Below are 102,402 nucleotides of genomic sequence, written 5' to 3'. Positions count from 1 at the left end.
ATGAAAACCCTTAAATATGAATTATTTACTGAGCATTTTACTGATTGCTGTGGATCGGTCTTCCAGGCAGCTACGTTTGTGGTGGACAGATGCTATAAGATAAAAAGACAATATTAACCGAAAATAATATTATGTTATGCAATGTATTCCGGAGAAGTGCGGATTTTAATGCAGGGGTGGATTTGTGGTCTAACATTTATTCACCTGTTTTCACTTTGGTAAATAAAAATAACAAAAGTTCATCTGCACTAAATCCTGCCTCTGCCCCACTTAAAGTGCCTCTATAATGTACTTTAAAAACAGCGAGCACTGACCAAAGTGCTGAACATAAAATAAGAAAAAATATCAAAATAAATATAAATACTAAAAATAAAAATACAGTAAACAAATAGAACACTAACATCAAAAATAAAATCCAAATAAATTTAACATTTCTATACTGGGTTAAAAGACAAACTGAAAAGGTGGATCTTTGATCGCTTGAGGAGGCCTTTCTAATTTGTAATGGCAATGCGTTCCACAATTTGTCTTTTTTAGGGGCATATAAACCTGCGTATCATCTGCATATAAATGGAAAGCAATTTTTTGCCTTCTAAAAAAAAGGGGAGAAAAGCAGAGGTCCAAGTATTGATCTCTGTGGTACCCCACATGAGACTAGAGCTGGGGAGGATCTAAAATCTGAAAGGCTGACACAAAATGTTCTCTCAGCCAGGTAAGACCTAAATCACTTCAGAGCAGTACCATGAATGCCTACACAGTGTACCAAGAATCATAGTAAAATATTGTGATCCACTGTGTCAAAGGCAACTGTTAAGTCTCGGAGAACCAAGATCACATGATCCCCTATTTGTAGCCAGGAGGACGTCGTTAACAACTGTAAGCAATGCAGATTTGGTGCTATGCAGAGATTTAAAACCAGACTGAAAAATCTCAAGGACATTATTTTCATTTAAAAAGGTTTTCAGCTGATTATATGTAATTTTCTCCAGAATTTTAGAGAAAAAGGAAGCTTGGAAATAGGCCTAAAATTTGATAAAACAGAGGGACCCAGGCTAGTTTTCTAAAGCAGAGGCTGAACTATAGCATGCTTCAAAATTTTAGGAAAAATACCAGATGAGAAACTGGTAATAACAATAACAAGAATGAATAGCCCAAGAGTAGAAACGACCTCTTTAAATAATTGAAGTAGAACAACATCAGTAGGGGAACCTGAGGGCTTCAGATGACTAACAACCTCATAGAATAAAGAGAAAGTTACAGGCTTAAACTGGTAGAAAACAGCACAGCAAGAAACAGGGACTGAAGGGTCAAGAGCAGGTGGTGTTTTCTGAGCCCTGGTGTTATTCACCTTTTCCACAAAGAAATTCAGAAATTTCTTACATACCTCAGAGGAAGCTTCAATACAGTCAGACTGAGGAACATTCAACTAAAACCAAAAAAAATGTCTTAAAAAACATTAGCACAACAAATTATTCTCAAAATTCTTTTAATTTTATTAAGATTGGTGGGACAAGTGGCTGCCCACACAACATTGCAGTATAAGGATAAAAGAAACTGTATTAAGGCATTAAAATGCAAGACTGATTTAATAATAATCCAACTGTACAGGAAGAATATCCAGAATTTTTGTATGTGTCCTACATGCACAATAAGTTTTCAAGAATATAATCATCTCCCAAAATAATTACACAATTCTGGCCAATTAATTGGCCAGCTACTAAAAAAAAATAACAGTCTACACTCTTACTTCTACTTCTGCTTATTATTTTTAAGGTGGTGAAGTAATTAGATTCCTTCTTTTTTCAGTGCAAAAAAACCAACCTAACATAACCCATTTACTGCCAAGTCGGGGGGGGAGGAGGCAAAAACACCAATCATAAGCTAATTCTGCATTTGTAAGATGATCTGTTCTGCGTGTGTTAGGTTGATGCTAGATCTCACACGTGACTCAGTGTTAATGCATTCGTCACATGAACTGACTCAACTTCACTTTATTTACACACAAACATTCAGACAAACATGCAGCTTAAAGCGCTTCACACAGCAAAACCAAAACGACACAGAATGACATTAAAACCATTCACAACATTAATTATATAAATTATAGACAATAAAATATAATACTAAAAATAAATATATAAAAGCAATAAATACAGGGATACACCTTGCACTTCAAACTTTCATTGATGTATTACAGATAATTTAGTAATCAACAAGTGGAAGAACAAAAACAATCCATTAGCAGAATTTCATATGATTTGTTCAAGCTATCTTTATAGTGTTTTGCAAAAACAGATTATTGTTGCGACAGTGCCGTTAAAAGAAAAACTACTGGCAACCACCAGTTCTACCCAGCAGCCTCCTTGTAGATGGACCTATGCTATACATTTGAAAATACTAGATGATTTTCAGAAATGCTGACCTCTGACCTTTACATCGAGCTCACTGAGATTTGAACTTAGGTTTTTACACAAACTTGGTTCCCCACGCCGCTCCAGCAGCGTGACAACAGCCTTTTACTTTTGATGGGTAAAAAATGTCATGCATTACATTTACAGGTAAGAGTTTGCTTTAACACATTCATTTAAAAAAACCAAACAAAAACAGACTGGGTAGTGTACTTTTACTTGCAACTTAAAGTCAGCACTGTCCTATTTACAATCTTCTCTTTAAAGCTTAGCGGCATTTGGCAACGTGACCGGAAAGATGGTGAGAGCGGGCAAACCTGCGGAGGCATTTAGGGCAAGAATACGGCTTCTCGCCCGTGTGAGTTAACATGTGAGTTTTCAAATGGCCCGACAGGCGAAAGCTTTTCCCACATTCTTGACATGTGTAGGGGCGCAGGTTAGTGTGACTCCTCCTGTGCTTCCCCAGATCACCAGATGAAGTGTAACAGCGGTGGCACTCGGGACATTCAAAGGGCTTTTCCCCAGAGTGTATCCGTTTGTGTTTCACCAAGTCACCGGACTGTGTGAAACTCTTATCGCATTCAGTACATTTGTAGGGTCTCTCACCAGTGTGGGTGCGTTGGTGATTTCTTAAATGGGCAAGGCGAATGAACCTACTGCCGCAGACAGTGCAGTGGTAAGGCCTTTCACCAGTGTGTGTTCGTAAGTGTATTTTTAAAGCGCCAAGATCTCCGATCTTCAACCCGCAGTCTCCGCACTGATGAGCTTTCTCGTTGGTATGAAGTTTAGTGTGAACCCTCAGGTTTCTCTGAGTGTTAAAATTTTTCCCGCACACATTGCAGTGGAAGGGTCTTTCACTTGAATGTGTCCTCAGGTGTAGATCCAGGCTAGACTTCAATCCAAACTCCTTTCCACATTCCGAGCAGGAATATTCCTTCTTGCCAGAGTGTGTGGTTAAATGGCACTTAAGATGGTGGGACCTTAAAAAGGCTTTCTCACACACCTGACATTTGTAGGGCTTCTCCCCTGTGTGTATTTTCATGTGTTGTCGCCAGCCGCTGCGCTCTACAAACCTCCTGCCGCAATCCTTGCAGACAAACGGCCGGTCGCCTGTGTGGGTGCGCATGTGGTCTTCCAGGCTTTGAGGTGTGCGCACTTTCTTACCACATTCTGGACACTCCACACCAGTGTCCAGACAGATTGGTTTATCTTCAGGCTCCGTGCTATCTAGTTCATGACACAAATGAGGTCCTTGACCCCAGGTAGTTTTGAAACTCTTCCCACAATCAGCACAACTGAGATATCCTCCTCTAGTAACCACAGACATGTTGTGCCAGCGCTGACAGTGATTTTTTAGGTTCTTCAGGTACTGGAAGCTGCGAGCACAGGTTGGGCAAGGGTGAAGCCTGCGGGGAGGGGCAGAAGGGTGGACTTCACGTACGTGGACCCTGAGGTGTACTTTAGAGTTAAAGGTACTGCTGCATGCACCGCAGCTGTATTTGGGGATGAGATTTAGTGTGCGGCTTGAGAAGCACGTGTTGAGTTTCGCAAGGTACTGTTTCTGATGGACCCACTTAACATGCTTCTCCAGGAAGTCCAAGTCAGTAAAGGAGACAGTGCAGTGCGGACATGGAAAAAACTCAGATGACGACTCTACATAGGAGTGACAAAAAAATAGACAGGAGTCACATCAAGCAAAGGTAAGAATGTATGATTAGACTTTTCCTGTTACAGTAATAGGAAACTCTCTTGATTTATAATAAAGACATTTAAGCTGTGTCACCCAATTTGCACCCAATTTTTGTTTTTAAAGTTATTAAAGATGTATGCTGTAAGATAATTCCACTCTTGAAAAAGAGCAGTTCAAATAAATAATTTAAAGCCCTAAATTCATGCCCATGATGAGACTATGTAAACTTCTGACTATAACTATATATTCAGTGGCTGGATCTGGATTTTTTAATGTAATGTAGTTTTTGGTCAGAATCTTTCCATTTTCTTGTCTTGCTATTCCCTTCAATGAGGGTGTCTAGCTTAAGGATCACTAACAGTGCTCCTGTTATTTCTTAACTTTTTTTAAAACATATGTATTTAACCCTCAGCTGATTAAAAAAATGTAAATGCAGATACACCTCTAGAGCTTGCATTAATGTGTTTCTTATACATACTTTTCAAGCTAAAACTGGCTATTTGTAAAATTTGGAAAAGGTGAATAACAACTAAAAGCAAAAAGACCCAGACTTAAGGCCGGTCTCTACCTCTGCAAGCCTCCTCCTCTCCCTCTTCAAACCCCTCTCGGGCGCTGCTTGCATCCTCCACCTCTTCTTCACTCTCTCTCTCTTCTTTGACCCACGACTCCGGCTCCTCCTTGACAGCAGCTTCAGTGAATTCATAATGTGGTGGATGGTAGGAGTCAAACTCCTCCTTTATGTGTCCTTGTGAAATATAAGCATCTGTAATAGTGTCAGGCTTAGTGTCTTCTGTGCCTTCACTGTGCTCCTCGCTGATCTCCTGCGAATGTGGCTCCTCCTTTATCTGGATATTGAGGCCGTGCCCATTAGTGTATACTTCACTGAAGCCTTCCTCGCCATCACTCCCCTGCTCTAATTTATGCTCAGCTTTAATAGTGACCGCATCGCTTTGTGTCTCTTCTGTCTTTGCCTCCCCTTTTGTGGATTTCATCTTCACGTAATCACCATTAGGGTTTCGTCGTGGCGTGCTGTGGAGCAGAGGAAAACACCGTTATGTCGAATATCTCGATGGACACTTAGATTTAAAAAGGCAGTCCGAAAAACACAGGGAACAGAAGCAAGCGTCATCTAAATATTCCCTGACTCTGGTTATCTGATCTTTGTTAGCTCACATTAGCTAAGAAGCATTAGCCTAGCAATAGGCTAACGCCGTTTACTTTCCTACAGCTGTGCAACTGTCACCGTTTCGCTTATATTCCGCCACAAAGAAGAGACTCACAGTGTTAAATCGGGCGCTTAAGCCGCAGCAGCTTCTTCACATTTAAGCGACCATTTACTGGCAGCCTGCATCAGTTATAAATGGATAAAAACACAGGAAGAGCACCGCACACTTCCTCTGGTGCTGGCCAACCAGAGCACACCAGCCTTGTTTACCTTGAACCCGCTTTTAAAGTGACAGCTACAAAAAACAAGCGTCACAACAAATCACGCCATCCTGCATCATAACTTATCTGTCATGCTATACGTGATGTAGATGGGTTAAGAAAGATAAAAAAGAAAAAGAAAAACTACAAAAAGAAAAATATCCTCAGTTTTAACAAATTCTCACTGGTCAATTCGTTAAGTTCACCTTGATAATACTGCGTTACAACCTCCTTTGTCCTAATTATTCATGGTATAGAATCAACAAAGTTTTGGGAACATTACATATTGACATGAGAGCATTACACAGTTGCTGTAGATTTGTCAGATACATATCCTTGATGGCAAGTGGTTATTTGATTTGCTGTTGCCTTGAATGCCAAAGCAGGGCCAGGGGAGGTAAAGATGCAGAGGCTTTGCAGGCCAGTCTCTGCAGGCACTAAAGTGTCTGGGCACTAGAGGACTCCAAAACCATAGAGCAATCAAGAACGACACAGATGCAGCAGAAAAGGTGCCAAGCAGCCTATGGATCAAGCGGACCAATCCATGGATGACAATTGCTACCTGGACAGTCAGTGCCTGGGTTGCACGGGTGAGGGTGTATGACGTTGAACGACCCGAAACACTCACTGAAACCAGATTGCATCACTGTTGATGTGTTGCATCAGAAAATGTATGCAAGAACTTGAAATACTTAGGCTTCTCAATTAGAAGCACATTAGTCTGTACCAGGTATAAATATGTTGTAGGGTTTTCCAGCTCTCCTCCAAAATATCATATTGGGCCAGGGGGGTAATTTCCGGGGGGGGGGGGGGGGGGGGGGGGGGGGGGTGTTATGACCCCCCATAAAAAGACCCAACCAATATAACCCCCTAATAAAATTATGAATTATCTTGCATAAATAGGCTGTTTTCTTTACTCCTTTCAGGTTTTAACAGCAAATTAGTTGCATGTTTAATCATCTAGGAATTTACCCAGATTTATTTATTTAGACAGATCTTGACCCCCCAATGTTCAGCACAAAGTTACACCGATGTATTAGGCAGTACCTTCTGGGCAAGTCATTTGCAGTTTTGAACTCTTAACTGTCAGATTTAAAAATTTAAAATCACTGTAAATTACTTTTACCTCAACATTAAAATGTTACCATTACAGCACGCTTATTTTTACTAAAACTTCAGTTGTAAGCCATTGCTAGGTTTCTTGTGGTCAACGTGACAAGATTAATGTCTGAGCCACAAACACCAGAATTTTACAGCTTTTAAATATTAAAGTATTTTTACTTGTAACAGAAAAAAAAAGTGCATAATCAGGTTCCACAGACTTTATTTCAGCTGACTCAAGACAGACTCCTCACACAATCCTCTGTACAACACTGTTCCCTTCTTTGAAAACGAAAATACAAACACAATAAAAGTTATGTACAAAAATAAAGCATGTTAAAAAAAATTACAGAGATACAAGACAACAATTTTAATGCTCATTTGGGCATGGCTGCTATAAATAGTGACAGTATTCATATGAGCTTTATTTTGCTGAACTACCCAAAAAAAATGGAAAAAAAAGAAAAGAAAAACAAAACGCCAGTAGCACCATTCTGAGTTCGTCCACGACAATGTTTGCCATCCGAGCATGGATGACACCCCGCTTTTGTGTTTCACATGAATTTTAAAGCCTCATGGCTCTGTGCAGTGCAAAAAAGTAAATCAAAATACTCCCGTTAACACAAACCAGTGAACATGTAATTCAATTAAAATAATGCTGCAAAACCTTTACAAACCTCTCACCAGGAGAACTTTCTAATGTAACACTTTCCACTGTTAATGAAATGTAACTGTTCATACTGTATTTATTTATTTTTAGTTAGACCATAGTTTGATTGGTGCATACAATCACCTAAGAAGGCAAGCTGCCATAAAAAAGGCAGCTTAATGAACCATCTCAACACCGACACACATTTAATGTGAACAAAAAATAATCATAAAAAAGGACAATTTCTTCATTTTAATGGACGAGTTCTGTTAAGTTAGTGTAGTGTCGTGAGTGCAAAAACGATACTGAAAACATTATCCTTCACAACTTCTCAATTCAAAACAACTCATGAAAGAAAACTCTAAATGTCACTTTAACATCTTCCAGGAGCTGCACCAAACACATTTCCATTAACACAAGTATTCAGTGTAAGCCATCTGACACACAGACAAGGCAAGAAGTGAAGGCAGACGAGCAAAAAGATGTATAACGTAACAGAGCAGGTGAATGCATATGCGGAAACATACTGAGTCTGTTTAACATAAACGTGTAGCTTAGAAGCCTGCCATATACTTAGCTACAATTAATAAATCATTCATATCGACTATGATATAAAAACCATCTCACAAGTAACTCAGACTTTTTTCCTGCGCTGACAATCAAAATGTTGCACATTATGCCGAAATCAAGTCTTTTGTTCTCAATGGCAATTCTGATTGTCACTTTTTGGGGGAGGGGGGTATAAAGCACATGTTGGTTCAAAGCAAGCACATGGTTTTACACCTCTGTTGGTCAATGAGAATAATTTTAACAAGAGTCCAGCTTCAGTCTTCAGTCGCATAATCTGTCGAGTGCACTCATACCTCTTTAGTGATCACAGACACGATGTGACGCTGATACGTATAGCAGTTGTAGTGTATTCTAGAGACAGCTGGCTTGGTCATGTGAAGCACTGAAATACAGTATAGCAACACATAATAGAATAAAAGACACTTTAAATTAATTATACAGTATATGTACATCTCTTCAAAATGCTCAAGTTGCTCTTACTTCTGGATATTGTCATTGCCTTGTGGCTGTTTCTTTCAAAATTTATTTATTATATACCAAACCCTTTAAAGACTTATTCTATCTCTCATAAAAATGTTACTTGTTTCTCTACATAGCCATAGTGGTCAGGTGCTGATGCCCCAGCAGCCCCTTGCGGCCTGCACCCGCTCCTGGATGCCCGCCTCCATTGCCGTGGCCACAGTATTCCTGCAGGTTCTGTCGCAAAGTAACCAGTGCGGAGCCCAGACAGGCGCGGTTCGGAGCCAAGACACCCCCCGGCAGCTGGAAGAGGACTGTAGCCACTCCAGCCATACCATCATCTGTGGGCTCCAGGGTAATGGGCCCCACCTTGAAGGAGGAATAGGAAAAGCCCATAAGCTGAGAGAGGAAAGGGTCAGGACGGCAAAAGTGCTGGTAAGCGCTGTATGTGGATGGGTGGTGATGATGTGAGGCTGGGTTGCCAGCTGTGGTACTGGCATAATGATGGGTGTTCAAGTAGTGCAGTGGTAAATGCTGGCCGCTGTTGCCTCCTCCACCCAAGGTGAGGTGATGGTGGTGATGGGCTGTGGGTCCGGAGGATGGGTCATGTTTATAGGAGACAGGTCCTGCTCTGCCCCTCTGGCCAACCACCACTCCACTTAACTTGCTTGTGCGGGCATGAGCAAGCGACACAGTGCTGCCCCCTACCCCTCCACCAGATGAAGGCAAGTAGATGAGCTGAGGCTCCTCCGGCTCAAGGTATATAGTGAGCTTAGCAAAAGGCCTTGATGCCATCTTTGTCATCTCCTGAATGTGGCGACGCTGCTCCCGACGGAAGTCCAGGAACTGCTTAACCTTCCACAGGAGGACGCAGACAGACAGGAAGAGGAAAAAGCAGGAGAAGAAGACAGAGAAGAAGACAAAAAGGTCAATGTGGGCTTGGTCCTGTCGCAGAAACAGCAGGCCCTGGGACTCTCCTTGTCTCTCTTCAGTTCCAACACCTCTCAGAGCGATGTAAAAGCGACTAGATTTCAAGGAGTGCACCTCATGGGGGAAGGTGATCACCACACGATCTCGAACACCACGGACAATCAGCACCGTCTGGGGTTTCCACACGGTGATATAGGTGATGAGTCCTTCAGCACGTTCCTCTCTAATTTCCCTTTCCGCTCCTGGAGGTTTTGCTTGCAGGCTTTGGGAAAGCACAGAACCTGCAAAGTTGGATGAGGTGTTGGCAAACACCTTTATAGGGGATGGAGGTGAATCCTTTTCTGTCCCGGCAGTTTTCCCTGGAACTACAGATTCCTCCTCGATCTTGATGGTGTGAATCCCTGTGTATCGATCTACGTCCACAATGAAGGTGTCATGAGAGTTGGACACGTACACCTCCACCTCACCAAAAGTGACATCAATGGTGACCCGAATGTCCACATTGGTGAACTTTGGCTGGGCAGCAAAGAATACAGTGCGCCCCTTGGGCAGGTTGCGAATGGTGGGATCATGAAAGCAGTTGGTCTGCGATGTGGGGTCAAAGCAGCACTCTGTGTCCACATTAAACTGACGGTAGCACTGACGCCCATTCACTGGTGTACCATTGAAAGAATCCTTGCACTTTGCACACTAAATGAAAGAGTAAAACACAGAATTTAAGCATGTTTCATTCACTGACAAAAAAAAAAAAAGAAAAATGTGGATTTCAACAAGTCAAAACTGTAAAAAGTGGAAACTGTGAACTCCAGCATGCACATACCTGTTGTCTGTAGCAATCTTTGCGATCACTCTGGGGGCTGCTGAGGCAGGAGGAGGTCTCTGTGTTGTTTTGGCAGGGGCAGCCTGTGCCATCGTGTTCATTGCATGTGTCTGCGTGGCCATTACACTGACACCTGTGATGAAGAGGAGAAATTAACATTCACTACAACTGTGCATGTATAAGCATTTCTCTTAATAGTAAAAGACACATCTGCTGATTATAACTGACAGACCAGGTACTGAGTAATCAAAATCACACATTAAAACTTTATATAATAACTTTATATAATAACACTCCAGTGACAGCTCAGCAGCAGATTTTACTCACTTCTCACACTTCCCCTGCAGCAGGAAGTAGCCACTAAGGCAGCTCTCACACCGATCCCCTACGCTGTTGTTCTGACAATTTACACATACAGCATTCTCCTCTGTTGGACCCTCAGACACCCAGGACTGAATCTAATAGGAGGACAAAAAGTGACAGAACTTTAAAACTAAAGTGGTTTGTGTTTGTTTTTTTAATATAAATATATTCACATACACAAACCCTCACGGATTTCAGTTACTTACGCTGTTAGGGTCAAGAGGATATAATTGTAGAGTTTCCTGTGCCTTCTTAAGTTCATCCCGGGATAGACACACAGCGCTGTTTCCCTTGCAAAATTCCCGACATGGATGGCAAGTGCCACCCCCCTTGGCAGAGCCCACAAACAGAGGCTTACACTTCTCACAATGTTTACCCTAGATTTGGGGCATAGAGGAAACAAAGTGGATTACTGAATATGAAAAAAAAAACAAAAAAAAACGTTTAAGGCACGTGAATGTAGATTATTATAAGCACTTACCATGGTGTTATTGTGACACTCCAAACAAACATCTGGTTTGTTAACACCAGCACAGTTGCTGTGTTTGTTGCAGCTGCACTGAGAGGAGCAGTTATCCCCTACAAAGCCAAAGTGACACTGGCAAACTCCAGGGGATGTGCATGTCCCATTCACACAGCCTTGTGCACACACTGGCTCACACTGACCAGAAATACTGCACAGAAGGACGCAAAAAGCGGAGATTTCAGTGAACTTCTTCAGTCACTACACAATAAAGTTCAAACTATCCTCTTATATTACCTGCTAAGTATGTAACCCTGTTTGCAGGTGCAGTGGTATCCTTGTGGCAGATCGTGGCAGTCCTGAGTGCTGTTACAGTTGTGATGACCGTTGGCGCATTCATCCTCCTCTGGACAATGGAGAAAAGACCAGCTGCTGTTTGTCAAAGGGCAGACACCCTCACTCACACCTGTGGAGGGGGGGGAGAGAGAAAGACACAGAGGTATGCTGATAAATAACAAAACAATCCACTCATAACATGCCAAGATGCTCAGCTTCTTCAAAACCATAAATTTAACATTGTTCTCACCATCAAGTCCTCCCTGTAGGCAGCGTCCAGCTCCATTGCCCCCGCGAGAAGAACACCAACCACACTGAGGCCTAGCAATGCACTGGGAGCACTGAGTGAGCTGGGAGCACTGGGGAGAGCAGGAGTCTCCCCTAGAAAGCAGTCGACCGCACTGGCCTGCCTCACACCGGAGGGGCACAAAAGATCGGCTCATGCACTACAGGAAGGGGAAAGAGATTTGCTCAGTTAAATTAAAAAGAAAATAAATTAACTTAAAGTCCAACATTCCAATCAGGGGTGGGTGATACGGCCTCAAAGTTATGTCACAATATTTTCAGAAAACATATGTTTTAATGATAACACTACAACATAAAAAATATAGGAACATTTTAATGATGGTTGCGCACAGCAACATTTATAAGTGTAAGTAAATGAACTGCATTTTCTATCCTTCCTTCCAATGAGCTACTATCACTGATGCTAACCTTAGCAATCTACTAAAACAAGGTGCCAGAGGTAGCAGCAACATAGTACAATAGTAGTGACACAGCACCACATCCAGTGAGAGTAAAGTAAAACCTAAGCACAAAAATTTAGCTTAGCTACTGTTAAATAATGCATTATCAGAGCTAATTTCAACTGCTCCCTCACTTACAAGGAGTCGCCACAGTGGCTCATCATGTTTGATCTGGTAGATTTTTTACATTAGACACTCTTCCTGATGCAACCATAAAACTATCCACCCAGAATTGGGATAGAGATCTGCTACTTGTTAGGAGAACATGTAAACCACTACTTTGTTACATGAGAAACTGAAAAATGTTTTCTACCTGGGATATCATTTCTTGAGTAAAGTCTTAACCAGCTGGTCAAAGCCCCTTTCACCACAATCTGTATTGCATCATATCTTTAGCCAAATAAAAGACAACTACATCCACTGTTTGGTCTTTCTGTCATGTACAACCTGCGAGTGAAATTAGCGAGTGCTACGGCGACACTGGGTAGAGCGGGTCTTTCACACATTGACAGCACAACACCGATCGCTAATATTGCCCCCTTCACATCCTGTTTGCACTTGTTAGTGGGTTTTTTGGCTTCAACTGGTCGTTTCCACCTTCAGTTGGAACTATTTTCTTGCATATTGAGCTTTGTTAGAGGTTGTTGAAGTAGCTCTTTTTTAAGTTATTCTTTAATTGCATTGCTATAGCTGTGATATTGTGACATGATCATATGATGATGACAATCTTACCCGCTGCAGGGCCATGCTCCACACACAGTGCTGCCAGCCCCCATCAGAGCCATTGGAGCTCAGACAAAGGCTGCAGTTATGGAGACTGTGGCATGGCGGAGGGCACGGCAGAGGAGGGGATGACTCCACCTGCATGGGTGAGACGTTGAGCAGAGCGTAGCTGAAACATGTCCAGTCATAAGTGGGATTCACACTCAAGATGCGCCTCGTTTCGCCTGGAGAAGGGAAAAAAAGAAGAGAAGGGGGTCGACATTTCTTATTGGAAAATATTTATTAATCATAAAATTCATTTTCTGTAACACCAACACATCATCTGAACCTGGGTACCTGTGCGTTTGAACTGGCGAGTCCACATGCATTTTCCAGAAGCTGTACACTTGGGGCAGTCAGAAGCCTCACAGCTAGTCTCAGTGCAGTTGCTGGACAGGAAGATCTCTCTCTGGTTGATTCGACAGTCATGTACAGCTGTGCAGCTGAGAGAGCTGCTGATACAAGCCCCCTCTGGACAATTTGTGCACCACTTACACTGTAAAACAGGCTGGGAATTTATTAAGAACAGACTTTAGTTCACAGTAACGGTCTCTCTTTGAGTGATTAACTGTGTTTGAGAAGGGGCATTACATGTTACCTGGGATTGACTGGAAAATGTTTTAGGGTGTCGTGCAAGGCATTCACTGCATGTCTTGAGTCTGCGACATTGGTCTGGCTCACGAGGGGTTGGAGAACAGGGAGACTGTCCAGTGAAGCATCCCATTCTGATGGAGAACAAGGAACAGAAGTGAATGTCATATGCATTTTATTTCATAGCTGCACATAACTTCAAGCTCAGAGTTGCTGTCAAACAACGTGTTACCTCTCAGCAGTGTCAGAAGAAGCACAGCTCCCTCTACACCATATGCAGCTGCCTGTGGTGGTGTTGCAAGCCTCTGGTGTGGGAAGAAGGGCGCAGGGGTCAGAGGGCACAGACAGGGTTAGGAGTCTGCCAAGGGTGACGCCATTGAAGCCTCCTGACAGGAAGAGACGACCGCCCCAGCTCGTCATAGCAAGGGACACCGAACCATTAACTGGATCTCCAACAGCTGACACTAAAACAAAAACACGAGAAGAGATTAGCCTATGATGTTTTATGATTTACAAATTAACCTGCAGCTAGAAATGTATAGTTACCTGGTTGTATCCAGGTGTTACAGTTGATCTGGTACAGAGAGACAGAGTTACTGTAGTCTTCTGCTTCTGTCCTGCCGCCCACAATCACCATAGTGTCTTTAATCAGTGCAGCAGCATGGAAGAAACGGGACAGGGGCTACACAGGAGAGAGATGACACAGCAGGAATCCAGAAGTTATCTTTCTAAAGTGGATGGATGGATGTCAACTGCTTGGATTTTCCAACTTCTTACCTTAATACCCTGAGAGGTGGCCAGCAAAGACCAGGTGAGGTTGGGGTAATACAGGCTGTAGAGCTCAGCAGATGGCTCTACACTTTCCACGTGAAAGCGGTAGCCTCCAAAGACATAGATGGCATCAGTCTGTTCATGGTAGACTGCCGTGTGGCCATACAAACCTGATTCAAGAACAAAGCAAGTAAAATAGGTTTATGTGCAATGAAAAGAGTGTTTAGAGCTATATTTGTCTCTTTAAAAAAAAAAATTTTTCACAATGTGATTCTGTATTGTTATAACAATAAGCGGTGCATCAGTGAGTTATTGACATTATGAAAGGCTTCAAAAACCTGTAGGTGGTGTGCCAGTGTGGGGGGCAATGGTCCAGTTTCCAGACTGAGGGTTGAACTCAAGTAAATGGTGATTGAAACCATTTTCAGGAGAGTAACCGCCAATCAACAGCACAGAGCAGTCTCGCCGTACAGTTAAAGTGTGACCTGCCACTGGAGGAAGCACTGTGCTCTGTCAGCAGAAGAAAATTCATTAGTTAAAGAAAGAAAAAAGATTTTTCACATATTCTTTATTTCCATATCAAGTCAGATACCAACCTTGTGCTCTCTCCAGACTAAACTGCTGAGATTGAGAGTCCAGGTATCCATGGAAACGCCATCTTGTGTGACCCCACCTACTACCAACATAAAGTTATGATTGGCTCCAGCGCCAGACTCATGACTCAGCATTGCAGAGGCGTGATGGTAGCGAGGGTTTGGCATCGACCCTTCTTCCACAGAGCTTGTCAACATTTGTGTCCAACGACGTTCCAACACAGAATATCTAAACCAACCAGAAGGAATTATTACACACATACAGAGGCAACACTGCACTACGTGACTGTGAGATTACCTAACCAACTTGTTGCTGGATGCCTACGCCAAGCTATGTGCAAAAGGGTTATGTAAGTTTTATTGTTCCTATGCTACAGTCTCAGAATATTATTATTATTATGCCAATAAAGGTGATTGTGATAGATTAAAATGTTGAAGATTATATTTCAAAATGTTTAAGATGCTGCTGCAAAGAAAGCAATGCATTTCAAGATTCAACATTCGTGTTACCAATTCCATAAAACCAAAATCAAAATGTAACTTATTCGGAGTTACAAGTTGAACAAAGGTTTGTCCCAAATATGAACAAACTCCTTCAAGGAGTTAAACACATGACACTTTCACAGTAATAAGACAGAAGGTTTTCAGTAGTTTTCACAAATGGATGGGCTTGTTGCCTGAAATGGCATTTTTCTACTCTGAGCACTCCAAATGCATTTCTACTACCATACCCATTCACCCATTCAAACACACATGCATTTGAGTGCATATAACCTAGCATTCATACACACTCACTCTGATAGATTCATCAAGTGCAACTTGGGCTTCAGTATTTTACCCAAAGATACTTTGACATGAAGACTAGAGTAGCCAGGTATCAAACCTCTCACCTTCCAATAGACAACCTACTTTAGCTCCTGAGTCACATGTGCCCCAACCTGAAACATGAATACTACTGAAAATTGATTCTTACAAGCTCTTTGTCTAAGCATTTATAGACTGTTGTTGCACTTTCTTACCTATAGACATTTCCCAGAATTCCTTCTGTCAGAGAAAGCCCTCCATACATCCAGAGGTTGCCCTGTGGTCCAGACACCAGAGAGTGTCCCATCCTGTGGAGGAACCTGTGGGCCTGGTTCTGTTGGGGGGAAAGCACAATGTTTATTTGTGTGTGCTGCGTTGTGTCAGCCATGCACACTTCAGTATTGTTCTCGTTTGTTTTTCTTTGGTCCTTACCACAGTCATCTGTGTGTCCAGTAAGGTTTCCCACACCAAGCTGTTGAAGTCTCGAGGAATAGAGCAGTCTGACCCAACCCAGCTCTCTGAGCACACGCACACTCCCAGAGACTAAGACAAACAGAGTTATGCTGGTTAATGTTCTGTGTTTTATTTTATAATTTTTTTAAAACTGACTTCCTAAACAAAAAAACCCTCAAAAACCAACCAACCAAACAAACAAAAGAAAGTTAACAAAAAAAACAAAAACACGAAAATTATCAAGTACACAACTAGAAATATGTTTTTATGAGCGTTACAAATAAAATAAAAATAAAAATGTCACAGTATATTTAATTAAGTTTTACTTTTGAAAAAAGAGACACTTGGAAATTTAAGAAAAGCAAACTTAAAAAAAAAAAAAAGTTCACAGCTCTTACTATATTACAAGTTCCTCTTCCTTCTGCTATTCCACAATCCTGTGGGCACACTAGCCGGTCACAGTGTGGTCCCCCATATCCCTGAGGGCACTGGCAGAGCCCACCCTGGCACTGGGCTCCACCTGGACATACAGATCCATCTTCATCCTCATCAGAGCTCTGCTGACACCGTCGTACCCAGAAAGATGCATTGAAGCCTTGAGGTCTGTCTGAAGTGACGTTGGCTTCAAAGTAGACTGAGATCACACCTGGAGGTAGAAGAGACGATTATACGATGCTGAGTGATTGTGTATATGTAAACTGGTTTTGTAGTCTAAACTGTGTATTTATTAATCAATGAGTTAAAGATAAACCTGAAGTGGCCTCCACTGTGATAGGCTGAGTCCTCGTGGTGCCACAAAATGCTCCAATTAGATTGTGATCAGAATGTACGACTCCGTTACCCAGAAAACGAGGCAGGCCATCGAACACATAGACATACGAACTCTGAAAAATAAAGCATCCTGAATGTCATGAACACAGTTTCAGGTACAGTGAGCTGTTAAGTAATTTGTGTTTATTTGAACTCACTTTACAATGGGTATGAGAGTCTGGGTGTAGTGTGAGAGCTACTGGGGGACAAAACTGTCTGGGCAGACAGGGTGCCAAGTTTTCAGTCACAGAGAGGACCCACAGGCAATGAGAAAGTCCACCTTTCCCCTCTGTGCCACTCCGCCACCCCAAAGAAGAGGACAGGGGAATGGTGGTGGAGGAAGTGGAGGACAGCAGGACAGAGCGGCCCTGGCACTGGCGGTAACATGTTCCATTGTTCCTAGATGGTACAGGATAGCATAGACAAGTCACGATCACAGAATACACTGAAAATCATTCAAGGAAATTATTCCTACTCAGCAAAATAGTGAAGATCTTTACCTGGGATCTCCATAGTAGCCAGGCAGACAGGACTCGCAGTGTGGTCCCTGAGTGTTGTGGGTGCAGTAACACTGGCCTGTCTGGTTGTGACAGTATCCCTGGAGAGAGTCTCCGTGTCCGTTACACTCACAGGGAACACAGCCGCTGCCACCAGCCAGGGCTGAGCCAAAGCTACCTGGACGGCAGTGCTCACAGTGAGGCCCTGTAGTCCAGTCTGAAAGTGAAGCAAGTGAATGTTAACCAATAAACAACACGACAGCCTTTATCTATCAAACACCAAAATGCCTCCCACAGTTTCAGTTTTATGAATAGTGACTGAAATCAAATCACTATAATCCCTTTATCAAAATCTGACCTTGGCATTCATCACAGATCCCTGGAGCAGTAATACAGGTGGAATGGAAGTTGCAGCCACAGTCAACATCACATTCTACGCCACTCAGAACCAGAGTAGCGGGATCAGATGTCCAGCCCAGGGCGCATTCACACTCAAACCGTGGGCTGCCGCTACACTGGCCCTCACGACACTCATTGTAACAGCTGTGGGACGAAGGAAGATAACTCAATGAGCAAGACGAATAAAAAGATTTTATTAAGAGATTTAAAGAAGGAATTCGTGGATTACTGTATTTTAATGCACTTACGTTTGGTTGCAGTGCAGTGTGCCATCCCCTGTGAATCCTCTCTCACAATGGCACTCATATGAAGTGGGAGTGTTGATGCAGGTAGCAGAGGGGTGACAGTTGTGGAGGCCCAGCCTGCATTCCTCTACATCAGGACATGTGGGATAGGCCCAGATTGCATCTTGCTCTTCATCACTCAAATGCTCCAACTCCATCTCCATTTCTAAGGGGCGAGGTGGGGCTGAAGTTTGGGGTTCAGGGCTAGAGAAGCAAGAAAGACAAATGTAAACTTGGACTGATATACTACATACACATCTGGCTATCAGTTTGTTCAGGATATATGTACAAGAAACATGATGAGAGATATCTCACTTTGCAGCCCGAGCTTCAGCCACAGCCACACTACAGTTATACACTGATGGATCATCCATTCCTGCCCAGTCTCCCCTCAAGCATCTGAAAAGAAGGGCAGAAAATACGAAATACACACAGAAATCACAATGAGTGTTAACTTATCAGCAACCTGATACTATAAAGATTGCATTTGCCTTATATGCAGTTCTGGGAATCTGTATACTTTTTTGTGTTGTTATGGGTTTGCTGTACTTACTTTCCAATTGTGGGATTATTGTAGTCACCACACCAGCCACACTGAAAAGTCTTCAGGCACTCTGTACATGTGTTTAAAGCTGAACACTGCTTACACTGGGGAACTGAGTGAACACTGACAAGCAAAAAAATAATATTTTATTATTGATTGCCATTAAAGGGTCAATTCAACTGTCTGGCAAAATCTAAATGTGTTGTTTCTTGTGTTTTTGCTCATCTAATGCGAGTATATTACTGCATGTGAAAGCATTTGGAAAGTTAAGAAAAAAAATTCTCTCTTCAGGGCTGATGCTTCAGTACCTTCCACTTTTAATCAAATACTGGCAACTGCTTTTGATACCAAATCCAAAATCCTTGTTTTAAATTGAGTTTACATGAATACAGCCTCTCCGTGAATCGCTACCTTATCGTGGTGGAGGGGTTTGTGTGTCCCAGGGATCCCAGGGGCTATGTTGACTGGGGGCTTTTGCCCCTTGGTAGGGTCTCCCATGGCAAATTGGTTGTGGGTGAGGGACCAGACAAAGAGCGATTCAGAAGACCCTTATGAAGAGAACATCGAGGGAACAGTTTGCCCTGCCCGGGATAGGGTTACCGGGGCCCCGCCCTGGAGCCAGGCCCGGGGAGGGTGCCCGAGGGCGAGCGTCTGGGCCTTAGTCCATGGGGCCCGGCCGGGCACAGCCCGAAGAGGAGACATGGGCCCATCCTCCCGCAGGCGCCATAGGGGTCGGGTGCATTGTGTGCCGGATGGCGGCCAGGAGCGGAGGCCCTGGCGGACTGATCCCCGGCTACCAAGACTGGTAATAGGGACATGGAATGTCACCTCTCTGGTGGGGAAGGAGCCTGAGTTAGTGCGTGAGGTTGAGAGGTACCGGCTAGATATAGTCGGGCTCACCTCTTGGGCTCTGGAACCAGTCTCCTGGAGATGGGCTGGACTCTGTCTCAGTCTGGAGTTGCCCCTGGTGAGACGCGGCGGGGTGCTGGAAGGTGCTCCACCTGGAGTCTCTGTTGTCCTGCTGGGAGACTTCAATGCTCACGTGGGTAACGACAGCGAGACCTGGAGGGGTGTGATTGGGAGGAACGGCCTCCCTGATCTGAACCTGAGTGGTGTTTTGTTATTGGACTTCTGTGCAAATCACAGTTTGGCCATAACGAACACCTTGTTCGAACATAAGAGTGTCCATAAGTGCACGTGGCACCAGGACGCTCTAGGCCGTAGGCCGTTGTAATCGTATCACCAGACCTGCGACCATATGTTTTGGACACTCGGGTAAAGAGAGGGGCTGAGCTGTCAACTGATCACCACCTGGTGGTGAGTTGGATCATGTGGCGGGGGAGGATGCTGGACAGACCCGGTGCACCTAAACGCGTAGTGAGGGTGTGCTGGGAACGTCTAGCAGAGGCCCCAGTCCGCGAGATCTTCAACGCGCACCTCCGGCAGAGCTTCAACAGCATTCCGAGGGAGACTGGGGACATTGAGTCCGAATGGACCATGTTCAGCGTCTCCATTGCCGAAGCTGCTGCATTGAGCTGCGGCCGCAAGGTGGTTGGTGCCTGCCGTGGTGGTAATCCCCGAACCAAATGGTGGACACCAGAGGTGAAGGGAGCCACCAGGCTGAAGAAGGAGTCCTATCGGGCTTGGTTAGCCTGTGGGACTCCGGAGGCAGCCGACAGCTATCGACAAGCCAAGCGGAATGTGGCTCGGGCAGTGGCTGAAGCAAAAACTCGGGTGTGGGAGGAGCTCGGAGAGGCCATGGAAAAAGACTTTCGGACTGCCTCGAAGAGATTCTGGCAAACTGTCAGGCGTCTCAGGAGGGGAAAGCAGTGCTCTACCTGCACTGTGTATAGTGCTGGCGGAGCGCTGCTGATGTCGACTGAGAAAATTGTCAGGCGGTGGAAGGAATACTTCGAGGACCTCTTTAATCCCACTGACACGTCTTCCGAGGAGGAAGCAGAGTCTGGGGATGAGGGGAATGACCTGCCAATTTCCAGGGGCGAGGTCAGTGAGGCAGTTAAACAACTCCTTGGTGGCAGAGCCCCTGGTGTTGATGAGGTCCTCCCCGAGTTCATGAAGGCTCTGGACGTTGTAGGGCTGTCCTGGTTGACACGCCTCTACAATGTTGCATGGAGATCAGGGCCGTACCCCTGGACTGGCAGACCGGGGTGGTGGTCCCCATCTTTAAGAAGGGAGACCGGAGGGTGTGTTCCAACTACAGGGGGAAATCACACTCCTCAGCCTCCCTGGGAAAGTCTATGCCAGGGTGCTGGAAAGGAGAGTTCGTCCGCTAGTCGAACCTCGGATACAGGAGGAACAATGCGGTTTTCGTCCTGGTCGCGGAACACAGGACCAGCTCTTTATCCTCTCAAGGATACTTGAGGGTGCATGGGAGTTTGCCAAACCAGTCTACATGTGTTTTGTGGACTTGGAGAAGGCATTCGACCGTGTCCCCCTGGGTGTCCTGTGGGAGGTGTTGCAGGAGTATGGGGTGTCTGGCCCATTGCTACGGGCCATTCGATCCCTATACAACTGTTGCAAGAGCTTGGTTTGCATTGCCGGCAATAAGTCGGACTCGTTCCCGGTGGGTGATGGGCTCTGCCGGGGCTGCCCTTTGTCACCGGTTCTGTTCATAATTTTTATGGACAGGATTTCTAGGAGCAGCCAAGTGGCTGAGGGCTTTCACTTTGGTGGCCTCAGAATCTCATCTCTGCTTTTTGCGGATGATGTGGTTCTGTTGACTTCATCGGGTGAGGGCCTCCAGCTCGCACTGAAACGGTTCGCAGCCGAGTGTGAAGCAGCGGGAATGAGGATCAGCACCTCCAAATCTGAGGCCATGGTTCTCAGCTGGAAAAGGGTGGAGTGCCCACTCCGGGTCGGGGATGAGTTCCTGCCCCAAGTGGAGGAGTTCAAATATCTCGGGGTTTTGTGCGCGAGTGATGGGAGAAGGGAGCAGGAGATCGACAGACAGATTGGGGCTGCGGCTGCAGTGATGTAAATGGTAAATGGTAAATGGCCTGCATTTGTATAGCGCTTTTCTAGTCCATAGGACCCCAAAGCGCTTTACACCACATTCAGTCATTCACCCATTCACACACACATTCACACACTGGCGATAGCAAGCTACATTGTAGCCACAGCTGCCCTGGGGCACACTGACAGAGGCGATGTGGACGCTGCACCGGTCCGTTGTGGTGAAGAGGGAGCTGAGTGTAAAAGCGAAGCTCTCAATTTACCGGTCAATCTACGTCCCTACCCTATGGCCATGAACTGTGGGTAGTGACCGAAAGAACGAGATCGCGGATACAAGCGGCAGAAATGAGCTTCCTCCGAAGGGTGGCTGGCCTCTCCCTTAGAGATAGGGTGAGAAGTTCGGCCATCCGGGAGGGGCTCAGAGTAGAGCAGCTGCTGCTCCACATCGAAAGGAGCCAGCTGAGGTGGTTCAGGCATCTGACAAGGATACCTCCTGGGCGCCTCCTGGGTGAGGTGTTCCGGGCATGTCCCACCGGGAGGAGGCCCCGGGGCAGACCCAGGACACGCTGGAGAGATTATATCTCTCGGCTGGCCTGGGAAAGCCTTGGTGTTCCCTCGGATAAGCTGGAGGAGGTGGCTGGGGAGAGGGAGGTCTGGGCCTCTTTGCTTAGGCTGCTGCCCCCGCGACCCAGCCTCGGATAAAGCGGATGAAGATGGATGGATGGATGGATGGATGGATGAATGAATACAGTGACCAAATGAAAGGGTGCTTGCTGCTATTAGCAGAAATTACACTCACAGCTGATTATGAGGTGAAAGTTGCAATTTAAATTGAAGTGGAGTTGTTAGTCTGTGTTGACCTGGCCATGCAAGGGAAATACTACTACTACTAGTAGTAGTACTACAAATCATAATAATAAGGCTCAGAAAAAGCAATATGAACTTATTTTCCATTAGACATAGTAAGAAGTAAATTATAAATAAGACAGGTACAAGCAGGAGCCCTGACCAGCAGTAGTCTTAGGGATGAGCATAAGAACAAAACTTGAATTTTTAGAGGCAGTCAAACACATTTCATCATTTCACAGGATAAAAATACAGTAGGAACAGTCTTGAAATGTCAGAGCCAATTATGTAATGCCAGTCCAACTGTGCAGTTGCTAACACCCAGAAAAAGGCAAAGAAACCTTTGGACAAATAAAGAGATGAGAGCGCGTAACCAGGGAAACCGCTTAAATGCTGATGACTATGGGTTTTTAATTTTTGCTATATAACTTTGCACTGTCCACTTTCTGCTGGGACTAATAACGGTTATCTTATCTTACAAAATATTTAATATGATGACTTTACTGACTTACTTACTCTTAGGTATTCATGAGTCATTTGATTATGTTAAGCATGACTTTACATTTAAAATGTAAAAAAGAAAATGATTATAGTCATTACAGCATTATAGACATGATGACTATATTATTATAGTATTTATAATGATTATAAATAAAACAAAAGGAAAAAACAAAAATATCTTAACAATGTTCTCATCTTACCTGTCATACCAATCCCTACACTCTCCATAGGGGTACTTTGTGAGGTAGGCAGCAAAATAGAAGCAGGCTTGAGCAGATTCACACCACGCACACTGGCTGGAGTTGGAAAGGCATTCACCACATGTCTTTCTCCTGTAAAAGAAAGTGAAAGTAGAGTAGAAAAGATGAGCTGGAGATGTTTGTATGACCGAAAATATGTAAAATGAATATTATTTTTCAACTTACTGGTTGCACACTTTAGGACACCCCCTTGGATCACGTATGGATCCATCTACTCTTCCTCGCCGACTGCACTGGTAGTCGCCTTTCTTGCTGGAGTTTATCTGCCACTCACAATAAGGGTCCTACAATCAAAGTTAGCACAGCATGAGTCAAGAATACAGTTATGGTATACAAGTCAGAATAATGACAGATAATGTCAGTTTTTATGTGCATCTGTGTTATACCTGAGTACAAGCAGAGCAGTCTCTGTATTCTTCACACATGGTGCAGTGCTGGGGTGCTAACAGCAGATGGAGCTGACCTTCCATCTTCCCTTCACTGTTCAGCCCCTCAGGGCAGGGTTCGAGGTCTGGGCTGTCACGCAGCAGACAGCGGGACAAAGACGGGCACCAGCCACAAGACTGGTCTGACAGGCAGGCCAGACAGGACATGTACCCTGAGCAGGAACCTGAGCGGTACGGCTCCGAGAATAGGAAGGAGATCTCCTAGAAGGAGATATCACAAGATATTTGAGTGACTTATGTATGTATGTATATATTGTACTATTCTTAGTTAGTGTATTGTCTGTCTTGTCTTAATGTTGGTTTATAATGGAGCACTGTAACAAAAAATAATTTCCCCCAGGGATCAATAAAGTATTCTGATTCTGATTCTGATATAAAGGAAAGGGTATTAAAACTATGCTTTTGTTTCATGATCTAAGAAAAATCACAAAAGAATTTTGCATAAATTAGTTTTGCTGCTAAAGTTAAACTCACACTTCCTCCAGGCAACGTTCTGTTCCAGATCAAGGCCATCTCACTTGTTTGTCCTGAGCCAGAGTTGTTCAGGTAGCCCTCCGCCTGAACAAGGTAATGGTTTCCCCGAGTGAGGTTAGAGAAAAGTCGACTCCCATCTGGTCGAGTCAGGAGCTTCAGCTCCTTTTCCTGCTGAGCTGCCCAGTGACCCACCACCTCCTGATCAGCAAATGGGTTCACAATGCACAAAATATGGACATGAAGAAAATATGGATAAAACAATAGTGTTTCATAACAATATTGAGCCCTGGGGACAAGGATATTGGCTTTCGCCGACAATTCTTAAGCATTCCAACAGTTCCAATGTTTGGCCATATGAAATTGAAATTATTTTAATTTATTATCAAATCTACTACAAATAATCCTCTAAAGAATTATGCTGTAAAGAAAGAGACAAAGAAATTCCAGCTGACATGCACTTCTCCTCACCATCTGGCTGGAGTTGGGTCCTGTTGCCATTCGAGCCTCAAAGTGAAGCCTCTGGATGCGAGCCCACATGGAGACTGTCTCTGTAGGAGGGGGTGCAGGTGGAGGCCCGCCCCACAATGGGTGGACAAACCCCCTAAACTGTAAGGCTACGTCCATTTCTGTGGTAGGGCCAAGCATGATGGTGGCGCTGCGGAGGATGGTTACCTAATGTGAGGGGTGAGGAGGATGGAGGACAGTGGAGGATGATGGAAGTGGAAACACATCAACAGAGGCACTATTCTCTACTAACTGCTCCACAAAGTTTCACAAACAACTTGAACAAAAATATCCTTTCTACCCAAAGCAAACAGAGAAAAAGAAAAAGAGACATGACGAGGTTAAAAAGCATAAAGCACAAAGAAAAACTAACAAAAATAGAATCATTATATCCAAGCTCGAATGCAATATTGGTGGCAGGAAGGAGGAGTAAGTATAAGCAGAGAGGGAAGCAGTTACAGGCTCAACTGGTAAAGTCAAAACATTTGGACTCCATACCTGGTCAGGCTGGGAGTCGTTGCGGGGGTGCTGGAAGGTGAGCAGGTGCAGTCCCGGGACATAGTTCTCGGTGCGACAGGAGTGGAGGGAGGTTAGGAAAAGGGTACGCTCCCCCCACCAGCCGTACGCCCCTGAGATCTGGTCCACACGGCACGCACTTCGCTCTGTGAGACCGAGAGGGAAAGGTCAGCACATGCACAAAAAAACCCCCTAAAATACCCCCACACATCGGGCCTCTTAAATCTCATATTACAGCAGCTTTCTACTGTGCACTACTGTACTGAAATGAATGTAATTGGTAAGTCTTGTTTGACGTGTGTTCTGAAGGAGTAAAATGACCTCACTGCACCAGAAGTATGTGACTAGACAGGCGAGTCAAACTGTGGTTTGAGGAACCTGTCCAGTCTCAGCTGGGTATAGCCAAGTCACTGTACTTCACCTCTGAAACACACCAAACACGAGTCAATTACGTCCCTCCCATGTCAACTCCCAACATCATTTTCCAGTCTTGACCCTTTTCGTCTGCCCTCATTCCTCCCTCCCTGGGACTCACCTGACACTGGTAGGCAGGACTCATTCTGAACACACCAGCCAAATTCACCAGGGGCACGGGCCAGAGAAGCTGGAGTGCCACTGAACACCAGACAGGACTGGCAGTCAGACAGGAAGCGAGCAAGGCCCAAGCAACCAGTACTTCCACACTGCGACCAGAAAACAGAATTTGCACTTTAGCTATACCTAAACAAACAGTCTGAAAAGGAAAGGATTAGATTTCTGAAAACGTAGAAATGGATCCCCCCCCCCCAAAAAAAACAAAAAAAACAGGCATTGTTACAATTTAACACAAAGTCTGAGAGAAGCGTTACCGGGTTAGTGGGCTGGTACTCTCGACAGCGGCCTTCACACCAGCTGCACTCTGGGTTCTTCAGGCACATATTTTCATCTACTGCCTCAGCACAAACAGCATCCTGATGATGAAACAAACAAACACAACAATTTCATTACCATTAGATGCTCTTAGTCAACATAATTTTCAACCACTGAGATTCTTCCAGCCACAGACAGTCTTCCAAATACTATTGGTTTACAGCGCTTTCACTCACCCTGTCACCTTGGTCGCTACTGACAAAAAGGGGAACTTTGTAAGCCACAAGGTCTCCACGCGCAATGCCACTGTAACCTCCAGCAACCAGCAACACTCGTCCCTCCATCACTGCAGCAACATGTGAGTAACGCCCCCTCACAGCATCACCACCTTGGAAAAATATGACAGCTCTGTGACCACTTCACATGCAGAGGTAACAATCACTAAGATGGATGGTGTTTAAAATGGACCTTAAATAAAAAAAACAAATGTAAAACAACAAGAAAAAACTGCATGTGCCTTCGCATTTCAGAGTTCTGGCATAAGGCTACCCACTCAGGAAAAAACTGAAGATGGTGAAAATAAAAAAAGTTGAAGTAAAAAGGAGAAGTGAAAATAAACTTGTGCATTTGTGCAACCTGCTCAGATCTCAAATGGATTTTAGCCCCAAATCTTCTGATTGTCCCTTAGGTTTGTACAAATATACTCACAGTGGAGCATAAAGACATTTAGTGCTTATTTCATCTACATATACAAAGTGGACTTTATTTGGCTGTCTAATCACAACCATTTCAAGACCAAATAAAATATAATGTGTTAGAAAAATAAATAAAACAAGGAAGGTGCAATCTAGAAGTCGGCTGTTTTGTTCACTTTCATACTCACTGAGTTTCTCCTTTGCCGAGACCCACTGGTGACAACCCAGATGGTAGAAAAAGATTTCCTCATCATAGCACTTTTCCTCATGGAAATGAATGTGCACATTTCCTCCTGCAAGACAAACAGAGATAAATATAAACATGGCTGGACTGATTACGAAACAAACTGCTAATTATCTCAGGACTCACCGTAGACAACCATGTAGTTTCCGATGACAGTGGCTGAATGGAAAGCTCGCTCTCTTGGGCCAGTTGCTGCGAAACGCGAACGGAAGGATGTCCAAAATCGTCGATCCACATGGAACACGTCTGTTTTGTTCACCCTGACACTAAACCTAAGAAACATATACAGTATGTATATTTCTATTGTCTATAAAGATGCCGTTTTTTAAAAGTCCCCACTTCCTGGATTTTTCTGAAGCACTTAACTAACTTTGTGTAGCAAGTTATCACAAAAGAATTAAATCTTGGGATAAAATATATCTTATTATGTTGGGATCCACTGGTGAGATATTGGTCCAATACTGACTTAAAAAGCTCAAGTGGACATTGATGACAATGAGCCTGTCTAGGGAACAGATTGTGTGTTGCTTACACAAAATGTCAGCAAAAGTCAGTGATGCTAGTGCATCACTAGCAGGAGGGATTGATAAAATAACATAGACTAAACTAATAGTATAATTAATAAACTTAGGAAATCAATGTTTAAGTGAGTGTGATGTGGTCTTATACATAAAAGACAGATTCCCACTCTCCTCTCAACCTCTACCTTCTAATGTATGAGAAGGTACACACCTGGCAGTGGTAGGCCTGTGCCCTCCATAGACAAGTAATGTCCTGGAAGGGCCGTGGAAGACCATGGAGTGCCCAGCAGTGGCAGGTGGCTTCCCACCTGTGGGCTGAACCGTCTCCCACCGTCCAGAGCCATGCAGGCCGAACCGATACAGAGTCGAGGAAAACATATCCTCCTCAGTACGACCTGGGAAACAAATTTGGGTTTGTTCGTTTCTTAGTGGATTAAAAATGCTGATATAAAAAAAGACAAAGTGCAACGTGACAGTATACATGCGAACCCACCTCCAAACACATAGAGATAACTGTCTACTATAGCCGCAGCGTGATTAGCCAGTTTAGGAGCACCACGTGAAGTGGAAAAGCCAAGCTGTTGCCAGTCATCATTGAGAGGCCGGTACATCCACACATCATTGGCCAGGGAGCCGTTGGCTAGCTCTCCTCCAAAGACAACCATTTTACCCATATACTCTACTGCTGTGTGGGAATGACGAGCCACCTGACAGAGTAGGAGAGCCAAAGAGAGCACGAAGGAAAGGAATACGATTGAGATGTTAAACCAAAAAATGAGAATGCTAGAATTCCCATCGACTATGTTTACATGTGCAAACAAATAGGATATATAAAAAAAAATGAGTGAGCAGAGTATACACTGCAATAAACTGATTTCTATAAAAACTAAAAATGCACATTTGTCATAAACAGGTTCGATAAATTAAAAAATAAATTCTTAAACAGTTACAACATTATTTACAAAAAAAATAAGCAAATATTCTTGACTTTATCGATTTACCTTGTTTTTAACAAGCAATCAGTAGAATGTAATACTCTATCACCACAAAGTGGCATTAAATAAATACGGTCAATCAGCACTGAACAAAAATAAATAAATAAATAAATGAAAGCAAGAAAGGCATGTTAAAAGTTTTGATATCCACAAGTATGCAAGGATCTACTTAAATTCAAGTGATGGAAATTTTAACACTAGATGGTGACCTTAAGGATCTGTGCAGATGTCTGCATGTCTGCCAGTCTTTTGCCACTGGATGACTGCATCACAGAGCACTAGCTACCATGTGCCCTTCAGCCACACTTCAAATAAGTGTAAGAGGTGCTAACTGTCAGAAACTGGTTAAACAGCTGTGCCATGTTGAGATTAGGTCGTACGTTTGGACAGTAACCAGAGAGAAGCATAAAATAAAATGTTTAAAAAGTGTGAATAATGGACTGCATTAACTGAGTTGTTGGAGTGAAAAAATTGAGCATTTGTATTAAAATTTTACAAATGATATTAAACAGCTGTAGAGACCAACTTTGTGAGACTGGTATAGTCCTGCATTAGCTAGTAATATGTTTCTGTTTTTTAAGATTTTGCATTTAGGCTATTGCAATAAATGGCCATAAGTAAATGGTTAAACTAGTATAAGTTATAAGTAATAGTAATAGGTTTTGGCTTTAATCCTTCTCTATAGTTTTAATATTGTCTTTTAAAGTTATTTTAAAAAGAAATCCTGATTCCAGAGTTGTTCCTGAGTTCCTGGTTGTCAGAGGATAAGTTGGGGCCTGACAAGTCATTGAGAGAAAATCTTGGAATGGATATCTTTGAATCCATTCTCCTGATTAAGGAAACTACATTTCTTGCCTACATGACATTTTGAGGATCAATTTATTGTAAAGTGCTGACAGTAACTTGGACACTTGTTTGCATAGAGAATGACAAAGCAAATGCAATAGCAGAAGGAAAGAAAAACAGCACATGTTTGAGTGTATGTTCACTTACAGGTGAATGACCATAAGACCTGCTTTCCCATTGGTTGGATGTAAAATTGTATTTGATCAAGTCACCAAGAGCTCTGTTCAGATCAAATCCTGCAAAGAAGATAAGCAAAATATAATTCAAACAAGCCAATAATGAGATATGAGACTGATGACTCAGACATTGACATTCAGCTCTAACAAAGACATCAACATCACTGATGGTTAATATGTAACACAGCAACAAATTGTGTTGAGTTATGATTATTAACATATACCAAAGAATCAAAGTCAAAAACCTTGCCGTTGTCTTGTGTGTTAAAAATGTTTTTCTAAGCAGAAAAATTGTATCAGTGGAATTTAACTGTGTGTTGCTCTTACCGCCAAACAGGTACATGGCTCCTGTGGAGGAGAGGTACACGCCTGCAGAACCTGTCCTGGGAGGTGTGTAGGGGTTTTCTTCACTCACACGCCACCACTTCCCTGCACCGCTGTCATTATAGAGACCAAGCTGGCAGTTTTGACCCACAAAGCCTGGCTTACACAGACAACGCTCTCCTTTCTGAAAAAAATCAATAAATGAATGAAGGCAAATATGAAAAGTTTCATCACGGCACACAAATGAATAACCTAATCAGGTTGAGAAACGCGTTACTGTGCGACTATAGTATATATTTTTTATGTGTGTTCATTTAATCGTCCCTATCCCTACTCTTACCTTGTCACACTGGCCGTTCACAGAACAAGCTTGAGTGCACAGAGGGGTTGTACATGAGGGCCCACCCCAACCCTGATGACAATGGCACTTTGATGTAGAGGAATCACAACGACCATGACCGCCACACGCTCCAGGGCACAAAGAGAAGGTGTAAGTTGCATTGAAACCCAGGAGGTTGTAATTAGCGTCACTGAAGAGGTGAAGCAGCATCTGGAACACAGTTTAAGAGTGAACACAAATTAAGTTAGAATTCAATGCTAATGAAGTTTCAAGAATCATCCTGGCCTTTCAGCTGTGGTATCTTTTCTTGGTTACCTTGCCAGACTTTGCTTCAACGGGCTGGGGCAACGTGTGGCCACTCAGACTGGCTAGCAGGGGGCTTTGGTAGGAGTCCCCATCATACACAAAAAGGTAGTCATAAGTGCACTCTGTGTTCATGAAGGTGAAATTCAAGACAATGCGGTGACTGTTGTTGGGAGCTGGAAGATATGAAGAATTCGATAAATATCACTTTGAATAATCACAGAAAACAACAAAAAATAATGACAAAAACCATTTTCTCCACCTTTGATGAGCCACTCGCAATTCCCATTGACAGAGTAGTTTCCTGCTCCATCTGTCACATAGCCAGGTGGTCCCCTCAAAACCTGCCTGTGGCCCTTGCAGTCCCCTGCCTGGTACAAAGGCGACTTGGCCAACAGGAGAACGACCAGGATGAAGGAGACAGGGAGGGGGGAGGCCATCACTGGCACTGCCTGAAAGATGGAAAGGGAAAGAGCAAGGTGGGAATCGGTTGGTGTCCTAATAACAAACGTTGAACATTTGCAGCACATATGAAGACCAGTCTCTTAAGGTTCGTTTATCGACCACATATAACAACTGAACGATCCGATCTGGATACAAGGGAACGCCTTATGGACATCAAAGCGCAATCTTCGTCCCCCCTAGTTGTTCTCAGGTCTCGTTGAGCACTCTTATGCCACTGAAAGGGTCCAATTTAAAGCGCTATGAGTCATATGTCAACTGCAATGCCATTCACCCTGCAGCAACAACCAATCAGGCTTAATGATCAGATTACAAGGATTACTACAAATTGCCAGACTCAAGAAAAGCTACTGCAAAAATTCTTATGCTGATGTTGCTAACGTGTACAGGGAAGTAGCTCGTAAACATTACGACTCCAGAAATCATACCACACAAACATCAAGGTGAAACGACGATAATCCACATCTGCAGTGTTACATTAGAATAGCAGACAACACAGTTTAACTTTTATTATCTGGGTTTCTTACAACAAACTAGCCAAAGGATGAACCTACGACAATTAGCAGCAAGGGTCTCTGCAGGCTATCACAACAAAGCTAACGAAAGGGTAGCTAAGCTAAGGTAGCAAACGGAATACAGTTAATCTGAGCTCATCAGTTGGTATGGATTCAAAATAACACTTACCATTTCCCGTCTCTTTGTTCGCATGGTGGTTTACATTTTCGGCAGGCCTTTAAACGTCAGTTACTGCACGAGCTAACTAGTGAGGGCTGCAAACTGACAGCTGGCTATCCAGTCGATACTAAATTGGATTCACTGCAGAGCGCTACAGCATTCTGCTCTGCTAGCCTGTCCGCTAGCTAGTGGTAGCGGCTCGGCCAAATCCAGATGCGCAATCGTTGGTTGCTGCAGACCCTAACAGAATCAGTCATTCTTGAGAGTAATTCTTCATTATGTAATAACAAAATGATGGTACACCTCGGAGAACTGCTTGCAGCTATCAGCGACACGTTTTAAAAGCATCGACGCTACTCCTGCGGACCATGTTGTGGTGAGAAGCCAGTGTTTTGGTGCTTTTTGGCAGGCGAGCAATAACCAACGGTGACCAACACAAAGACCCATCCCACTACTGCCACCCAGCGGAGACAATCAAATTTTACACTTGGATCTTGTGTAAGCCACAAACGGAGGGTTGTTTATGAAATATTTTGTTCATTATTTATGTCATTTATTTGTGGATAAAGTGGATTATCTACTTGTATCTTCCCCCACCCCTGTCTCACTAGCCGTTTACATATCCTCCTTTACTATAAATCCATTAATCTTCTATGTGGTCTTCTTTTCCTCCTACCTGACAGCTCCATATTTAACGTCCTTAGTCCAATAAATCCACAATCCCTCCTCTGCACTTGTCCAAACTGCTCAGCCTTAGCTGTTCTTCTCGAAAATTAATTTCTAATCTTGTCCATTCTGGTTAGTTGTAAATGTTGGCATCTTCAGCTCTGCCTCCTGTGCTTTTGGTCAGAGCAACACATCACAGGTCTCACTACCTTATTCTGAACCTTCTCTTTCCATCACAAATTACCCCTGATTCTCATCTCAGAATCAGAATCGTGTTTATTGGCCAAGTATATGTGCAGACACATACAAGGAATTTGGTTCCGGTAGATGGAGGCTCTCAAGCACAGCAATGTAAATCACACGCACGCACACGTGTCTATATATACATTACACATGCATACACATACATACACAAAGCTGTGTAAACCAACTATAAATAACTAATCTAAACTTATATGCATAAAATACAGGAATGAAATGAAGTGGAATGAATACTACAGAATGTACATAAGGTGCAGTTGCAGTCTGGCAGTGGGAGCAGTGTGACAGGTCAACTGTTTAGAAGGGAGATGGCGAGGGGAAAGAAACTGTTCCTATGTCAGGTGGTCCTGGTCTGCAGGCTTCTGTACCATCTGCCAGAGGGCAGCAGATCAAAAAGTCTGTGTGCAGGGCGTGAGGGGTCTGCGATGATTTTCCCTACCCGTTTCCTGGTTCTTGAGAGGTACAGATCCTGGATGGAGGGCAGGCGGGCGCCGATGATCTTCTCTGCTGCCTGTACAGTCCGCTGAAGTCTGCTCCTGTCCTGTTTAGTGGCTGCACCATACCAGACTGTGATGGAGGAGCACAGGACAGACTCAATGACCGCAGTGTAGAACTGGATCAGCAGCTCCTGTGGAAGACTGTACTTCCCCAGTTGTCTCAGGAAGTACATCCTCTGCTGGGTCTTTTTGAGGATGGAGTTGATGTTGGTCTCCCACTTCAGGTCCTGGGAGATGGTGGTACCCAGGAACTTGAAGATCTCCACAGTCGACACCGGGCTGTCTGATATGGGAAGGGGGAGCAGTGTTGAGGGGTGTCTCCTGAAGTCCACTGTCATCTCTACAGTTTTAAGAGTGTTCGGCTCCAGATTGTGCTGACTGCACCAGAGTACCAGCCGCTCAACTTCCTGCCGGTATGCAGACTCATCACCATCCTCCATCCTGGACTCTCTTCACTGCTCTTGTGCAGACCGTTGATGTCAGGTATTTAAACTCATCTCCCATCACTACCTCTACTCCTTGCATCTACACTGCTACATCTGTCCCATGGTCATTCTCGTTCTCCCTCTTATGTTCTTGCTTTTTGTTTGTGTATCTGTAAGCACTTATTGATTTTCTGCAAATTAACAAGTTAAACTATTATTTTCACCACTGCTGAATTCATCTGCTCCCTGCTGAATAAAGTTCCCCATACTGTTTGCAAACGTTTTGAAAAGAACTCAACACACATTTAATTTGAAACAGTTTTTAAATTGAAGACCGACACACAAGTGTTAATGTTTAGAGGTTACACACACTGCAGTAGCATATTTTATATCACAAAGTGTTGCTAAGCATGAACTTAGTATAGTGAATGACAGCCAGCATAGCAATTTAACTATCCCAACAATCCCAACAATCAGCAGTTTCATTTTGCATTTTAATCCAAAACATCAGCATCACCAAAAGCATTTGAAACGCATTTTTTTAAGTGTATATTTGAGAAAATTTTCTGATTCCTCACAGAAATCAAATGAATCAAAGGCTAACAACAACTACAATATCATCCCCTAAAACCCAGAAGCAAGTGACTTTATAACAGTGAAGTTTCAAACTTAATCACCATCATCGCCTTTATTTCATTGAAGGGTTAAAAAAAATAAAGCTCTCAGTCCAATCCTTTGTTTTCGTCATGTGTTTTGTTTCTGTTTGGCCACATTAACTACGCTCAAAACACGAGGGTAGGGAGGTGCAGAGGGCCAGACAACTGTTGTGCAAAACAAACAGTGAAGGCAGTGAAGTAAAGGCAACTCCATGAACTCATAAACAAATCAATACGGCCTGAAATCTTCCATCAATGCAATGCAAGGTGAAAACAAAGAAAAAAGAAAGAAATAACAAAATACACCTATGAGTAGAGACGAGACAGAAAGCGTGAGTGTCTGTGTGTGGACCACAGGCTGATATTTCATCGCTCTGATATAAATAACCACATCCTTACTGTGGTTGTAAATCACAGCCTGAACGGCAGCCCGCATTAAGCTGTAATATCACCACCTATGTTGGTGGTGTCATATGTCACAGTCACTGTTAATTATTTATGAGACTATCATATCAGTAATATTAACACAGCAAGAACCTTTCGATCATGGCGATCATCTTCGATACAACATAGCGTGACATCCCAAATTCAGTTTACTTTTTCCTCCTTTGGTCGGTCACTAGCAAGGTGCCAAAAGATCAGTGGATTCGGTTTCTCTCAGCAAAGGCACTACGGCACAAAGTGTCATCCTTTGATCACTTCTTGGTTTCTGTCTTCTGCACGCCGTCAACACGTTTCATCTTGACTGTCTTTTGCAGGCTGGTTTGCATGTTTTAAAGTTTAGGCATTTCACTCTAAATTGTGTTTCTGACATTGTGTTTTATCACACGCTTCGAACATTATGTCAGTGTCATTATTTTCATCTTTATACTTAAACTGATGTTTCATCTACTGGCAGATTTAATCTTTTAAACTTTTATTTGATGTTCTCGTTGCCCCTGATCGACTGATAAAGGCTTGTCGAGTTTCTCTTGCTTTTAAAAGTTTTTCATCATTGATTTTCAATTTTGCATCTTCACGTCAACCTTATCTTGGGTTGTTGACATGTGTATAGCTATTTTTCCTGGAACCAGAGCCATGGGCGAGCTATGGAGGCCGGGACCAAAAATAGGACATATTGCACCTTCAAACTTGTGTGTAAGTGTGACCAGGTGCTTCCCTAACCCTCCATCCCAAAATGACACCTCTCCCTTTTCTATATTAAGCTTGACTCGAATCTTTTCAGGTCGCTGCTGAAGCTGCAGCTCTTCACGCTTAGTCGTCATTACATTATACACCCCTTTGCTCAGTCCTAAGGCCCACACACCGCGGTTTGTTGCAACTGTAAACTTCTTTTTACGCTGCAATGACTCTCTGCACACTCCCACTATCCACTTGGGGTTGTCACCTACAAAGACATCCCATTTGTGTTTCCCGGAGGTGTAAGCTTCAGCACCTAGGACAAAGACGCAGGGATCAAAGCGCTGTGGGTTATCGGGGATGGTCAGCCGCTCTGAGCTTTCCTTCACACTGACCAGGTCTGAACTCAAAGACAGCCAAGGCGAGGCTGTGTTCGGGTTCAACAGCACTGGATCTGCACACACAGGGTGAGAAAAGCCACAATGGGGGTCAAATTTCTTGTGAAGAGATATGCTAAATGTACTAAATGTAGGAAAGTCATGTACAATCTCCATGTACTGTTCTAGAGCTCAAGACTACAAACATCCACTATTAAGTGCTGGCAGGAAAAGACTAACTAGTATTAAAATGTACTGATTCCAAGGTTCAGTGGCATTTCTTTCTGTCTGAAATAAATAAACAGACTAGTTATTTTTGTATTCGGTCCTGAAATACTGTAGTATAGCCATCCTCAAGCTCAAGCTTAGTTTTCATGGAGGATCTGGATCACTGTCAAATGATAACAAATACATGATGAACAGCTCAGTCCATACAACACTGGTTTTCAGGCAATGACTGAAGTGCAATACTGATCTACATTCACAATTCTTATAATAAAGTTTAGCCTATCAGATGCACTCTAGTGCACGTGTGTCTTCTAAAATTTGTGTATATTTCGGGCAATAAAGGCAGTTCCACTGTTCCAAAATCCCACCGTGTAACGTACTCACAATATTTCACATGAGACTGCATTTTCTTCCATACGTTGAAGCCCAGACCACCAACGTGTTTGGCCACGTTCAAAAGGGATCCGTAGGGAATGCGAGGCTCTGAACGAGACCAGTGAGCTCTAGACAAGAGACGGCAATGTGGAAAGTTAATGAGAGACAGTTGTAACTTAGCAAAAGACAGCAGAGAGCTAAATAAAAGAAAAAACTGTAATGTGACGATTGTGCAAATATTTATCAAAAACATCATTGTAATGAATTTTTTAGATGTATTTAATCTATAACAGAGATTGTTTTTGCAAAGATTATTTCTGATTACAGCAAGTTTTGCAGGGACTTACTGTCTTTTTAAATTCTGGAAATTCTGAAACAAAAAAAGTGACCGAAATCAGTTTGATTCAAGTCATGTAAAGCGCTCGTGAGACACAAAACGACATTGTGATAACAGACTTTTGTTTTTGTTTTTTTTACCCGGAGGAGTGGTAGATCCTCATTGCCCATCTCCTTCTTAATTGTATCAATGAGCTCCTTCATAGCGACAACATCCTTTTCTGTGCTTTCAATCTGTTTCTGTATGCCAGCGATCTTCTCCCCCTCCTCATCAGACAGAGCTTTAAGACGCATCGCTTCTTCTGCGGTGAGCACGTCGTGAAGCCTCTGAAACTCTGCTTTGATCTGCTTTTCTGCTTCTTCAGCCTGATACTGTATTAAGACAGAGCAGATTTGTACTGTACATTTGTGCTGTATGCCAGAAAAATATTAACGTGAAGCAGTGAAATTAATACCCCATAACCTATGGACAGAAATATGCTTTAAAAGCGTTGCAAATATGAACGATATGATCCACAAGCGTACAATTGTGTACAGTGATTTGTGTGTAACTTTTGTTTCATGTCACAGACTGAAATGGAGACATCTGGGCTTTCTCTCTGTATTTGTCTTTTTTTAATGTATTACCTTTTTTTTTTTAATGAAAAAGTCTTTTCTTGTTCTCAATAGACAGAACCGTGCACGTGTGGTCAAATTGCTTTGTATTAGTGCGTGGATTGAAGCATGTATTTGTGAGTCCACAGAAGTTACACATGAATCACTGTACACAATTGTGTATCTTACTTTTTGCCTGTGGATAACATTGTACGTATTTGCGATGTTTCTGAGTCATATTCCTCTCTAATTTATTTAATCTGCACCGGATCAGTTTAACATAAGGGGGCAAAGTACTTTACAGATCGCCCCAGGAAGCCACGCTTTAGAAACTGAAGATGTCTGAATTCAAAATAACAGTCCTGCTGCTATTAATAACCAGCTTAATCACTATTCATGTAATAAGAACACCGTGAGACATGTCAGTCACCTTACCTTGATATAGGTCACTGCGTTTTTGAGATTGCGAGATGTTTTCTTGTACGAGTCCACTTTCTTTTCAAAAATGTGGACTCTCTCGCTCAGCTCCTTCTGCAAAAAAGCACAAAATGTTTTAGGCCAGTGACAAGGGTTACACACACAACACAAATATACACATGTTAGACAGATGACAGGATATCAAATTGTAAATGGTCTGGTACTTATAGGAGATACTTATATAGTGCCTTCTATTTAATATGAGCATTCAAAGTTCTTCCTACTATGTCTATCCATCTATCAGTATCTTGCTCAAGGATACTTCAACAGACTGTAGGATCTGGGGATTGACCCTTTCTGCTACCAGAGCCACTGCTGCCCAAAAGATTGTGCTTTAAAACAATTGTTGTAGGGGGATAGAGTTACCAGAGAGCTGTTACCAAAAAAGGGTGACAACGTTTATTGCAGGCCAAGATATTCACAAGCATTCACTGTGGTGCTTCAGGTGGTTGTACAGACTGCAATAACAATCCTGTGAACAATTTTCTGTCTTTGATGGCAGATAACGGGCATCTGATATACTTCTTGATTATCTCCTTTTACAGAAGATCCAAAATTGCCACCGTTGCTGCTGATGACATTATATCAGAGCCTACATAGCTGATAGAAAGGACATTAACGCTAACTAAAAACGCATTTGTAATTTAATAATAATAATAATAATAATAATAATAATAATAATAATAATGGATACTTTATTGATCCCCATGGGGAAATTACTTGTTTTTCTCTGCATTTGACCCATTCACTCAGTGAAGCAGTGGGCAGCCCACTAAGCAGGCGCCCGGGGAGCAGTGTGTAGGGACGGTACCTTGCTCAGGGGTACCTCAGGGTAGCCGTTAAGTGGATTCGAACCGCCGACCTTCCGATCATGGGGCGACCACTTTACCTATTGAGCTATCCCTGCCCCCAATTTGAATCCACATTCAGTTTTTCTTTTTTAGTCTGGCACTGGCCTTAAACAAAGTTTGGTAAACTTACTGTTAACACCTTTACATAACATATTACTAAATGAGCAGCTGCAACTACAGTTTGTCAGCTTTTAAGAAATCTCAAACAAACCAGTTCCTGCTGGTGGAAACAGGATTGCATAGCACTTTTTTTCTTTCTCAAGAAGAATCTGACAAACTGGTTAGGGGAACTCTTACCTTGCACATGGGCGCCCCATCGCTCAGTGTGTACAGCCTGTGGGTGCTGTGCAGAGTGACGCAGTCCACGCACACCGGCTCCTCGTCCTTCTCGCAGTACAGCTCCAGGGGTTTCAGGTGCAGGTTGCAGACTGCGTCACTGGGCTGAATGGTTTTCGGTCGTTTGTTCGTCTGTTTAAGGAAGGACTCGCAGGTGCTATTGAGCGCACGATTGGCGATGGCCTTGTCTTTCTCACACTCCTCCCTGCAGACGGGACACTTTTTGCTGTACTTAAAATTTTCCTCCAGACACTGCCGACAGAAGCTGTGGGTGCAGGGCAGCAGCATCGGGTCCCGGAATATGCCCTGGCATACAGGGCAGGTCAGCTCCTGCTGGAGAGGTAAAGGCTCATCCTCTTCCATGTTGTCAGACATGGCTTCACAGGCCCGCTTCAATTTGCTTTCGCTTTCAAAAACAGCGAAAATCGACAAATAAAGGCAGACAGACACGTATCCACCCGCCTCCGTGGGTTAGGCGAAATCAACTGGCGAAATGTTGGTTAGATTAGAACAGAAAGCAAAAAATAACGAAGATTTACTATCATTGCGTTGACAAAGTTCAACAACTTCTTCCCGCAACTCCTTTTCCGTGTTTGTGATACAGGAAGCAGATCTACTCACTGTTTTTTGAAGCACTGCCCTCTAGTGGTCCTGGAGGGAACAATAAATATCTGGTGGGGAGCAGGATGAGCTGATCCCAACAAACCCAATATAGGACAAAGAGTTTGTTTGTGGGAAAATGAGGGACACGCTTCTAGTGCTGAAAAGGATGTGAAGAAATTTATTTTTTCTGAAATTTGACATTCAAAAATTCCATAATAGAATAGAATAGAATAGAATGCCTTTATTGTCACTATACAGTTGTACAATGAGATATAGAGCATCTCCTACTCAGACTAAACATGCTGGGGGGGGGGGGGGGGGGGGGGGGGGGGATACAGTTCTGCAGCATTATGTACATATGGACAGTATTAACATAGGGAAAAAACCATATATATATATATAATGTACAATATACAGGTAATATGTAAGTAATATGTAATAAATAGCGTTATGTATATACAGTTGAGTATTGCACATGGAATTGGTATAAATAGTATAAATAGTGTTTTGTATATACAGTTGAGTTGTTGCACGTAGAATTGGTATTGCACAGTGGTGGTCCATATAGAGGAAGTGGGAAGTGGGGGGCTGTGTTATCTGTGCATGTGTGAGTTCAGGGTGGTTATCGCTTTGGGGAAGAAACTGTTTTTGAGTTTGTGGGTTTTTGTGTTGATGCACCTGTAGCGCTTCCCTGAGGGAAGCAGGCTGAACATGTTGAAGCCAGGGTGGGAGCTGTCCTTGATAATGTTTGCTGCTTTGGTGAGGCAGCGGGAGGAATAAATGTCCATCAGGGAGGGGAGAGGGCAGCCGATGATCGTTTGTGCTGTCTTGACCACACTCTGAAGCCTCACTCTATCTGCTTTGGTGCAGCTGCCGTAACATACCGTGATGCAGTAGGTTAGCAGGCTCTCATTGAATGAGCGGTAGAAGGTCAGCAGCAGGTTGGAGTTCAGCTTGTACTTCCTGAGGACTCTCAGGAAGTGCAGCCGCTGTTGAGCCTTCTTGATGACCACTGAGATGTTTCCTGTCCAGGAGATGTCAGCAGAGATGAGGACACCAAGGAACCGGAAAGTGTGGACCCTCTCCACACACTCCCCGTTGATGTAGAGGGGGGCCAAGTCAGTGCTGTGTCTCCTGAAGTCAACAATGAGCTCTTTGGTTTTCTTAGTGTTCAGTGCCAGGTTGTTTTTTGAACACCATGCTGCCAGCTTCAGGACTTCCTCTCTGTACTCTGCCTTGTCTCCCTTCGAGATGAGTCCGACTACCGTGGTGTCATCAGCAAACTTGATGATGAGAGTGTTGTTGTGGGTCGAACTGCAGTCGTGGGTGTAGAGAGAACACAAGAGGGGGCTCAGCACACAGCCCTGTGGGGAGCCGGTGCTCAGTGTGCGAGTGGAGGAGAGATGAGGGCCGAGTCTTACAGTCTGGGGCCGGTTTGTGAGGAAATCCTTTATCCAGGCACATGTGAGAGGAGGGAGGCCAAGAGTGACCAGTTTGGTGATGAGGATGTCCGGGATGATCGTATTAAAGGCTGAGCTGTAGTCCACAAAGAGCATTCGGACGTAGCATTGCCGCTGCTCTACTGTAGGTGACTCAGCACAGCGTGGAGGGCTGTGGCGATGGCGTCTTCTGTGGATCTGTTTGCACGGTATGCAAACTGGTGGGGGTCGAATTCTGGGGGGAGGTAATCCTTGATGTGCTGAAGGACTAGTCTCTCAAAGCATTTCATGATTACCGGTGTGAGGGCCACAGGGCGGTAATCATTCAGGCTGGAGATGGGAGACTTCTTCGGCACTGGGATGATTGTGGCTGATTTTAGACAGGATGGGATGGCTGCCTGATCCAGTGAGAGGTTGAAGAGTCTGGTGAAGATGAGGGTGAGCTGGTGTGCGCATGCTCTTAGTACCTTGCTAGGTACTCCATCTGCACCGGCCGCCTTCCTGGGGTTCACTTTTAGGAGCACACGTCTGACATCGTGCTCCGTTACAGTGAGTGGATGGAGCCCTCAGGAACCAGGTGAGGATGAGGATGGGAGCAGGGCTGAAGCAGATGAGTGTTGCTGTTGTGGTGTTTCAAAGCGGGCGAAGAAGCTGTTTATTTCCTCTGCCAGCTGCCCATTCGGGTTTTCTGTTTTCGCAGTGCTGCCTCTGTGGTTGATGATGTCTTGCATTCCCTGCCACACCTCTCGTGTGTTGTTGCTGGACAGGTGGGACTCGATGTTCCTTTTGTGGTCTGAAACAGACCAGCGATTAAAGGAACATGAGGTTTCTTCTTTTCCTTCGATCATAGTTTTACTTTCATGCATTCTCCATTTTGTCCCAGTAACATTTATATGAGCTCCTTGCTGTTATTTCAGTTCAGGTTTCAGAGATGGTGCCATCCATCCATCTGCTAGCACATTTCTTTCAGAGCGACAGCTTTCTCATGACACTGACAGATAGGTGTCACCACAGGGGAAAACCCTGTGCCAGGTACTGTCAGCAAGTTTCACCCACTGGATGTTTGCAATTCTTGTGGCTGTCTTTCTTTCTCTTTGTGGTTTTTTTTTTTTAAAGCCTATTCCAAAGAAATCTGCACAACCTTTGAAATCTGCAGTGACAAACATTTTTCCACTTTGCTGCAGCGTGGAAACTAAATAACACTTTAGCCTGCAGGAGACCCACAGTGAAACGTTTTGGTGCTTTTGCAGGCAGATTTTAGAAAACTATCTTCCCTTACGGTGGGTGTTGATTTTCAAAAATTAAAGGTAATCAAAATGTAGAACATTTTTTCAGTATGGGGAGAGCAAAGGACAAAAATGTGTTGCGGTCCCATATAAAACAGAAGGTGTTTTCACCCCAGTGAAAGGAGAAATGAAACCTATGAACTACGGCATAGATTTATAAAAAGGCATGCCCACTATGCATTTCCCAAATCAATGACAGTTTTTGTACATTTAGGCCGCTTGAGGCTGTCACAATGAATAAATATTATTTGAGATGGTTTTATTACTTTTTGTGTTTCCTTTACTTTTGCCTCATATTTTGATGTACATCATGGAGTACCAACACGTCTCCCTGGAAGCTCAGATAACACAGCAGCTGTCATTGTGCAGTAGAAATAACTTAAGGTGACTTAACCAATTCTTAAACCAGGCAAGCATAATCTATGAAGATACATAACTGCAGCACACAAGCACATTGTTTTTGTATATTTTCTCTTTATTTTTACTTGCCAGTGAAGAATCTAAAACATTTTCCTGTTTGCTGCTTAGAGTTTATAAAAGAGCTGGAGCAGGATTTTGCACTTAATCTGGTTTCCTCTGTTTATCTTAGTTTATTAAACAGTCTTTGCGTTATTTGGAACATCAATCCTTTAGTCACTGATGCAATCATACAGTAGATTTGTTTTACAAAACACTGTTCTGAGAGATGATAGCGGGGTATCCAACAGATGGCACTGCAGCACTACTGCGTGACGTACTCTGAGTGGTGATTGTTAAAGAGTGGTTCCCCAAAGGTGTGCCCCTTGAAATGTGGCTTCAACCATAAATTGTCGTTGCAACTGACCATAAACCTTTCTTTCTTCAGCTGGTCCCCTTAGGGGTTGCTACATCCATGAATCTTCTCTGTGGTCTTCCTCTTTTCCTCCTGCCTGGCAGCTCCATATTTAAGATAATTTTCCCAATATATCCACTATTCCTCCTCTGCACAAGTTCAAATCATCTCAGTCTTGCTTTTCTTACTTTGTCTCCAAAATGCTTAAAAGGAGTTGTCAACTCCAGCTCTGCCTCCTTTCTGTTTTATGTGTGCCATCATCTCCAAACCATCACCAACATCTTGTAAACTTTCCCTTTAACTGCAGTTGCATTTACCATTAGTGCACATCAAAGGCCCTCACTGGTGTCGATGAGGAAAACAAAAATCTGCGAGGGTGGTGGTGGTGGTGGTGGTGGGGGACTGCTTTTGTTTTAAAGCAAAACACAAGCAGCCAACACAATCTACTAACTACAGAGTTTTTAGCTTGGCCATAGTTTCAGCCTAAATGCCTCCACTGTGGGGAGAAGTTGGCTGACATGGTGCCAAGCAAGCTGAAAAGGAAACCTAACCCATCCTTTCTGAGAGAAACTTGGCTTCTCAAAGGAAAGGCTTGAGCTGAACAAAAGCTTTCACTTTATCTGATTTTTACTACATTTCCATCATGGTGAAATGAATATTCCTGCATTATCCACTGGAAATTTGAATAAAAATAACAAGGAGAGTTTTTCCAATGAAAACATCTTTGACTTTTATTAATGTGTGTTTTCTCTCTTTGTCAGTAAATGAATTAAACTCAGCCTTTAACATCTGTTTGCGACAAAGAGACCGTTACCAGAAATGTAGAAAATTTGATGATGGAGTGATGATGATGGTGTTGCTTTAAGAAAAGTGTTTACAGTTAAGAGAAGAACTGATGACACTGTTCTTCTGTGGGTAAGATATGCTTTTTTGTTTTTGGCAGGTGTGAATAATCCAGTTTAACCTTTAGTGTGTTTTTGCCTCAAAATACTTGAAAACCACTGAGCACGGTAAAGTTACCAAACTCAGAGACACTGTGAATTCTGCAACAACAAGTAAAAGAAAACAAATAAAAGAGAAAAATTCCTTTTAGAAGGACAGTGACAGCGTGTGGAAAATGTGTGGTTTGGTTTGTATGTGTGTCTTTTGAACAATCTTGGTAACGTTTTAAAAAGGAACCAAAACAGTGAAGCTCCCAGTAGCAACAATTCAGTGCAAGTTTGGTATTTTGGACAACAAACTGTAAAGAGGCTTCAGAAAGTCCTCATTTAACCAACCAACAAACAAACATGCATTTGCTGTGAAACTAATGCTCTTTTTCTGACAACCTCAACATTAAAAAATACTTTTTACTGTTAATAAAGCTGTGAACAGATGGCAGAACCCGAATGCAGTGGAAAATTACATTATTTTACAAAAGCATAACCAAATCACTGTGTCTGGACTGGACTCCATCTAGAGTTGACCATTTGGCTAAAATGGGAAATAAAGCAAGAAGGGCCTGAGTCAGGGAGGTGATCAAGAGCCCAACGCATCGCTGTAATAGAGGTTCAGTATTTCTCTGCTTCCTCTGGCAATCAGCTACTTGGAGACCGTGGTGAGGGTTTGACTTAAATGTAAAGTGAGCGCATAAGGAAAAAATCCCCTGGACTAGCACCATCCTCGAGCCTTAGCACTGTAGTATGGCAGCGCTTCTCGGCAGAGGCACAGGGAGGCTGCCCAGAACTAAAGAAAAGATGAATGTAGTCCCACACAGAGGTACTCAAAGAAAACCTTTCCCACAGTGCATGTGATCTGAGAATAGGGCAATGGTTTAGCTTTCAGCATTTTAATGACCCAAAGCAAAAGATATTACTGAAGTAACCTCAGGAACTTGGTTCAGATAAGGTTTCCACCCCCCAGAGTATCTGTGAAGAGTCCAGTTCACACATTTCTGACAGGGCTCGAGAGCATGCACCACACTGAGTGGGGATAAACTGCACAAATCTACGTGTGCATTTCTGAGATATGCGAATTTAAAGGTCTTAAGTTTTTATTAAGTGAGCAATTTCATATTTTGACTTTTAATCAATTCTATAAAAAACACAAAAAATATTCTCATTGTTATTTATGGTTCATGAATTTTAGGCCATTTATGCAAGTCATTTGAGACATTTAGAAACTGTAAGACAAGTTATGCAGAAAGTGAAAGAGTCCGAGCACTTTCTGATGCAACTTCAGAAAGTGTTTTGTTTGCTGTATGTTATATTAAGCCACTGTAACCAGGGGCTACTGGGCTTAGTCATACAGACTTTATTAATACCCCAATGCATACTGTGATGGAAAATTTTACGATTCTCTTTTTCCCTGTGTAAAGCTGAACCTACTCAGTGAGAAGCTCCCTACAGTCTTATTCTTTCTCAGCGTGATCTTTCAGATATACCACATGTTGAGCTGTAAAGTATCTTTTGCACACTGACTTTATACTGTGATCATGGCAGATAGACACATAATCTAGACTTACGATACCTCTTTGTATAGCATGCATAATCCTGTCATGTATGCATGACAGGATTATGCATGCTGTGCTGTTGGCTGATCCCTTTGCAAAGTAAATTCAAACTCAAACTGACTGTTTGAGGTTTATTTCAGATTTCCATAACAAGCTTCAGCATTGACGCCTTGGTTGATTGAATGAGGGGTGTGAGATGGACAGAGACAGATCATACTGGAATAATCTATTTTTTTTAGCTTTACCTTCCATAGTTGAGACACAAAAAGGCCAAACAGTGTAAACCCTAGATGTATTCCCATTGTGTATCCAGAAATGTTGTTCTCAGAGGTCAGATATGTGAAATAAATTGTGATAATTCTTTGGGGAAAAGACAACAAACAAACAAAACCCCCGCACAAAAACTGATTGCCCGCTTTTGGTCTAGAGATTTGTCATCACAAGGCTGAGTAAATTCAGTGCTCAGGGAACAAAGAGTACTTTCTCAATGGGAAAGTAAATTGAGGACAAGGGTTTTCCGAACGTTTAAGTCTGTTGTGACTGTTTTGCCTGGTTGTAGCGAAAGACAGTTTGGATTTGAGGTGACATTGATAGAAATTAATGTGCCAGATAGATACAATTAAGCATTTGTGAGCATGGGGATAGGTCTGGTAAAGAAAATCCCACTGAAGACTGAAGAGGTGGATGCTGTTTATATGAGGGGAAAATATGGTGATGGTGCTATAAGTGTTACGTATGTTTGGGTAAAAAACTTTGGGGCTCCACAGAGAGGAACACTCAGCATGAGCTAATTTATTTGGAAGGAAAAAAATAGATCATAGAATAAAGAAGAAAAGAAACTGAAAAGACATTACATCTGTGGAAATATGAAGCAGAATGCTGGAACAGAGGGAAAGGAGAAGCTCAAGAGAAAAGTCTTGACTCATCACTTGCAAAAGGTCCTAGCAAATTTCCTACATAAACATCAAGATTGTGATTGAGGCGATGATGAGATCGGGGCAGGGCATTGAGAGAGGGCATACAGGGAGGCCATAGCAGCCATGTAATGCAAGACACCATCTCGTTCACACTGAGAATACCATCAGAACCCAGCAGAAGAAGAAAAAAGGAGAAAATGGACAAAGTGCTCCACCTGATGATCCAAACCCTGTACCGATCAGTTCAAGCTACAGCCTCTTTGCCAGAACTCCAGAGGATGAGGATGATATGACCTGTTTCAAGTGCTATCAGAAGGAATGCCTCAACCGGGACAGCATTGCCACAAGAAATGACAACGAGAGACGTGCAACTATTCTGACTCATCTGATACCTGAAGTTGACGGTACCACGCCTTTGGCACATGCACATGATAGTATACCAGCCTGAGCTCACACTTGAGTAACTCCTTCACAAGTTAGTGGCAACTAAGTTCACTCTATCAGTGTGTGGGAGTAAGTTGAGAGAGAACATTTTACTTTATCACTTGATGAACTGGAGAAAATCTAACTTTTAAACAGGCAATTTTACTGTCTGTCTGTTTTTAAACAACTTTTTTAGACTGTTATCTAAAGTGTTGTTTGTCATTTTTGAAAGCCCTCAGAGTAGTTAAACCTGAAGGGTTTGAGCCTAAATCTCACAGTGTCAGTCCTGATTGGCTGGTATTAATAAAAACTCTCATAATTTGAAAAGACCAAAAGTAGTTTCCAACTTTTAGCGCTGACTGAATATGTGGTGAAATAATAGGAACTGGGAATGCACACTATATAGACAGCAAGGTTTTTAACATGAATTAAAACTAGATGTGAAATATTTAGTTTTTTCAGTCAATTAAGGAAAAAACATGAAAAATAGATTCTGAGGGGAAAAATTATAACTCCTGAAATGATTTTGTTTGTTTGGAAAACTAAAATAAACCAAAAAATAAAGAGAAAAACTTCTTACTTTTAGCACTCCCCAGTTTGGAAATATTTGATATCACATTCTGCCTCATGAGGCTTTGATGCACATGCTTATTGAGACTTTAGAAATCTGTTGTGGCCGTGAAGCAGCCACACAGCTTAATGCACCAAATCTGATCCTTATGTGCTGCTCTCAAAGCACGGCAGTGACAGATGAGAGGATTTTGGCCCTTTTGGTCAAATATAGAACAAACATCACTGCAAACACTGCAATTTTATAAAATCCTGCCAATCTGCTGCCTGCTGCTCGGGAAGAGGAAAACAGCTCAACCTGACCTTTCAGCGCCTTGTATTTCCTGCCTGGGATGCCCCAGAGCTGAGCGTGCAGCTTGCACATAGAACACCTCCTCCCACTATTCACTGTGAAAATGATACTTTGAGACATTGCAAAACTTTGTCTTCCGTGTAATCCCAAGTTCACAGACAGGTGAAGGATGCCTTCCTCAATTAGGCTGAAGCCTGACTATCAGTAAGAGCAGACAGCAAGAGTAATGTGCTGTGCTCTACCAAACACCAGGTTATGGAGGAGTTCCTCAACTTAGCTTTGTTACTCTGCTCACAATAGAGTAGTAAAGTGTGATGGACTGATTTTCCTGTGTGCACCATGGAAGAACTAAGTGATTAATGCTCAGAAGAGGCTTATCTGTCACACCAAACCAGTTTTAACTGTTTGGTCATTACAACTCTTTTTGTCTGTTGTCTAGTACTGTGTCTTAGACTGATGGTACTAAGGTTTAATGATTGTTCCCTGACAGCCAGCTCAGATGGTTCATATGATCATGGACAATCACGTAGGGTGTATGGCACTGATTTGATGGTAACTGTAATGTTGGGCGTTTTTAAGGGTGCAGCTTTAAAACCACACATTTAGCAATGAGATTCATTAATAATTCACTTCTGAATACATCATGACTGTGACAGGGTGGTGGATTTTGCACGCTTCCATCTGCAAAATAAACTGTACATATTTGTTGTGACATCAGCACTGTTGTTGAGCTCTGTTTTACTTAACTACAGCTGAAAGGGTGAATATATTTTTTGAGACTGAATGTCACACAGGAAATCCACAGAGGTGCTGTGAGTTCCTTCTGTTTACAAGTTGAACCTGCACAAGTGACATTTTTTTTGTTGTTGCTGTTTGTTTTGCCATCACTCAGGGATTTAAAATCAAGTACTGTTTTAATAGTTTATTCTGGGTGCATTATATAATGGTAGCAGTTTCGCAAAAACAAAACAAAGTAGCATTCACACCTATGACGAATTATATCCGAGGAAGTCTTTTCATCGTTAAATGTAAGTTGTATAGAGTGCGAGTGTGTACCTAAGCCTGTCCCCTTACCAATGAAGTGTCGAAACAAGCACGCTATCAAATAGATTTCCCAATATGAACTATGTCTTTCCTTCCCGACCCTTCTGTCAATCATAGATAGTCATGCATTACAACGGAAACCTTTTTCAGCAAGTGGCACAGGTTAGTGGCACACTAACCTACAATGTGGTCAAATTAACCGCCTAAGCAAAAGGAAGAGGTGGTTCAAGTTGAAGCCATTCTGCAAATGTTCAAACAGTTGCTAAAGAAAAATCTTGCCAAGAGGCTTATTCATCTTCTGTGAATCTTATCTTACATCCAATCACACCATCAACATCACACGAAGCCGATGGTATTACATCAGTGAGCAGATGTGATTGAACCTGTAAACTGGAACTGTGATTCCTATGTGCTATAGGAAATGATTCACTACTGCTAAAACTTAGCAATACAAAAACGATTTTAGGAATTAAAACTGCCAGTTTTCTTCTCTCAGTTCCTCAAACTGCCCAAAACAACATCTCAATGGTTTCACTGTAGCTTAAAAAAAACAAACCTCAGTTTAGAAGCACAGATTTTATGGTGAACAAACAAGTTTTAATTAGTTTCTTAGAGACAAAAAAGTAGTATTCGTGTGTTTATATTATATATTTTTGTTTGTATCAGAATGTTGTCATGTTATGTTAGATTTGAATGACTTGTGTTTAAATCCCACTGTTTCCAGCGTGCTGCATCCCACTGCAGAATGAACCAAAAAGCCAGACATGCATGCTGCTTTGTAAAATGTATAATCTGGGTCACAACAGAACTGTTTTCTAGCTGTGCTTTTCTCTCTTTCTCTGACAGGTACCTACATTTCCATTTGCCTCTAAGATGAATTGCATAAGAGCTGCACAACCAGCCGAGGAAAGGTGTGAAAAACAACAGGAACACGATCTGAAGCTTTTGTAAATGGTAAGGGGAAACAGACATTTGAAACCAAGTTCTGTCACAGGTGTCATCTTTGCATGTTTGGTGGCTGCGTACAAAGCATGAGCAATACAGTGAAAAAAAAAAGGTGTGAGAAATATCTTGAGGTTTTGGGGGAAGGTAACTAAATCTTTGAAATGCTGATCTTGAAAATGATATAAAGTGAGATTTAACACTGATATGAGTGTCATAAAACGCTATCTTTTTTTTTGGTTTGTTAAGACATGCCAGGAGCTTATCTATCAACATGTAGCTGTTCATTCATAATTTCAGTTTGTTTTTTTCATTCATTTTGACGAGACTGTGTAGTCCAGGAGCTTTATATGAATGGTGTGAATTGCTGCTGTGTCTCTGGGCATGCATTCTGCACCAATATTCTTCACTACTACTGTTCTAATAAAACCAGAGTGTGATTTGTTTGTGTAAACAGACATGTAAGACAAAAAGATGCACAGCATGACTACACTATTATTTCACTGCACGTTCAGTCAGTTTTATGTTCTCTGCATAGAGTCTGCTTTTGAAAAATATGATAGTAACATAAATTAGACCTATAAAAGGGTGCTGTAGGGCAGTGGTTAGCACTGTCACCTCACTGCACAAAGGTTTCTGGTTTGAACATCAGTGGTCTCCAAAGGCATTTCTATGTGTGCATATCTTCTGTTGCCACTTTAGAGAACTTTTTCTTTTCTAAATTAGAAATAAGTGTGAATGTGTCGCCCTGACATGAGTAACAAGAAGAGTGCATTTACAACAATATTTGTGTTGTAATTTCTTGCTGTGAAAACTGTTTTAAAATTTGGATTTCATGTATGTTGTTTATTTTATATGCATTTCTTGTCCTTATTGCAGTTTTTCTTGATTGCTTGAGCACATTTTAGAATTGTTTTTAAGTTTTCAGGCCTGAAGCAAACAAATGCAACAAAACACTGGTGCACAATTCAGTTAAAGCAATACAGAAACGTATATTTGATCAACTTTTATGACACTGTCTTTCAATTTTGTGGCAAAACTAAATGGATGTATGCAAAGTCCATTACTTGTGTGCTATGACATTGTCATCTAATCTAAATTTGCAGTTTATAAATGTAACATATTCCAGAGAGCGTTTTACAGCTTTCAACTGATGTGTGAGGACATGTGCACATGCATGAATAATACATAACAAGTTAAACACTGCAAAATATACAAATAAGACAATCAGACACTACTCACTGAAATAAATCTGGTCAAACTGCATGATGATGGTTGATCTTTGGTGGTGACAGAGAGCTTAAGCTCATGTCTACCCCCCCAAAAAAAGCTTAAAAAAAAGAACCCCATCAACATTTGTGATCAGTGGCCAGAAACAATGTGCCCGAGCTTGTCCAGGATCAGAGCATATTTGCATGTAATATATGTCAAATACATATGACAAATTCAGCACTCAACACAATGCATTTCTTTTAAATCGTGTGTTTCTCTTAAATGGCAACAAATTCTGAAACACAACTTCCAAACCAAATGAAACTGATGAGTGTTTTCATTTTTAGTCTCTGATTTCACAGAAACGTTCACGGAAAGTGCGACTACGTTACTCACACAATGACCCCGAAAGTGTTTTTACGTATTCATATCTCCACATTGGTGTAAAGGCCCTTTACTACTACTTTAACATAAACAGAAGGGCGACAAGGAGAAAGAAAATTTTACAATTTTTTTGAGAATTTATAAATATGTTAAGTTGTTTCTATTGTAGGCTTGTTTCAGACATCTGAAACACATAGTTTAACATTTTAAGTTTGTTAATTGTTTTTTTTTAAATTAAAGGATAAAACTTTATTCTTAGCGTCTCGGAAAAAAGAGGAAATAAAAAATAAAACTTTTTAAAAGTAAGACGTTTCTTAAAACTGTCTTAGCAATTATTTCATTAAATTTCTGTAAATCATCAGACTTCTTATTTACAGCTTATGAGAGTTTTCATACTGTCATAACGTACCCTGTGAGGTGGAGGAGGGTTTTTTTTTTGGTTTGTGTGCCTGAGCCTTTGTCTTATGTCAGCTTCCTTTGTAGTAGCTTTAGATGCTTTTATCGGGACTGCTAGAGGTAGAGCTCTTTTTCGCAGGGCAGATTTATGTGATCTACAATATCAGAGACTCCTAGTTTGGTATGTTTTTTATTTTATGCTGTTTTCAATCAGGCTATACTAGTTAAATTTCATGCATTTGTCATTCCTTGTTGTAAAATTTCAGTTGTGCTTACATAAGAGTACACACATTACATTGAACATTTAAACTGCACTCTCCCCTCTCTGCACAAATGCATGCAGTTAAGTATGTAATTAAGAAATAATTAAAATCGGTTTGTATTGAAAACAATGCAAACGATGAATTCTGCATAAAAATTCAATTTGCGTATGATTGAATTTTGATGTTTGCATTGCTTTCATTGTGCTCATTTGTTTTTCTGTTTGTACGCACACCTTTAGCTCACAGTGACAGACCACAGCATATTAAACTCTGATGTGGTGTGAAGTGTTATAGTTTGCTATTATATTTTTGTCACTGAGTAAGTTTCCAGGTTTTGTAAAGATGAGATGTGATAGAGCTCTTTTGAATCCTTTACTTTTATGTTTATTGATATAATAAATTCCATTTATTAAAAAAAAATATCACAAAACTTGTATATATGTATGTATGTTCATGTGGTGTTACTCTGTCCTTACAGTTATGACATTATTTACAAAACACAGTGTTTTTTACCTGCTTATAATGTGATCATCAAGAATATCTAAATGACCAAACTAAATGCTAGATAGATAGATAGATAGATAGATAGATAGATAGATAGATAGATAGATAGATAGATAGATAGATAGATAGATAGATAGATAGATGATAGATAGCACCACCATGTGGTAGAAAACATTTGTGCTGAAACCAAATTAACGGCCTTTTCTCTGTCTGTCCACAGATGATGGAAGATGAAAAGATTACAGTGACAGGGGAGGACCTTGACTGGTCTGATTTCTATGAAAACTATAACTATTCAGACTCGAATGGCTCTTATGAAGGGGGTGATATTTGCGACCTGACTGAGAATGTGAATTTTGAAGCTGTGTTCATACCAGTTCTGTACTCTGTGGTGTTTGTTGTTGGTCTACTTGGGAACGGATTGCTGTTGGGAATACTGGCTCGGAGTAGGAAGACCTGGAGCGTAACAGATACCTTCATCCTCCATCTGGGAGTGGCAGATATCCTGATGCTGGTGACGCTGCCCATCTGGGCAGTACAGTATGCCCAAAGTGATGGATGGACTTTTGGTACTCCCCTGTGCAAGATCGCTGGAAGTGTTTTTACAGTAAGTATTGTGCTGAAGTAAAGATGCAGTGAAAAAATCTGTACTTTCAATTAATTTAGCAGAGGTTTCAAAATATGTCTTGCTCATCTCTCATTGATTTCTTTAGATTAACTTCTACAGTGGGATCCTTCTCCTGGCCTGCATCAGTCTGGACCGCTACCTGTCCATCGTCCATGCTACACAGATGTACTCAAGGAAGAAGCCTTGGGTTGTTCAGGCCAGCTGCCTGATGGTGTGGTGCTTTTCCCTGCTTCTCTCTATCATTGACTGGATCTTTTTAGAAGATGTGTTTGATGATAGACGAGGCAGAAGAGAGTGTGTTCCCAATTATTACAAATTTGGTGAGGAGGCTGTATATAATTGGAGGTTGGCATCACGCATGATTTATCTCATAGTGGGCTTTGTACTTCCTTCTGGTGTAATGATTTTCTGCTACTCCTGCATCCTGGATCAGCTGAGGTATGGAGCCCAGAGCCATCAAAAGCAGAGAGCTTTTAAAGTTATTGTGGCTGTGGTGGTGGTTTTCTTTATCTGCTGGACCCCGTACAACTTCACACTCTTAGTGGAAACAATTCATTTTGATAACAAAACAGAAACTTGTTCAGGCACAACATCTCTGGAGAAAATTAAGACAGTGACCACCTGTGTGGGTTTCATCCACTGCTGCCTCAATCCCATCCTGTATGCTTTTGTGGGTGTGAAGTTCCGCCGTCAGCTCATGAGCATCCTCAGGTCTCTGGGCTGCAAAGTGGCAAGTGCAAAAATCCAGTCTTTTGTCAGCAACAGGAGAAGCTCAATGTGGTCCGAGTCTGCTGAAACTTCCCACTCGCTTGCTATCTGAGAAAGACAAAAACAACAAATCTGACTGACCTAAACAAACATGGAGACAAATACATGAACATCAGCACATACAACTTGTGTTTGTATATTTTTTGTGTTACATTACCTGAAATCAGCACTGGTTGTTTGCTACAGTTCTTAGTGCACCAGTAGTTGAATGTGACAGGACAGAAATAACTCACACCTGCATTTGTTGGCAGTGTATGAGATTTCCTTTCTCTGTTTTCTGGGCAGTATTGTAATAGAAATAAGTTATGACAGCATGAGAATTATTAATGTAAAGAGCTACTATTTTATCTTAAAATGTTTTAAACATGTATTTTATGCTACATTTATTTTGCATATTGATTTATATTTTATGTGTAAAATGTTCAAATGTACAATAAATCTTTATTATCATAATAAAGTCTTTTTAAGATTATACCTACAGGACCAACAGACCTATTAAAGGAATCTTTGATGCTTATTCATTGAAATAAATACTTATTCTTACAGCTTTGGAAGGAGTTTTGGGAACATATATCAAAATTACAAGACAGTTCATCAGACAGTGTGTACAGTCCTTTGATGAGGTGTACTGGTCTCCAAGTTCCAGTTTCTATTTGAGGCCTGGTGACTAATTTGATGAATTTTTCTTTATCTGACAGAGAAATTGCATGAAAGTTAATTTTCTTTTATCTTTGTACTTAAAACAACAACCTAAAATATGAATAAAAAAGGACACACATTATTCACATACAGATATGTAGTTTGACACATGTCAACTAAAATCAAAACCTGTTTTAAATGTCAAAAGAATCTGAAACAAAACTTAAAACCAAATGAAACTGATGTGCGTTTTCAGGTTTAGTCTCTGATTTGACAGAAACATTTGCAGAAAGTGTAACCACCTTACTTACAGACTTACCCCGTAAACGTTCTTATCATATGCAAATCTTCATGTTGGTGAAAGGGTCTAACATAAACAGAGGGGCAACAATTACAGATTGAGATTATTTTATAGATATGTAAAAATATATGTAACATTTTAAATAAGGGATCAAATTTATTCTCACTGTCTTGAAAAAAGAAGAAAGAGGAAATAGAATAAAAATGAATAGTGAGATTATCTTCACCAAAATGTTTTATCAGGTCACCTTTGGTGATGGTGTCTCTAAGATTGTGTAAAACTATCAAAAGTCCTGATGCAATTTTACGAATGTTTTTACGTGTAATGTGCTCTGCAAGGTGGGGGAGGGTTTTTTTTTTGGCTTTTGTCTTAGTCTGTCTTATGTCAGCTTCCTCTTCAGTGGTAATACATGCTTTTATCGGTGCTGCTGGAGGTAGAGGTGTTTTTCACTGAGCATATTTCTCTGATCTAAAATATCAACAACTTCTACTTTGGTATGTTTTCATTTCACGCCTATCTTTTAAAAAAATTATTTACTGTTTTATCATTGTATATTAGTTAGTTCTGATTCCTCGTGCAGTTCAATATTATAGCATGTTTGTCCTCCTTTCTTTACACACATCACATTATGGATTAAATTGCACTTTCTCATCTCTGGACAAATAAATGTGATTAACTATTTACAAAACGATCACAAATTGACTTTTGAGGATGAACACTTGCTTTACTCTGTATTATTTGCTTCTTTTTTTCCCAGTTTGTAGGCACACCTTTAGTTCACAGTAATAGACCACGGCGTGTTAAAATGCGCGGTGGTTCGAAGCCTGATAGTTTGCGAGAATATATATATATACCTTTTTATCATTCAAGAGGTTGTTGAGATTTTCTCAAAGATGAGGGTGTAATGGATGTGATATGACTCTTTGGATCCTTTATTTTAACAAAAGTACGATTAATTCATGATATAGCATTAAGTCACAGAGAATTAAAATTCAGATTAATGTTTAGAGCCTTGTGGCTCTTAATTTCTCGCAAACTGAATTTACGCGTGCTACCTCTTGGATGTGCACATTAATTTCTCTTCCCCAAATTTTGCGACTAAATAAAAAAAATAGAAAAAAAAGAATGTAAAACAAATTAAAGAGACAAAAAAACAAACAATGTTGACGGAAAAGTTAAAAGTGTGTGTTCATAATTTCTTTTTGGTTTTGAGATGGGATTTATGTTTAGGCTTATCTGCACACTTAGTTCCTTGCTTTAAGTTGATTCTTGGCGATTTCACTACATTATTGCAGGGTCTTTACCTTACAACGTAAAGTGCCTTAAGGGAACTGTTGTTGTGAATTTGGTGCTATATAAATAAAAATGCACTGAAAATTTATTGGAATTGATTAAACTAAATACAGAAAATTACAAAAATTATTTTTACTTTTAGTTTGTGTAACCAAAAATAAAACAAACAAAAACACTGGTAGTTGGATGGCACCCCCATCTGGTAGAAAAAAATATGACAAGTCAAACGATGAAACAAAATTTCCTCTGTCTGTCCACAGATGATGGAAGGTGGAAAGATTTCACTGTCAGCGGAGTACTGGCAGGATTTGTGTGACAACACCTCAGTCTGTAACAGCTCTTATGATGGCATTTATGAGGATGAAATTAATGACCTGACTGAGACTGTGAATTTTGAAGCTGTGTTCATACCAGTTCTGTACTCTGTGGTGTTTGTTGTTGGCCTACTTGGGAATGGATTGTTGTTGGGAATACTGGCTCGGAGTAGGAAGACCTGGAGTGTGACAGATATATTCATCCTTCATCTGGGAGTGGCAGATATTCTGATGCTGGTGACGCTGCCCATCTGGGCAGTACAGTATGCCCAAAATGATGGATGGACATTTGGTACTCCCTTGTGCATGATCAGTCGAAGTGTCTTTATGGTAAGTATTGTGCTGAAGTAAAGATGCATTGAAAATATCTGTACTTTCAATTATTTAGCAGAGGTGTCTTGTCCCTCATTGATTTCTTTAGATTAACTTCTACAGTGGGATCCTTCTCCTGGCCTGCATCAGTCTGGACCGCTACCTGTCCATCGTCCATGCTACACAGATGTACTCAAGGAAGAAGCCTTGGGTTGCCCAGGCCAGCTGCCTGATGATGTGGTTCTTTTCACTGCTTCTCTCCATTATTGACTGGATTTTTTTAGAAGAAATGTTTGATGATAGACGAGGCAGAAGAGAGTGTGTTCATAACTATCGTAAATTTGATGCAAACGCAGAAGACTCTTGGAGGTTGGCATCACGCATGATTTATCTCATAGTGGGCTTTGTGCTTCCTTCCGGTGTCATGATTTTCTGCTACTCCCGCATCCTGGATCAGCTGAGGTGTGGTGCCCAGAGCCTTCAAAAGCAGAGAGCTTTTAAAGTTATTGTGGCTGTGGTGGTGGTTTTCTTTATCTGCTGGGCACCGTACAACTTCACACTCTTAGTGGAAACAATTCATTTTGACAACAACACAGAAACTTATTCAGGCAAAACATCTCTGGAGAAAGCAAAGACAGTGACCACCTGTATGGGTATCATTCACTGCTGCCTCAATCCCATCCTGTATGCTTTTGTGGGTGTGAAGTTCCGCCGTCAGCTCATGAGCATCCTCAGGTCTCTGGGCTGCAAAGTGGCAAGTGCAAAAATCCAGTCTTTTGTCAGCAACAGGAGAAGCTCCATGTGGTCCGAGTCTGCCGACACTTCCCACTCCCTTGCTATCTGAGAAAGACAAAACCAGGGAAATACATAAACATCAGAATGTACAGTGTGCTTTTGTATATTGTTGTGTTAGATAACATGCAGGCAGTGTTTTTGTTGTTGTTGTTGTTGTTGTTATTTTCCATAGCTGAACATGAATTAATAATATTAATAATAATATTTCTTTTTTCTAATTGCCGGGCAGTATTGTAATAGAAATAAGTAATGAGAACATGAGAATTAATAGAGTAAAGAGATTAATACCTATTCAACAGCTTGTATTTTATACTTTTTTCTTTGTATCTTGATTTATGTTCTGTACAAAATGACGATTATATATTTTTTAAGTATGATAAAGTCTCTTTCCAATATAACAATTCCCACAGGACCTGCAGGAATATTAATGGAATTTGGGTGATTATTCAGTGAAATGTAATTAATTGATGTTAAAACTATGCAGGAAACTTTGGAAATGTGTCAAAAACCGTTCATCAAGCAGTTGGGACCTTCCTTTGATTAGTCTGGTCTCATCTGGAATCTGGCATAAAAATGAGTTTTCTTTTGACTTTGTGCTGAAAACTACAAAAACCTAAAATATGAATAGAACGGGTTGTTACAAATATTATTGACATACAGATAACACAGACTAAAAAAAAAAAAAAAAAACCCTGTTAAAGTCAAAGTCAAATTTATTCATATAGCATCTTTCATACAACCTCACCAGGTTTGGTTCTAGATCTGAGACCTAGGAGCCCCACAGACTTCAAGTAGATCAGCAATATATTTAGGTCCAAGACCCTCAATGCTTTATAAACCGTTAACAGTATTTTACAATCAATCCCTTTACACACCGAAACCAGTACAATGATTTTAAAATTAGTTGTAATATGATCAGTTTTTCCTGGTGTTGGTCAGAAATGTAGCAACAGCATTTTGGATGTACATTAAATTAAAACCAATAAAAACAACAATTACAATAATTTAGCTTACTAAAAATAAATGCATGAATAAGCATTTATTATCTTTTTTTGCCACAAGACTCTTAATTCTAATTCTAATATTTTAAGATGGAAGAGGATTGCATAATGGTGTTTATATGACTATTCAAATTCAAATCAGCATTCATAACTATGCTAAACAATTTTAAATCGTTCTGTTGTATTGAATTTTGTTGACTTTCATTTTTGGGACCAAAAGTGATTACTTCTGTTTTTCAGCATTAAGCTGAAGAAAATTATGGCTCATCCATTCATTTATTTGGTGAACACATTTACCCAGTAACTGCAATGTATTAGAATTATAAAGATAGCACTAAAATATACTAATTTTTAAACTAATGTTTATGCAAAAACGAAATAATAATTCTGAAGGACAACTTACCACTAAATTAAACTGATGATTGTTTTCAGGTTTAGTTTCTGATTTCAGAGAAAAGTTCACAGAAAGTAAACCTTACCTAAGTAAGGTAAACCTTACACTTATTCAGTAAAGGTTTTTATCATATCCATTCTTTTTTTTTTTTTTTGCCTGTCCCGTTTGGTTCTTTTGCCATCTGAATTATTGTCTAAAGGCAAAGAAAGATGTCCAACGGATTTACTTTACCAAATGGACCATCCCAGCCTTGGCGTATTGGTCTTTTTGATTGACCTTTTATTGTTTATTTTATTTTCACTTCCTAAATACAGAACAGACTTGACAGGGGAGAAAAAAAGGGAGAAAGAAAGAGGGAAAGAAAAACAGCAGAGAAGAGGAATGTGACAAAGGGCAAAAAACAAAAACCAACAAAACAAATAGACAAAAAATACATACCGGTATATCAATCACCTGGATCACCTGTTGAGAAAGAAAAAAGAGAAAACAAGCAAAAAAAAAGAGAGCAATATTATAAACAACATTATCGGAAGGATCTATGTGAATATAACAGTAAATACTAAATATTAAATATTATTGTGCAGCACGTAGGATCGACAGCGCACAGTGTGCTTTGAGGTAGGAGCCAAAAAGGGTGTAGTTTGTGTGTGTGAGCACCCGTGTGTACACCTGTGAGCATGAGCGCGCTTGTATTTAAAAGATTCCTTCATGTAATGATCTGCTAGAGGGTGTGGGGAGCCACAGCCCCGTCCTCCAGGGCATGAAGCAGGTATGGAGGAGATCCAGGCTCCAGACATCCAGAGGCCCCTTGAACACAAGCGACCAAGGAAGACCAACAGAGGGGCAGCGGCGCCACTATCCCGGAAAGAGCTGAGGGGAGCCCCAGATGAGGGGTCACTCAGCAGCCGCGGAGCAGAAGCCGGGGGGGTTGCTGTGACGTGCCCATGTGCCAGAGTGACCGAGCCCCAGGCCGAGGGCACCCCACCCCCGAAGGGGCCCGAGTGAGCCCCATGCTCCAGGCAAGCAGCCACCAGGAGTGAGCCGGTGCGTACCTGGACACCCATCCCCGGACACAAAGAACCACCAATGTCTGAGGGCGTCTGCCACTGGCAGGGGAAGTAGTGGGGGGAGATAGGCCTCCATACCATGGAGGGCCTGAGATGTCCCTAGAGAGGTGGTGTCTGATACCTGACCTGACATATAGACACAAACAAACAGGCACCCACAGATACAAACATCCATTCCCACCCTCATGCTCTCATATGCAATTACTCATATACATATTTTCACACTAGTGTAAATACATTCCATGAAGCTTTCTTGAGCTAATCTGAAGGCCACATGAAGTTTGTAGGTCTATATTGATTGACTCTGCAGAAGGTTCACGAACCCATACCCAAGCGCAGAGCCCGCTTTGTGATTTTAGGTGAGTTACCTCTTTGTGTTGCAGCGGCTGCTGTTCTCAATCACTTCCACTTTGTTATAATACCACTGACAACTGACTGTGGAATATTTAATAGTGAGGAAATTTCACAACTTGACTTGTTGCACAGGTGGCATCCTATCACAATACCACACTGATGTCCACTGACCTCCTGAGAGCGAGCCATTCTTTCACAAATACTTGTAGAAGCAGTCTGCAGGCCTAGCTGCCTGATTTATACACCTATGGCCGTGGAAGCTACCAGACAGCTGAATTCAATAAATTAGATGGGTGAGAGAATACTTTTGGCAATATAGTGTCTCTGAAAAAGACAATAAAACAAATCCTGACTGAGCTTACAAACTAACGTAGATGAACATGAAGGCAACCCCCCCCCCCCCCCCCCCCCCCCATACAACATGCTTTATTATTGTAGAGAGCTACTATTTCTCCTTAAAAAGGTTTTATACAACATGTGTTTTATAATATATTTTTTTGCACATTGATTTATGTTTTATATGTGTTCAAATACAGAATCATTATTCCAAATAACACAAACAAGTCAGTTTTTATAGTTTTTTATACAGTACACCCACAGGATCAAAAGGCCAGTTAAAGAAATCTTACTGACTTAATGATCGTTAAAGTCATACAAGGGCAGCTATCAAAACCAAAAGAGAGTTTAGAAAAACCCCCCCATCAAACGGTTGCTAAATTCTTTTGATTGGGACAACTAGTTTCTAGGTTTCAGTTTCAATTTGACACCAGTTGACTAATTTGTTTAATTTTCTTTATTTGACAGAGAAAAAGCAAAAAAGAAAAGCAAAAAAAGGGGAAAAAAAATCTAAATAAAATAATTTATTCAAATGTTAATAACATATTGATAACACTTATAGACTAAAACTCTAAGTCTTTTAATTCCTAAAAAAGTCTGAAACATAACTTCAAAATGAATCTGATGAGTGTTTTTAGGTTTTGTGCCTGATTTCACAGAAATGTGTACATAGACAGTGGAACCACCACTTACACACTGATCCTATAAGATTTTATATCATATATTCACATTAATAACAAAAATGTAAAGGCAACAATGAGGAAATCTTACAGCTTTACAGCAAATTTGTAAATGGGTTCAGTTATGTCTGCTGTAGTTAGTTCCAGACATCTTAAAAGCACAATTTAAATATATGAAGTGCAGTTGTAAGCTACATTTTCAGCATCTTAAAAAAAAGAATAAATACAAAATAAAACATACAAATAAAATTTAAAAGTATTGTTATTATTTTTTACAAAAATACTTTTTTCAAAACAAAGTTAATAATTTTATATAAAAACATCAAATGCTAGCTCATAATGTGCCTAGTAAGGTGGAGGAGTTTGTTTTGGTTTTGTTTTTGTGTGAGCTTCCTCTTTAACCGATTTAGATGCTTTTATCGGCACTGCTGGAGGTAGAGCTCTGGACACATTTTTATTATCTACGATATTAGAGACTTCTACTTTGGTATGTTTTTATTTTATGCCTTTATTATTGAATTATTGAATTATTTATCATTCTATACTGGCTATTTCTAATTTTTCACGAGTATGTCATTATTCTTAAATTTTGGTCAACATCCTATTATGCATTTTAACTACATTGACCACTCTCTGTTTACATTAATTAATTATGCGTTTAAGAATTTACTAAATGATCACAAATTGAATTGATTTGATGCAGAGGGGTGTATGTTTTTCTTTACAGGATTGTTTTTCTGTTTGTATACACACCTTCAGTTCTCAGTGACAAACTACAGCATATTAAACTGTGATGTGACGTGACGAGTGATATTTTCCTTATATTTTGTTTTAAACATTCAGTACGTTTATGACATTATGTTTACGACTAATGTCTAGAGCCACCTGACTCTTAATTTCTTGCAAAATGTGAATTTACATGCTTCCTCTTGGTTGGTGTATATCAGTTTCTCTTCCCTAAATTGTACCAGCATAAATAAAAGAAGAAGAAGATACAAAACAGTTAAAAGAAATTAAGAAATTAAAAAATAAACCAATAGTATGACTAAAATGGTTGACACTGTCTTTTGTTGATTGGTACAAGTAATTCAGTTAATAAAAATAAATAAATAAATAAACCGTACAAAGCAAAGCTTTATGTATCCAGTTTCTGTGTTTGTTTTTTTTTACCCTGTCCTCACTGTTAAAATATTATCTATTTAAAAAAAACCCAATGTGTTCTTTACCTGGATAATATTAGTAGTGTTTCCAACTACTTTAACTGGAAAACAAAAAATACAGAAAACATGATCGACCATGTGGTTGAAAATCACATCATAAGTCAGAGTCTAAGTGAAAATTTGCATCCTTTTCTCTGTCTGTCCACAGATGATGGAAGATGAAAAGATTACAGTGACAGGGGAGGACCTTGACTGGTCTGATTTCTATGAGAACTATAACTATTCAGACTCGAATGGCTCTTATGAAGAGGGTGATATTTGCAGCCTGACTGAGACTGTGAATTTTGAAGCTGTGTTCATACCAGTTCTGTACTCTGTGGTGTTCGTTGTTGGTCTGCTTGGGAACGGATTGCTGTTGAGGATACTGGCTCGGAGTAGGAAGACCTGGAGTGCGACAGATATATTCATCTTCCATCTGGGAGTGGCAGATATCCTGATGCTGGTGACGCTGCCCATCTGGGCAGTACAGTATGCCAAAAGTGATGGATGGACATTTGGTACTCCCCTGTGCAAGATCGCTGGAAGTGTTTTTACAGTAAGTATTGTGCTGAAGTAAAGATGCAGTGAAAAAATCTGTACTTTCAATTAATTTAGCAGAAGTGTCTTTCATTGATTTCTTTAGATTAATTTCTACAGTGGGATCCTTCTCCTGGCCTGCATCAGTCTGGACCGCTACCTGTCCATCGTCCATGCTACACAGATGTACTCAAGGAAGAAGCCTTGGGTTGTTCAGGCCAGCTGCCTGATGGTGTGGTGCTTTTCCCTGCTTCTCTCTATCACTGACTGGATCTTTTTAGAAGATGTGTTTGATGATAGACGAGGCAGAAGAGAGTGTGTTCCCAATTATTACAAATTTCGTGAGGAGGCTGTATATAATTGGAGGTTGGCATCACGCATGATTTACCTCATAGTTGGCTTTGCACTTCCTTCAGCCATCATGATGTTCTGCTACTCCTGCATTTTGCATCAGCTGAGGTGTGGTGCCCAGAGCCATCAAAAGCAGAGAGCTTTTAAAGTTATTGTGGCTGTGGTGGTGGTTTTCTTTATCTGCTGGACCCCGTACAACATCACGCTCTTAGTGGAAACGTTTAATTTTGATATCAGTAATGAAACTTGTTCAGACACAACATCCCTGGAGAAAATTAAGACAGTGACCACCTGTGTGGGTTTCATTCACTGCTGCCTCAATCCCATCCTGTATGCTTTTGTGAGTGAGAAGTTCCGGCGTCAGCTCCTGAGCAGGGAAACAGTGTTCATGTCAGACTTAAATGTTTCAAATCATCAAACAAATCATAGGTGAATTGTTCCCCCTGACTGTGCTTCCTCTAAAGAACAGTCAGCCAGATTAAGGAGCTCCTCTAAGTATTTCTTCCACAGTCTGGCTATGTCCTCAGTTGAAGGCAGCAGCACTCCACCTTCATTAAATACAGTGTAAGTAGAGCACCGCTTTCCCCTACACCTTTTCTCATGGTCATGCTCACCCCATGATAATAGATGGAGCTCCAAAATGAGGGCCACTGATTGATTCCTTCTTTCTTTCTTTAGGAGCCAGAACTCTCCCTGTCCAAAATTACTGTCAAGTTCATCCTCATGATGAATTTATATAAGCTTCCAATCACAACTGTAGTCTCTGATACAAAGTGTAAAGTTTTAGTTGATGTTACAGAGAATTCTGACTGACTGAAAGCAGTTCTTTAAATAGGAAGGACCCACTGGTGTTATGCGGGGACCCAGTCGTTTTAAGCTGGGTTTGTTCCAGTTTATATAGGCTGCTTTTGAAAATATCAGGATTTACACCCAGGAATATATATTCTCTTGGAATACTTCTGGAAAGCACCATGAGATGAGGATTTTACTCTCAGGATTAAAGGCTAAATTCACTTTTACAGACAAATATTTTTTTTATTTGCGCAAAAAATGTTTAAAGTAATGAAATTTTGTTTTAAAAATTTCACATAGTCGACAAAGCAAAAGTCAACCCAATGAACATTCAGGCACCACATCTTTCAAAATTCAAATTTACTACACACACTTTATTTACATTACTTCAAAATGGCATTTTAAAACCAACCTACAAAATTACTGTAAACAATATGGATATTTACTACATTTTGAAATATATGGAATTAATTAACAAGAAAGCAAATCTGTAGTGGATTTAAAGAGATATATTAGACATGCAGAGAAATTCTTTCCAGTCCACACCGCAAGAAAGATGAGGTGTGAGGCTTAAATTACAGGCATTGACACTGCTACTTTTGCTGACTTGACTCTGTGTGGCTCTCCTATACACGTATATCTCCTATACACGTATAATTAATGTATGCATAGGTCTATAATTACTTCCCAGAATTACTTCAGCTTTTTTTGTGTGTGGGATTGCATAATTTCTGTGGCCTATAATGCATGCAGTTTGGAAATGTTGTCTATCGCTGGTGATTTTAAAACCATAATGAAGGCCACCATTACTCTTACTGTTATACAACGTTCTATTATTTTAATGTTTTTATGTTAAACAAACTGTTTTTCTGAGCTGTATAAAAAAACTTAACAGTTTGGAAAATTCTAAATCTGAGGTGTGTTAGAACACGTTTCTAAAAAGCAATTTTAGACATAAAACACACATTTTTAACAAGACTTCAAAGCAAAAGTAAAATAAAAATGTAAAATGAACACTTAAATGAGTGAACATGTTTGTTGGTGAGTTTATAGGTAGTTAAATCAAAAATTCTACTCCTCAGTAAAAGCTTTTGGCTCTTTTTTGAGGAATTTTATTTCCCAGAGTTTATATTTGTGGTAATAACAATTTTGTTGCTAAATAAATAAAAAGTAAAACCAGAGAAATACCTGTTACAATTGCTGACAAAATAAACGTGTAAAAAACATTTTTTAAAAGAACAAAAAAAATGAGTAAGTTATTGTTTTGGTTAGTTTATTGGTTGTCAGTATAGATGCTGCTCTACAATCTTATTGAGCTGAAGGGAACTTTCCTGTTTACAACATACCATAACTCTACTTATTATAACGACTCCCAATATTTAATGTTTACAGTATAGAGTTCAGTGCAGGAGAGGAGCCTGCAAAGATAAAAAAGCTGCATTATTACATGCATTATTTGCTTATTTCTACCTGCTTTAAACATTATCTAAACAAAAAAAGCAGCTTTCAAATCACGTTATGAAACCACTGTGTGACTTGTTTGTCTTCTGCTCATGAAGTCTTTACTCAGTACATGTCGACTGACGTGACAGAAGACAGCGCAACATTTTGGTCTATTTCTTCCCTCTTTTTTTCTGTATATATAAAATTTTTATAATGGCCTGTGTAAACCGAGCAGAAGTTAAGTTCACGACCGATTTTGGCAAACAGATGAAGAATGGATGTAAGAATGATAGAGAAAATTTTAAACTCACATCCAGCAGTTTTTGTAAAAACAGCTTACATGCTTTTAACTGGAAACTGAAACCATAAAAATGAAAGGTAGACGCACTGGCTCGGTGACAGAGATCTTACGTAACAGATGGAAACAATGAGATATAATATGACATGTGACTCACTTCTCCAAAACAAATGACATCCACATGATCGACATTCAGAAAAACATGTGGACAATGACACGACTGCTTTTGTTTTCATAATTACGTGAAAGGCAAATATCTGACAATAGCAGGCTGATGACAGCAGTGCTAAGATCATCCCAACCACAGTCAGGATGTCTACACTATAAACATTTCAGTAAAGCAACAGAGAGTAAGGTGGATTAAAGACACTGTCTGCAAACACAGCCAAACAGGGTCAACTAGCCCTGGATTTGTGTTAATCATTTAGTATTTTTGCTAAATGTGCTTACATTTGATCAAGTTGTATACAAAGACTTTCTCTTTGCTCATACCAGATTTGTTACTCATTAAACAAAAGACCTGATTAGCTGGTTTTCTCTATCTTAGTTGCCAGATAAGCTGAAGCAGGAAATAATGCTTGAGGTGCAGCTGAAAACTGTAAACCACATCTTAAACACGAAGAATGTTTCTGCTGCTTTCGACAGCCACCATTTCTTTTATTGCATCATGCGCTCTTACAGACTCACAAAACACTAAACAGAGGAAGGAGTGCGTCGAAACGAGGAAACTGAATATTTTCAAGTGTGAAATTACTGCACAGCGAGTTTTCAGAAGAACACTCAGTACCGAAAGTACATTTATTTCTGAACATAGTTACATTTCTCAAGATTGTTAGGATTTGAAACCAGGCAAGCATGGCAGGTCACGACGTGCTGAGCAGTGTGAAAGCATAAAACCACAGGCTTTTGTGTGTGTGTGCAGCACAACACAGACTATTATCATCACAATAAGTTTTTATCTTCTCTAACGTGCGTTCTTCTCCCACATACTGGTCTGCTGGTTTTCTGTCAGCTGGCTCTGTTCACAAAGCCTCACACAGTTCTTCCTACTAAACACAGACACGTCTTCAGATGACTGTAAATAGAAAGCTACGAAAAGGGTGCAGCACCCCTCCTCCACCGCGCTCTGTCACCTGACTGATGACATCACCACTTTTTTCTTTTCTTCCTGTGTCACATTTGTACATTCCCAGAAACAATGATTTTTTAAGTTAAGTAAACTGGCTTGAGGGGAAATTCCTTAACTGCAAAGCAATCACACGCTGACATGTCATTACGCAATCTCGGGATTTACTGCTTCAAGACAAGTCAAAGAGAGCACAAGAGAGAAAGCTTAAACACTGAATTGTTTTAATGGTGTTAAAGTTATAAACTGTTTGGGACTGTTTAACATATGATGTCAATAACACTGCCAAAGGTAACAACTTGCATTACACTGAATTTCAAAGATTATGATATTAGCTTTACGAAAACTGTGTTGAAAACTGTTAATTGGCAACACAAATGTTTTACTAATCATAAAAAACTAAATACCTTTATTTTAAATAATTCAAAAATAAAATACAGACATCCGTTTTAACCCTTTTGGGTGAGCATATGTCACCATGATGCATGTGTGGAATGTGAGAGTCATTTTTATATATAAAAATCTGCTTGTCAGTTACGCAGAAACAAGTCCTCCACCCCATCAACTCATGACATGAAACTGAATTCACTTCGTCTCAGGAGTGTAAAGTTGCTCATCTCACACTTGAGTCGCAAGAGAGTATGTTCATCTTCACTAAGCTAACGGATTCTCTGCATCCGTCATCTGTTCCAGCTCTTGCTGTTGATCCTGACCGTGATCAGGCTGCTGTCTCTGGCCTACACCAAGATCCCAGAGTGAGCCTTTTGGTTCAGTTTTACTACATCTCAGCATGGCCAGTAAGTGTTGCCTGAAGTTTCCACACAGGCCGAGATACAGCAGAGGCCTCAGGCTGGCGTGAAGGCAGCCTAACGCAGAGGTGCCCATAAGAAGTATTTTTAGTGAACCTTCAGAGCTTTTATGTAAATCATCAGGATGTTTCTGAAGTCTGTTCTGGACAGTGTCCAAAAAAAATATGAAGTTGTACGGCATCCAACACACACAGAATACGACCACCAGAGACAGGATGACGGTGACATTTCTCTGCCTTCGGGCCCCATTAGAGCTGCACTGCCGCCATAGCATATGTGAAAAGATCATCAGCATGAATGCAGGTAGCACCAAGCCAAATATGTGGTGGAACAGGCGTGACCACAACTGCCAGTCAGTTCCAGATTGAGGGTAGATGTGAACACATGTTTTCTCTTCTGTGGAGTCCTTTTTAGTCCCTGGGGAAATCCAGTCAGGTACGGTGAGGATGACAGAGATAAGCCAGACTGACAGGCAGCTGATGTGAACAAAGAAGGGCTTCTCGTGGGAATACAACTGGATGCCATGGATGGCAGAGAGGTAGTTTTGAAGACTGATGCAAAACAGCAGAAAGATTCCACAGTAGTAGTTGAGCTAGAAGAAGACAGGGAGAACTTTTAGCGTAAGACACAAACCTCTAACATCTATAAAAATTACACTTCATTTCTTCCCTTTCACATCTGTCCTACTCTAAACTGCTGTTCTAAGCTTGTTCTCTTCCTTAAAAATGTTAAATACTCAGTGGATGTCACTGTCATCCTGTTGAGTACAATGACTCTGTTCTGCACGTTCTGCCAAGAAACTAAATTCAGCAGAAAAATGATGGAGTACAGCAAAACAAAAAAAACTTTCTCACAGCTTCACTGAAAATGTCTTGCTTTTATTTTCAGTCTCTATCTGATCCATACAACATCTAGTCCTTACCTTGAAAACGACTCCAAAGATCTGGCTGAAAATGCCCAAGGACCAGTCACAAGGCTGACTTGTCTGTGCAGCCCAGAAGGGCAGCATTAACAGGAGGAGGATGTCCGCGATACTCAGGTGGAGAATAAAGGTGTCCGATATGCGCCACAGTCTCCTCTTTTGAACCAGAACTGTCAGGAGAATAATATTTCCCAGGATTCCAACAACAAACACTATGGAGTACAGAGCAGGGACCCACACTGCCTCACTGCCTCTTTTCACAAAAGACTCATCCCCTGGATACTCATAGTCCTCCTCAGGAAATGTGTCATTCTCTTTAAATATTCCATCGAGATCCACATCTATATCACCCATGTTCGTGAACTGTGAAGACAAAAATGTTGAAACACTGAGACCAGACAAAAATGCTGCAGTGCCTCAGAAGCTCTATGTCAGAATAGATTCCTCTCTTTCTTTCTCTCTGGGTAAAAGTCATGTTAGTTCCCTGAAATTTCCCGTTGGTAAACCCAGCTTATAGTAAATGCACAAACATACAACAACTCACATGTTGTGATGTAGCAATTGTGGGGCTGACAAACGGAAAGTACAGTTCTCCTTAGTCACTCACACACACACACACACACACACACACACACACACACACACACACACACACACACATTTTAATCTATAAAACTGCCTCCCAGCTTTGCTTTTTACCGTTGTTAAAATAAAGCTTCTACAAAACCAGAAGAGTCAAGAGTTAAGGATAGGGAACGCTAAGTTTGCGCACACAGTTATTGCAAACAGAAAGTAGACAGAATTATCAGTAACTTTCATGGCTGCCAGTAAAATGTTCATATGTTAAAATACATATTGTAGGAGGGCTGATATATGCAAATAAATGTACGTACTTCACATAAAGAGCTTCGGCTGTAGAGTTTGAGCAGCTTTCTGCGCGCTGTAGGTCGATGTTACTAAAAACAGGACCCGCACATAGCCTACCGCTTCAACCTCGGGTCACTCAGTTTTATAGGGTGACTACCGGTCGGGTGTTTTTGGAGGGAGCACAGACGAACTCCCGCAGCTGTCCGACGCCTGTCAAGTACAACTGAAAAAGGCGCGATAGCGTTCTTTACAGCTACCAAACACAGTTAGATTATAGAACCATGAAACTGTAATTACAGAACAATACGCTGAAAGTAGATCCACAAACATAAGCGCTCCGGCGAGCAGACGTAACTTAGAAGGTGAAAAAAAAAGCTGAGCTCACCACAGTAGTTCGCTTATCGGAGACACGCCCCGCACACAAACTGCTACCTTTAAACGTGTCACGCACATAAAGGAATTATAAACATTTTAATTTTTACTCCACTGACTTGTTTTGGTTCATCACACGTCACCTCGCTCGCAAATTGCCACTTCAGTCAAATAATACAATACACGAAAATACAATATTTTATTTTTCAAAATAAAATACTGCATAATAATTACACTACAGCGGATACGACTGAAAATCCAAAAGAAAGAGAATTTAAGAAAAAGACTAGGCTCTGTGGTTTTGCGGCGCTCAGACAGACACCTTCCAGTGGCGACACTGGCTAATTCTCTGTGACCTCCGTGTTTAATGTGGAAAAACAGGTGGTTTGTTTTGAAGGTGGCCCCCAACTCACTTCCGTGTCTCGCCTTTAGACGTCTGGCTTGATTCGGACTTCTGAAAAGAAGGAAACAAAACAGACAAAGCGTCGCATAAATAGCTGCTAAACTAGAGGGAGCTGTTGAGATTGTGAGATGGGTTGGCCGGCTGGAGTTACCTAACTCCACTCATAAAGTGATGATGTTGCTATTTAAACAAACCTAAGAGTGTAGCAGATAATTAGAATGAAGTAGAGAGCTAAATATCAAAATGATGCCAATCTAACTTTAATTGTGAAAGAGACACTAATGTAAGTTTCATATTAGTTATTTTAATTAAACTGATTTTTAACATGACCTGCTCAAAAGTCGTTTACCGCAGTCTGTGGCCAAGACGAATGCAGCTGTTGTTTGTTGGTGCAGGTGTCAGAATATTTATAACATGCAATACTTTGAAAAAGTTTCAAGCCGTCCTTCGTTTTTAATTTTTTTTCTGGAAAAATAGGAAATAAGTCAATGTGTAAACATGCTTATATACGGAAGAGGATTAGGGCCACTGGGGAAAAAAAAGAACTCTGACTTTAATCTCGTCAGAATTCTGAGATTAAAGTCAGAATTCTGAGATTAAAGTCAGAATTCTTTTTTTCCCCCCAGTGGCCCTAATCCTCTTCCGTACTTATACAACGTGTAAGGTTAAAAACAAAAAGTTTAGATGTCTGCCGTTTAACCCAAATCCAGCAGAGGGCGCTCCATTGCAATCAAACGATGCGTGATGATGTGCATGTGGCGTTCCATACATGTAAGTACGTATGTAGTATCATGGTCTTTACAGGATTTATATCTGACTTTGCTATTTTGACACAAAGGTCTGTTTTTTTTTCTAAAAGAAAGGTCCTAAACAGGAATCCCAGCTTAACTGTAAATATTAAGTTTAACTCAATGCAGCACTCAGTGTGTTTCATCTCAGTTGTTCAATGTGTGGTCCTTTGTCTTCTTAACTTTATAGTGGCTTCTGAGAATAAATTATGCTCACATTTATTATCCTCTGAAACCCAGAATTTAATTTTTGTCCTCTGTTGGGGACATTTATATGATTTATGAGTCCTGCTGCACTGTCAATGTGATATCTAGGGCTTTCAATTAACAACACATTTGTGGGGGTTGAGCTAACAGACTACATAGACTTTCTTTTCAAAAGGATGGGAATTGCAGCATGCACATTTTATGTCCAGATGGGAAACAGATACCTTGTTTTGCTGATATTATGATTCTATTGCCAAAACTCAAATTGTTTCAATTTGAAACTCTTAGTGGTTATGTGTAGGATTTCAGAAATGTACCACCATTTCCAACCTATATGTCCTCACTTCAGAAAGCAGAGGGCAGGGTGAAGCAGATTTTACTTGAAAGTGTGGAAGGGAAGTCAGACTCACTGCTGTCATGAGGTAGAGGAAGGCAAGACAGAACAGGAAGGTGAAAGCTCAGAGGAAGACATATAAGCTTTTAAGGTGCCTTAGCATGAACAATGTGCTGCCACCCATACCATCCATAATAACAAGTATTAATTGTACGGCTCACATGCACGCATACGCAGGCACGTGCGCGCGCGCGCACACACACACACACACACGCTTTCTTTATCCTTTTTGATTAATAGGATATATGATAAAAATGCTTTGAATTGTGAGCCTCCCGTCTTTGTCAGTTAACTTTCAACAACACTTAAACCGGATTGACTCCCTGCACAGGTCAGTGCGTATATGCCAGTTGAGAAACCAAATTTCACAACTTCAGAGCCCTAGCTTGTACACCACTTCTTACCCACAATGGACTTTGGAGGCCATCGTGTTCCCTCTTTTCAGGCTCAAAAGCTGGTACGTCCTCGTCTGAGCCTTTACTTTCTTACTGTAATGTTTGACCCTCCTCCACCTCGTTTGTATGACTACACTTTCACCATTCTAAGTAAAAGAGTAAGGAAATCCCCTCAAAAATAATTTGAGGTGTAAGAAAATGACATAATTCTGTAATCAAGCCAGACCTGATGTCAGCTACAAGGTACAGAAGATTTAAAAAAAATAACAACCTCTTCTGAGGTTTCTCTTTCCATCATCATACCCAGAACATCTCAGCTCCAAACTTTGTGTCAGGGAGTTTTTTTTACACTATATATGGTATTTTCCCACACTCTTATTTCCTAAAGGGCCATAACAGCAAGTGTATCTGCGTATTTGATATGGCTGTTTTTTGTTTTTGTTTTTAAACTTGTTTGTTTTGTTTAAATGCCAAATACCCTGATGCACTTGTCCCATCGTGTCTAGGCATGGGACAGTACCAACCTGGGGCTCTTTTGCACGCATGCAATTTTCTAAAATAAAAAATTCACCAAGAAAAACAAAGAGCTTTACTTTGTTTCCAGCTAAAAGAACACAGTTTTATCAGGCTGGTTGTGGACCCTGAAAAGAAATACACATTACACATTGAACATTATGTATCCTTTTCCTTTTATTTCACAATTATTATTATTTGATACATTTTGGTATATAGAAAATAATTAACATCAAAGCATATCTGCAGAAGATATAAGAGATATATTAGAGACACAGAAAGAATCTTGACAGTGCATTCTGAAGGAAATGGTGGCAGGTGTGATGCTAAAAGTAGAGCCACTTTGCAGCGTGCAAACACAGCTACGACAGCTACCTTCCCTGACTTATAGCTTCTCTGAGGTTATCTTAAACAAGAATGTAGGGTTGTAAAACACAAAGCACATAACAGCGTTTCCACTTACTTTAAGTGACATAATAATAATAATAATAATAATAATAATGCATGTAATTTGAAAATGCCATTATTGATCTAAAAGGTGTTTTGGTTGTATGTTAGTGAGTTTCTGAATCTTAATTTGCTGAGCTGTAAAAAACAAAACAAACAAACAAACAAACAAAAAAAAAAACCCCAAACAAACAAAAGACTTAACACTTTAAAAAAATATAAAATCTTAGAAATGTGCACTGTAATATGTGCAAAATTGGAAAAAAGTTTTAGACATAAGCACACATTTTGAGCAAAAATCTGCTATGTAAACAAAAGAAAAGTAAACATTTTAAATGCAAACTTATTTTATTGCTAGTCAGGTTAAAGACTATTCCACTATAATTCTTTTTAAAATATTTGTGAATCAGTTTTAAGCATAAGACACATTTAGAGCAGGATTAAAATCTGCCAACAAAAACAAACAACACTACATGCTGTTGTCATCCGGTCTCCTGTCTGGACATTCCCAGTACTCATGCTACAACAGTGAAATCAAGATGTAAAAATACTGGCGACTATCAGTGCTGCCCCTCAGGCTCCATGACAGGAGGACCAACACAAAGACGGACAACAAACAGAAACAATCTGAGGACTTAAATACACCAGATTAGGAGAGGATGGACAACAGGTGGAAAGACATCAAGAACAAATCTGACAAAACAAGGGAAGCCAAACTGAACATAACACACATGAGATAAGGTACTGTCAAAATAAAACAACAAGTGACACTCACATAGAGACCCAGGCAAGAACATGTAAGCAAAGGGAGACGAAACTCAGAGACACGACTAGGGAGACACAGAACGAGGGTGAGAGAGTGAGGGACAGAGAGGGTGAGGGAAACCAGACACACACACAGATGCCCACATGCCTGTGGAAACGGGCAAATAAACAAGACAAGACAGACTCCACTGGGTGGCAAAATGACGCAGGAGATACTGAGGAGGACACGCAGAGGCAATACCAAGGCAAACAGGACCCGAAAGGAAAAAAAAAAAAATCAATAGACATCAGGGCTTCAAACTGAACATAAGAATAGCAATAACTCTATAAAGAAAGAACAAGACCAAACACTGCAAAAACACATTCTACAAAATACGTCATGGACCTAAATAAACTCAAAGCTGTGGGTCAATGAACCAGTACCATGACAGTAACATCATCATGATCACATCTGAGCTTTCTCACGAAAGAGTATGTTTCTCTGTTCATCTTCCCTAAACTGACTGGTTCTCTACACCCATCATCTGTTTCAGCTCGTCGTCTTCATCATACAGATACTTACAGATATCTACTTTTAACCCTTTTGGGTGAGCATATGTCACTATGATGCATGTGTGGAATGTGAGAGTCATTTTTATATATAAACATCTGTTTGTCAGTTACACAGAATAACATCCTCCAGCCCTTGAACTCATGACATGAAACTGAATTCACTTCCTCTCAGGAGTGTAAAGTTGTTCTACTTACATCTGAGTCAAAATCTGTTCATCTTCACTAAGCTAACAGATTCTCTACAGCCATCATCCGTTCCAGCTCTTCCTGTTGATCCTGACCGTGATCAGGCTGCTGTCTCTGGCCTACACCAAGATCCCAGAGTGAGCCTTTTGGTTCAGTTTTACTACATCTCAGCATGGCCAGTAAGTGTTGCCTGAAGTTTCCACACAGGCCGAGATACAGCAGAGGCCTCAGGCTGGCGTGAAGGCAGCCTAACGCAGAGGTGACCGTGAGAAGGGTTTTTAGTGAACTTTCAGAACCTTCCTGTGAATCGTTAGCAGGATCCCGAAGTCTGTTCTGGAGAGTGTCCAAAACAAGTATGAAGTTGTACGGCATCCAACACAGACAGAATACGACCACCAGAGACAGGATGACGGTGACATTTCTCGGGATTGGGAGGCCATTACAGCTGCACTGCCGCCGTAGCATATGTGAGCAAAAGATCATCAACATGAGTCCAGGTAGCACCAAGCCAAATATGTGGTGGAGCAGGCGTGACCACAACTGCCAGTCAGTTCCAGATTGAGGGTAGATATTAACACAAGTATTAACTTCTGTGTAATTATTTTTACCCACCAGGAAAATCCAGTCAGGTGCAGTGAGGAGGACAGAGATAAGCCAGACTGACAGGCAGCTGATATGAACTAACCAGTGCCTCCCGTGGGAATATAACTGGATGCCATGGATGGCAGAGAGGTAGTTTTGAAGACTGATGCAAACCAGCAGAAAGATCCCACAATAGTAGTTGAGCTAGAAGAAGACAGGGAGAACTTTTAGCGTAAGACACAAACCTCTAACATCTATAAAAATTACACTTCATTTCTTCCCTTTCACATCTGTCCTACTCTAAACTGCTGTTCTAAGCTTGTTCTCTTCCATATAAATTTTAAATACTCAGTGGGTGTCACTGTCATCCTGTTGAGTACAATGACTCTGTTCAGCTTTCTCACAGCTTCACTGAAAATGTCTTGTTTTCACTTTCAGTCTCTGTTCCACACAACATCTGGTCCTTACCTTGAAAACGACCCCAAAGACCCGGCTGAAAATCCCCCAAAACGAGTCACAAAGCTGAGTTGTCTGTGCAGCCCAGAAGGGCAGCATCAACAGGAGGAGGATGTCCATAAAACTCAGGTGGAGAATAAAGGTGTCCGATAGGCTCCACTGTCTCCTTTTTTGAACCAGAACTCTCAGGAGAATAATATTTCCCAGGATTCCAACAAAAAACACTACAGCATACAGAGCAGGGACCCACACTGCCTCACTGCCTCTTTCCACAGGAACATTATCCACTGTGCTGTTAAACACTGTAAACACTGTAGTGTTATTCACTGTATTCGCTGCATCGTAATCATAATCATAATCACGGGTGTTGTTCTGGCCATATTCCAAATAGTCATCAGACTTTAAGATTCCGTCAGTTTCCACATGCAGCTGTGCCATGTCCATATACTGTGGAGACATAAACAGGACAGAAGAAAATACATCAGTGCCACCCACACTGCCTCACTGCCTCTTTTCACAAAAGGCTCATCTGATAGTGATAGTTAATGTTAGGGTCATAGTCAATTCCACTGTTCACATCCAGACCATCTGTACTCATATTCGTGTTCTGTTGAACCAAAACAAAAAGTCAAAACACAGAGAGAAGATAAAAGCGCTGCAGTGCCTCAAAAGCTGTATGTCAGAATAGATTCCTCTGTCTCTCGTTCTGTGTGATGTACAGTACTCAGTTGTCGCTCCCCCCCTTTCTCTCTCTCTCTCTGTCACACACACACACACACACACACACACACACACACACACACACACACACACACACACACACACACACACTTAAAATCTACAAGAAAGTCTCGCAGCTTTGTTATTAAGTGATGTTGAAATGGACAGTCAGGAGTTAAAGATTAGGAACGTTAAGCCAGCCAACACAGTTTTTGCAAGCTGATACAAAAAGAAACTGAAAGGGACATGCCTGATAATTATCAGCAGCTTCAATTGCTGCAAGAAAATGTGCGTAACGTTAAAACACTTCACAAAAGTCAAAATATATTCATATTGCATGAGGGCTAATCTATGCAAACAAATGCACTTACGTCACATAAAGAGCTTCAGCTGCAGAGTTTGGGAAGCTTTTTCAGGTGAAGAGATACATTATTTCTCTGAAATCTCTTAAGAAGCTGCGTTTGCGCTCAAAATTTAGGAATCATAAAACTGTAATACAGAAAACTCGCACGTGCTGAGTACTCAATCTATAAAAAACAAGGGTCATGGTAAACGAGACGATAAGAAAAGCTGAGCTCAGCAAAGAATCTTCACTCACAATCATGCAGACGATGCGGACTCGTACCTTAAAGCCTCTCATGCACAGAAAGGACTTATAAACACCTTAACTTCTATTCCACTGGGATATTGTGGTTCATCACGCCTCACCTCGTTGTTTTTCACAATAAAATATTGCATTATAACAATTTAACTGCAACAGATAGGCCTACGACTAAAAATCTCAAAGAAAGATGCGTTTTCAAAAAGACGAGGCTCTGCGGTTTAGTAGCGCTTATACAGACGCGTTACACTGGCTCAGCCTCTGTGACATCCGGCTTTAATAAGAAAAAACAGGTGGTTTGTTTCGAAAAACCACGTAACGTCACTTCCGTGTTACTAGTTTATATGCCTGGCTTGATCCACTAGATTTCAGCAAACAAAGATAATCGAATAAAGAGCTACTAAACTAGAGGGAGCTGTTGATATTGTGATATTGTGAGATGGGGTGGGCAGTTGGGAGATCTAACTAGACACAAGAAATCATAAATAAGAAAAGTCCTAAGGAAACACTGGCTCAAAGACATCTGTTAATAAAGTAATTATCATAAATCAGTTATCATTTGATTTATTTGGGCACTTATCTTGAAGTATTATTTAAATTCAACCTTAAATAATGGCCATCGACAAAAAAAGCATGTTAGGGACCCCTTAAAAAGTCTGCAGACTTTGTCCTTTGAACTTCTCTTATAGATTTCATTTCAGGAATTATTAGGTAGTCATTATAATGTCTCTGGAACTTTTTGATGTACTTCAAAGTATTTTTATTTAGTTTAAAACACTTTTAAGTCAGATATTTTAGACCTGACAACTGTCATGATATGCGTGAAGTTGTTGTTTAAGGTGCAGTTCATGTGGAAGCCACAGGAGGGTGGTGTTGAGCGCATAATAAAAAGTGATGGCAAAACCTAAAAGACTGTCATGTCTGCTCCCTGAAGCAATATCGTAACAGCAACTACATGCAGATTTTTTTAAAATAAATATTTTCCATACAAATTACGATGTTATTAAACGGAATAAACCAGGTCTTTTTAAACCTTTCTGGATTGTTACTTCTTCTATTAACTGCTCTTTGGAGTTTGAATCATTTCTTTCATGAACTATGTGAGGCAGAAAGACGTTACAGATTCCCCTATTTGCTGATTCATGCATGGTTACCTCCAAGTCTGTGTTTTCACATTTAGCAATCATTGTATTGTTTTTGACGGTTACGATTTTTTTTTTTATCTTGACAGTTAATCCTTCGTTTCACTTGACAGGATGCTTCAAGTAAGCGTGCAGCTGTGTTGCAGTGGCTTAGTCATGAGTCACTCTTGACTAAAAGGTTTCTCTTTCCATCATTATACCCACACCGTCTCAGCGCCAAACTGCTCAAAACCAATTAGTTGCCCTAACTTAGTCATCTTAAGTAAGTTTTACTCAAATTTTTTGAGGCAACGAGTTTGCATAGTTTTTTAAGTTCTGGGAACTAATGAAATTTTACAGTGTATGTGTCAGTGAAATTTTCTATAATATAGACGGTACTTTCACACACTGTCTTATTTCCTTAAGGGTCATCACGACAAGTGCATCTGCATATTTGATATGGCAGTTTTGTTTGGTTTATTTATTTTAATAAAATTCTAAATGCACTTCCTGATGCTCCTGTCCCATACAGGCTGGGGACAGACAAAAAACTGGAAATCTTTTGTAAATTGGTAACCACTACAGTATGGCGACACATGCAGTTATCTATAATAAAGAATCCAACAACACCTGGGATTTATTGTCACACCTGCAAGTGAGCTCAGTTTTCAGCTTAAACAATGTTTTTTTATTTGCACAGACAGACAGATGTTTTTTTGATCCCACACGGGAATTTGCTGTGTTACAGCAACATGATAAAAAGTAAAAAATAGTACAGTCTACAATTCACAAGAAATAAACAACACAGTTATAGAAAAGTGCCTCTTGGTAACAGGCTTATACTGTGAGATAGAGTAGGAATTAATACATTTACAACAGAGATAAAAACCAAAGAACAGTAAAAATTAAGTTAGTAAAAAACAGTGAAGGTAAGACTGACAGAGTGTAAGAGAGAAGTGCAAATTTCATTAATAAAAAATATTTATACAGTAAATATAAGAAGAACAGCTGAATGAAAGTAAAATATAAAATATGTTTGGGCTTTTGTGCCTGGCAGGTGTGATCACGTGTCACAGAATGAAGAGCTTCATAGAGAACGGTAGGAGTGATTTCCTGTAGAGTTCTTTATGGCAGCGAGGTTGAATCAGTCTGAGGGGGAAGGAGCTCTGCTGCCTCAGAAGTGAGGAGTGGAGCTGTTGTGATGGGCTGTCCATGATGGAGGGCAGTTTGTTCAGTGACCTCGTGTTCCTCACTCCAAACACCTCCAATTTCAGACCAATGATGACTGCGGCCTTGCAGATTAGTTTCTTGATCCTGATGGCATCTCTGTCACCGATGCTGCCCCTCCCCCCAAGTAGACAACAGCAAAATAGATGCCATTCACTAACAACACCTTACTGCTTCTTCCTACATTTTATTAGTGAAATGAATAATTGTGTTTTTCTGTCAATGACATTTTATGGTAAATGACCTTGTCATCTGCATACTGTACTGTGTGAGGGTTTCCTGGAGTAAACTTGCAGGGTAGCAATAGGAAACATGTCATTGGAACAATTTTTACAGTAAGTATTGTGCTGGAGTGAAGATGCTTTGAAAGTGCCTGGATCTGTACCTGTATCATTTAGCAGAGGGCGCGTTTATTTCTTGGTACATTTAGATCAGTTTCTATTATGAGTTTCCTGGTTTGAAACAGTCCTGACTGCTACCTGTCGATCATCCACACTAGATGTATTTCCAAAGAAGCCTTGGGTCATTCAGGCCAGTCGATGCTTCTTCCTTTCTCTGACTGGATTTTTTAGAAGATGTGTTGGATGAAAGACGAGGTAGAGAAGAGTGTGTTCACAGCTATCCCAAGTTTGGCCAACAGGCAGTAGATTCTTGGACGCTTGAATCACATTGATTTATGAAATAGTGGTCTAAATGCTTTCTTCGGCCATCATGATCTTCTGTTACTCCTGCAGCATGGATCAGCTGTGGCGTGGTGCCCAGGGATTTAAAAAGCAGAAAGCTTTTAAGATTATTATGGCAGGCATTGTGGTTTTCTTCCTCTGTTGGAAGCTGTACAATATCACACGCTGAAAACATTTCATTTTGACACAAGCAACAAAGCTTGTTCAGTCACAGCATCTGATTCTGTATGCCTTCGTGGGTGTGGAATTCCGGTATCGGCTCCTGAGCATTCCCAGGTCTCTGTGTTCTGGTCAATCTGACCCCCCATCCCCTTCCTTGATGTCAAACAAATCTTATCAAGTCTACAAAACGGACATGAATGGACACGAAGCCAAAAACATCAGCACATCCATTGTATGTTTGTATATTTTTTGTGTTATATAACCTGAAAGAAGAAGTGGCTACTTTGTTTTCTGTATGTTACACTGCATTTATTAGCAGTGTAACATAAACCTAGCACAATCAAGTCTGTTTGCAGCATTAAAGTACACCCACACAGCCAACAGACTAATTAAAGGAATCTTTGGTGATCATTCTATGAAATTGGACTCACTTGCTGATAAAACCATTGCGTTGGAAACAGCTATCAAAACAGTGCACAACAGTTGAAAAAACACAGAACAGTTGGTAAATTCCTCTGTGTACTCCATGATTCAGGTCCCGTTTGAAGCCTCTAGTTTGTTTGATTTACTTTATTTGGAGGAATGACGGCAGATGAATTAGCTTTCATTCACCTTTTTGTTGAAAACAACCTAAAACTTACAAAAAATAACTTGATAATACACATATATGTAAGACATCGAACCTAAAACTCAAACCTGTAAAAATATGTACAAACAAACATAATTAAAAACATATAACAAAATCCAGAGTAGAAACTGATGAAGAAAAGTACAAATTGGGGTTTGCTGTAATTCTAAGTGACTGAAAGCAATCCTTTGAACGTCTCCAAATAACACAAGTGGAGGTGTACATCTCCACTTGTGTTATTTAGGTGAGTTCAGTTAAGGTCTGTTCATTTTTAGACATCCTTTTAAAAATAACAGGATTTCCAGGGGATGTCGATCCCACCCTGGACTATACCCTTTATAGTCATCAGGTGAGGATTTTACTTACAATACTAAAGGCTAAATTCATTTTCATAGACAAAATGCTTATTTTTCATATAATTAAATTTTGTCTTAAAAAAAACTCTTCATACAGTCAGCATCGTAAAAGTGAAAACATCTTTCAAAATTCAAATTTACTATGCGCAGTTCATTTTAACATGTCTCCATTGTGCTTCAAAAATGCTTTATTTAAAACAAACTACGACAAAATAACTATGGATAAAAAAGCAATATGGATATTTGCTACATTTTGGTATATATGGAAACAACAACAAAACAAATCTGCAGAAGATATATTAGAGGTATATAAGTCATGCAGAGAGATTTTTTTTTACAGTGCATACTGCAAGAAAGTAAATGACGTGTGGTGAAATTATGGCCACTTTTTCCTCTGTCACTAGTTTATACAAATGAAGCTTATGTGCAAGTTCAATAACGAAGATCTGTATTCACTCATCCTGGGTCAAAGTATTCACCAAGTAGCTGAATTCTGTATTTTAACCATGATCAGTTTTTTCTCCTTAGCTCTCAGCGTAGTAAATAAGCACATATGCACAGTTCTATTTTATTAATCTCCCAGAGATTTTTAGGGTTTTTTATGAATATGAAAATTGAAAAACACAGGCTGCAGGGCTGAAAGCTGTAAAAGCTTTTCTATTTAATTTGTGGCATAATAACAAATGCATGTATTCTGGAAATGCTGTGTATTGCTGGTGATAATGAAGACCATTAGGGCTGTAGTAATAAAGCTTATGTGTAAATTCAATACAGAAGATCTGTAATCACACACTTGCCTGCTTTCCTGGGTGTGTCTACTGCTTTTCCACACTGCTAATCTCACAAGTGACATCATTATTCTAGTCCAATCATCTTCGCACTCGCCTTCTTTGAGCCAATCAGCCTCTGCTTCGGTTTAAATCTGTCCACTCCATCATTCTCCCTTTCAGACTCTCTTTTATGCAACTCACCTCCTCCCCAGCTACACCTCAGACACCTTAGCCAGAGCTCTACTCAACCCTCAGTTTTCATCTTCACCACCTCCACCAGTGTCTAGACTCTGAGGGGATCCTGTTAAAAACTCAATCACTGGGATTCGGTTCTGCCATGATGAGTCATTGGACTCTAATCACCAAATACATTATTTTCTCCATCTCAATAAATCATGCTTAATCCTTACAAGTGATCTCTCCTTATTGAAAAAGCATTGATGCTGATCTAAAAAGTGTTTATGGTGCATGTTAGTGATTTTTTAATTGTTAAATTCTGATGAGCTGTATTAACAAATTTAGCAGTTTGAAAAAAGTGAAAAACGTTTGTTGACACATCTGTAACATCATAAAAACAATGCAGTTTTAAATATAAAACACACATCTTGTATAAACTTCAGCAAAAACAAAAACAAAATCTGATAAAAATGTAAAATTAACATTTAAATGAGTAAATATGGTTTTAAATGCTAAGTTTACTTTTAGTTAAAAGGCTGTTCCAAAGTATTTGTGTGTGTTTGGGTGCAAAAAAACAATGTAAATAAATAATGTTGCTGAATAAAAAGTAATTGACATCTTCACCGTTTCAAGCAGAGTCAAAACAGAGCACAGGGATGGGCAACTCCAGGCTTCGAGGGGCTGGTGTCCTGCAGGTTTAAGATGTGTCCTTGATCCAACACAGCTGATTTAAATGGCTAAATTCTCCACAGGCCTGGTAATGAACTAATCATTAATTTCAGGTGTGTTGACCCTGGATGATATCTAAAACCTGCAGGACACCGGCCCTCGACGCCTGGAGTTGCCCACCAATGACATAAAAAGAAACATGAAACTATGTTTATGGCAATAAAGTTACAAAAAGTGTTTATGTGTTGTTTAATGTAAGAAGTCAGTAATACTATCACAGATAACAGTTTGCAGTATATCAACTTTCAATGATTACAGCGTTAGCTTAATGATAAATGTGTTAAAATCAGTTCACTAACAGCACAGATATTTCACTATTGATTAAAAAAAAACTATATATTTTTATTTAAAATAATAAGAAAGAGCTACATTTTGTGCTTTTGGATTAGTATGAGTCACCGTGATGGATCTCCAAAACCTTAGCATTATAGTGAAATGTGAAAGTAGTTTTTGTAGATAAATATCTACTTGTCAGTTACACAGAATAAAGTCCTCCATGCGTTGACATGAGATTGAATTCATATCCTCTCAGGAGTGAAACAACATGCTGCTCACATCTGAGTCAGAAGAGAGCATATTTCTCTTTTCATCTTCAATAAGCTAACGGATTCTCTACAACCGTCACCTGTTTCAGCTCTTGCTGTTGATCCTGACCGTGGTCAGGCTGCTGTCTCTGGTCTACACCAAGATCCCAGAGTGAGCCTTTTGGTTCAGTTTTACTACATCTCAGCATGGCCAGTAAGTGTTGCCTGAAGTTTCCACACAGGCCGAGATACAGCAGAGGCCTCAGGCTGGCGTGAAGGCAGCCTAACGCAGAGGTGACCGTGAGAAGGGTTTTTAGTGAACTTTCAGAACTTTCATGTGAATTGTTAGGATGTTTCTGAAGTCTGTTCTGGAGAGTGTCCAAAACAAGTATGAAGTTGTACGGCATCCAACACAGACAGAATACGACCACCAGAGACAGGATGACGGTGACATTTCTCTGGATTCGGGCCCCATTAGAGCTGCACTGCCGCCATAGCATATGTGAGAAGATCATCAGCATGAATGCAGGTACCACCAAGCCAAATATGTGGTGGAGCAGGCGTGACCACAACTGCCAGTCAGTTCCAGATTGAGGGTAGATATTAACACAAGTATTATCTTCTGTGTAATTATTTTTACCCACCAGGAAAATCCAGTCAGGTGCAGTGAGGAGGACAGAGATAAGCCAGACTAACAGGCAGCTGATGTGAACTAACCAGTGCCTCCCGTGGGAATATAACTGGATTCCACGGATGGATGACAGATAGTTTTGAAGACTGATGCAAACCAGCAGAAGGACCCCACAGTAGTAGTTGAGCTAGAAGAAGACAGGGAGAACTTTTAGTGTAAGACACAAACCTCTAACATCTATAAAAATTACACTCGACTCCATCTTGCCTCAATGACTACCGCCCAGTAGCACTCACCCCCATCATCACTAAGTGCTTAGAGCAGCTGGTCCTAGCACACTTCAAATCCTGTCTCCCCCCCACCCTGGACCCCCACCAATTCGCATACCGCCAGAACAGGAGCACAGAGGATGCAGTCTCCATCGCACTGCACTCTGTCCTCTCACACCTGGACAACAACAACACCTACGCCAGAATGCTGTTTATAGACTTCAGTTCAGCGTTCAATACAATCCACCCCTCACAACTCATCAGGAAACTGACAGACCTGGGCATCAGTTCCCTCATCTGCAAATGGTTACTGGACTTCCTGACCAACCGCCCCCAACATGTCCGGCTGGATAACCACTGCTCATCTACCATCACAATGAACACCGGTGTACCACAAGGCTGTGTGATGAGCCCTTTCCTCTACTCCCTCTTCACCCACGACTGCAGACCTGCTGATGGTTCCAACACCATCATTAAGTTTGCAGATGACACCACGGTGATTGGTCTCATCAGTGACAACGATGAGGCCGCCTACAGGGAGGAGGTGGATCGTCTGGCTGAGTGGTGCGACACAAACAACCTGCTGCTTAACACCGAGAAGACCAAGGAGCTCATCGTGGACTACAGGAGGAATGCTGACCCACATCCACCCATCCACATTAAGGGGACGGCTGTGGAGCGTGTGAGCAGCTTCAAGTTCCTGGGAGTCCACATCTCCGAGGATCTCACCTGGACGACCAACTGCTCCAAGCTGGTCAAGAAGGCTCACCAGCGCCTCTTCTTCTTGAGGACTCTGAGGAAGAACCACCTGTCCTCAGACATCCTGGTGAACTTCTATCGTTGCACCATCGAGAGCATCCTGACCAACTGTATAACAGTCTGGTACGGGAACTGCTCTGCCTCGGACCGGAAGGCGTTGCAGAGGGTCGTGAAAACTGCCCAGCGCATCGCCGGAGCACCACTTCCTGCCATAAAAGATATCTACAGGAAGCGGTGTCTGAAAAGGGCTGGGAAAATCATCAAAGACCCCAGTCACCCATCACATGGACTCTTCACCCTCCTGCCCTCTGGGAGGCGCCACAGGAGCCTCCGGACTAAGACCACCAGGTACCGGAACAGCTTCTTCCCCACAGCTGTCAGACTCCTGAACTCTGCCTCCTGACATCTGACCCACGTTAAACTCATGGACTGAACATACACACCCCCACAATGGACAACTGTACCCTCAAACACAATAATAATAACATGGAGTGAACCACCACTCACAACCACTAGCACTTTATATAGCCTCTGTAGAAACTATCTACACCCTCACTTATCTTAACTGCACTACTGTATAGCTCTGTGTAAATAATCATTCTGTACATTCAATAATCTTTAATCCTACAACTGTTTACAACTTGCATAGTTCCCATTTCTGTATAGCTGTATATCTCAGATTTCTGTAAAGTTATTTATTTCATATTCTGTATAGTTTTTCATATTTATATCCTGTTCATAGCCTGCACATAGCTTGTACTCACTACAGCCTGTACATACTTAGTTATAGAATATTCACAACATACTTCATACCGTGTACATTATAACATACCATAATAGACCCATTTCTGTAATATACTTACATATCTATACTATTGCTAATATATATTGTAATATACCTATATCACTAAAGCACTTCTGGATGGATGCAAACTGCATTTCGTTGCCCTGTACCTGTGCATGTGCAATGACAATAAAGTTGAATTCTAATTCTAATTCTAATTCTAATTCACTTTCACTTCTGTCCTACTCTAAACCTCTGTATCTAATCTTGTTCTCATCTTAAACATGTTTTAAGTACTCAGAGGATGTCACGTGTCATCCTGTTGAGTATAATGATTCTGTTCTGCATGTTCTGCCAAGAATCTGCAAAAGAGCAGGAAATGACAGAGTGCAGCCAAATATAATCCAAGCCAAAACAACTTTCTCACAGCTTCACAGAAAATGTATTACTTTCACTTTCAGTCTTTATCTGTTCCACACAACATCTGGTCCTTACCTTGAAAACGACCCCAAAGACCCAGCTGAAAATCCCCCAAAACCACTCACAAAGCTCAGTTGTCTGTGCAGCCCAGAAGGGCAGCATTAACAGGAGGAGGATGTCCGCGATACTCAGGTGGAGAATAAAGGTGTCCGATATGCGCCACAGTCTCCTCTTTTGAACCAGAACTGTCAGGAGAATAATATTTCCCAGGATTCCAACAAAAAACACTATGGAGTACAGAGCAGGGACCCACACTGCCTCACTGCCTCTTTTCACAAAAGACTCATCCCCTGGATAGTCGTAGGTGATGTTAGGGTCATAGTCAATTCCACTGTACACATCCAGATCATCTGTACTCATATTCATGTTCTGTTGAACCAAAACAAAAAGTTAAAACACATGTGTTGAAACACAGAGAGAAGACAAAAGTGCTGCAGTGCCTCAGAAGCTCTATGTCAAAATAGATTCCTCTCTCTTTCTTTCTCTCTGGGTAAAAGTGAAGGCAGTTCCCTGACATTTCCCTTTGGGAAGCCCAGATGAGCCTTTATAACACATACACAAACACATCACAACTCATATGGTGTGATGTAGCAATCGTGGAGTGGACATAAAAGGAAAGTACAGTACTCCGTTTCCCTTTGGTAAGCCCAGCTTATAGTGAATGCAAAACATACAACAACTCACATGTTGTGATTTAGCAATTGTGCGGCTGACATAGACAGAAAGTACAGTTCTCCTTAGTCTCTCACACTCTCACACTCTCTCTCTCTCTCTCTCTCTCTCTCTCTCTCTCTCTCTCTCACACACACACACACACACACACACACAAACACACACACACATTTTTAATCTATAAAACTGCCTCCCAGCTTTCCTTTTTACCGTTGTTAAAATAAAGCTTCTACAAAACCAGCTAAGCTTGCGCACACAGTTATTGCAAACAGAAAGTAGACAGAATTATCAGTAACTTCTATGGCTGCCAGTAAAATGTTCATAATGTTAAAAGACATATTGTAGGAGGGCTGATATATGCAAACAAATGCACTTACTTCACATAAAGAGCTTCAGCTGCAGAGTTTGAGAAGCTTTCTGCGCGTATGATACTAAAAGCAGGACCTCAGTATGTCCTACCGCTTCAACTCCAAGTAAACCAGTGTTAAAGGATCAGTACTGGTCGGATGTTTCTCGCTTTGCCTGGGTTGACGTAGAATGCAGGGCAAAAAAACCGTCAAAACCGCACATAAAGAGCTTCTAACACTAGAGGGAGCTGTTGACAACATGACTTTGTGAGATGGGATGCAGGGCAAGGGCACAGTCGTTTTAACAGCCACTTGACTTCACCCGTTCCAGGAATTGAATTTTAATCAAGATTGTCAAATTTGGATTAATTGAATTTAAAAAAAATGCATTCCTTTGAAAAAAGTTTCAAAGACAAACTTTGATCGATACAAAGAGAAATATGTTGCAAAATGCGAGAACTAAGAGATAAGAACATTTCAAAAAACACAATTCTGTTGCTCCCTGGCAGCAAAATATACGAAATGAGATGTGGTTGAAGACTTTTCCACAACACTATATGTCACACAAAGCTACAGTAAAACAACAAAATACATTACATGATGGATATCCGTTGCGGATTTTCTCCCATATCACGTATCATTTGTCTAGCTGTTTGATGTACCAATATGATAAATATATGTTACAGGTGGCTGTAGATATTCACTGTTGTTTCTCTCTCCAGACCTTCTATGGAATTATATTTATCCCAAAACAAATAAACCAAGCAAATAATTTCATTTCACGGGTGCAATTAAATCCCTTGCGTGTAAATTTAACGTTTAGTACTCAGCAGCCACGTGCAGAAAGAAGCCATTGCGCACGGGAGACTGTCTGATTTGCATGCGCTACGCCAGTTTTATGCTTTCGCATAGCTCTCTGCGAGAAATCCTGCTTTCGCGAAAAAACAACTTTTGACTGTGTGGACGCGAAGCCCAAAGGAGGACGGGGTCCTAATGTGATTGGTCACTTTAATGGCCACTTCAGGGTACTGCGGAAACTGAGTTACACGTGAGGAATTAAATTGCGGCCGAGAACAGAAATAATTTCACTGGCGTAAAAAAAAAAAAAAATCATGACAAATATAATTCCATGGATAATATTCATTTGATTTAGATTTTTTTTAGGCCTTCTCTTGTACACTTTCTTCAGGCTTTTTAGGGACACACCGAGACCAGAGCAATATTTTTAATTATAATCAGAAATTCTGTGTCCAATATTACAATACACCCACAGGACCAAAAGTATTTAATTAAATTACTTTACTTGATGCGCAAAGAGCTTTAGAAACAAGCCATTTAAAACATCTTACAGCCGGTAAATTTCGTTGATGAGGTCTACTGGTCTCCAGGTTTCAGTTGCAACTTGAAGCCTGTCTACTGGTTTGCTCAATTTTCTTCTTTTGACAGAAAAATTAGTCTTTAATTATCTTTGCAGTGAAAAAAATTCTTAGATTTGAAAAAAGAGAGCCTTATTATTACATGCATAAAGATAAAACATAAAGCCTAAAACTCAAACCTGGCAAAGAATGTAAACAAACATAATTAAAAACATCTATACAACAACATCAACAGCACAAACATTTAAGAACAAAAAGTAAAAACAAGGAAAGCAGAACAAATGGTGACTAAGCAGTGGTATAAAAAAGCATTCATATCCCCGTTATGCTGTTACTGCTTAATAAAATCCTTGCCTTCAGGAGTTTTGTAATCAATGAAAAGAGTGTAGGAACTTTAATCTCACTTTAAATACAGGTGTTCTGTGAAGGTCTCAGAGATTTGTTGGTGATCATCAGTGAATAAAAAGCATCATGAAGATTAAGGGATGCACCAGACAGGACGGGGATGAAGTTATGAAAAAGTTTAAAGCAGGGATAGGTTATAGAAACATTTCCCAAACTCTGAACATCTCACAAAGCAATGTTTAATGCCTCATCTGAAAATGGAAAGAGTGTGGCACAACTGCAAACTACCAAGGCATGCTCATCCACCTAAACTGACAGGCTTGACATGCCTACTTGCAAAATGCTGTGTGGTGGAAAACTAACACTGCACCCCATCCCCACCATCAAACATGGTGGTGGCAGCCACATGATGTTCAACCTGTTCAAGGCTGCAAAAGGATTATGACTCAAACAGGGGTCCAGATGTAATTATTATTGTGAATCTCTGGTGAGACTAGAAAATTGCCGTTAACAGAGGCTCTCCATGCAGTCTGACCGAACTGAAGCTATTTTGGAAAAAAGGAATGAGCAAAAAATATAGTCTGTAGAGACATACCTGAAAAGACTTGCAGCTGTAAAGGTGGTTTGATAAAGTATTGATTCAGGGGACTGAATACAAATACATGCCACGTGTTTCAAATTTGTAAAAAATGTTTAACACCATGTATCATTTTACTCCCACTTCATAATTTTGCACCACTTTATGTTGGTCTATTAGATAAAATCTGAATAAAATACATTTTGGTTTGTGATTGTAATGTGAGAAAATGTGGAAAAGTTCAAAGAGTATGAATACTTTTTCAAGACACTGTAACTTTCAGGCTTGATTATTGTTTGGCCAACTGATCAGTATGAGAGTAAGATAAGATAAGATAACCTTTATTAGTCCCACGTGTGGGAAATTTGTTTTGCTACAGCAGAAAGTGGACAGTACAAAGTTAGAGTACAGAGTAAGTAACAGTTTCCTAGTGACTGGTACAAAATTGAATGTTTTAATGTTGTAATGCTTTCTGTTACACAGAACTGTGACTGAATAAAAGCAGTCCTTTAAATAAGACTGGTATACAACTCCATCTGTTTTATTCGGGGACTCAAGTGTATTACACCGAGTTTGTATCCATGCTGCTTTTGGAAATAGCAGGATTTCCAGACGATGTGGATCCCAAAGCACTCTTAAATGAGGATTTTTACTTTCAATTTTAAGAGATAAATACATTTTTGCTAATTAATGAAATAATTAAATTCATTGCAGTTTTTTCCTCACAAAATTTCTTAAAGAGTTTTTAAGAAAGTTTTAAATTTACAATCTACAGAGATTTACACAGTTCATTTAGCATGTTCAAACACTTCTTAAAATTGCCACATTTAAAACCAACTCTTAAAAAAATTCAACTATATGGATAATTGGTGGAAAATAATGTACATAGTTTGGAAATACTGTATATTGTTGATGAGGGAATAATAAATGGCACTTTTGCTGATGTAAAAGTTTTAGCTGTATAAAGAACATGTGGAACATTATAAAAAATGTTTTAGACATAAACACACATTTTAAGCAAAAATCTTAAAAGCAAAAATAAAATTAAAATAACAAATTAACAATTAAATAAGTCAAAATGTTCCTTTATGGTGATTTTACTTTCAGTCTGAAGGCTACTCCGCAGCACTGACTAAAGGAAAGGAGCTGGAGATGTTCCTATTTTCATTCGAGTGAACAAGACTAGAAATGAGTACATCAGAGGGATGGCCCAGGTTCAACAGTTTGTAGACAAAGTTAGAGAGACATGGCTGACATGCTTTGGACATATGCAGAGGAGAGATTGGAGATATAGTGGACAAAGGATGCTGAATGTGGAGATGCCAATCAGGAGCAATCCACAGAAGAGATTTACGGATATAGTGAAAAAGACGATGAAGAGGGTTGGTGTGACAGTGATGGATGCTGAGGATAGGTGAAAATGAAAGCAGATAATCTGCTCTGGCGACCCAGCTGAAAGGAAAAGTAAAAGAAGATGAAAACATAGATAGGGTGAGTATGTGTTACATCGATTATGTTGATTAGAGGTAACCATTTGGGAGAGGCGTCTATTTAAATTCAGTTTGAATTATTGTTATTCTTGGTCAAAGGAATAAAAAATACAAAGAAAAACAGTTTCAATGGTTTTTCTTGGTGTGGCCATTAAAGTGTTAATTCATTAATTGTCAATCCATAGTCAGGAGTGTAACAATATTTTGCTCACATCTGAGTCACAAGAGGGTATTTATGTCTGTTCATCTTCAACAAGCTAACAGATTCTCTACAGCCATCATCCGTTCCAGCTCTTCCTGTTGATCCTGACCGTGATCAGGCTGCTGTCTCTGGTCTACACCAAGATCCCAGAGTGAGCCTTTTGGTTCAGTTTTACTACATCTCAGCATGGCCAGTAAGTGTTGCCTGAAGTTTCCACACAGGCCGAGATACAGCAGAGGCCTCAGGCTGGCGTGAAGGCAGCCTAACGCAGAGGTGACCGTGAGAAGGGTTTTTAGTGAACTTTCAGAACCTTCCTGTGAATCATTAGGAGGATCCCGAAGTCTGTTCTGGAGAGTGTCCAAAACAAGTATGAAGTTGTACGGCATCCAACACAGACAGAATACGACCACCAGAGACAGGATGACGGTGACATTTCTCGGGATTGGGAGGCCATTACAGCTGCACTGCCGCCGTAGCATATGTGAGCAAAAGATCATCAACATGAGTCCAGGTAGCACCAAGCCAAATATGTGGTGGAGCAGGCGTGACCACAACTGCCAGTCAGTTCCAGATTGAGGGTAGATATTAACACAAGTATTAACTTCTGTGTAATTATTTTTACCCACCAGGAAAATCCAGTCAGGTGCAGTGAGGAGGACAGAGATAAGCCAGACTGACAGGCAGCTGATATGAACTAACCAGTGCCTCCCGTGGGAATATAACTGGATGCCATGGATGACAGAGAGGTAGTTTTGAAGACTGATGCAAACCAGCAGAAAGATCCCACAGTAGTAGTTGAGCTAGAAGAAGACAGGGAGAACTTTTAGCGTAAGACACAAACCTCTAACATCTATAAAAATTACACTTCATTTCTTCCCTTTCACTTCTGTCCTACTCTAAACTGCTGTTCTAAGCGTGTTCTCTTTGAAAATGTTAAATACTCACTGTCTATTGAGTACAATGACTCTGTTCATACTCAGTGGATGTCACTATCATACTGTTGAATACAATGACTCTGTTCAGCTTTCTCACAGCTTCACTGAAAATGTCTTGTTTTCACTTTCAGTCTCTGTTTCACATAACATCTGGTTTTTACCTTGAAAACGACCCCAAAGACCCGGCTGAAAATCCCCCAAAACGAGTCACAAAGCTGAGTTGTCTGTGCAGCCCAGAAGGGCAGCATCAACAGGAGGAGGATGTCCATAAAACTCAGGTGGAGAATAAAGGTGTCCGATAGGCTCCACTGTCTCCTTTTTTGAACCAGAACTCTCAGGAGAATAATATTTCCCAGGATTCCAACAAAAAACACTACAGCATACAGAGCAGGGACCCACACTGCCTCACTGCCTCTTTCCACAGGAACATTATCCACTGTGCTGTTAAACACTGTAAACACTGTAGTGTTATTCACTGTATTTGCTGCATCGTAATCATAATCACGGGTGTTGTTCCTGCCATATTCCAAATAGTCATCCGACTCCTTTAAGATTCCGCCAGTATCCACATGCAGCTGTGCCATGTCCATATACTGTGGAGACAAAAACAGAACAAACAAAAATACATCAGTGCCTCAGAAGCTGTATATGAGAAAGTGAAGCCAGTTCGCTGAAATCTCCCCATAGGAAACCCCTAACACAGACACACCCCATTTGCAGATTGGTAGCTTAAAGCCCCTCAGGCACAGAAAGAGTTATAACCACTTTAACTTCTTCTCAAAATTGCCACTTCATTGCCAATTATTAATATTTGTTATTTGTCATTCATGTAATTCATTATTTTATGTCAGAAATTGCCATAGTGACACAAAATTCTGGAATTTCTAACAAGGTCCAAAACAGAAAGTGAAGCTTTATTTTATTTTAGTTTCAGCTCTCCATTGTGTTATCCTTTGTTTTCTTTATGTAATATGCAGTTGTTTGGCAGCAGGACTAGAGCAGAGCATGGGAGACAGAAGTAAAACCAACCAAGTACTATGGAAATCCGAGAGCTTAAAAACACATGAAATAAAAAAGGAGAGAGGAATTAGCCTGGGAAAACACAGGAAATCTTAAATAAGACTACTCTTAACTAAGGACAAAGAAAAACAAACTCGAAACACTGGGTCAAAGACCAAGGACCATGGCACTACATCAATGTTTTAGATAAAAAATAATGCAGTTATTAAACACAAGATTAACCCGGTGTTTCCAAAACTTTCTGTTCATTATTTCCCAGCTGTGTGTTTTTACATTTTAGCAATCAGTGGTTTTTGGCAATTACTCTTCCATTAAGCTTGACAGGGAGCCTCAAGCAAACATAGAAACTTGCAACTCCCTTGTTATCTGAGGATGGCTGTAATAAATAGCATGTAAATGGACATGAAGAGAAAAACATTAACATCCACACATACAAAGTATGCTTGTATTAGAGATAATCTGCAATAAGCACCGTTTATTTTGTTGTTTTCTGTACTTCCTAGTGCATCAGTAGTTGAACGTGATAGGACAAAAATAATTTTGTCTATTTCGGGCTCACACCTGCATTTGTTGGCAGGTTATAATATTTCTGATTTCTGGAAAGTGTTGTAATAGAGGTAAGATGACATGAGTTGGCAGAAAAATGATTTGTCATCATCTTTGTGGTGAAAATAATGTTAAATTTACCAAGAAAAGAAAACACAAGCATAAAACACAAACCTTTGACAATATCTACAGATGAACATAATGAAAAACATAACTCAAAATCCATAGTAGAAATTGATGAAGTAAAACAAAGGAGGAGGTGGGGGCTGCAGAAGAATTTTTAATGTTCAAGTTAAGTAGTTAACTTGAACAGCAGTTAAAAACTTCATGCTTCAGGTGCTTTTACAGAGAATTCTGACTGACTGAAAGCCGTTCCTTGAGTAGGAATGCTATATTCATCCAGTTATGTGTCGAACCAGGTTAACTAAGTTAAGTTTGTTCCCGTTTAGACATCCAGGCTGTTTTTGAAAACAAAAAACCAAACAAAACCAAAACAGGTTTTCTCCCACACGAGGCTATAGCCTTGATTTTATAATACTTTCAAAAGGACCCCTAGACGAGGATTTTACTTTCAATCTTAAAGACTAAATTAATTTTTATAGATAAAATATTGTGCTATCCCCTCGTCTTCCTATGAGTGTCTTAATGCTCAGAGGATGTTGCTATCGTCCCATTAAATACAATGACCCTGTTCTGCATGTTCAGCCAAGGATCTGGATTCAACCGGAAATACTGGAGCACAGTCAAACTTAATCTTAATCAAACTTAACTTAAAGTCAAAAACAACTTCACTGCTTCACTGAAAAGATCTTGCTGCAACAGCTTCAACTAAAAACACTAAAGATAATCTGAAAAAAGAGAGGGCTCTATACAGGCTCAGTCTCTGAGACCTATGTCTTTATTGTTAACCCACTTCAGTGTTGCTTCTTTCTAACAACCTGTACCTGGCAAACTGAGGGGCACAAAACTGACAAAGCACTACAATAAGAGCCGCTAACACTAGAGGGAGCTGTTGATATTGTAAAATTGTGAGATGGGGAGGCGGGTCAGGACTGACAAACCTAAAACTGAAGCAGAATCCTGACTCCACTCAATCCCTTTTCAAGTGGGGTGCAAGATGCTGTTTAAGTAAACCTAATTACATTAAGTTCACAGTCAAAGACCAATGTAGGAGCTGAAGTAAAGGTAAACAGCGATAAATTGAATCCTGTGCAGACATGTCAATGTAAATACAGCATACAAGGCAAAAACAGAGTTTGTACAATTCTAGTGAGTTTCAAAGTGAGAAACAAACAAACAAGCAAGGAAAACATGGAAAGCAGAAGAAATGGTGAGTAAGCAGCTTCTTAAAAAACTATTTATACCCCCTTTATTCCAATATCCCTTAATAAAATCCAGTGCTACCAATTGCCTTCAGAAGTCATGTAATTAGTAAATAAGAGTCCACTTGTGTGAACTTTAATGTCAGCTTAAGTACAGCTGCTCTTTGAAGCCCTCAGAGGTTTGTTAGAGATCACTGGTGAACAAACAGCATCGTGAAGATCAAGGAAAGCACCAGACAGGACAGAGATGAAGTTGTGGAAAAGTTTAAAACAGAGTTAGGTTATGGAAACATATCCCAAATTTTACTGAGTACTGTTTTATTAATCTGAAGAAGAGTGTGACACATCTCCAAACCTGCCGACACATGGTTGTCAACCTAATTTGGCAGCCAGGAGGGCGAAGAGAACAAGTCAAGAAGCATGGTGACTGTGGAGGAGCTGCAGAGATCCACCTGAGCAGTGGGAGAATCTGTTCACAGGACAATTATTCATGGCGGGAGCACTCTGTTCATGCACTCTACAAATCTGGCTTTTATGGAAGAGTGGCATGAAAAAAGACACTGTAGAAAAGAGCAGAGGTCCACACAAAGATAGATGTCAGTGACATGGAAAGAGGACATGGACCTAACATACTAAAACAAGAAATTAAGAAATATAAATACCAAACTCAGAGTCAGCAGAAAACAACATAGTCAGGAAGTCATTGGTACAGAATTTAATGTTACAGTTACAGAGATTTCTGACTGAAAGTGATCGTTTGAATAGGAATGCTACATGTCTCCATCTGTCTTATGTGGTAACCCAAGTGTATTAAGTTGGATTTGTTAATATGTAAACATCCAGACTGCTTTTGAAAATAACAGGATTTCCTGAGGATGTTGATCCTACCCATGGCTACACCCTTTTTCCTAGAAAACTTCTTAAAAAAAACACCCTTAGATTTTTCTTGCTACAAAATTCTTATAATTAATTTTTTTTAAAAACTCTTCACACACTCAGCATAGGCAAAGTGAACGCAAAGTACAGTAAAGCACACCACCGCTGGACTCTAGAGCAGTGGGGATGTCTTTTCTGGAATCATAAATCACGCTTCTCCACCTGGCAATCCAATGGATGTATTTGGCGGTTGCCAGGACAGTGGTACTTGTCTGATTGTGTTGTGCCAAGTGTAAAGTTAGGTAAAGGGAGGATTATGGTGTGGAGCTGTTTTTCAGGGCTCAGCCACTTAAGTCGAGTGAAAGGAAATCTTAATAATTCAGCATCCAAAGACATTTTGACAATTTCCTGCTCCCAACCTTCTGGGAATAATTTGGAGATGGCCCCTTCCTGTTCCAACATGACTGCACACCAGTGGGCAAACTAAGGTCCACAAAGGGGGAGGACAGTGGATGTATTAGACAAACAATGGTGAATATGGAGCTGTCAGGCAGGAGGAAAAGAGAAATGTGGGGTTCATAGATGTAGTGAGAAGGACATGCAGAGGCCTGGTGTGACGGAGGAGGATGCAGAGGACAGGGTGAGCTGGAGGGAAATGTTCTGCTGTGGTGACTACTAAAGGCAGCATCTGAAAGAGGAATGCTAAAATGCAGATATCCACGGATAACACGTTAACCAGAATTAATTCATATAAGGCGCACCAGATTATAAGGTGCGCTGTCATTTTTGAGAAAATTAAAGGATTTTAACCCATTTAATCCCACAGGCAACAATTGTTGCCATTTTAACCCCCTATTACGTTTACAAAATTTATTATTTTGCAGTGAAAAATTTGGGATTAAACGGGTTAAGTGCGCCTTATAATCCAAGAAATACAATAATTGCCTGTAAAATATAAACGTAAAAATGTAACTTCTGCAGTGCCAACAGGGCTCAGCAATTGATTTCCCCCAAGTGTTACATAACTGCTGTGCAAGGCCACACGAATAAACTTATAAAGGATAAATTTAATAATGCGCAGAACAGAGTTCAGCTTACTCAAGCAGCTCTTCATAGCAGCCCCATTTTCTCATGTAGCCCCATGGGACATTAATTGCTCATCCCTACAACCATATGCAATTTTTATAATTTTGACATCACATTGTGTGTCCTATGACACAAGTGAGTTCTTGATAAACCCAACAGAATGTGTTGATGATGGCACTGTGAGGCAGGATTAGGTAGAATATAGGCATTCATAATCTATAAAACAGTCTCACAGGTTTTCTATTTATTCTTTGTGAAGTAATTATCAAAGGTTCTATAAAATCAGAAGTGTTCAGGGCAACTGTTTCCAGTAAATGTGCACGCATAGGAATCCAAACGGATACAAAAAGACTGCAAAAAGACTTACCTTGCTGCAAATAAAACATTTATAAAGTATTTTAACAGAAGTTTAAAATACTTTATAAAAGTCAGTAAATATTGCAGTTCTTCCACACTCAAAGACCTGAAGACTTTTGAAGGCTTTCACATTGGAAATTTCAAAAGGCATTGATTTTGAAAAACAAATCTGAGTGATATGATAGTAAATGTGCTTCATCTTACCTGAAAGCTGGACTGTGCTACTTTATGGTAATTTGAACCACAGTTTTAAAATTTGGATTCCCTACTCAATATGACCTATTGCCACTGATTTTCAGTCCAGTTCTTGTGTAATTTAGCATACGTCAGGCTTTTGTCAGTGGGGCAGGTGAGTGATCTTCTCTTGGTGGGTCTGTCTCCTCTGAAACTCTGTTTCCAAATTCTATCGAAACAGCTGATTCCTGACTTCACCCTCGTAAACAACTCTTTCTGTTGACAGCAGTGGGCATGTGAAAAGAGAAAGCGCAGGTAAATCTGAAATCACCTCTTCAGTAGTAGCCTGCTCACCATAGTGAGCCCAACAGAGATTGCCAAATCATTGCATTGCACCTGGAGAAGGACCAGGAGACCATGACACAGGTACAAGGACTGTACGGAAAAATGAAAAATGAGTAAACATGTCCAAAATCTGACTCCTTGGAAGCAAAGGCTCAAGAATTTTACACAGTAATGTAAAGGTGATGAAAGGACGTGCTGTGATTTTTTTTTTAGGTCTCCATAAGACTCTATAATCACCACTGTTTATATTATTGAATCTCCAGGCAAATTATTTTAATCTACACTGTCTTTTAATCAGATTCCACCAGAGGGCAATCCTCTTACATGTAATCAGACTTTACATGTGTTTTTTCTATTGTATTATTTTACATTAGACATTGTCTGACATGTCTGACATCTATTGTAAACATACAGTTAAACTTAATGTAGCACTCATGTGTTGTGTTTCATTTCAGTTGATCAATGTAATGTAATATGAGCCCACCTGTCTTCGTAGAAACAAGGAGGTCTCACAACTCAGCTCTTATTTTTTAAGTATTTAAATTAACTTCAAATAATAGACATAAAGACAGTATACTAAATACCACTATAAAGTTTGCTGACTTTGAAATGTGTAATTCTCAAGTAGATTCTAATGTTTTTGTTTTTTTGTCCAATTTTTATTTACTTCAAAGTATTTTCATTGCAGTAAGCTACTTTAAGGTCAGATCTGTCCACATTTAAACCTCAACTACATGAATACTTTTGACATAAATAGGTTTTTTAATTAATGATGTTATCAAACATAATGAGCTTCCAAACCTTTTGGTACTTTTGCTTCTTATAAAAACAAATGTTGGGTCTAATAACGGCTCTTTGGATTTCGCTCATGAAATATCAGAGTTGATGTCTTAGTTACAGTTTCTATATTTGTTGACTTATGCATGGTTACCTCTAAGTGCATTTTTACATTTAGCAACCAGTGAGGTTTATGAAGGTTAAGGTTCTAATCTTGACAGATAATCTTGCGTTAAACTTGACAGTGTGCCTCAAGTAAATGTTGCAAGTGCAGCTGTGTTGCAATGGCTTAGAGCTAATGAGTCACTCATTTGTGAAAATTCTTTCTGTCGTCAAACTCGGACCACCTGGCTCCAAACTGTGTGCCACTGAAGTTCCCTGTAAAACAGATCTGACTTTCAGCTGCTCCCTTATTTCTGAAAGACTCATCACAAAAAGTGGGTCTGCATATGTGATATGGCAGAGTTTTTTTTATGGCAAATAACCTTCCTGATGCACTACCATTTATCTAGGCACATACTGAGCAGGTTTTGCATGTCAGGCAAATGTGTGAACCACTTCACCATGGTGCCACATGCAGTTTTCTATAATAAAAAAATAAACAAGAAAAACAGAGAGCTGTCTTCCTGGAACTTTGCACCTGGAAGTGAGCTATGTCAACCTTCAGGTTTCCAGCCAAGAGTGCGTTCTTGCACAAAACAAAGTTTATCAGCTTTGTGGTATTTTCAGTATTTTCATGCTAGATTATAGAGGTTAAATCCATTTAGTGTTTTCCTCAGTGAGATTAATAATTGTGCTCTTTTTTTTTCTTTTTTTTTAGCAATGACATTCCTGGCAAAATGTAAACCTGTAGGGAGGCAATGAAAAAATACATAAAAGACAACTGAATAATCATTTTCTTTAAAACATTTAATACAAAAATATTCAGTATCGGTCAAAATAAAGGTTGCGTTTCAATGATACATAGAAAATTTAAGAAGCACTATAGCCATTTCATCTTTTGCAGCACAAAACATTTTAAAGGACACAAATAGGATGATTGATTTATACATGTTACAACATAAATTATAACATATACAGATTTAAAATCTTTTAAAAATTTACAATCTACTGGGAATAAATACATGAGATCTGACTCTGAGTACTTACGTAAACGTTACCCAATACTGCTGATCAAGCTTTTTAGAAATGTGGAAATCAAAAATTTTCACAGTAAGTTAGCAAGAAATATTTTGTGACAACATCAGCATTTTGCAATCGTTTTACTCCATTGCTCGTGTCACACACAAAAGAAATCAAAAGAATACAAACTGCACACTTCCAAAAAAGCACCAATAACATGTAGCAAATATTTTTGAGAACATTTTATTTCAGTTTTCACCTCACTTTACTATACAAGCTTCACACCCAAAACCACAAAAATATATTTTCATCTTCCTTTCTCTTTATGTATCTCTGACTAAAATCACACCATGACAGAATACGAGGTGTTTTCACTCTCTGCAGAACTGAACGATCCCGTGGCTTTTCTAAGCCTTCGCTCTCGCCACCCTTCCATTGCCAGCCAGCTCCTCTGTCCCAGTAGCCCCTTACACATTCTGACTAGCTCCCGCCTGAATTTCACTCCTACAAAGCCGTACAGCAGAGGATTGAGGGCACAGTGTGACAGCCCCAGACTTTCAGTGATCAGAGTTCCAACGTCAAGCACATAGCCAAGCTCACAGGATGCACTTAACACACCCAGCCTTAGCAGACTATCTGCCAGCTGGAAGCAGGTGTATGGAGCCCAACAGATTACAAATACAGACACTAAGGAGATGATGAGGCGGAGAGACTTGCGCTTTTGGCGGCGAGAGGCATTGCACAGAGACCTGAAGATCCGGATGTAGCAGTAGAGCATAACTAGGAGGGGAACCCCAAAGCCCAGCACTACACTGACAAACTTCAGCCCCACCTGCCACTGTAAAGTGTTTTCAGTGAACCACACCTGGCACACGGGCCCCCTCTGCTGACCGACAAGGTCTATCATCACCACTTGTTTAAAGTAAATGTCAATTCCACTCAAGCCCAGACAGACTGCCCAGATGATGGCACATGCAAACTGAGCATGGCATGTGCTTCGTTTCCAACTTGAGCTGATGGCATGAACGATTGCCAGGTATCTGTCAAAGCTGATGCAGGCCAGGAAGAGGATGCCACTGTACCGGTTTAGGGAGAAGAGAGCACCAGAGATCTTACAAACAGCCAAGCCGAACATCCAGTGGTGAGCCCATTGCACTGCAAACAGGGGCAGAGTGAAGGCCAGAAGAAGGTCTGAAATGGCCAGGTGAAGGAGGAAGGTGTCTGTTAAGGAAAAGGCACAAGCTCCACTACTCTGAGAGATTCTGTAGCGTCTGATCACACACAGCACCAGCACGTTGCCAACAACTGCCAAGACGAACACCAGGCTGTATACTACAGGGGAGTACTTTTCTGCAAAACCATAGATGTCTTCCTCTAAGCACGGGGCTGCAACAGCTTCTGTCGTATTTCCATAATAATCATAGTCCTGTGAGAAGACAGAGATACAGAACTCATCAATGTCTTTCAATGTCTGGGTAATTAAAAAAAAAAAAGACTTGCTTTTGGATAAGGTTCAGGTAACACTTTGTGTTTCCTAATGAACAATTATGCATAACAACTAAATAACTAATTTAAATTAATAACTAAATTTTAAAAATATCCACTCACCCAGATATTGTCTGTGGTTGACATGGCTGAATCTGGGATTGGACGGCGAGCCAGCAGAAGACCTAAAACCTTCCAAGGGAGATGAGAGTACTGTTCTCATAAACACGTTTGCCAAACATCCCTTTTCACATCTTGCCTTAGCCAGATGACAGAGGATCAGAAAGAAGAAGTAAGAATTTCAGGAACTGATTGTTTTTTTTTTCAGTTTTAGACAGATGAAAACATAGCTAAAGTGGGAATTGATGACTGTTTCAGGAAATTTTTTACACATATTTTTAATCTGTGTCTCCACCTAGTTGTAAGCGTCAGCCAGACAGACAGAGCATGACTACTGTGCGGAAAAATGAAAAATATTCCATTGCAAGAAAACTTAGAAGAAAATGCATCCTCTTTGAAAACACAAATTGATTACACATCATAAAGTAAAAAACTGTAAGTTGTCAGGTTTTAAAAAGCAGAAAGTTGTTTTTGCAAAGAAATCCTCCACAACTAAGGAGAAGTGAAAGTGCTTTGTTGGCACAAATTTTACACTCGCCACTGCTGCAAGTTCAACTTGCTTTGACATATCAAGCATTTCACTCAACCTACAATGTAGGAACTTGTTTGTTTGTTTCTTCAGGAGTATTTTTTTTCCTGTTTTTGTCAATTTATAGAATGTGAAAATATAAAACAGTTTAGAGCTCAGCAGGACTGCATTACAAGATTTATTAAGTGATTTCAAACATTGGTGACTTTGGATTTCGCTCATGAAATATCAGAGTTGATGTCTTAGTTACAGTTTCTATATTTGTTGACTTATGCACGGTTACCTCTAAGTGCATTTTTACATTTAGCAACCAGTGAGGTTTAAGAAGGTTAAGGTTCTTATCTTGACAGATAATCTTGCGTTAAACTTGACAGTGTGCCTCAAGTAAATGTTGCAAGTGCAGCTGTGTTGCAATGGCTTAGAGCTAATGAGTCACTCATTTGTGAAAATTCTTTCTGTCGTCAAACTCGGACCACCTGGCTCCAAACTGTGTGCCACTGAAGTTCCCTGTAAAACAGATCTGACTTTCAGCTGCTCCCTTATTTCTGAAAGATTCATCACAAAAAGTGGGTCTGCATATGTGATATTTAATATGGCAG

General features: G+C 40.7%; 11 protein-coding genes across 21 annotated transcripts; 3 read left to right on the top strand and 8 right to left on the bottom strand.

The window, feature by feature from the left end:
- Positions 1-1,976: 1,976 nt before the first annotated feature.
- On the bottom strand, positions 1,977-5,515 carry LOC101483190 (uncharacterized). Its single transcript, XM_004550907.3, has 3 exons — positions 5,379-5,515; positions 4,667-5,127; positions 1,977-4,061 (listed from the first exon to the last, which is right to left on the bottom strand). Exons 2-3 carry the CDS (start codon positions 5,088-5,090, stop codon positions 2,677-2,679), a joined length of 1,809 nt encoding a protein of 602 aa, XP_004550964.1. The 5' UTR covers positions 5,091-5,127; positions 5,379-5,515; the 3' UTR covers positions 1,977-2,676.
- A 1,315-nt stretch (positions 5,516-6,830) lies between these two features.
- On the bottom strand, positions 6,831-31,646 carry megf8 (multiple EGF-like-domains 8). The gene is made up of 44 exons (XM_024804161.2): positions 31,428-31,646; positions 30,544-30,733; positions 30,294-30,457; positions 29,979-30,188; positions 29,642-29,822; positions 29,286-29,374; positions 27,791-28,004; positions 27,509-27,692; positions 26,903-27,048; positions 26,721-26,825; positions 26,074-26,225; positions 25,837-25,938; positions 25,524-25,671; positions 24,971-25,134; positions 24,437-24,640; positions 23,969-24,166; positions 23,435-23,695; positions 23,214-23,332; positions 22,989-23,120; positions 18,478-18,591; positions 18,240-18,323; positions 17,889-18,128; positions 17,600-17,784; positions 17,245-17,458; positions 16,903-17,143; positions 16,686-16,818; positions 16,333-16,580; positions 15,914-16,024; positions 15,697-15,815; positions 14,681-14,906; positions 14,423-14,594; positions 14,091-14,254; positions 13,860-13,995; positions 13,546-13,777; positions 13,321-13,447; positions 13,020-13,230; positions 12,693-12,907; positions 11,465-11,660; positions 11,176-11,344; positions 10,897-11,089; positions 10,622-10,792; positions 10,380-10,510; positions 10,053-10,185; positions 6,831-9,922 (listed from the first exon to the last, which is right to left on the bottom strand). Exons 1-44 carry the CDS (start codon positions 31,449-31,451, stop codon positions 8,432-8,434), a joined length of 8,643 nt encoding a protein of 2,880 aa, XP_024659929.2. The 5' UTR covers positions 31,452-31,646; the 3' UTR covers positions 6,831-8,431.
- A 144-nt stretch (positions 31,647-31,790) lies between these two features.
- LOC106675620 (C-X-C chemokine receptor type 3) lies at positions 31,791-54,063 on the top strand. Of its 5 annotated transcripts, XM_076890100.1 has the most exons (5): positions 31,791-31,916; positions 33,189-33,325; positions 49,339-49,446; positions 52,414-52,800; positions 52,907-54,063. In XM_076890100.1, exons 3-5 carry the CDS (start codon positions 49,444-49,446, stop codon positions 53,639-53,641), a joined length of 1,125 nt encoding a protein of 374 aa, XP_076746215.1. In that variant the 5' UTR covers positions 31,791-31,916; positions 33,189-33,325; positions 49,339-49,443; the 3' UTR covers positions 53,642-54,063. The 5 variants fall into 5 exon arrangements, with proteins under 5 accessions (XP_076746215.1, XP_076746216.1, XP_076746217.1 ...); XM_076890101.1 differs by lacking the exons at positions 31,791-31,916; positions 33,189-33,325 and adding an exon at positions 46,274-46,567; XM_076890102.1 differs by lacking the exons at positions 31,791-31,916; positions 33,189-33,325 and adding an exon at positions 46,606-46,638.
- trim35-28 (tripartite motif containing 35-28) lies at positions 33,572-39,228 on the bottom strand. Its single transcript, XM_004550905.6, has 6 exons — positions 38,578-39,228; positions 37,388-37,483; positions 36,500-36,730; positions 36,370-36,392; positions 36,032-36,150; positions 33,572-35,496 (listed from the first exon to the last, which is right to left on the bottom strand). Exons 1-6 carry the CDS (start codon positions 38,989-38,991, stop codon positions 34,925-34,927), a joined length of 1,455 nt encoding a protein of 484 aa, XP_004550962.3. The 5' UTR covers positions 38,992-39,228; the 3' UTR covers positions 33,572-34,924.
- An 864-nt stretch (positions 54,064-54,927) lies between the features above and the next one.
- LOC105940418 (C-X-C chemokine receptor type 3) lies at positions 54,928-57,716 on the top strand. The gene is made up of 3 exons (XM_012919089.4): positions 54,928-55,023; positions 56,083-56,466; positions 56,558-57,716. Exons 2-3 carry the CDS (start codon positions 56,083-56,085, stop codon positions 57,290-57,292), a joined length of 1,119 nt encoding a protein of 372 aa, XP_012774543.2. The 5' UTR covers positions 54,928-55,023; the 3' UTR covers positions 57,293-57,716.
- A 3,774-nt stretch (positions 57,717-61,490) lies between these two features.
- Positions 61,491-65,173, top strand: LOC101464217 (C-X-C chemokine receptor type 3-like). Its single transcript, XM_012919088.4, has 3 exons — positions 61,491-61,562; positions 62,444-62,830; positions 62,918-65,173. The coding sequence occupies exons 2-3, from the start codon at positions 62,444-62,446 to the stop codon at positions 63,593-63,595; spliced, it is 1,065 nt and encodes a 354-aa protein (XP_012774542.3). The 5' UTR covers positions 61,491-61,562; the 3' UTR covers positions 63,596-65,173.
- Positions 65,174-66,470: 1,297 nt separating this feature from the next.
- Positions 66,471-69,960, bottom strand: LOC101481928 (C-X-C chemokine receptor type 3). Of its 4 annotated transcripts, XM_023153837.3 has the most exons (4): positions 69,805-69,958; positions 69,446-69,642; positions 68,553-68,915; positions 66,471-68,222 (listed from the first exon to the last, which is right to left on the bottom strand). In XM_023153837.3, the coding sequence occupies exons 3-4, from the start codon at positions 68,904-68,906 to the stop codon at positions 67,476-67,478; spliced, it is 1,101 nt and encodes a 366-aa protein (XP_023009605.3). In that variant the 5' UTR covers positions 68,907-68,915; positions 69,446-69,642; positions 69,805-69,958; the 3' UTR covers positions 66,471-67,475. The 4 variants fall into 4 exon arrangements, with proteins under 4 accessions (XP_023009605.3, XP_012774540.3, XP_023009606.3 ...); XM_012919086.5 differs by lacking the exon at positions 69,446-69,642 and having other exon boundaries at positions 69,805-69,960; XM_023153838.3 differs by lacking the exon at positions 69,446-69,642 and having other exon boundaries at positions 69,911-69,948.
- Positions 69,961-72,648: 2,688 nt separating this feature from the next.
- LOC106675624 (C-X-C chemokine receptor type 3) lies at positions 72,649-77,076 on the bottom strand. Of its 4 annotated transcripts, XM_014410595.3 has the most exons (4): positions 76,825-77,075; positions 76,571-76,726; positions 75,492-75,926; positions 72,649-75,227 (listed from the first exon to the last, which is right to left on the bottom strand). In XM_014410595.3, the coding sequence occupies exons 3-4, from the start codon at positions 75,921-75,923 to the stop codon at positions 74,478-74,480; spliced, it is 1,182 nt and encodes a 393-aa protein (XP_014266081.3). In that variant the 5' UTR covers positions 75,924-75,926; positions 76,571-76,726; positions 76,825-77,075; the 3' UTR covers positions 72,649-74,477. The 4 variants fall into 4 exon arrangements, with proteins under 4 accessions (XP_014266081.3, XP_014266078.3, XP_014266079.3 ...); XM_014410592.3 differs by lacking the exon at positions 76,571-76,726 and having other exon boundaries at positions 76,798-77,076; XM_014410593.3 differs by lacking the exon at positions 76,571-76,726.
- A 4,071-nt stretch (positions 77,077-81,147) lies between these two features.
- On the bottom strand, positions 81,148-87,293 carry LOC105940902 (C-X-C chemokine receptor type 3). Its single transcript, XM_014410596.4, has 3 exons — positions 87,150-87,293; positions 86,116-86,469; positions 81,148-83,995 (listed from the first exon to the last, which is right to left on the bottom strand). Exons 2-3 carry the CDS (start codon positions 86,464-86,466, stop codon positions 83,246-83,248), a joined length of 1,101 nt encoding a protein of 366 aa, XP_014266082.2. The 5' UTR covers positions 86,467-86,469; positions 87,150-87,293; the 3' UTR covers positions 81,148-83,245.
- Positions 87,294-90,143: 2,850 nt separating this feature from the next.
- LOC111501006 (C-X-C chemokine receptor type 3) lies at positions 90,144-92,438 on the bottom strand. Its single transcript, XM_023153833.3, has 2 exons — positions 92,206-92,438; positions 90,144-91,909 (listed from the first exon to the last, which is right to left on the bottom strand). Exons 1-2 carry the CDS (start codon positions 92,311-92,313, stop codon positions 91,157-91,159), a joined length of 861 nt encoding a protein of 286 aa, XP_023009601.3. The 5' UTR covers positions 92,314-92,438; the 3' UTR covers positions 90,144-91,156.
- Positions 92,439-99,438: 7,000 nt separating this feature from the next.
- Positions 99,439-101,397, bottom strand: cxcr3.2 (chemokine (C-X-C motif) receptor 3, tandem duplicate 2). The gene is made up of 2 exons (XM_004550901.4): positions 101,278-101,397; positions 99,439-101,095 (listed from the first exon to the last, which is right to left on the bottom strand). Exons 1-2 carry the CDS (start codon positions 101,299-101,301, stop codon positions 100,013-100,015), a joined length of 1,107 nt encoding a protein of 368 aa, XP_004550958.1. The 5' UTR covers positions 101,302-101,397; the 3' UTR covers positions 99,439-100,012.
- Between the last annotated feature and the right edge of the window lie 1,005 nt (positions 101,398-102,402).

This window comes from Maylandia zebra, linkage group LG11, assembly GCF_041146795.1.
Source record: "Maylandia zebra isolate NMK-2024a linkage group LG11, Mzebra_GT3a, whole genome shotgun sequence".
NCBI classification, from domain to species: Eukaryota; Metazoa; Chordata; class Actinopteri; order Cichliformes; family Cichlidae; genus Maylandia; species Maylandia zebra.
Note: the sequence above shows the minus strand (reverse complement) of the source record. Positions and strands in the feature narration are given on the sequence as shown.

Excerpts from the sequence above, each read along its gene's own strand:
- LOC101481928 (XM_012919086.5), bottom strand. The coding sequence starts at position 68,906 with ATGGGTGATATAGATGTGGATCTCGATGGAATATTTAAAGAGAATGAC. Across the intron at positions 68,223-68,552 it reads TCTTTGGAGTCGTTTTCAAG|CTCAACTACTACTGTGGAAT; the intron begins GTAAGGACTAGA and ends GTCTTCTTCTAG.
- LOC105940418 (XM_012919089.4), top strand. The coding sequence starts at position 56,083 with ATGATGGAAGGTGGAAAGATTTCACTGTCAGCGGAGTACTGGCAGGAT. Across the intron at positions 56,467-56,557 it reads TCAGTCGAAGTGTCTTTATG|ATTAACTTCTACAGTGGGAT; the intron begins GTAAGTATTGTG and ends TGATTTCTTTAG.
- LOC101483190 (XM_004550907.3), bottom strand. The coding sequence starts at position 5,090 with ATGAAATCCACAAAAGGGGAGGCAAAGACAGAAGAGACACAAAGCGAT. Across the intron at positions 4,062-4,666 it reads AGAGGAGGAGGCTTGCAGAG|AGTCGTCATCTGAGTTTTTT; the intron begins GTAGAGACCGGC and ends ACTCCTATGTAG.
- LOC111501006 (XM_023153833.3), bottom strand. The coding sequence starts at position 92,313 with ATGGACATCCTCCTCCTGTTGATGCTGCCCTTCTGGGCTGCACAGACA. Across the intron at positions 91,910-92,205 it reads TCTTTGGGGTCGTTTTCAAG|CTCAACTACTACTGTGGGAT; the intron begins GTAAAAACCAGA and ends GTCTTCTTCTAG.
- megf8 (XM_024804161.2), bottom strand. The coding sequence starts at position 31,451 with ATGCGAACAAAGAGACGGGAAATG. Across the intron at positions 30,189-30,293 it reads TTGAAGCAAAGTCTGGCAAG|ATGCTGCTTCACCTCTTCAG; the intron begins GTAACCAAGAAA and ends ACTGTGTTCCAG. Across the intron at positions 18,592-22,988 it reads TGTAGGGATTGGTATGACAG|TGTTCACTCAGTTCCCCAGT; the intron begins GTAAGATGAGAA and ends TTTGCTTGTCAG.
- LOC106675624 (XM_014410592.3), bottom strand. The coding sequence starts at position 76,839 with ATGAGAGGCTTTAAGGTACGAGTCCGCATCGTCTGCATGATT. Across the intron at positions 75,927-76,797 it reads TCCGCATCGTCTGCATGATT|TATATGGACATGGCACAGCT; the intron begins GTGAGTGAAGAT and ends ATGTCTCCACAG. Across the intron at positions 75,228-75,491 it reads TCTTTGGGGTCGTTTTCAAG|CTCAACTACTATTGTGGGAT; the intron begins GTAAGGACCAGA and ends GTCTTCTTCTAG.
- LOC101464217 (XM_012919088.4), top strand. The coding sequence starts at position 62,444 with ATGATGGAAGATGAAAAGATTACAGTGACAGGGGAGGACCTTGACTGG. Across the intron at positions 62,831-62,917 it reads TCGCTGGAAGTGTTTTTACA|ATTAATTTCTACAGTGGGAT; the intron begins GTAAGTATTGTG and ends TGATTTCTTTAG.
- cxcr3.2 (XM_004550901.4), bottom strand. The coding sequence starts at position 101,301 with ATGTCAACCACAGACAATATCTGG. Across the intron at positions 101,096-101,277 it reads CAACCACAGACAATATCTGG|GACTATGATTATTATGGAAA; the intron begins GTGAGTGGATAT and ends GTCTTCTCACAG.
- LOC106675620 (XM_076890100.1), top strand. Across the intron at positions 52,801-52,906 it reads TCGCTGGAAGTGTTTTTACA|ATTAACTTCTACAGTGGGAT; the intron begins GTAAGTATTGTG and ends TGATTTCTTTAG.
- LOC105940902 (XM_014410596.4), bottom strand. The coding sequence starts at position 86,466 with ATGAATATGAGTACAGATGATCTGGATGTGTACAGTGGAATTGACTAT. Across the intron at positions 83,996-86,115 it reads TCTTTGGGGTCGTTTTCAAG|CTCAACTACTACTGTGGGGT; the intron begins GTAAGGACCAGA and ends GTCTTCTTCTAG.
- trim35-28 (XM_004550905.6), bottom strand. The coding sequence starts at position 38,991 with ATGTCTGACAACATGGAAGAGGATGAGCCTTTACCTCTCCAGCAGGAG. Across the intron at positions 37,484-38,577 it reads ATGGGGCGCCCATGTGCAAG|AAGGAGCTGAGCGAGAGAGT; the intron begins GTAAGAGTTCCC and ends GCTTTTTTGCAG. Across the intron at positions 36,731-37,387 it reads ACGCAGTGACCTATATCAAG|TATCAGGCTGAAGAAGCAGA; the intron begins GTAAGGTGACTG and ends GTCTTAATACAG.